This window comes from Oncorhynchus tshawytscha, linkage group LG05 (assembly GCF_018296145.1).
Source record: "Oncorhynchus tshawytscha isolate Ot180627B linkage group LG05, Otsh_v2.0, whole genome shotgun sequence".
In the NCBI taxonomy this organism is placed as follows: Eukaryota; Metazoa; Chordata; class Actinopteri; order Salmoniformes; family Salmonidae; genus Oncorhynchus; species Oncorhynchus tshawytscha.
The window spans coordinates 12,552,056-12,666,905 of record NC_056433.1 but is presented as its reverse complement, the minus strand read 5'-3'; the positions used below and the strand labels follow the sequence as shown (position 1 = coordinate 12,666,905).

Below are 114,850 nucleotides of genomic sequence, written 5' to 3'. Positions count from 1 at the left end.
GCAGATGACACGAGGACAGAACACAAAGGCACTATTGTAATATGGGGGACTGGGCGAAAAGGTAGACTGGGAGACTGCTTTCCATCACAACCCAACCACACACAATTGACTGGAAGCACTGGTAGGCCTGCTAAATGTGACGGTGGTCAGCTTAGTGGTTTAGGACAATAATGACACACAATTCTGTCCCCTTCTATTCTCTGACTCCATTATTGGTTTAAACCAGGGAGATAAGATAGCAAGTGTGTGTTTCTAAAATTGATAATTTTGCGATGTTTCTATCAAGAGAACTGTCAGGATATTACGCTGTCATTTTTAAGCTACTTTGTCTAAAAACCAGTGCAGTGGAGTAGGGATGGGGAAAAAAATGACGCATGAAAAACATGAGGGGGACTTTTGTAGCACACTTCTTAGATGCCCAGCCAGGTTAGAGGAAGGTGAAAGGAATTAAATTTAAAGCAACAAAAATTAGTTGCACAGTGAATGTTTGAGAAGGCGCTCAGTTAATTAACAAGATATCTTGATAATTAAATTTAAAGCAACAAAAATTAGTTGCACAGTGAATGTTTGAGAAGGCGCTCAGTTAATTAACAAGATATCTTGAAAGGAATTCAATTTAAAGCAACAAAAATTAGTTGCACAGTGAATGTTTGAGAAGGCGCTCAGTTAATTAACAAGATATCTTGATATGTCTTTGTCAGTGTCTCAACAAACCCGGTGTTTTATTGATGTTTTTGGTGCTCTACCTTTACAGTACCATGTTAAAATAGCCTTTTGAATCAACACACAGGTGATGGGTGGGACCTATTTTCAGCTGTTTAATTCTCAGTAATCTAGTTTTTGAGAACTATAAGAAATTTTGATTCACATCTTTAAAAAGTACAAATATCCACGTGTATAATGTGTGAAATGATACTTGGGGGCCAACTAGTCATATGTCCACAGAAAACATTGTTATTACAATTTAGTAACCACGTACAGTACCAGTCAACAGTTTGGACACACATACTCATTCAAGGGTTTTTCTTTATTTTTACTATTATCTACATTGTAGAATAAAACAGAAGACATCAAAACTATGAAATGACACATGCAATCATGTCGTAACCAAAAAAGTGTTAAACAAATCTAAATATATCTTATATTTGAGATTCTTCAAAGTAGCCACTCTTTGCCTTGAAGACAGCTTTGCACACTCTTGGCATTCTCTCAACCAGATTCATGAGGTAGTCACCTGGAATGCATTTCAATTAACAGGTGTGCCTTGTTAAAAGTTCATTTGTGGAATTTCTTTCCTTAATGCGTTTAAGCCAATCAGTTGTGTTGTGACAAGGTAGGGGTGATATATAGAAGATATCCCTATTTGTGATCTCTGCAAGTGTGGTTCCCACCGTGAAGCATGGAGGAGGAGGTGTGATGGTGTGGGGGTGCTTTGCTGGTGACACTGTCACTGATTTATTTAGATTTCAAGGCACACTTAACCAGCATGGCTACCACAATATTCTGCAGCGATACACCATCCCATCTGGTTTGCGCTTAGTGGGACTGTCATTTGTTTTTCAACAGGACAATGACCCAAAACACCTCCAGGTTATGTAAGGGCTATTTGACCAAGAAGGAGAGTTATGGAGTGTTGCATCAGTTGACCTGGCCTCCACGATCACCCGACCTCAACCCAATTGAGATGGTTTGGGATGAGTTGGTCCGCAGTGCTCAGCATATGTTGGTAACTCCTTCAAGACTGTTGGAAAAGCATTCCAGGTGAAGCTGGTTGAGAGAATTCCAAGAGTGTGCAAAGCTGTCATCAACGCAAAGGGTTGCTACTTTGAAGAATCTAAAATATATTTAGATTTGTTAAAACGGTTGGTTACTACATTATTCCATACAGTATGTGTTATTTCATTGTTTTGATGTCTTCACTATTCTACAATGTAGAACATAGTACAAATAAAGAAAAACCCTTGAATGAGTAGGTGTGTCCAAAATGTTGACTGGTACTGTATATCCAAGTAGTATTTAATTTTTATAGGAGACACACACTGGCCAATAAAACTTAAATGATGCTGTGTTCAGATGGCTGTGACATTACTGTGCTTTATGTGGTGGGAGCCTGGGAGGGTCTCCACAGATGACAGCATTGGAACATCCATTGGAGACAGACAATTTTCTTTCTTTCCTTTCCCCCTGACCCCCTCCAAGGACAGCTGGGCTCTTTTGTGTACCATAACGATCTTGTTGGGGGGGGGGGGTTCTCAAAGGGTTGCTTTTTTTCATTTGCAATTACTTAGAAGTTACATTCTTTACTATAGAGTTCTGTTGCTGGACCCTTTGTTTACGTTCAGGAAAGGACACAATGTACCCACTGGATCTCTTTCATATAAACATTTCTTCCTTTCTCCTTTTTCCATATATAATCATGTATGATTTAATTCTTCCTGAAGGATAGGCAGAAAACATGGTTTTCATGGTTAAAACAAGTTTAAAGAAAGCTATTGGGTCTGGTTCCAAATTGAGGAAGTCTGCCTTCGGATACTACGATCTTAAATGTTCCAATAATGGGGGTTTTCCCCATGTAACAGGCAAAGTAGAGGACACTTTTTTGGTAGAAACTGTCCAATTTTTTTTCTTATCTCAGTCCTAGATAAATTCATCAACAAAAGTAAATTGGTAGGAAACAAACTAAAGTATGTAACATTACGCTGCATAATCTCTGCAATAATACATAGATTAGTGCATCTGTGCATTTCCAGGTTGATTTAAACCAAAACCTCAACTCAGCAAAAAAATAAACGTCCCCTTTTCAGGACCCTGTCTTTCAAAGATAATTCGTAAAAATCCAAATAAATAAACAGATCTTCATTGTAAAGAGTTTCAACACTGTTTCCCATGCTTGTTCAATGAACCATAGACTATTCATGAACATGCACCTGTGGAACGGTCGTTAAGACACAAACCGCTTACAGACGGTAGGCAATTAAGGTCACAGTTATGAAAAATTAGGACACTAAAGAGGTCTTTCTACTGACTGAAAAACACCAAAAGAAAGATGCCCAGGGTCCCTACTCACCTGCGTGAGCATAAGGCAAGGAGGCATGAGAACTGCAGATGTGGCCAGGGCAACAAATTGCAATGTTTGTACTGTGAGACGCCTAAGACAGTGCTACAGGGAGACAGGAGAGACAGCTGATTGTCCTCGCAGTGGCAGACCACGTGTAACAACACCTGCACAGGATCGGTACATCCGAACATCACACCTGCAGGACAGGTACAGGATGGCAACAACAACTGCCCGAGTTACACCAGGAACGCACAATCCCTCCATCAGTGCTCAGACTGTCTGCAATAGGCTGAGAGAGTCTGGACTGAGGGCTTGTAGGCCTGTTGTGAGGCAGGTCCTCACCAGACATCACCATCAACAACGTCGTCTATGGGCACAAACCCACCGTCGCTGGACCAGACAGGATTGGCAAAAAGTGCTCTTCTCTGACGAGTCGCGGTTTTGTCTCACCAGGGGTGATGGTCGGATTCATGTTTATCATCGAAGGAATGAGCGTTACACCGAGGCCTGTACTCTGGAGCGGGATCGATTTGGAGGTGGAGGATCCGTCATGGTCTGGGGCAGTGTGTTACAGCATCATCGGACTGATTCTTGTTGTCATTTGTCATTGCAGGCAATCTCAACGCTGTGCGTTACAGGGAAGACATCCTCCTCCCTCATGTGGTACCCTTCCTGCAGGCTCATCCTGACATGACCCTCCAGCATGACAATGCCACCAGCCATACAGCTCGTTCTGTGCGTGATTTCCTGCAAGACAGGAATGTCAGTGTTCTGCCATGGCCAGCGAAGAGCCCGGATCTCAATTCCATTGAGCACGTCTGGGACCTGTTGGATCGGAGGGTGAGGGCTAGGGCCATTCCCCCAGAAATGTCCGGGAACTTGCAGGTGCCTTGGTGGAAGAGTGGAGTAACATCTCACAGCAAGAACTGGCAAATCTGGTGCAGTCCATGAGGAGGAGATGCACTGCAGTACTTAATGCAGCTGGTGGCCACCAGATACTGACTGTTACTATTGATTTTGACCCCCTCCCCCCCCTTTGTTCAGGGACACATTATTCAATTTATGTTAGTCACATGTCTGTGGAACTTGTTCAGTTTATGTTTCCGTTGTTGAATCTTATGTTCATACAAGTATTTACACATGTTAAGTTTGCTGAAAATAAATGCAGTTGACACTGAGAGGACATTTCTTTTTTTGCTGAGTTTAGTAACTAAACTCCACTTTGTATCTCGGAATAGTACCTAAAATGAAATGAATGGAAAGTTTTAATTGGAAAAGCAATAGAGAAATCAAGGGAACAATTGCCAGCAGCAGGACCATCAATATCTAATCAATGGATCTCCATCCCCCTATGTGCCAACGGGTTTCCCATTTAAATGACAAAGAGTAACATCAGACTGTTCTTGTTCACAGGGAAGTTGGGATATTAATATCAGTCGTCTTTATGGCTACTACGTATAACAGAGAATTGATAATTATAAACAAAGACCTCTAATGACCTCATAGTCCCTCAATTGAAAGCCTAACATTGAGCTAGCTAGGCCTACACCACAGCACAGCAACTCTCCACTATTTTCATCTCCAACTACATAAAGGACACTACACTTGATACTCTGTTTAAACGCTCCAGTGAAAATGTTTAAAATTACAAATGCTTTTAAATCCAGCCCCATAAAATAGTGTGTGTACCAGGAACAGCAGTTCATGACCTTGCATGCAAGAATTGAACCCATATATCAATTACACAGATAATATTCTACACAACTACACCGATGGATCACAGTGTGTTTCATGCTCAAAGTTGGTTGTCGTAATACATTTTACATTGACATTTTAGTCATTTAGCAGACACTCTTATCCAGAGCAACTTACAGGAGCAATTAGACTTAAGTTCCCTGCTAAAGGGCACATCGACAGATTTATCACCTAGTCGGCTAGGGGATTCAAAACAGCGACCTTTCGATTAATGGCCCAATGCTCTTAACCGCGAGGCAACCTGCCTCCCATTATAATAGTGACGGATGCTGATATAGTTTTAGAAGTTCCATTAGGAGGGAGTTGAGGATTTTACCCACTGGCTTTACAGCACTGGGTATGCCAGTATCATAACCAAGGACTGTGGAAATTACAGTAAAACTTCTCTCCAGAGACACGCTAGCAATGACGTCATTTTTGTCTGCCATAGTTTATATTTAGACCATAGGATTTCATTCAACTTAAGGGTCGGCATGTTTGTTGAAGAAAGTTACATCAGAATGTATATGATGGAATTCCATAAGATTATAAGGTTATAAATGATCTTATGGATACAAATCTGATGATGCAGTGAAATATCTTAATATTGTTCAGTGAAGTACTGTGAAGGACAGTACATTTTGATAGTTAAGAGAGTGTGTTGTACAAGTTTTTATAAATTACTTATTTTTCTTGCTTTTGAACAAGTTTGTGTCAGGCTGTATAATCCCTCATATTAACAAATAATTCAGTTTCTTTCTCATATTTAGTGTATGACTCCTAGGCCATTGGACTCAATTGGTTTTTGGCTGCAACAGCATCTCCTTCAGGGCTACTGAAATATTGCACTGTGTAAAAGTAAAACATTTGAGTAAAATACACTGCTCAAAAAAATAAAGGGAACACTAAAATAACACATCCTAGATCTGAATGAATGAAATATTCTTATTAAATACTTTTTTCTTTACATAGTTGAATGTGCTGACAACAAAATCACACAAAAATGTTCAATGGAAATCAAATTTATCAACCCATGGAGGTCTGGATTTGGAGTCACACTCAAAATTAAAGTGGAAAACCACACTACAGGCTGATCCAACTTTGATGTAATGTCCTTAAAACAAGTCAAAATGAGGCTCAGTAGTGTGTGTGGCCTCCACATGCCTGTATGACCTCCCTACAATGCCTGGGCATGCTCCTGATGAGGTAGCGGATGGTCTCCTGAGGGATCTCCTCCCAGACTAAAGCATCCGCCAACTCCTGGACAGTCTGTGGTGCAACGTGGCGTTGGTGGATGGAGCGAGACATGATGTCCCAGATGTGCTCAATTGGATTCAGGTCTGGGGAACGGGCGGGCCCGTCCATAGCATCAATGCCTTCCTCTTGCAGGAACTGCTGACACACTCCAGCCACATGAGGTCTAGCATATTCTTGCATTAGGAGGAACCCAGGGCCAACCGCACCAGCATATGGTCTCACAAGGGGTCTGAGGATCTCATCTCGGTACCTAATGGCAGTCAGGCTACCTCTGGCGAGCACATGGAGGGCTGTGCGGCCCCCTCAAAGAAATGCCACCCCACACTATGACCCACCGCCAAACCGGTCATGCCGGAGGATGTTGCAGGCAGCAGAACGTTCTCCACGGCGTCTCCAGACTCTTGTCACGTCTGTCACATGTGCTCAGTGTGAACCTGCTTTCATCTGTGAAGAGCACAGGGCGCCAATGGCGAATTTGCCAATCTTGGTGTTCTCTGGCAAATGCCAAACGTCCTGCACGGTGTTGGGCTGTAAGCACAACCCCCACCTGTGGATGTCGGGCCCTCATACCACCCTCATGGAGTCTGTTTCTGACCATTTGAGCAGACACATGCACATTTGTGGCTTGCTGGAGGTCATTTTGCAGGGCTCTGGCAGTGCTCCTCCCGCTCCTCCTTGCACAAAGGCGGAGGTAGCGGTCCTGCTGCTGGGTTGTTGCCCTCCAACGGCCTCCTCCATGTCTCCTGATGTACTGGCCTGTCTCCTGGTAGTGCCTCCATGCTCTGGACACTACGCTGACAGACACAGCAAACCTTCTTGCCACAGCTCGCATTGATGTTCCATCCTGGATGAGCTGCACTACCTGAGCCACTTGTGGGGGTTGTAGACTCCGTCTCATGCTACCACTAGAGTGAAAGCACCGCCAGCATTCAAAAGTGACCAAAACATCAGCCAGGAAGCATAGGAACTGAGAAGTGGTCTGGTCACCACCTGCAGATCCACTCCTTTATTGGGGGTGTCTTGCTAAATGCCTATAATTTCCACCTGTTGTCTGTTCCATTTGCACAACAGCATGTGAAATTTATTGTCAATCAGTGTTGCTTCTTAAGTGGACAGTTTGATTTCACAGAAGTGTGATTGACTTGGAGTTACATTGTGTTGTTTAAGTGTTCCCTTTATTTTTTTGAGCAGTGTATATAGTTGTTGTATTGTAGCTAATTATGTTTATAAATAGATCAAGTACATTAAATACATAACAGTGTATTATAGTGTATTATCATAGTACATTTTATTTAATTAAAAAGCTGTTTCATAAGGTATTTGACCAAAATCAGAGAGACCCACCAAGAACCCAAGACAACATAGGCTTGATCTGTTAATGTTATTGATCGTGGCCGAGCAAGATAGATGTAAGGTTATGAATGGGTGGGGAGTGATATAGAAAAAATGTATCTCGTCATTTGCATCAAATGGTCTTTATTCATGTTTTTCTTTCAAGTTTTTAAAAAGAACAAGACACATAGGGAGCAAAATTAAACCAGTCAAGTTGGCTGTCTTAACTTGTGAATAATAAACTAAATTAGTAACTTACAAAAAATAAATGGAAATGCATTATAATATGAATAGGCTACATGAGAATAACAGTTATGTTTGCAAGTTGAAAGCCAATGAATTGGGCATATATGTTTTACATGTTAAGCTGAGCAATGAATGGAATAGGAATTTCAATGTCCATCTGTTTGTCACTCACTGTCACAAAAGACTCAGCATTTCTGGTAATGTCCTGAAGGAACTCGGTGACCTTGGTGTGGATGGCATTAATACTCTGAATCACGGAGTCAATCCAAGACTGGATGTCAGCATTGAGCTGCTCAATGGACATTTCAGCAAAGAGGTCGCGATATTCTCGGATAATTCTCTTGGCTTCCTCGATCTGCTGTGCAATATCAGACATGGCAAGGGAGTCGATGGCTTCGCTGAAGACGTCACTCATCCACACTGTGAGTTTCTCCATATCCTGAGATTTCAGGGAGACAATGAGCTCTTCGGTTTTCTGCACGGTTAAGCGCAGGAATGCAGACAGCCTGCTCACAATATCCTCCAGAGGGACATCTCCGACTCTCTTCACAATGATGATCACCTGCTTCTGAATCTTCTCAATGGCAGCCATCAGGTCATCCAGGATTTCTCTCCCGCTGACCAGGTTGCTGGAGCCAGAAAGTGTGAATTTGATGTTTCTGATCTGTTCAAGGAGAGCTGCACCATGGGAGGCAAAGAATTCTGGAACCTTCTTGATAGCTTCCTCAACCAATCCAGCAAATAATCTACTCAGTTTCTGGTAGACCTCAAGACCGGACATCTTTCCCTCAAGTCCAGGCACCTGGAACTGGGTCTCTCTCAGGAACTTGATGGCAGCATCGAGCAAAACCTGAACATTCTTCTGGTACTGCCTTAGGACGAACATGACACTGTTGGAGAGCTTGTCTGTGATGGCTGTAAGATCCATAGCTGCAATGTTTTCTGCAGCCCTCTTGTAGATGACCTTGGCCTGATCCGTCATCTGTTCCATACTACCCTCAAGTCTGTCAGCTATCTTCTGGGGAGCAGACAGGATATCCTCCATGCAAACTGCTGACATGATCTCAGGCACCTTCGCCCTCACTACCAGGAGGATCTCAGTGGGAACCTCCATATTCCAGGTGGTCTGAATGTTCAGCTTCTCAGAGTTGATCACAGACATTTTCAGGGCCATGATCTCCACATCAGTGGTGGGTTCAGACTGCATGAGAGAATGAAAACAGAAACAGAAATAAGTGAGTGAAACAGCATTGTAACATGCTCTACATGGCTGTCATGAACACATTGCAAACAGTACTTATCAAGTCATTGAAATGTACACGAGTCTTACCGGGTATCTGCCGTAGAGTCTTCCTTTCACTTGGGGTGGTTTCTTGGCCTGCAGCTGGAGTCCTAGGAGTCCGGCATTTGGAGAAGACACAGAGATGATGAGGCCTTCCTGGGCATTTCCAAAGACCTCCTGGTTGACTTCCAGAGTCCAGAGGGTAGCTGTATTTGTGATGGAGGCATCCATACCATCGCTATTGAGGCTGATGGTGCTGTTATGGCTGCCCTCAACATACATCGCTTCCAAATTCAGGATAGAGGCCAGTTTCAATCCATTGTTCCTGTTCAAGGTGGCGCTACCATCAATCTTGGCCTTCAGAGCATCAAACTCAGAGGTGGAGGAAGCGTCAAATCGGACAATGATGTCATCCTGATTGAGGACAGCAGCATTTGCCTTCACTGTCAGCACAGCTGTCTTCATGGAGAACTCGTAGGTCAGGTCACCGAAGATAGGGATCATGATGTTGCTCTGCATTTTGGGCAGAGTGATTTTTGGCAGGGTCAGCTTGCTAAGAGCAGATGGAACATGCATAGTAGGCATTGTGATGAGACTGAAGTCAGGCACAGGAATGGTGAAACCAGACACTTCAATATTCAGCACTGGAACTATGTGTGCCGGAACAGTGAGAGTTTTGGGTAGCTCAATGTTGTATTTCTCGTACTCTGCCTTTGCCTGGTCAAATGAGGTAGAGAGAATGGCAACAGTCTTGTCCCTTCCAATGATCATGTTCTTGTTCAGACTCCTGGTGTGCTTGTTGATGGCATTGAAGATTGGCTCCATGTCAATGCCAATGGTGATCATCTCAGGGTTCTTCTTGTATGTGAGCTTGGTGTCCATGTCAAAGGTCTGCTGAGGTGTGGTCAAAAGCACACTCAGACCGGTGTCCTCCCACAGAGAGAACTCAGTCCTACCTATGAATTCTACAGCTCTCTTGGGAATGGAGATGGGCTCCTTCAACGCATCAAGGTTCACTTCTCCATTGATCTGGGCGAAGACGTGGATTTCCTGCTCACCGTTGTCCATTGTGAAGTAGTGTGAGTATTTGTACTGGTTGAATCGTGCCAGTCCAGTCCAGCTAGCCTGCTGCACTCCAGAGTTGAGGGTAAAGGCAAAGTCATTCTGAAGATCAATCTTTCCAGTCAACTTGAAGGGAAGCGCAATCTTGGTGTTTTCCTTGTTCTTGGTGTCAAACACAAACTCATAGGGTGTAGCGATGAAGTTGATTGAGTTGGAAATAATTCCCTCAACTTTGCCTACCAGCTCTGTGTTGCAGTAGGCAGTTACCTCAATTTTCAGATCCTGCACCTTAGCCTCTGCTTTCAGCTCAGCAACACTGCTTTTGATGAAGGGAGTTTCGGTCTCAGTGTTGGCTTCAATGATGATGTGACTGAAAATGCTGGCTTCCGCATTCACATTCTGCTTCATTTTCAGGTTGTTGGTGTCGGTTACCCCAGTGAAGATCAGTTTGACAGTGTTGAGGTTCATTACAATCTGCATGTCATACTTGTGGGTTCCTTCATCGGAGTAATCCTGGATGGCAGATTTACCATTACCCTCATTGGTAAGAGTCAGAGTGACAATGCCACCTTCCAGGAGAGCAACTGCCTTCTGGGTTATGGCAGCCTTGCTGAAGATGTTGAGAAATGGGAGGTTCACATTGTGGTTGTAGGTAGTCTCCAGTGTGGTAGAGACTCCATTCTCCATGTCGAAGAAGGCATTGCTAACCAGCTCGGCGGTGTAGGGCTCAGTTGTGGCCTTGGCATTGGTCTTGGAGGAAGCCTGGACTGATGTGCTGTAGAAGGCAACTGTTCCTTGGTGGTCCACGGAGAAGTCCGTGTGCACGATCTTGATGTTCTCAGAAACAGACAGGTGGCTCATCTTGGGCACAGCAATGTCAACTTTGGCATCCAGGGTGTAGGCGAACAGATCAAAGGTAGAAGTGGCCTGAGATTTGAGGATAGCGTAGAACTCTGGTGTCACTTCGGTAGTTGTGGCATTCCGGAACTCAGCATTGGTGCTCATAATGTAGTCAGGTGAGATGACACTGAACTCTCCGTTGAGTTTTCCGAAACAGGGGACCCTGCTCAGTTCGATGACTTTCTGTTTCAGCTCCTCGGCGAATGTGTTATAATCAAAAGACCTGATCTTCTCTGTCAGTCTATCGAAATAGACACTGATGTTGTCTACCATTTGCTTGAAGTCAAAGGCATTCAGTTCATTTACAAACTCATTCACATGTGCCATGATTTTGTTCAGCATGGCTTGGATATCAATAGACTTAAGAGCATTGCTTGCTGACTGAATGTGTTCTCTGAGCTGGTAGGACTTCATGATTTCCACAACCTCATCCATGATGTTCTCAACCATCTTTTCAACCTCGTAATTGGACAGGATCTCTTCAATTTTGGTGTAAACAGCATTTATCTTGCCAGTGATGTCATTTTTCTTGATCCACCTCATAATAGTGTCCCTGATTGACTTCAGGACATTCATGATTTCTTCAGTGGGAATCTTGGCTATCAGTGTAGGAATGTGGCTTTCAATGGAATTGATGAAGTTCTTCAGGTCCTGAATGAACAGGTTGATGTCGAAGCTCTCAACAACTTGTTTCAGTTCACCCACTTTCCCCTGGATCTTTGCTCTAATTTCGTATTTGGTGTCAATATCTAGCAGCAGGCCTTTGCTGTTTTCCATCGTCATCATAGTGGCAATTTTGACTTGTTCAATGACTGCAGGGAGATGCTCAACAAATGGCAGCAGAATTAAATGGCTGTCAACATTCTTCTCGTACTTCAGGGAACCAGAGATGGCATATTCCTCGTTTTCACCGGCCTTGTTCAAGATGGTGGTGAAGACAGCTCCTGTCATCTCCATTCCCATCGTTTCAGCATTGTTCAAGGCGCTAAGCTCTTGGTTGAATTCATGGTTATTCAGTTTGGATGTCATCTTCATTGAGGCATACTGTTCCTGAGGAGTTAGACGACTGGTGATCTTGTTGTCCAGGTTGGTCTTGACAGAGTCTCCATTTTCTAGCTGGAGGCTGGTGGAGGCCTTGCATTCGTGGGAGTGGGAGAAAGCCAGGGGCTCTGCCTTCAACAGGAACTGGTTGAACAGCTCAATGTTCTGAATTCCAAACATATTCGGAGTTCCGTTGGAGTTGAATAGAGCAGAAATGTCAACCATGAATGGCTCAGCAACAACGTTGACAGTGCTGTCCAAGTTCAGTGCTTCAGAGTTGATGCTAGCCACGCTGTTGAACTTGGTGGACAGACCAGCAATCTCGAAGTCAGCGGTGTGTGTCATCTGAGAGAGTGCATATTTTCCATTGGTGTTGCACTTAGCAGTGGTGGTCATGTCAGCAAAACTGATCTCATAAGTGTGCTTGAAATTGGCCTCTTCGGAAGAGACTCCCTTCAGGCTGCCGGTCAGTTCCATCTTGTAATCCTCTACCTTGAACATAGCCTCGTTGACAAAGTTAATCTCTGTGATCTTGAGGTCGTTTTTCACATTCACAGCAACACCCAAGCGCTGAATGTCGACAGAGATGTCGTGCTTGTAGGTGTTCTCCTTGTTGAAGAAGTTCTCGGTCTTGGAGTGGAGGGCCAGAGATTTAAGAGTGAGAGTCAGGCTGTGTGTGTTCTCAGTCTCCATCTGAAACAGTTCAGCGACCAGCTTGTTGGTGAGGGCCAGGCCGTCTTCATTCACCTTCAGGTTCACTCTGTTCATGGTGTTGGCATCGAAGAGATTGCCCTTGAAAATGCTGTTTAGGAAGACCTCAGAGCTTGCCACTTTCCCCTCCAAGTTGAGGTTGGCGGTGGTCTCCCCAAAGGCCCCCTTGGTGTTGATGGACACATGGGCCCCGGTGGTATCGACTCCACCATTAAAGACATTCTCAAAGGTTATGGGGCTGCTTTGGGCGGTGGTGGTGGCACTTGTTGCTAGACCTTCCTTGTTCAGCGTCAGAGCAGCCTTGTGGAAGGCGCGGCTGCCGAGGACGTTGACGGAAGCGTCTGCATTGATCTCTAGGCTGGCGGGGTTCAGGGCTCCGGAGAGCAGGGAGTAGGCACGATTCTCAGTATCATCAGCCTGGTTTTCTACCCTGATGATGGCTTCAGCCCTGGAGGCGGTGAAGTCCACTTTGCTGCGGATCATTTTCTCTTCAGCCTTGGTCACAGAGTCGGACTGGATCGTCAGCTGGGCCTCTTTGTAGCTGATGCTGAACTTGGTGGTGTGCTTAATGGGGTCGTTGTTCAGGTTGGTATTGGACTCAATCAGAAGCTGCTCATTAGCATAGCCGGCCTTGAGCTTGTTGACAATCTCCAGGATTGGGGAGTTCACCCTCAGTGTGGACTCGGCTCTGGCTTCTTTCTTCATGTGTTCGAAAGAGAAAGACTGGGAATAGGTGGTGCTGGCGGTCACGGATCCAAGGGTTACACTACCATCCATGTTAGCATCTCCAATGAGCATGTCAGAGGCCAAGGAGGCCTGCGAAGTGATGTCCAAGGATGTCTGCAGACCCAGAGGGCTGAAGACCTGAATCTTGTGGTTGCCTGTGGCTCTCACTTTGTCTGACACACTGACGGTTTCCATTACCTCAAAGCTGGTGTCAATGAGCTTGTGGCTCAGGGAACCATTCAAAATCACATTCAGAGAGTCTTCTGGCACGTCAGTGATGAGGGCAGTTCCTGTAATGAGACAAAACAAGGGACATGAAGTCACTATAGTACACACAAGGTAAATCAGTCAAACTGACTCAAGGTAGGTTATATTGTATAATCTAATTTGAAGTTATTATGTAACATGTTTCTTCCTTTCCAAACATGATAATATGGCAATCTGTAAAACTACTAAACATTTCTGATTTGGAAGTTCAATGAACTTGTTAAGGTTATAAAAATCAAAAAGGTTAAAAAAAAGTTAAGAGAAAAGGTTTACCTTCAGATGTGAAAGTGAGGAGTTCAATGGGACTGTCAGCCACCACCTTAAACTTGGCAATGTAGCTGGGGCCCTCCACAGAGTTGTTGCCACCGGCGACCATTCCCTCCCAGTTATAGTAGTTGCTGTTCACCTTAGCAGACACTTCAACCATTCCGAAGAGTGGCACAGTGAGCTTGTAGTCATTGGGGATGGAGAAGGTGGGGACCTGGACCTTCTTGGAGGCAAGCTCCAAACCGACCTGGGGCACGGACAGATGTGGGGTGGTCAGCATGGCAGGGATCCTCAGCTCCTCAGATGACTTTCCTCCGAATGGCATGGGGATGGTGATGGTAACACGGTTCTTGTTGAACTGGTATTTGAATGTGCTCTCACTGTTGAAGGAATGAAATAATGCAAATAGTTTGTTACTATCAGACTATGATACTGGACACTGACATCACATAGAAAATTACTAGGCTCTATAAAAAATAGACCCCAAAAATAGAATACTGCTTTCAGATGTACTTACGATTTCAGGAACAGTCTTTCGGGCATTGTGGGCATCGCCAGCTCTGGCATGTTGTCCTTCAGTGTCTCAACCATGGGAACATCAAAGGTGATCTTGTCCATCCAAATGTTGATGGCCTGTTAAAAAACTATTTTGTTATGCGTTGATCTGCCACCATTGGTTTGACTTCTATGGAAGAATAAAACATGAAAAGAATTGAGGAGACTGTACGAAAAGGATTTGGGTGTTGTCTTACCTCAAGAGATTTGGTGAAGATTTGACGCAGTTTCATGTCGGTCTTGACCACCTGCTGGTCCAGGATGTCCTCAGAGAGCTGCTTCAGCCATGCCTGGAGGGCTTCGGTATGAGGGATGACCTTTTGGATCTCAGAGCCCATGTCGGACACGAGCTGAACCTCAACCTTGTTCTCATCTAAAAGGAAAACATGTTGTATTATTAGTACATTCAACTTTGAACCTTATGTCTATTGCATACTAGTCAAATAAACATACCACATAAAGATAGACCTCCTCCCTACACAATGGTGTATTATGAATTTGTAGAATCAGCGTACCATATTTGAAGATGACTCCCTGAATGGAGGTGGTCTCGGGGAGCTTGATGTCACTCCTGAGCTCCAGGGTGAGTTCCTCTGCACTCTTCATAGTGGCAGTGATAACTGCGTCAGTCTTGAGGGCAGGGACAACCAGCTGGACCTGCAGCATACTGTCGCTCATGGCCTCAAGCCTGGAGGAAAGAAAACCATCAGAATCTCTTAGTGATTCAATTCATTTCCAACATGTGCTGATCTATGAAGACATGCACCAATGAATGTGGCTAAAGGGGAGGGCTTTTGCGTTTACTTACTTGGCGCGGCCAATTAGAGACAGCTGAGGGATGTTCTTGTTGGTGATGTCGATGGTGATGGACTTTCCATTGGCTCTGCTGTCGGTGAGACCAATCCTGATTCCAGCCTCCACATCATAGTCGGGGATCTGGACGTTGGTGGTCAGAATGTTTCTGTTCCTGTTGTACTTCATGGTGGCGGTGGCCTCAGTGGGTTTAGCACCTAGGGAAACAAGGAGGAAGAGAGTGAGTTGATTTTAACCACTGACTCACACCAAACAGTATGAACCATGGGAAATGTAGTGCTTGGACAGATGTTCCTACCCTCCGCTCTAAGTGTCATCCTCACTGTGTCAACCTTCTGGCGTCCCTCCTTTCCCTCGCTAAGGAGGTCATAGGCGAAGGTGGCGGTGTACTCAGAGACCTCGTCAGTAGGCTCAATATCAAGAGCAAACCTAGAACAGAGAGACTGTTGTTCAGTATGATGCTAGTTTGATCTTCATACATGGTGCATTAGCAATATCCTTCCATAAACACATCCAGACTCCCTCAAATGTTGTCCTTACTTAGTCTCTCCATTGAGAGGGAAATAAGGAGCAGCAGCGTTGTCACCAGCTAAGTTGTAACGGACGGTGGTGCAGTACTTCACTCCAGAGAAGAGAGGGTTGCAGTTCACGACGTTGGTCCTGCCCTCATCCATGGGGGGGATCAGAGTAGCCTGACCAGAGGTAACTGTCAGCATTCTGTTGCTGTTGTTGAAGAAAAGCAAAAGAACAAAAATAAATAACAAATTATGTGACTTTTGATACATTTACTCAATTGAAAATTTGAATTAGTTTTGGTTGTTTTTTATGTACCTGACTCTGAAGAGCTGGGTGGAGCCCTGAGGAGCAGGGATACCCAGCTTGATCTGGTTCTGCTCCATGGTGATCTTGGCGTTGACGGCGCTTTCGTGGTACATGTTGGTGTGCATCTCCACAACGGAGCTGGTAAACTCAGGGATGTGTACTCCCATCTGGGTCACAAACTCCACTCCCACAGAGGGCATGAAGGACACTTCCTGCTGTTAAAAGATAGCAGTGAGAGGCCCATTAGAAAACTCTTATGTATAAATGCCTTCATTATTATAAATGTTTCATATATTATTATTACAAATGTTTATTACAAATACTTGAGAATTTTTATAAATGTCTACAAACAATTCGATACAAATGTATTAATAGTATGAAAACTAATGTTACTGAAAACTCAACAAAAAAATGGAATTAGAATCTTGTGAAAGAATGTTGATTGAGTGCAGGATTATAGCAGAGAACAGTGAGTGAGATATTTACCATGTTGCGGTGAAAGCGCAGGCCACCCTTAGCTCCAGGAGCAAAGGTACCGGACAGAGAGAACTTCAGAGGGAAGCCAGATGCAGTTGACAGGGAAAACTTGTTGTCCATGAAGATGTAATGGGCAAACACTTCATTGTCAGTGCCTGCCACCATCTTCTGCATGAACTAAACCCAGGAAGAAATGTAATCAATGACAATAACAATAACAATAAATACATATAAAATATACCATTCAGCAGATGCTGTTATCCAAAGCGACTTAAAAGTCATACATTCTTGAACATTTTTATAAACATTAAATTGTTCTTAGCTGGAAATTAAACAAGAGGGTTCTTCACACTTGGAGGTACACATATATGTAAACATGTGAATTACCTTTGTGGGCATGACCTTGAGGAGGATCTCAGCGTACATGGCTGCGTATTGGGCAATGCCCTTCAGCTCGCTGCCCTTGATGTATCCAAGCTCAGTTCCCATGATCCTTAGATAGGCCATGGCTTCAGGGGACTCCTGAGCCTGCAGATCCTTCGCCAGCTTGTTGAAGTTGCGGATAATCTCCCTCATGATGTTCTCTGGGACCTGAAGAAAAGATTTGAGAAGAGTTAACAATGACAATCGTAACACAAACTGAATGCAGTGGAGTAATATATATTTTTTTACAAGATGTGTGGTAATCACCTTTGTTTTCTCATTCTTCAATGGGGCAGCGAAGTTCTTCAGAACCTCGTTCACCTGGTCTGGCATCTTGTCTCCAGCCCAGTACATAGCCTTGGATACGGTGTCAGGGAAGAACCCGCTCTTTCCGAACAGAGCCTCAATGGTTGGCTCAAAGTCTTTTCCCTCCATGCCAATCTATAGACAAAAAAAAACAGTCAATGCAATGTAGAGTGGATATAACAAAAATCACACTACAAACCTGTTATTATGAGTTACTAGACATAAAAACATCTTTCTGTTATTACATACCTCCCACATGTCCATGTTATAGCCGAAAGCCTTTAGGGTAGTCTCAAGCATGATCTCCTTGGGCAGTTGGCTGGTGGGATCAAAGATCATGTTTCCTTGCATGCTGGTCTTCATGTTGTTCATGACAGCATCCATCTTGTAGTTGCGAGACATAGTAGTGTAGTCACCATGAGTGGTTGCAATGGTAGGGTCAGCGAGGACATCAAGGATCTTTTCGCCCAGCCTGGGGATTAGAATCACAGAATATTAAAGATCAGTACTAACACTAGATACTTAACTTTTTTTGTATAATATTATGACAAAGTCTGTTTCAGATGAAATTTATACATACTTTATGGTCTCGGGGTCATTGGAGTGGATGATGTTGTAGATGTGAGAGGTCACGAAGGCCTTGACCTGCGCATTCTGCTCCTGGACGTCTGGTTTCTGCTCCTGCATCGACGCCTTCAGTATTTTCTTCACCAGCTCCAGGTCACTTTCCTCAGGTGTCCTCATCAGAATCAGGTAGGCTGCCAGTCTCTTCTGCACGGCACCCTTAGCGTATGAGCTCACCCTCTGGAGGTTAGAGCGCACCTGGAAAGGAAAAACAAAATGGCAGCTAATTAGTCAATGTATTTTTGAAAGGAGAATGTGTGCCACAGTATAGCAGTGCATGGCCCTCATTCACATGTCCCAGAGTAGGAGTGCTGATATAGGATCAGCTTGTCTATTTATTTAGATCATAATGAAAAACATATGGGGACCTGATCCTAGATCAGCACTCCTACACTCCTTTTTAGTCCTTAAAGTTCATTTTGGAGTTTGAATATAGTTTACCTCATCGGTCACAGACATGCGCCTGAAGGCCTGGATGGCAGCGAGCTGGACCTGCAGGGTTGTGGTGGGCTGTCTCATGCACTTCAGCAGGGTGGTCTTCACGGTAGCGTCGGCGGCCTCCATGGCTTCTCCTATGTTGCCAATAATCTGGAGTCCATTACAAATAAAGAGAGAGAGAGTCAGATAAGAAGTCAAGCTTTCCATGTCATGTGATTAGGTGGGAAGAAGAATCTAATTAGTTGAGCAACAGGTGACAACATACCCTCAGGGTCAGGAAGGTCAGCTCCTTTTCTCCAGCACAATCAGCACCCAAAAGGGAGACAAGGAACTCAGACACAGCAGCAATCTCGGGGGTGACTTTGCCCTCAGCCTGGTAGAGCCTAGTAACACAAAACAAGAGGGTGGCAATGAACATTTGAACCATAATGTTTATTAAACTAAATTGAAACCGTCAGTCATTGTCTATCAGTAAATAACCAAGTAGAGTATACATTTTGGACTTACTTTCTGACGACATTGCCTAAAGCAAACATGATGGGCTTGCTCTGTTTGTACTGAGCCATGCTGAGCATGTCTTTGACAAGGAGGCGGGAGGGGTTGGGCAGGAGTCCCAGGGCATAGACGGCGGCGTCGACTTCCATAGCTTCAGGCTCGAAGGTCCTGAGGTGCTGGAGCATGGCGCTGCTACACTCAGGAGTACCGCACTGGGCCAGGGCCTGCCAGGTCAGGGCGTCCGATACGAACACCATCTCAGGGACGGCAGGGCTCATAGCCTCACCCTTCAGTCCCCGGAGCTCAGACACGAGTCTCTGGAAGGTGCTGGCGCGCTGGTGGCCCTGGTTGGTCTCGGACAGGGTGCTCAGTTCCCTCAGGGTGGCAAGAGCAGCATCTGCTGTCTGGACGGCAGCTTTGTCCTCAGCAGCCTCCATGGGTAAACCCTTGAGGTTGGCCTCATCTTTAGAGAGTAAGATAGAAGACATTTAGTTTTAAATGTCATTCTGTAAAGGCTGCCTGGTACAGTACACATTCTGTTTATCATTTGAGTAAAAGACGAATTTTGACCAGTGTCAATTCTTACTGTGGTTGAAAACTCTTTCGTTGATCTTGCTAGTCTCCAGGAGAGTCAAAGTCTGTTTTACCAGTGTTGACACTCCATACTCAGTCCTGCATTCAGGAAGAGGATTGAAGAACATGTGACGAATTCTAAACTGGCCTGGGTAAAATCTGGGCTAACATCATTGCAGACTCAGTATTCTATTCATAGGATTAAACAGATTTGAAGTTGCCTGGATTTACTGGTGGGAGAAAGGGAGGAAGATGTGCTTCTCCATGCAGGATCCAGCAGTCATGTGCTTCTTCTGGTTGTCAAACTTGTAGTTGCAAGTCTGGGTGCTGCTGATCAGCTTGGACAGTGGGTATTGCTGTTGACAGGGAAGCACAATTAAACACTTTGTCAGGAACAATAATCATGATGGGTTTATGGTGTAAATCAAGGTTCCCCAACTGACGTGATTTTATTTGTCCCCCCAAGTAAAAAAAAAAAAGTAAAAAAAGTGAGTTATATATTTTTTAATTGTTGGCCATAAAAGACTAAAAATACCAGCAAATCAGCTCCAAGTGATTTTAATTTGGGAAATCTGCTCCAAAGTATTTCCAACAATAATAGAGAGATATGTGAATGTGTACAAATGTAAGCAATGATGATGTTTTAGTCTAATATTTTAATCTGTTTGGGCATCTTGCGGTAAATTTGCAGTCTACAAATTATTTGCAATTATGTTCGGGCCCCGTGACCATCCGCTCAAGAAGAAAATTGGCCCGTGGCTGAATTTATGATATGATATTCTATTAAAATGTAATGCTTAATCGAAGAATGACCAAATGTTTTTTTGTAAATGTTTTTTGCACGTTTCCCCTCCCTCTAACCATGCCAGAGATGATAGCCAGGGGGCTGGTGTGGTCCCTCTGGGCAATGAAGCTGTCGCATTTGGACAGGTCCCTGGTGATGGTCACGTCAGTGGCGATGTCTTCTTTGGAATTGACAGCGAAGTTGGTGCCACAGACTCCATGAAGGGTGGCCTGAACGTTGAGAGAGTTTTTGTTAAAGTAAATGACGAACATACATCCATTTCGATTATTAGGTTAACACAATATACTTCGGTTTCTGTGATTCCTTGTCACATGACTGGTACCAAGAAGGATATTTACAGATTATAGATCTAGAATGGTCAACTCAATAAGATGGACACACAAAGTTTTGACATGAAGCTATGAAAGACTTTGACCTGCAGCTTTATCTATGGTGCAGTCATTCTAGGTAGTCATTGTAACAACTTGTTGTTTGGTATTTATCACCCTAGATTGCGGCATCTTATCTGTTTATTATGTCATTTGTATCTTGATACATCACAAACAAAATCAAATTGCCTTGATGACCCAGACCTATATGGACCTGATGACTGTTATGTCACGTCACTGACTAATTGGCTGTGAGCTGGCAGGTGAGGAAATTGCCTTGGTCAGCTCTTACCATGTCCTTGTTCTTCTCTTCCTCCAAGGCAGGCACGATAAGGGCTGAGACAATTCCCCTCTTGATGTTTAAGATGGTGGTGGTCTCATCCTCCTCAGGGAAGAGTTTCACACCTGTCTGTCCCTCAACCATGACCTTCAGGGGGTTCCTGGACAATAAAGGAGTGATCATCTTATTTCGTATACTCTTATTCTGAAATGAAAAGGATTCTCCGCACATTCAGGATCAATGCACAATTTTCTATTTATTTACGTTGATCTTTCGGTAGTCAAATTTCATCAGAGCCACTAAGTATACTCTTATTCTATCATCAAGCGTTATCAAGCAAAAGAAAAGGTCTGTAAATCGCTGTGGGATAAGAGTGTCGTGATAGTGTACTTCGCCATGGCAGCCTGGAAAGCCTCAGCACCAGCAGCGGGTGCGAACACAGCGGAACCCTCTGTGTCGACGTGGACGACCTCGCTCAGGGAGCACTCTGGGGTGCGCAGGATGAAACTGCATGTTTGGGGCACATCAATTTCGACCTGTGAGAAGGAGAAAAGGAACGGTCAGAGGACTGTCCCTTTAATGTCCCCTTCTGTAAGGGAGGAATGGAAGTTGAGTGAGAGCCCGGAAGAGTTGCTGGAGGGCTCTGGGCTCAGCTGTCTGTCATGTACCTTGCAGGTTACTTTAGGGCCATTCTTGAGGTTGGTAGCTCCATTTACGCCATTAAGTGTCTCGGCTTCATACTGGTACAGAAATCTTCTGAAGTTCTTGAACCTCTTTGCCACTAAAAATAAGGGGGCATAAATTACTAACGTTGCAATTACAGTTATGAGAAAAAGGGAGCAATACGTAGGGACATGTTATGAAAGACATCTAATCTCTAGTGAGATAAGGAGTTCTGGACTCTACCTTTCGTATGATAAAATTGATAGTGTTGACATTTGGCAAGTCAACATGACACTGATCAATGATCTCATCATTGAGTTCAAAGTCACACATTTCAACTGAGACCAGTGCAAATTGAGTAGACCTAGGTGAAGTAACGTTCCCTAGAACCGTTGTGAGTACTAGACTACAAGGAGTTGAAACAAAGATTTGCCTATTCCTCTATGGTTTTAACAAGCCGTGATAACTTCTCACAAAATCACTCTCCTTTTTTGTTTGATATCCTGTTTTGGGTTCTGATGACGTCAGAATTAGTGTACGAAAATTATCAGAATTTTACCAGAGAAAAAGCTAAGCATAAGTTTTGTCCCATCCAGTTCATTCACTCTTTTTAAATGTTTGCAAATTAAGTATAGTCTATAGGCGAATTCACAAAAATTCCATATCAGAGTTGTATTGACAACTTGCTTAGTATCTTAGTCTGGAACACCATGTAGCTATTTTAATTTTAATCCTGGGGTGAAACTAAATAGCTACAGACAGTAGCTAGCTAGCAAAGTCAACCTGATAGTGAATGGCGATATCATCAAAAGTGTCCAAAGTCACACATTTCAGCTGACCAGTGCGAGTTCAGTAGGCCTAGGTGAATTTTAGCAATGATCCCTAGAGTTGTTGTGATTAGGCTACAAGGAGTAAACGTTATAATAAAGATGTGCTTATTCCACTATGGTTTTTAGTGGAGTCTGGAAGAAAACTTATTTTTATTGTAATCCTGAGGTAAAACGAAATCCCCTGAAGCTTGATTCCTAGCTAGCAAGCAATATGGTTGTTTCTCCTCTCTTCTCGGTGACATTTTGCAACTTGTTGAAAGTTGAAAACCCATTTTCCCCTAGAGACCATTGTCTACTGGAAGATTACCTTCATCTAACATTTAAATAAATAAAAATAAAAACTTACAGAGACAAGTTGGAGATTGTCCCTCAGAATTCCCAATATCTTGTTCTGTGAATAATGAAAATAAAAAAGGATTAGGAAAAAAGTTGAAATACCAGTGCACAGAACATCATCCATTGCAGCAATTGTCTGTCTGTAAAATGTATTCAGCGTATCTGCATATTTTCATTATATATATATATATATATAGGCTTATATGTCAATGACAATTTAAAAAAGTGTATGTAAGCTACCCAGAATTAGTTATATCGTCTCTTGTTAAATGTAGACCTATTTCAACACAACTGGATGCTTGTAGCACAAAACTACCAAAAAGTTGTGTAGAGAATGAAAAGCATGTATTAAAAATGGACCTCAAAAACAATGTGTAAATTGCGCTGTACTTACGGGCCAAGGCATAGGTGCCTAGCAGCAGCAGAAGGCAGAGCTTAGTATCCCCCATGATGGGTTGGAAGAAGCTCTGTAAGCCTTCGGGAGAGAAGAAGAGGTCTCTTCACTCTTTCAGTAGACTGATTCCTCTGCTTTGGCTCTCTGCTTTTATAGTTCTCACAACCCTCTTTCAGAGATCCAGAACTGCCAGAGTGCCGCCCTGGTTCCAGAGTTCAGGCAGTCCTTGTGGCAGGGCAAAGGTAGGCCTAACTCATTTCACAAACACTCCCAAGACTTGTCAGTCAGCACTGGACTTGATTGGACTCTCTGATTGTATTAGATTAGCTTTTTATTATTATCATTTTTATTTTATTTAAGGTTTTTCATGCTTTAGAAACAAGTGATTGAAGTAAGGGGTTGTAAAATAAACTTGTGTATTTAAAAAAAAAACATTGTCACTGGTGCTCAAGCACTGTAGCAAATTATTTAGCATTGTTACATGGGATTTACTGTACACCTGTTCTGATATTTGTGTTGTATAGATTAATGTGGTCAGATGAGATTGGTGGCCTGCAAGTCACTCAGAACCTGCCTACTAACATGAATGATCTACTCTACCAACCCAAATAGGTTAGTTGAATGGATAAATGTGTATTTTAGTCATTTGTTTTCTGTATGCTTAATTATACTTCCCTGAAATTCTATCTACAAGACCCTGAATGCTATTTTTCCAACTGAATATCATATGTACACGTTTATAATGGACAGAAGTGTAAACGGAGGCCTTGTAATATGTACATTAAGATAAGGCAACAGTAACACAACCACATTTCAGTTGATTAATATAGCGCCCCCCTTGGGCTTATCAAATGTATTTTGTAAATGCCAGATCTCTATGGCAAGATGCATCATTTACCCAAGTTTAGTTCAAATCAGGCCAGTGTTGTCTGACATATCGTGTGTGACTAAAGTATGAATGGACAGAGACAGATGCATAGTTCCCCCTTTCACCTCCATAAAAAAATCTATGAACCTCTTTGATCAGGATTCCCACAGAAGTGCACTCAGTCAGTGTGATGATATTGGCTAGAGTGAGAAGATAACATAATCAGGCAGACGAACATAATGTGAAGTTGCATAAGTCCTTAAAAGAGTAACCTCAGGACTGCAGAACACTATTATGTACAGAAAATGTTTTGAGTAAACATTTAAGGCTTCATAGATAGTAGTCATAATTCTAAAAAGCAGGATAAGAGAAAAAGTAGTCATAGAAAACTTTGACTCTCATAGTGGTTTAGTGTGCACACTTATATACACTTCAATGACTAAATCAACTGGGATAGAAATCATTTATATTACACCTGAAAATTTAAAGAAATACACATTAAGTCAATGTTTATTAGCTTACTTCACAGTTGGTTTTATGGCAAATTGAAAACTAGAGGCGATGAAGTTTGTGCTGATACAAAGCCTTTTTATTTACTGGTACTCCTTTAGGCATGAACAATGACTACATGAGTGTTTAGGCAACATTAACAATAGGTTTATGCCTCCATTAAGCGTTTAAAATAGACCAAGGAGCTCAGAAAGGGGGACACAGAAGGGACATACTGTTGGTCCCATACAGACTAGGGTTGAACATGGGTTGTAGGCCTCATTTTGAATTAAAATGTCTTATGCCGTTCATTTGTGTTGGCATGAACACTTTGCACAACTGCTGTTGTGGCAACACTTTAAAAATGTTCCTCCCCCCTCCTAGCACCCCTCCTCCCAAAAAACCCCCACCAACAACAAATAAACAAACAAACAAAACAACATCAGAACAAACACACAACAACACAACTACCAACACAGTGGTGTAAAGTACTTAAGTAAAAATACTTTAAAGTATTACTTAAGTCGTTTTTTGGGGTGTTTGTACTTTACTATTTATATTTTTGACAACTTTTACTTCACTACAATTATTTTCTTTAGCAATGTCCTTTTTTCTTCATACATTTTCCCTGACACCCAAAAGTAATCGTTACATTTTGAAAGCATTGCAAGACTGGAAAATGGTCCATTCACACAATTATCAAGAGAACATCCCTGGACATCCCTACTGCCTCTGATCTGATGGACTCACTAAACATACATGTTTCGTTTGTAAATTATGAGTGTTGGAGTGTGCCCCTGGCTATACATACATTTAAAAAACAAGAAAATATTGCTGTCCAGTTTGCTTAATATAAGGACTTGGAAATATTTTATATTTTTACTTTTGATACTTAAGTATATTTAAAAACAAATACTTTTAGACATTTACCCAAGTAGTATTTTTCTGGGTGACTTTACTTTTACTCAAGTATGACTTTTGGGTACTTTTTTTCACACTGTACCTACATGCATTTTTACAAGGAAGTAGCATTGGGCTCAATCACTTTCTTCAAACATCAAACTCTGATGACCTCTGGTGGCATTTTCTAAATGACCCATAATATTGTATGCTGCCTGTTATATCTAGCTTAGCTGTAGAAGAACGCACATCTGAACGGTTTCACATTATACAGTGGCTTGCGAAAGTATTCACCCCCTTGGCATTTTTCCTATTTTGTTGCCTTACAACCTGGAATTAAAATGTATTTTGGGGGGGTTTGTGTCATTTGATTTACACAACATGCCTACCACTTTGAAGATGCACATTTTTTAAAATTGTGAAACAAACAAGAAATATGACAAAAAAACAGAAAACTTGATCGTGCATAACTTTTCACCCACCCAATGTCAATACTTTGTAGTCAATACCTTTTGCAGCAATTACAGCTACAAGTCTCTTGGGGTATGTCTCTATAAGCTTGGCACATCTAGCCCCTGGGATTTTTGCCCATTCTTCAAGGTAAAACTGCTCCAGCTGCTTCAAGTTGGATGGGTTCCGCTGGTGTACAGCAATCTTTAAGTCATACCACAGATTCTCAATTGGATTGAGGTCTGGGCTTTGACTAGGCCATTCCAAGACATTTAAATGTTTCCCCTTAAACCACTTGAGTGTTGCTTTAGTAGTATGCTTATGGTCATTGTCCTGCTGTAAGGTGAACCTCCGTCCCAGTCTCAAATATCTGGAAGACTTAAACCGGTTTCCCTCAAGAATTTCCCTGTATTTAGCACTATCCATCATTCCTTCAATTCTGTCCAGTTTCCCAGTCCCTGCCGATGAAAAACATCCCACAGCATTATGCTGCCACCACCATGCTTCACTGTGGAAGCTGTTGATGGTGTTCTCGGGGTGATGAGAGGTGTTGGGTATGTGCCAGACATATTGTTTTCCTTGATGGCCAAAAAGCTCAATTTTAGTCTCATCTGACCAAAGTACCTACTTCCATTTGTTTGCGGAGTCTCCCACATGCCTTTTGGTGAACACCAAACGTGTTTGCTTATTTTTTTCTTTAAGCAATGGCTTTTTTCTGGCATCCGTAGAAGCCCAGCTCTGTGAAGTGTACGGCTTAAAGTGGTTCTATGGACAGATGCTCCAATCTCTGCTGCGGAGCTTTGCAGCTCCTTCAGGGTTATCTTTGGTCTCTTTGTTGCCTCTTGATTAATACCCTCCTTGCCTGGTCCGTGAGTTTTGGTGGGCGGCCCTCTCTTGGCAGGTTTGTGGTGGTGCCCTATTCTTTCCATGTTTTAATAATGGATTTAAATTGTGCTCCGTGGGATGTTTAAAGTTTGGGGAAATGTTTTATAACCCAACCCTGATCTGTCCTTCTCCACAACTTTGTCCCTGACCTGTTTGGAGAGCTCCTTGATCTTCATGGTGCCGCTTGCTTGGTGGTGCTCCTTGCTTAATAGTGTTGCAGACTCTGGGGCCTTTCAGAACAGGTGTATATACACTGAGATCATGGGACAGATCATGTGACACTTAGAATGCACACAGGTGGACTTTATATAACTAATTATGTGACTTCTGAAGGTAATTGGATGCACCAGATCTTATTTAGGGGCTTCATAGCAAAGGGGGTGTATGTACGCACCACTTTTCGTTTTTTTTAATAAACAAGTTATATTTTTCATTTCACCAATTTGGACTATTTTGTGTATGTCCATTACATGAAATCCAAATAAAAATCCATTTAAATTACAGGTTGTAATACAACAAAATAGGAAAACACCAAGGGGGATGAATACTTTTGTAAGGCACTGTATATCACTCTCGTTTAATGACACGTGCCACTCATTCTCACAACCCATTCATCCATAAAGCAGCACACTGTTGTAAACCATAACGTACAGCACGTCATACCATACATAACATTTCCCCTCCTTTCCAAAACCAGGGACTGGTACCATATATAAAAATGTCCATAGGGCAAGAACCTAGAGTGATACCTGAAAGAAAAATTAACCCTTTAATAGAAGAGGTAAACAATGACTCTCCAAACTAGCCAGTTCAGTCCATTAACCTGGAGGTTGACTAAGACACATACTCCAATCTCCGCTGCGTGTGTATCTGAACACGCCAGCATGTGTGACAAAGGCCGTGAGGTCTCTGCTGGCTGGGTGGAAAGGCACCTGAAGGAGGTCGAGCTTCGTGAAGACCCTGGAGCCATGAAATTGTGCGGTCAGTTGGGCAATTCTGTTGCCATGTGCAGGTAACTTGGTGGATAGCCGACCCACTGTCATCTCTCAGTGTGAACCCCAAGCCCGTGAAGAGGTCGAGGCCCAGGAGGTTGACACCCCACTTCGAAACGTGAATGATGGTAGATGCTTGGCGCCGTAGTGCACTGGGACCTGAAGGGTGCCTGTGTAACAGTATAGACTTTACATCCGTCCCCTCGCCCCGACCTGGGCGCGAACCAGGGACGCTCTGCACACGTCAACAGTCATCCTCGAAGCATCGTTACCCATCGCTCCACAAAAGCCACGGCCCTTGCAGAGCAAGGAGAACCACTACTTCAAGGTCTCAGAGCAAGTGACGCCAAAAGCGCGCACCACCGCTAACTAGCTAGCAATTTCACATCGGCTACACCTGCAATGTCTATCTTGGATCTACCATACCCACACAGGGCAGTGGAGTGCTGTTGGAGTGGTAGGTGACGGAAAAACTTGTAGTAAGTGGCAAGGTTGAGCAACGACACCGCAGTGCTAGTATCCAGTAGCAAAGGCAAACCCACCTCGCTGAGCTGCACAGTACATGTCTTGAATGTCACATGGTTGGTGGAGACGGTTCGGATTTCAGTGTGTTCATGTTGAGAGTGAGATGAAAATAAGTGCCTGTTCTGAGTGTGGCTAAAAGCTGGAGCAGAATGACATTTTGCAAAGTGATTGTATTTTGAACAGTTCTTGCATGTTTTCCCATGGGCTGGGCAGTTTGAAGCCCTTGAATTGTGAGAGTCTGTCTGTTTGTCTGTGTGTCTGCTGTATGGGCATGCTGGCCAGTGTGCCAACAAATTTTCAGGGTAAGTTGCTAGAGGCAGGTTGATTTGTTGCTAAAAGTTGCTAAATGACGTTGTAATGTCATTGCGTGATAGCGTAAAACTGCATCATTACGTAGAACACACAACAACGTTACTCAAATTGACTGGCCATCTCAGCGAAAAATATGATTTGACATGTTCAGGTACAGACTCCCACTCTTTTCTGTTCTTCTGGCTGTACAATTGTTATTGAGACATGTTGATTGATGTTGTAAGTTCTGTTCAAAAAACGTTTTTGTGTCATTTAGAGGGAAAATGTGTGCATTTTAGCCACTTTTCAAAAGTTGCTAAAAGTTCAAAATACATTTTTAAAAGTAGCAAAATTTGTAAATTGGCATCACTGATGCTGGTGTCTGTGTCCATGCAGCTATCTATGTAGGAGGGCGTGCACAGCGCGTGATCGTTGTAGTGCGCATGCTCGGTCTGAAGCTGCTGTGTGAATGGCTGGGGGCCGAGTGTATACTGCAGAGCTGTCTGTCAGCATTGTTGAGCATTCCAACGCTTCAACCTGGAGTGCTGTTTGAATAGCTCCATCGACTTGTAAATTATTTGATTCCAAAAGCTGCTTCTCCCGCCTTGTCTTTTCACATAACGTCACCTCTATCAGCTGATCTCGTCCTGAAGTGTCCCATATATACCCACAGAATAGCCACGTAGCTTTGAATGGACTCACCCGGCCATTGATTTATTTTCTATAGCCGGTAGCGTCGGAGGAGCACTCGCTTTTTCCCGGCAAAGTGGTTCAGTGGGAGGCTGACTGCAGCAGAATGTTGGAGCCGATCCAAGCGCTCTGAAAATCCTCTGTCCCTCTGTACGGAGTCAGTGATGGAACAGTCCATAGCTTCGAGATAATAGTTAAAACTTATCAAGCCAATTATTTCAAGGCGAGGAATGGTGCTGGCGTCGTTGCCAATATTATATCTAGTTTAGCTGTAGAAGAACGCACATCTGCACGGTTTCACATTGTACATCACTCTCTCTCTTAATGACATATGCCACTCATTCTCATAACCCATTCATCCGTAAAGCAGCACACTGTCGTAGACCCCAATGTACAGCACGCTGTACCATACATAACACTACCCTCATAAAGTGCATTTCGGATTTCAAAACTATAACTCCTACAAACACATGCATAGTACTTTCAGAAAGGTAAGAACTATGGGATTCTGATATAGGTGTCAGAAACAATGTGACTACTGCCATATGTCCACCAGATGCACATGCGTTTTGCCATGTGTTGTTTTTGCCCCTCATTTTCTGTACTTGATGCACATGTGCTTCACAAGGCTGCAGAACGGGTTGCATCACGGATAAGATCATTTTCGCCCTGTTTAACCAAACCTAATAATTAGAACAAATGGAAGTTATTCTCCTGTTGACCTAATGGTTTCATAAACTGCCAGAGCTACCAACAGACTAACGTGCACATTGCAACAATAGTTTGTTTCTATTCATCTGTCACTATCAACATCAATAAATTGAACGGGTTGTCCCCATATAGAGTACTGATTTTAAATCACTAGCTTGCACTGCATGATGGCATCCTTCTAGCTTCGCCAGCGAGTTGTACTCCCCACAAATGAGAGGCTTTTAATACTCAAGACTGAGTGTTAGGGCCTGAGGAAAGTATGGCATTCATTCAGATTAAATATGGAAACTTGAAATGTGTCCTCCCCATTTTCAATTATATTTTCGGTTTTATTCCCCAAATTAAAACTATACTAAATATGTTCACGTCACCAAATAATTGATAAAAACACACTGTTTTGCAACAAAGGTCTACAGTAGCTTCAACAGTACTCTGTTGGGTAGCACCATGGTGTGGGTGGAGGACAGCTACTTTCCGTCATCCTCTGGGTACATTGACTCATGGTTCTCACCCCCTTCCATTGATTTACCCAGTAGTTATGACAACTTCTGGAAGACATCCTCCAACCTATCAGAGGTCTTGTAGCATGAACTGACATGTCCATTTACATTTGACATTTTAATAATTTAGCAGATGCTTTTATCCAGACCGACTTACAGTGAGTGCATACATTTTCATACTTTTTGTTAATTCTTTGTTCCAATCAAATGATCAGAGAATGAATCTAGCACTGAAAGCATAAACTACAGCTAGCTAGCACTGCAGTGCATAAAATGTGGTGAGTATTTGACTCAAAGAGAGAGAAAGACAATAGTTGAACAGTTTTTAACAAATGTATTTATTTAAAAAGGAGAAGCAAGGTTAAAAGAGAGAGAGACATAGCTATGTTTATTTGTATTTTTTTCACTTTGCTAGCGAATGGAACTAGCTAGCTTAGCGTGCTCAAACAGAGAGGGATGCTATTGTAACAGTATAACTTTAGACCGTCCCCTCGCCCATACCCGGGCGCGAACCAGGGACCGTCTGCACACATAAACAACTGACACCCACAAAGCGTCGTCACCCATCGCACTACAAATGCAGCGGCCCTTGCAGAGCAAGGGAAAAAACTACTTCAAGGTCTCAGAACAAGTGACGTCACCGATTGAAACGCTATTTAGCGCGAACACCGCTAACTAGCTATCTATTTCACATCCGTTACACTATGTTAGCTAGCTGGTGTAACGTCTGCTTCCAACTCACACTCTCATACACTTAGAGCCCCTGAATGCAGCTCACTCTCCAGATCCCAATCACCCGAATTCTGATGACCTGTTCACACACCTTTAATGTCATTATCACACACTATTTAGTTCAGTTCTTTGCACCCCTTCTTTGTGGGGTATTGTTTGTTTTTGACACACTTCTCTTTGGAGCTCTGTTTTTCCCGTAATTTACTCCTCCTGTGTATGATAGTTTTTGCCTGCCTCACTAACAACCCCTTTAGCCTATTCCATTCATGTACCTTAGCCTATCGGATTTCCTGTTATTTACCTATTGCCTGATCTCACGGACGACGTTACTAGCCTTTTCCCTGCCTGTACTGTTGCCTTTTGGACCCCCTGTGTATGATCTGCTGCCTGCCCCTGGACCCAGCTACCTGCCTCCTCCTGTGGTCCTTTACATTAAACACCTGCTGCGCCCTGCGCTTGAAACCAGCTCTCTGTCTCCCTCGTGTTCATTACAGCTGGCTATGGCTCTCCAACAATAGCTATGTTGACTTGGGCGGTTGGTTTTACAGTTCATTAAATGTTTGTTTTGATACTTAGTGTTGGAGGTTGTGACAACCTGTCTAAACTGTTTCCGTGCACTGTTCATGCAGTGGTTGCACTGGTTGTATTTATAAGTGCCCTTGTGTGTTTTTTTTGTCTGCATCCACATTTTGTTACATTACAGCCTTATTCTAAAATGGATTAAATAAAAACAAATCCTCATCAATCTACACACAATACCCCATAATGACAAAGTGAAAAAAAGTTTTTGCCATTTTGCAAATGTATTAAAAAAATGTAAAACTTATTTACATAAGTATTCAGACCCTTTGCTATGAGACTCGAAGTTGAGCTCAGGTGTATCCTGTTTCTGTTGATCATCCTTGAGATGTTTTTACAAATGGATTGGTGTCCACCTGTGGTAAATTCAATTGATTGGACATGGTTTGGAAAGGCAACACATCTGTCTACATAGGGTCTCACAGTTGACATTGCATATCAGAGCAAAAACCAAGCTATGAGGTCAAAGAAATTGTCCGTAGAGCTCCGAGATAGGATTCGTTCGAGGCACAGATCTGGGGAAGGGTACCAACATATTTCTGCCTCATTGAAGGTCCCCAAGAACACAGTGGCCTCCATCATTCTTAAGTTGAAGAAGTTTGGAACCACCAAGACTCTTCCTAGAGCTAGCCGCCCATTCCAAACTCAGCAGTCAGGGGAAGAGCGCATAAGTCAGGGAGGTGACCAAGAACCTGATGGTCACTCTGACAGAGCTCAAGAGTTCCTCTGTGGAGATGGGAGAACCTTCCAGAAGTAAAACCATCTCTGCAACACTCCACCAATCAGGCCTTTATGGTAGAGTGGCCAGACGGAAGCCACTCCTCAGTAAAAGGCACATGACAGCCCGCTTGGAGTTTGCCAAAAGGCAATGAGACAATGAGAAACAAGATTATCTGGTCTAATGAAACCAAGAATAAACTCTTTGGCCTGAATGCCAAGCATCACATCTGGAAGAAACCTGGCACCATCCCTACGGTGAATTATGGTGGTGGCAGATTCATGCTGTGGGGATGTTTTTCATCGGCAGGAACTGGGAGACTAGTCAGGATTAAGGGAAAGATAAACTGAGCAAAGTACAGAGACATCCTTGATGAAAACCTGCTCCAGAGCACTCAGGACCTCAGACTGCTGCGAAGGTTCACCTTCCAACAGGACAAGGACCATCTGTACACAGCCAAGACAACTCAGGAGTGGCTTCAAATCAAATCACATTTTATTGGTCACATCCACATGGTTAGCAGATGTTAATGCAAGTGTAGCGAAATGCTTGTGCTTCTAGTTCTGACTGTGCAGTAATATCTAACAAGTAATCTAACAATTTCACAACAGCTACCTTATACACACAAGTGTAAAGGAATGAATAAGAATATGTACATACAAATATATGGATGAGCGATGGCCGAACGGCATAGGCAAGATGCAGTAGATGTTATAGAGTACGGTATATACATATGAGATGAGTAATGTAGGGTATGTAAACCCTATATAAAGTGACTAGTGATACATTCATTACATCCATTTTTTTATTATTAAAGTGGCTAGAGATTTGAGTCAGTATGTTGGCAGCAGCCGCTCAATGTTAGTGATGGCTGTTTAACAGTCTGATGGCCTTGAGATAGAGGCTGTTTAACAGTCTGATGGCCTTGAGACAGAAGTTGTTTTTCAGTCTCTCTGTCCCAGCTTTGATACACCTGTACTGACCTCGCCTTCTGGATGATAGCGGGGTGAACAGGCAGTGGCTCGGGTGGTTGTTATCCACTATGATCTTTTTGGCCTTTCTGTGACATCGGGTGGTGTAGGTGTCCTGGAGGGCAGGTAGTTTGCCCCCGGTGATGCGTTGTGCAGACCTCACTACCCTCTGGAGAGCCTTACGGTTGTGGGCAGAGCAGTTGCCGTACCACGCTCCCCATCCAACCTGACAGAGCTTGAGAGGATCTGCAGAGAAGAATTGGGGAAACTCCCCAAATACAGGTGTGCCAAGCTTGTAGAGTCATACCCAAGAAGATTCGAGGCTGTAATTACTGCCAAAGGTGCTTCAAGAAAGTACTGAGTAAAGGGTCTGAAAACTAACACCTAACACCACTCTGCCCCGGGGACGACTGTACTCGTTGTCAGGACACCTATATTGGGGCCTCCCTAGCTGCAGGATTTATACGTCCTTCGTCCTCTCCCGCCGGTGCAGGGTTCTTCTTTGCTAAGAAGAAGGACAAGACTCTGCGCCCGTGCATCGACTACCGGGGACTTAATGACGTAATGGAGAAGAATTGCTACCCGCTGTCATTCATCTCCTCGGCCTTCGAGCCAATCCAGAGGGCCACCGTGTTTTCCAAGCTGGATCTACAGACTACAGAACGCCTACTACCTGGTGCGGATACCGGGGGGGGGTGGGGGGTGAATGGAAGACTGCCTTCAACATGTCCAGTGGCCACTACGAGTATTTGGTCATGCCATTTGACCTCACCAATGCCCCTGCTGTGTTCCAGGCCCTGGTAAGTGATGTTCTCCGTGACATGTTGAACCGGTTCGTCTTCATCTACATTGATGACATCCTCGTTGTCTCCCGCTCCCCCCAAGATCATGTGCTCCACATCCGACAGGTTCTTCAATGTCTCCTGGAGAACCAGCTGTTTGTTAAGGCAGGGAAGTGCGAGTTCCATCGTTCCACCATCCCCTTTCTGGGGTACTTCCTCCCCGCTGGGAGTGTCCAGATGGATCCCGGGAAGGTGAGCGGTGGTGGATTGTCCCCAATCTTCGTCCAGGGTGCAGCTGCAACATTACCTGGAGTTCACCAACTTCTATTGCCGCTTTATCCGGGGTTACACCACCCTGGCTTCCCCCCTGTCAGCACTTACTTCTCCCAAGGTTCCGTTCTTGTGGTCCCCTGCTGCTGACCGGGCGTTCTGGGACCTCAAACACAGCTTCACTGCTCCCATCCTGGTTCATCCATATGATGAAAATTATGAAAGACAAGCATTGTAATTTTGATTTCCGAAAAGTGAGTGTGGAAGAGGTGAAAAACTGATTGTTGTCTATTCAGTGCCCCACTTGTTTAGCTTTGCCTGTTTTGCATGTTATATTGGCATTAATGTGTGTCAAATATCAGTTTGCAAGCAATGTAAAAAAATATATAAATCATTGAGTTAATAAAGCTGCATACAAACATGGTCTCTTTTTTTCTTTATTGAGTAAGGCAGCTCCAAAATGTGTGTGTTTCAGCTTAGCTCAGTGCTTTCTGTGGTGGTGGGGGAGCCAGCGGAAAATACTAAGCGTAGGGGTTGGTAATGTTCTCTAGCTGCGCCGTGATTGGCTCAGTATTCTGTCACTCATGGGGACACTACATCAATGCAAAATCTACATGGAGAGCTAGAAAATTCAAGCCCCTTGGGTGCTGCCATAGATTTGCATTAGAAGTGCCCATCCAAGAAGGCTCAAGGTCATTGGCCACAGATAAATTGATGTCAAATCACATTATATCTACAGTAGCTGTGATTGGACTGATCATGTCAACATAATACTTTCATAATCTTAGCTAGCAAGCTAGCAGTCATCATGATGAATCAAGTTGACAATCTACTGGCAAATCCTTTTCCATCCTTGTCATATGAAGAGAAATTATGAGGAGAGATTTTAGATAAAATGTATCGCTGCTCATTGGCCATTGGAAATAAACATTACAAAAGAAGTTGGATATCACAAATTCAACAACAAGTTGTTTGGAAGGAATCAGTGTCGAACCGCAAGCATAGCAAAGCAATCACTAGCCTGCTATTCAGTGGAGTGGATGTGTGGTCCAAGTCTGAATTTAAGGGTCTCTTTTTCAAGCTTATAATTAGTTTTGAAAACTACTTGAAACTCAGAACTGGGAAATCCCAGATTTCAGTGAATTCAAGACAACTGGGAACCCGTGGAAAAAAACTAGCTCCGACTGGGAAAATAGGTTGGAATTCCTCTTTCTCGACTTGGAATTCCTCTTTCTAGTGCTCCGACCTGAAGATCACTAATGTCCTGATTCGACCTTGTTTTTTTCAGAGTTCCCAGTTGTCTTGAAAGCACCATAAATCCAGATAATGCCAGACTTTGATGCCCACGAAGGACCTCCATGCCACCTTCCTGTTCAAGTGAGCAAAGCACAACAAGGTGAGTCCAAAAATGTATTGTATGCTGCTGCATAATATTATATTTGATTTAACTAGGCAAGTAAGTTAAGAACAAATTCTTATTTTCAATGATGGCCTAGGAACATCAGGTTAACTGCCTTGTTCAGGGGCAGAACGACAGAATCTTTTTACCTTGTCAGCTCGGGGATTCGATCTTGCAACCTTTCGGTTACCAGTCCAAAGCGCTAACCAGCATACTGTAGCCAAGAAAGGAATACTAAGTGTATGTTGTGTAGTAAGCTGTTAGTAGCTCATGTGCCTCACCCTAATAATTTGGTCCCTTTTCCCATCATAATTTAGACTACTTTTCTGACTTGGTGGTGCACATGTAGCCTATAGCCTGTTTTAGATAAATGTCATCATCAAATATTGTAAGAGCTTTCATTTCATCTGCTTATATGGGCCATTTATTTATCCGGCGGCTCTGACTTGGTGTACAGAGAGAATACTGTAAGAACGGCCCATGTTCTGAATTCTGTCGCTGTACATTTCAAAAGCTCTGAACAAATAGTTACATTGACCATGTCCGTCCTAGCTTGCTCATTAATGTCTTAATCGAAATTATGGATTGCCTTATATCTGCTCGTTGTCCCCTTATGCCATAGTTTGTACATCTCAATTGTCAGTAGAAACCACATTTGTTAAAGCATGTCAGCCATATCAGCAATGTTTTTTATATGAGGCTGCGTATTCCTCCAAAGCTCAGTTGTCCTGAGTCTGCACAACTCTGCCAGGACCTAGGATCAAGAGAGACACTCAAGTGTTTTAGTACTTGTTGGGAAAATTATGATTAAATGACTGAACAAATCATTTTAAATGGAACTGTAACTAAGTAAAACTTATACTCTGTTTTATTATATCTGATTAACAATATGAGTTCATACGATGTGATTGTGTGACACAGACAAGGAGTAATTAAAGTTAATGAACACCATTCCAACTAGGAAGAAAGAAGTGGACTGTGTAAACAGATAAGGTCGTTAACCTATGGTTGAACCGACGAAACTTAGCTCTGGGGTGTTTAAGATAAGACAGTGAGTGCATTCCTAGGTTTTCTGTTAATTAGAACTGTCAGCTAAGTGGTGATTGATAATGTTGAGGGGTCAAAAGTTATCTGGGAGTGTGTTAGTGAACTTTTCACCTCACTTTGTCCCTGTCGAGAGGAGGGGTTTCTGTTAAGCAATGAAATGACATCATGTTTTGTATATAAACTGTTGCTCGTGGTAACGTGGCAGCGCGCTCCGAGAAAAAATTCTGTTACCTATTATTGAAAAGACTAGTCTCCATCTATTTTATGCAAACAAGAATCTTACAAATTCTCATAAAATAGATTAAGGGTTTTCAATTAATGAAAATACATTGGCATCATTAAATTACAGTAACAGTACTATATCTCTTGACACAGTGATGAAAATAATCATGGCCTCTAAACCTTCAAGCTGCATACTGGACCCTATTCCAACTAAACTACTGAAAGAGCTGCTTCCTGTGCTTGGCCCTTCTATGTTGAACATAATAAATGTCTCTCTATCCATCGGATGTGTACCAAATTCACTAAAAGTGGCAGTAATAAAGCCTCTCTTGAAAAAGCCAAACCGTGACCCAGAAAATATAAAAAAACTATCGGCCTATATCAAGTTTTCCATTCCTCTCTAAAACTTTAGAAAAAGCTGTTGCACAGCAACTCACTGCCTTCCTGAAGACAAACAATGTATACGAAATGCTTCAGTCTGGTTTTAGACCCCATCATAGCACTGAGACTGCACTTGTGAAGGTGGTTAATGACCTTTTAATGGCATCAGACCGAGGCGCTGCATCTGTCCTCATGCTCCTAGGCCTTAGTGTTGCTTTTGATACCGTCGATCACCACATTCTTTTGGAGAGATTGGAAACCCAAATTGGTCTACACGGACAAGTTCTGGCCTGGTTTAGATATTATCTGTCGGAAAGATATCAGTTTGTCTCTGTGAATGGTTTGTCCTCTGACAAATCAACTGTAAATTTCGGTGTTCCTCAAGGTTCCGTTTTAGGACCACTATTGTTTTCACTATATATTTTACCTCTTGGGGATGTCAATCGAAACATCATGTTAATTTTCATTGCTATGCGGATGACACACAGCTGTACATTTCAATGAACCATGGTGAAGCCCTAAAATTGCCCTCGCTAGATGCCTGTGTTTCAGACATAAGGAAGTGGATGGCTGCAAACTTTCTACTTTTAAACTCGGACAAAACAGAGATGCTTGTTCTAGGTCCCAAGAAACAAAGAGATCTTCTGTTGAATCTGACAATTAATCTTGATGGTTGAACAGTCGTCTCAAATAAAACTGTGAAGGACCTCAGCGTTACTCTGGACCCTGATCTCTCTTTTGACGAACACATGAAGACTGTTTCAAGGACAGCTTTTTTCCATCTACGTAACATTGCAAAAATCAGAAACTTTCCGTCCAAAAATGATGCAGAAAAATTAATCCATGCTTTTGTTACTTCTAGGTTAGATTACTGCAATGCTCTACGTTCCAGCTACCCGGATAAAGCACTAAATAAACTTCAGTTAGTGCTAAATACGGCTGATAGAATCCTGACTAGAACCAAATATTTGATCATATTACTCCAGTGCTAGCCTCCTTACACTGGCTTCCTGTTAAGGCAAGGGCTGATTTCAAGGTTTTACTGCTAACCTACAAAGCATTACATGGGTTTGCTCCTACCTATCTTTCCGATTTGGTCCTGCCGTACATACCTACCCGTATGCTACGGTCACAAGACGCAGGCCTCCTAATTGTCTCTAGAATTTCTAAGCAAACAGCTGGAGGCAGGGCTTTCTCCTATAGAGCTCCATTTTTATGGAATGGTCTGACTACCCATGTGAGAGATGCAGACTCGGTCTCAACCTTTAAGTCTTTACTGAAGACTCATCTCTTCAGTAGGTCATTTGATTGAGTGTAGTCTGGCCCAGAAGTGTGAAGGTGAATGGAAAGGCTGTGGAGCAACGAACCGCCCTTGCTATGCTATCTCTGCCTGGCCGGTTCCCCTCTCTCCACTGGGATTCTCTGCCTCTAACCCTATTACAGGGGCTGAGTCACTGGCTTACTGGTGCTCTTCCATGCCGTCCCTTGGAGGGGTGCGTTACTTGAGTGTGTTGAGTCACTGACGTGATCTTCCTGTCTGGGTTGGCGCCGCCCCTTGGGTTGTGCCGTGGCGGAGATCTTTGTAGGCTATACTCGACCTTGTCTCAGAATGGTGAGTTGCTGGTTGAAGATATCCCTCTAGTGGTGTGGGGGCTATGCTTTGGCAAAGTGGGTGGGGTTATATCCTGCCTGTTTGGCCCTCCTCCCTGTCCAGGGGGTATCATTGTATCACAACAGTGGTAGGCTTGATTACCAACAACGACGAGACGGCCTACAGGGAGGAGGTGAGGGCCCTCGGAGTGTGGTGTCAGGAAAATAACCTCACACTCAACGTCAACAAAACTAAGGAGATGATTGTGGACTTCAGGAAACAGCAGAGGGAACACCCCCCCATCCACATCGATGGAACAGTAGTGGAGAGGGTAGCAAGTTTTAAGTTCCTCGGCATACACATCACAGACAAACTGAATTGGTCCACTCACACAGACAGCATCGTGAGGAAGTCGCAGCAGCGCCTCTTCAACCTCAGGAGGCTGAAGAAATTCGGCTTGTCACCAAAAGCACTCACAAACTTCTACAGATGCACAATCGAGGCATCCTGGCGGGCTGTATCACCGCCTGGTATGGCAACTGCACCGCCCTCAACCGTAAGGCTCTCCAGAGGGTAGTGAGGTCTGCACAACGCATCACCGGGGGCAAACTACCTGCCCTCCAGGACACCTACACCACCCGATGCTACTGGAAGGCCATAAAGATCATCAAGGACATCAACCACCCGAGCCACTGCCTGTTCACCCCGCTGTCATCCAGAAGGCGAGGTCAGTACAGGTGCATCAAAGCTGGGACCGAGAGACTGAAAAACAGCTTCTATCTCAAGGCCATCAGACTGTTAAACAGCCACCACTAACATTGAGTGGCTACTGCCAACACACTGTCAATGACACTGACTCTACTCCAGCCACTTTAATAATGGGAATTGATGGGAAATGATGTAAATATATCACTAGCCACTTTAAACAATGCTACCTTATATAATGTTACTTACCCTACATTATTCATCTCATATGCATACGTAGATACTGTACTCTATATCATCGACTGCATCCTTATGTAATACATGTATCACTAGCCACTTTAACTATGCCACTTGGTTTACATACTCATCTCATATGTATATACGATATCATCTACTGTATCTTGCCTATGCTGCTCTCTACCATCACTCATTCATATATCCTTATGTACATATTCTTTATCCCCTTACACTGTGTATAAGACAGTAGTTTTTTGGAATTGTTAGTTAGATTACTTGTTCGTTATTACTGCATTGTCGGAACTAGAAGCACAAGCATTTCGCTACACTCGCATTAACATCTGCTAACCATGTGTATGTGACAAATAAAATTTGATTTGATTTGATTTGATTTTGATTTGACAGTGTCTCCTGACCCCTCCTGTCTCAGCCTCCAGTATTTATGCTGCAGTTGTTTATGTGTCGGGGGGGCTAGGGTCAGTCTGTTATATCTGGAGTACTTCTCCTGTCTGTGCCAGTGTCCTGTGTGAATTTAAGTATGCTCTCTCTAATTCTTTCTTTCTTTCTTTCTTTCTTTCTTTCTTTCTTTCTTTCTTTCTTTCTTTCTTTCTTTCTTTCTTTCTTTCTCTCTCTCTCTCTCAGAGGACCTGAGTCCTAGGCCCATGCCTCAGGACTACCTGGCTGATGACCCCTTGCTGTCCCCAGTCCACCTTGTCGTGCTACTGCTCCAGTTTCAACTGTTCTGCCTGCGGCTTTGGAACCCTGACCTGTTCACCGGACGTGCTACCTGTCCCAGACCTGCTTATTGCAACTCTCTAGAGACAGCAGGAGCGGTAGAGATAGTCTTAATGATCGGCTATGAAAAGCCAACTGACATTTACTCCTGAGGTGCTGACTTGTTGCACCCTCGACAACTACTGTGATTACTATTATTTGACCATGCTGGTAATTTATGAACATTTGAACACCTTGGCCATGTTCTGTTATAATCTCCACCCGGCACATCCAGAAGAGGACTGGCCACCCCTCATAGCCTGGTTCCTCTAGGTTTCTTCCTAGGTTTTGGTCTTTCTAGGGAGTTTTTCCTAGCCACCGTGCTTCTACACCTGCATTGCTTGCTGCTTGGGGTTTTAGGCTGAGTTTCTGTGCAGCACTTTGAGATATCAGCTGATGTAAGAAGGGCTATATAAATACATTTGATTTGATTTTAATGACCTGTTTCACTGCCATACAAGGCTCCACTGATAGCCAGGTGTAGCAGTGGTAAGGTGTTGGGACAGCTTTATGTAGGCCCTAACAGTTTGTGGGCACCGTTTTTCACCGTTATAGTCCAGTTAATGTATATCCCCCCATTATTTGAGTTTGCCTCACCAAGATAATCATGCTAAAATCGCCACTGATTGTCTATCAACAATGACAAGCCACCTGGGTCTGACAACATAGATGGAAAATTACTGAGGATAATAGCGAATAGGAGTGGCAATATTGTCCGCTATTATCCTCAGTAATTTTCCATCCAAGTTGTCAGACCTTGGTGGCTTGTCATTGTTTGTCTTCAATCTAAGCCAAAAAAGTGTGTGCCCTCAGTCCTGCAGGGAAGCAAAAGTAATTTAGCTACTCACTACCTGTCACACCCTGACCATAGTTTGCTTTGTATGTTTCTATGTGTTGGTTGGTCAGGGTGTGATCTGAGTGGGCATTCTATGTTGGATGTCTTGTTTGTCTATTTCTATGTCTGGCCTGATATGGTTCTCAATCAGAGGCAGGTGTTAGTCATTGTCTCTGATTGGGAACCATATTTAGGTAGCCTGGGTTTCACTGTGTGTTTGTTCCTGTCTCTGTGTTTTGCACCAGACAGGGCTGTTTTTGGTTTTCCACGTTTATTGTTTTGTAGTGTTCGTGTTTATTAAACATGAATCAATATAATCACGCTGCGTTTTGGTCCGCCTCTACTTCACCTAAAGAAAACCGTTACACTTCCCCAAGAATAGTACAGCCCCCTTTACTGGCTCAAATAGCCTACCAATCAGGCTGTAACCAACACTTAGTAAACTTTTGGAAAAAATGTTTTTTGACCAGATAATTTTTTTTACAGTAAACAAATTGACAACAGACTTTCAGCACGCTGATAAGGAAGCTCATTCAACATGCATGGCACTTACACAAATTACTGATGATCAGATGAGAGAAATTGACCATAAAAAGATTGTAGGAGCTGTTTTGTTAGAATTCAGCACGGTTTTTGACATTATCGAGCATAGTCTGCTGCTGGAAAAACATGTGTTTTATGGCTTTACACCCCCTGCTATATTGTGGATAAAGAGTTACCTGTCCAACAGAATAAAGAGGGTGTTCTTTAATGGAAGTCTCTCAAGCATAATTCAGGGCAGCTGTCTAGGCCCCTTACTTTTTTCAGTCTTTACTATTGACATGTCTCTGGCCGGTGTGTATGTATGCGGATGACTCAAGACTTTACACGTCAGCTACAACAGCGAATTAAATTACTGCAACACTTAAAGAACTGCAGTCATTTTCAAAATGGTTATCAAGTAATACAGTAAGTAAGTCCTAAATATTTCTAAAACTAAAAGCATTGTATTTAGGACAAGTCATTCACTAATCCCTAAACCTCAAGTAAATATTGTAATGAATAATGTGGAAATTGAGCAAGTTGAGGTGACTAAACTGCTTTGAGTAACCCTGGATTGTAAACTGTCATGGTCAAAACATGTTGATGCAACAGTAGCTAAGATGGAGAGAAGTCTGTCCATAATAAAGCGCTGCTCTGACTTAACACAGGCCCTAGTTTTGTGTGGTCAGGTGCCACAAAGAGAGATTTAGGAAAATTACAATTGGCTTAGAACAGGGCAGCACAGCTGGTCCTTACATGTAAACGGAGAGCTAACAATAATATGCATGTCAGTCTCTCATGGCTCAAAGTAGAGGAGAGATTGACTTCATCACTACTTTTTTTTGTAAGAAGTATTGACATGCTGGTCTTATGGCTTGGGGGTAGAAGCTGTTAAGGAGCCTTTTGGACCTAGACTTGGCTCTCCGGTACCACTTGCAGTGTGGTAGCAGAGAGAACAGTCAATGACTTTGGTGACTGGAGTCTTTTACCATTTTCTGGGCCTTCCTCTGACACCGTCTAGTATATAGGTCCTGGATGGCAGGAAGCTTGGCCTAAGTGATGTACTGGCCATACGCACTACCCTCTGTCGGATGCTGAGCAGTTGCCAGAGCAGGCGGTGATGTAACCGGTCAGGATGCTCTCGATGGTGCAACTGTATAACTTTCTGAGGATCTAGGGACCCATACCAAATCTTTTCAGTCTCCTGTACTGTACATTTTCTGCATTTTCACGACTATTCTGCGTATTCTGCTGTTCAATCACGCGTATTCTGCGTATTCTGCTGTTCAATCACGCGCATTCTGGGTATTCTGTTGTTCCACTGATTAAGGATTCCAGCTTTAAAGGTAGACTCAGTGATTTAAATGTAAACAGGATAGTGGGTTAATTTCCACAACAACTAAGAGCGTTGAAGCGTGAGGCTCAACTTCTCTGCTGTTTCGGGTGTCGTGGATACCAATCTGTGAACAGCATGAAGCGAACCCGTGCCCATGCGCAGATACTGTGTGTGACTGTGTGAGAGTGAAGTCTTGCATCTCGCTCATCTCAATATCTGCGGTGCTGCTCATGGCAAACTCATTTTGCTGAGTCTACCTTTTAATATTCATATGGATTTCATTTCTATCTGGAAATTATATTGCCTTTGATAATTGTCCACCGATGACCATAATATGTTGTGAGTAGCCACTCCCTCACCAGTCATGGTTGAAATACTGTTTGTTCTGTAGTTTGTTCCCATGACAAGCCATGTTGTTTTTTCAATCATTGCATTACTCCTGGATGAAAAATAGACATGCTGAAAAGTTGTAAATATTTTTTTCCATTGCTCCTTGCTTTTTGACGACCACACTAAATAAAGAGTTTCTTATGAACGGAAAAGTTACACAAACTTATGAAAAATAAAGTTGCACACTATACATAGTCACATACTTATGTCCCAATTATTTCATTAGTGTAGAACAGCCCATATCCTCCAAATCGTTCACACTTAAACTAGCTACCTACTGACGTGATGTTACCCTTTGCTGCTCTGAAGCCTGAAAACCCCAAGGGTGTTGTAGAAAATGTGAAATGTATTCCTCCCCGAGGGGTTCCCTAGTGACTAGTCAACCAGAGTACATTTATCTCAATGTCGTTCTACACAGGAGAGAATTTGTTCTTAACAAGGCAAGACATCACAGCCACTAAAACGTGCCGTGTTAAGGTGTACAGCAGCATACATCAGCCCTTCATTTGAGTAGTGCTCTATGTTACAGTAATATGTACTTTGCATCCCTTGGAGATCCATAAACAGGTTAGGATTACAGTCAGATCAGAAATGAAAAATAATATTTTAAATAGGAGGGTAGTTTTGATAGCATTGCATGTACAAGTATTTGATAATGCTCAATGATGTGTTTCAGCCAGAGTTTGTGTCCTGTGATTTCATAATATCGGTTGGTTTTAAAGTTCAGCAAGGGATCTTATATTATTCATATAGACTTTCCACTTTGCTAATTTTGGAAGTTATATTTGGGCTATGTCTAAAGATCTCTCAACACTGAAAGAAAGTCAGTCTTATCAATATTAATAATGTCTATGGTTCGCATCACTCATTTGCATCACTAATGGAATGCTTGTTGTTAAAATACTGAGGATCTCAAAACATACACATAGCAGGTGGAAAAATATAAATCAAACATATATATATATGTATAAATGTTATTTATTTTGTACTCTCATATTGCATCTTGTATGGTACAGACAGATAGGGAAATAGGACTCAACAGTATTTCATTTTTATGTTGGTAAGTGTACCAATTGTCATTTACACAAAAATTATCAAATAATAGCTGCATGTTTACCTAAAGGCTTTAAAGACGTGCTGAAATACTTGTTTGAGGTACGTTCCCAGCCCTGTACCTCAGAATAGCATAATGTTAAACACATTGTAGTGTTAGACTCAGGGTTCAGTCTGTGAGGTTATCTCACTGGTGGAAGGGAAAGGGAAGCTCGATCTCAAGCCTTCCACCGCTAACTTTGATGAAAGCCTGGGCTTCCTCAGAAGCCTGCTGCAGAAGACCAGTCATGGTGAGGTTTTGCTGGTTAACCACAGACAGAACCATGTCAGCGATGTGTTCCATTGCTAAGTTCACCTGCTCCATGTTCAACACAGTATTGACTTGGTCCAGGACGGTCTTGATCACGCCGACAAGGTTATTGTACAGAGCATTGATGTAGATAGCGACGGCATCCAGGTAGTCAGACTTCAGAGTGTCGACAAACTCCTGGGCCTTCTCAACAATGACCTTCAGGGTCTCGCCAAGCTTCTCCAGGACCATGTCAAGGCTCTCCAGATGCTTCACCAGACCCACAAGCTGGGCAAGAGCATGCTTCATGTTATCTATAATCTGGGCTCCAGTTATCACATCACCAATTGGCATAGTGACCTGGATGTCACTGATCATATCGACCAGAGCATTGAAGGAGGCCTCTGCGCTGTCTATGAGCATCTGGATGGCCTGCTCAACCATAGTGGCAATGCCGGTGGTCAGCTGCTTGAGGACCTCAGGCAGGGTGGTAATTTCCTCAGAGCCAGGGAGCTTGAACTCTGTCTCCCTAAGGAACTTAATGGCAGCATCCAGGAACACCTGGATGGTTTTCTGGAACTGGAAAACAGTGTTCCTGAAGAGGATTGACAGCTGGCTCAGCTCAGCTGTGTGGCTGTTGGCAGCAGTGTAGGCTTCCTCAATGAGGTTGATGATGGAGCTTTTCAGCCCCTCCACGTGCCCGAAGATCTCATACTTGTTAGAGAAGCTGTTCAGGGTAGATGTGATGGCAGGGAGTCTCTCCTTCAGACCCAGGAGCATGTCGTGGGGAGCTTTCATGTTGTAGGCAACCTGTAGTTTTATCTTATCGGCATCCTTAGCAGTAGCTCTGATGACCAAGATGTCAACATCATCCTCAGGGGCAGACTGTTAGATATAGGAGAAACACAACCCATTTCAATTGACCTGTACAATAGGGTGACATTTATTTGACTTGTGTATAGGGACACAAGTATTGAGTATTTTAAGATGAATGAAATGAAAAGAAACTCACAGCATAACGGCTGTAGAGTCTAGCGCTCAGCTGAGATGGGATCCTGCCCTGGAGCTGAAGACCCAAGAACCCAGTGGATGGAGTAGAGATGGAAGCACTGACTCCATCTCTGCGGGCAGCATAACGGAAGTTCACATCAGTGAAGGTTGGGCTGGTGATGTCCACATTCAGGGTGTGACGGGAGACACTAAGAAGTGGATGAAAAACAGTGTGATCAGTTACTGTCTATTCATTCATAGTTTAATTAAGCAATAAGGCCCGAGGCGGGTGTGGTATATGGTCAATATATCACAAACCCCCAAGGTGCCTTATTGCTATAATAAACTGGTTACCAACGCAATTAGAGTAGTAAAAATAAATGTTTTGTCATACCATGGTATATGGTCTGATATACCACAACTTTCAGCCAATCAGCATTCCGGGCTCGAACCATCCAGTTTATAACTTCATGTAATACATGTGTGTAGTAGAAGGTCAAAAGTAGACTTTATTTGCTCATGCAATAGTTCTAGATTGATGTGAATTGAAGGTACATTGAGTATTTACCTTCCCTCCTCTTGACGCTTCTTCCTGAAATGCACAAATGACAAATCAAACCATACTAATACATATTCAGGTATCTTCAAATTGCTAAAGGTTTGTAATGGTTTGATTAACATTGTGCTAACAAGCCTAAATAATTTGTTTCAATATGTATTATGTATTGAAATCAGCCTGTTTAAAAGTATTACTTTACCTCATAGCCTGGGTAATCACATTCTGAATGTCCATGGTCAGATCTGCATGGTTAAGGACAGCCTTGCCATTCACGCTCAGGGCTTCGTTCTCAAAGCTTGCAGTGAAGGAAGCTGTTGAGGCAGTTTCAATTTCCTCAAATACAATTATTTTGCATCAAATAATGACATTAGAGGACATTTTTATAATTTTACCATCCACGTCGTAATCCAGGAAGTTGATGACAGAGGTAGCAGATGACTTCAGTTCAGCCTTGAAGACAGGGGCATCACCCTTCAACTCAGCTGCCAGATTTGTTGTATACACAGGGGTGGCTATCTTGGCGGTGGTAGAGATCTTCTGCTTGGTACATGTCAGCTCGACAGCAGTCTTCTCAAAGAGGGAAATGTCACCCATGTTGCTTGGCTGAGACATGTCAATCTCAACATCAGCAGTCAGTGATGTCAATGGTGCAAAATCAATGGTAGCCTGGGCTACATGCTTTCCCTTGGTGTTGAAGGTAATCACATTGGCTTCGTTGTTGCTGGCGAATTTCAGCACTGCATACACACGGCTCACGGATGCCTCAACAGCCAGATTCTCATCCACATCCATTTCCAGGATAGTTGTCTCACCGTTGCTGAGTTTGGCATTGGCAATGATCTTTGAGGTGGAGCGTAGGCCATCAGCATTCAGGTAGATGTTAGCTTCATTGTGCAGAGCTCCCAAAACAGCATTGTATTCCAGGATTGTGCCATCAATGTTGCCCTTGATGGATGACTCCACAGATATGTACTCAAGGGTTCCCTCTAGCTTCAGGCTGTGGTCAGCCTCTGCCTTGCCAATTGCTTTGATAAGGGGCAGGTTGAAATCACCTTTCAGCTTCAATGTAGAGGCAGCATTTGGCTTGGTCTTGGTGTCTGCAACAAGTTTCTGATTGGCTTCTAGGTTGAAGATGGGCAGGGCAATCTTTGCAATGGTAGCCACAGACACCGCAGCTTCCAGGTTGTCGGTGCTTAGGCTGAAAGTGCTGTCATGGTTTCCCTCAATGTGGGCATTCTCCAAGGACAGGGCAGTGGCCAGCTTAAGTCCTCTTTTGGTGGTCAAACTGGTGGTGCCATCAAGCTTGGTCTTAAGAGCCTCAAAAACGGAGGCTGTGGTAGCTCTGAGACGGAACACAAGGTCGTCTTCAGTGTAAAGTCCAGCATTGGCATTCAGATTGAAGATGGGTGACTTCAGGGAGAGTTCGGTGATCAGGTTGCCCAAAGAGTGAAAATGACTCTTCTGGTACAGGATCTTGGAATCAACATCAAGAGACTGCTCAGTGGTGGTCAAGATGTTCTTCAAGCCAGTATGCTCATACAGGTTCAGATCGCTGATGGCTGGAATGTGCAAGTTAATGAAGGGCAGATCAATCTCAGGGATGCTGATGGGGTTTGTCAGGAATTCAAGATTAGCCTCACCATTCATGGTAGCAAAGATACCAGCCTCCTTTTTGTTGTTGTCAATAGTGAAGTTGTAGGAGGATTTGTACTGGTTGAAACGGGCAAGAGCCACAGTGTTGATCTGTTGAGCTTCAGGCTTGATTGTGGCAGAGTAGTCATTCTGGAGATCAATCTTGGCCATCAGTGCCTCGTTGATGCTGAGCTTGGTGTTTCCCTTGTTTTGGAAGTCAAAGACAACTTCAATAGGATGAATCTTAACAGTGAGTGAGTTTGACAGGATTCCACTGAGATCTCCAACAAGCTCTGTGTCATGGTTTGCCTTCAGTTCAACCTTCATATCTCCCAAATTGGCATTTCCAGATGCCACCAGAAGGCTGTTCTTGATGGCTGGGCCTTCTGCCTCAGAGCGGGCCTCAAATGTGATGTGACTGAGAATGACTGCATCAGCGTTCATGGTCTGCTTCATCTTCAGAAGGGCAGTGTCGGTGTCAGCGGAGATTGTCAGCTTAGTAGTGCTGGGACTGATGGCGAAGTGAAGGTCACACTTGTGTGTGCCCTTGTGAGAGTTGGACTTGATAGCACCATCATTTCCAATGGTCAGAGTGATTGTTGTGTCCTCCAGGCGGGCAACAGCCTTTTGGGTCACAGAGGCTCCATTGGTGAAGCCAAGGATTGGGATATTGATCTGGTGGTTGTAGGTAGTGTCCACAGATGCAGACATACCACCCAATGTGGCAAAGAAGGCATTATTGACCATGTCAGCCATGTAGTGTGCAGTGGTTGCCTTGACTGTGGTCTTAGCTGAGGCCTGGGCTGCAAGGCGGTAGAGGGTCACTGATGCCTGGTGTTCGACTGCAAGTGCAGTGTGGGTAAACTTAAGGGTCTCTGCAACTATTACACGGTTAAACTTGGGGATGGCAACGCGAGCAGTGGAGTCCAGGTTGTAGCTGAATATCTCAAAAATGGGAGATATGGCCTGGGAGGTTAGGAAAGCAGTGAGCTGAGGAGTCTCCTCACTGTCAGTAGAGTTCTGGAGCTCAGCAGAGGTCCTAATGCTGTAGATGGGGGTGCTGACTTTGATCTCACCATAGAGCTTGCCAAAGCAAGGGACACTGATCTCACTGGGAATGGCAGGGAGCTTGATCTTAGGGATCTGGAGAGTTGGAATCTCTAGGAGCTTCTCTGCGGCCACCTTAGGTAGGACAGGGAAGGAGAACTCTGGGAATGTAATCTCTGGGAGGGTAATGTCAGGTAGGGTTGGCAGGTAGCTCATGGTCAGGTCTCCGAAGAAAACATCCAAATTAAGATTCTGGATCTCAAAGTTGACAATAAAATCTATGAGCTCTGTGACCTTTTCCTTGATATCGTCAAAGGAAACGGTGGTGGCTGGCACTGTGTGGAAACCCAGGATAGTGAACTCAGGGATATCCAGCTGTGTTGGAATTTCAATCTCCTGAAGCTTCTCCAGGTTGACCTTCATGGAGGGTATGACCAGATCAGTGAGAGGGATGGTGAATGAAGGGAAGTCCAGCTCAGCTGTCTTCAGTCCAGTAACAACTCCCTCAATTATCTGCTTGACCTCGCTGACAATTTGTTGTTCACCAGCAAACTTCTGGATCACCTCAATCACATTGCCGTACACCTCATTTATGACAGTGATGACCTTGGTGTAGTGTTCGCTCACCTGCTGCAGGTATGAGATGATATCATTTCTAAGGTCCATATCGGTGATTCTCTGCTTTAGCCTCTCAGAAATTGCCTTAAGGTCATTAAGGATGGCATGGTCGACCATGTCCTTCACTGTTTTGATCATGTCTGCAACCTTGATTTTCCTCAGATGTTCAATGTAGTTAAGTGCAGATGACACAACAAAGTTGACAAACTCTCTTGAAACCTGAAGTTTCTGTGGGATCTCAAGTGCCCTGATTAGCTCGTTTACATGAGCAGTGTATTCAGCAATCATCTGGTTGGTTTCATCCACATAGGCATTGTAATCAAATGACCTCAGCTGCTGGACAACAGAGTCAAGATATTCATTCAGCTGTTCAATCACTTGTTTGATCTCAGTAGCTTTCAAGTAGTTGATGGTTTCTTCCAGCATCTGCATTACCTTCCCTGGGATATCGATGGCCTTCAGGTTGTTAGCAAGGACCTGAATTGTTTCAACAATTTTGAACTGCTTAATTAGACCCGCAACCTTCTCCAGGACTGCTTCAACCTTCTTGTCAACCTCATACTTGACAATCAGACCTCTCAGCTTGGCGTGGAAAACATTCAATTTGCCAATGATGTCCAATTCCTGGATCACTGCCTTGACAGACTCAATTATCTTGCTGATCACTTCAGTGGGAAGGTGTTCCATCAGCTGCTCAACATGAGCTTCCAAGTTGATGGAGGAAATGTAGTTTCTCAGATCCTCAACAGTTTTGGTTCTGTCAAAGGTCTCAATGAACTGCTTTAATTCACTCACTGTGTTTTCAATTTTAGCCTTGATTTCAAACTGGGCATCAATGTCGTAAAGGAGTGAAATGCTGCTGTCCTTCAGTTTCTGCATGTCAATCTGCTTGATCAGCTCTTCGATAGCATCAATGACAGCTACGATCATAGTAGTGATTTTATACTCCTCATTGATGGCATTCAGCTCCTGGCTGAGCCTCTCAATTACAGTTTCAGACAGGGTGCCACTCGCAATCATCTCCTTGGTGGCAGCAACAATGCCCTGGATACTGGATGCCAGGCCCATCAGCAGTTTTTCAACTGCAGTCTTGAGGTTCAGAAGGAAGACCTCTAGGTATTCCAGAGTGATGGGGTACCCCTCGGTGAGGGCAATCAGGTTCTGTTTGAGCTGGACAGCCTTGCCTTCCAGATTCAGTTTGGCAACAAAGTCACTGACATGATGGGGCAGAGCCTCAAGCTTAGCCTTGACCTCATCACTATTGATGTAATTCTGAATAGCCTCTGCCATGTTAACAATAGTGATCTTGATGTTTTCCAGGATTGCAGGCAAACTTTTAAGGAAGGGCAGGTTAATCAAGTGACTGTCAGTGTTCTTATCATACTTCAGGAACCCAGAGATTGTGAATTCCTGGTCTTCACTGGCAGCTGTGTTCAGGAGGCCGGTGAGGAGGGTTGCAGACAGCTCCAGTCCAAGCCTTTCAGCATTGTTGTAGGCACTCACTTCCTGATTGAGGGCATGGCTGTTCAACTTCGACTTCATCCTAAGTATGGCCCTTTGCTCCTGGGGAGTCAGAAGTGTGTCTATCTTGTTGTCAATTGTGGTTTCCAGGGGGAAGCCATTGTCCAGCTGATGGGTGACAGAAGCTCTGCATTCATGAGAGCTGGCAAAAGCCAGGGGCTGTGCTTTAAGAAGGAATTTTCCATAGAGCTGAGCGCTCTGCTTGCCATACAGGGTCAGGTCACCATCAGCATTAAAGATGGCGTCAAGATTGAAGTCGAAGGGAATAATACTGGCACGGATGGTGTTGTCGAAGCGGAAAGGCTGGGAGTTGAAGCGGGCATCATTTTGGATCCTTGCAGCAAGGCCAACAATTTCAAGCTCAGTGTTGTGGCTCATGTGAGCACCGAGGAGCTTTCCAGTAGTGCTGCACTTAGCATTAGCTGTCAAGTCTGCATAGTTGATCTCATAGGTGTGTTTGAGCTCTTCCTCACCATAGGCCCCCTTCAGGCTTCCAGTAAAGTCAATTTTGTAGACCACTGCCTTTAGCTGAGCCTCGTTGACTAGGTTGGCTCCCAGCAGTTTCAGGTCATTGTTCACATTTACAGAGGCAGTGTAGTCCTGCAGGTCAATGGTGATGTCATGTGCATAGGAAGTGCTCTCGCTGACGATGGCCTCAGCCTTTGAGGTGAAGGCAAGGGTGGAGAGAGTGATGGTCAATGAGTTGGCATTCTCAACCTTCATGTCATTCAATGCACTCTTGGTCTCAATGGACAGAGTAGCCTTGGAGGCATCAATTCCACCATTGAAGGTGTTCTCCATGGCGAATGGGCCCTGCAGGGTGGTTGTTCCGCTTGTGGCCAGGCCATCCTTGTTCATTGTCAGGGTAGCTTTGTGTGCAGCTTTGTTCTCAAGCAGCTTTACAGTGGCATCACTGTTCACAGCCAGGCCATTGACATCCAGGGAGGCAGTGACAAGAGAGTATATGCGATTCTCAGAGTGGTCAGCGTTGGTCTCCATCTTGATTGTGACTGCTCCAGAGCCAACAGAACCCTCAGCCTGGTTGTGGATCTTCATGCCAAGGGCAAGGGCATTGGTGTCACATTTCAGGGACAGCTGGTTATCCTTGAAGGCAAGTTCAGCAGCATGGGTCAGGATGTCTTCAAATGCATTCATGTTAGACACAACAGACAGCTCACCATTGGCAAACGATGCAGCAATGGTGTTCTGGGCCATAAGAATGGTTGAATCAATTTTCAGGGAAGAATCAATCTTTGCCTCTGGTCTGAATGGGAAGATGGTAAAAGACTGGGTGGTGATTGTGGTGCCATAGACAGGTCCTGCTTTGACTGTTCCCTCCAAGTTGCTATCACCAGAGATCTTCAGTGTTGGAGCCAGTATTGGCGCTTCAGTATTGAAGCCAACTTGGCCGGTGTGCTCTAGGTTTACACTCAGACCCATGGGGCTTGTTGCTTCGATTTTGCTGCTGGATTTCACATTGATCTTGTTGTCTGTAACAGTGCCAACTTCCCTTATGCTAATGCTGGCATCAATGAGCTTGTGGCTCACGGAGGTCTTCACATGGGCCTTGATGGAATCAGCAGGAGTGGTGGCAAGCAATCCAGATCCTATTTACAACACAGAAGGAACAATGATTGATTATTGCACAACTAAACATGTTCCAGATGGTGTAATTCTCTATTATTTACAAAGGCATTAGAACATTTCTGGAGGTGGAGCATTACCTTCAATCTTGATGCATAGGAGTTCCATTGAGCAGCTGCCTGTCACATCAAACTTGGCAGAATAGCTTGGTGTCTCAGCGGCATCTTTGCCAGCAGACACTGAGCCCTCCAAGTTGTAGAAGTTGCTCTTCACTTTTGTGGACAGCTGAGCTTTTCCAAAGAGGGGCACAAACACATCAAGGGTCTCCGGGATGAAAAGCTCAGGGATCGGGATCTCCATGGATGCAATGTCCAGGCCAAGCAGGGGCAGAGCCAGGTGTGGTGTGGTCAGTGCAGCTGGGAAGTTCAGCTCCTCAGATGATTTTCCACCAAGAGGCAGGGGAATTGTGATGAAGATACGCTCATTGTTGAAATGGTAAGCAGCTGTGGCCTCACTGTTTAAGAAAATTATATTTAATCATGAATTAATCATGGAACCCCCCCCTCAAAAAATCAGTTAATGTATTGACTGAAATTATTTTCATGCTAGTTGATTGATGTAACTTACGCATTCAGGAAAAGTTTCTCAGGCAGAGTAATCTCTGGCATCCCAGGGACTCTCAGGTTCTGCATGTATGGAATATCAGCAGCATATTTCTCCAGGTAGTTGTTGGTTGCCTGTAATAGAATACAGTACCAGTCAAAGGTTTGGACACACCTACTCATTCCAGGGTTTTTCTTTATCTTTACTATTTTCTACATTGCAGAATAGAGGTGAAGACATCAACACTATGAAATAACACATATGGAATCATGTAGGTACTAAAAAAGTGTTAAACAAATCACAATTTATTTTACATTTGAGATTATTCAAAGTAGCAACCCTTTGCCTTGACAGCTTGGCATTCTCTCAAGCAGCTTCATGAGGTTGTCACCTGGAATGCATTTCAATTGACATGTGTGCCTTAAAAGTTAATTTGTGGAATTTTGTTCCTTAATGAGTTTAAGCCAATCAGTTGTGTTGTGACAAGGTAGGGGTGGTATACAGAAGATAGCCATATTTGGTAAAAGACCATGTCCATATTGTGGCAAGAACAGCTCAAATAAGCAAAGAGAAACAGTCCATCATTACTTTAGGACATGAAGGTCAGTCAATCCGGAACATTTCAAGAACTTTTTAAATTTCTTCAAGAGCAGTCGCAAAAACCATCAAGTACTATGAGGAAACTGGGCCTCATGAGGACCACCACAGGAAAGGAAGACCCAGAGTTACCTCTGCTGCAGAGGAGAAGTTCATTAGAGTTACCAGCCTCAGAAATTGCAACCCAAATAAATGCTTCACAGAGTTCAAGTAACAGACACATCTCAACATCAACTGTTCAGAGGCAACTAAGTGAATCAGGCCTTCATGGTCAAATTGCTGCAAAGAAACAACTACTAAAGGACACCAATAAGAAGAGACTTGTTTGGGCCAAGAAACATGAGAAATGGATTTTAGACCGGTGGAAATCTGTCATTTGGTCTGATGAGTCGCAGAGCATGTGTGGTTCCCACCGTGAAGCATGGAGGAGGAGGTGTGGGGGTGCTTTACTGGTGACACTGTCAGTGATTTATTTACAATTCAAGGCACACAACCAACATGGCTACCACAGCATTCTGCAGCTATTTGACAAAGAAGGAGAGTAATGGAGTGCTGCATCAGATGACCTGGCCTCCACAATCACAGGGCTTAAACCCAATTGAGATGGTTTGGGATGAGTTGGACCGCAGAGTGAAGGAAAAGCAGCCAACAAGTGCTCAGCATTTGTGGGAACTGCTGGTTGAGAAAATGCCATGAGTGTGCAAAGCTGTCATCAAGGCTAAGGGTGGCTACTTTGAAGAATCTGAAATGTAAAATAGATGTTGATTTGTTTAACACTTTTTCTGTGTTAAACAAACTATTTCATAGTTTTGATGTCTTCATTATTATTCTACAATGTAGAAAATTTTAAAAAAATATAGAAAAACCCTTAACTGAGTAGGTGTGTCAACTTTTGACTGGTACTGTACATATTGTAATATATTAAGTTCAGAGAGGACATAATAGTGATCATAAGATTAAAGTGTTTTTTTGTTGTTTTACCTCTACAGACTTGGTGAGGATGTGACGGACCTTCATGTCAGTCTGGCCCACCTGCTGATCAAGAACATCACTGACCATCTTCTGGAATGCCTCAGCATGAGGGAGGATGTTCTGGATCTCAGAGTTCATGTCAGACTTGACCTCAGCCACAATCTTCTTATCATCTACAAAGTAAGATAAATTTATTGTAAATTAAATTGAATGTTAATGACTTTCCAATGGATATTTGACATTTAAAGCCTGGCAAAGCTCTCAGGAACATACAGTTAAAGTTGATCATGAAGCAAAACAATTTATCATTGTACAAATGCTGGGCGATATTGAATGCCTGCATACCATATTTTAGGGTGATCTTTTGCACTGAGGTGGTCTCTGGGAGCTTGATGTCACACTCAAGCTCAAGTTCCAGTTCCTCACCACGCTTCACGTTGGCTGTAACTGTGGCGTCAGCCTTGATTGAAGGGACAAGCAGCTGCACCTGCAGCATAGCATCCTTCATGGCCTCAATTCTGCAAAGAAAACCATTAGTCAGTTGGAATTTGGAAGAAAGGAAAAACAGAAGAAACCAAAACAGGGAAGTACTTTGTGGGGTAGCATTGTCAGCTTACTTAGTGCGCCCAACCAGCGACAGCTGAGGGATGTTCTTGTTGATGAGGTCAATGGAGATGGAGTGTATTCCTTTGCCCTTGGTGTTGCCATCAACAACGCCCAGTCTGATTCCGGCCTCCAAGTCAAAGTCAGGGATCTGGATGTCGGTGGTGAGGACATTCTTCCTCCTGTTGTACTTCACAGTGGCTGTGGCCTCAGTGGGGTCAGCACCTGTGTCCAGGATAAACTGAATAAGTTAGTCACCAAGGAAAAGGTTGTACGTTAGAAATGGAAGGACTGTTTTACTCTAAAAGAGGGATTTTGTAACTTAGCTATACCTTCTGCCTTCAGGACCACCTTTACAGTGTCAACTTTCTGACGACCTTCTTCTCCCTCCCTGAGGAGTTCGTAGCCGATGGTGGCCGTGTATTCAGTGACATCCCCAGTGGGGTGGAGCTCCACAGCAAGCCTAAATAATTTTTTCATTTCCAAAAGTTATGGCTAAGATCAATTTCTACCTGAAAATAGGAAAACATAAATGGAGCATGTTAAAATGTATTTGCATAGAACTAGTACTTACTTGCTATCTCCGGTAAAGGGGAAGTAGGGTGCAGTGTCATGGGAGCTAGCATCAGAGTACTGAAGGGTGGTGCAGTACTTCATACCAGCTAAGAATGGAGTGCACTCAGACACATCAATTCTGTCCTCTACCAGAGACGGGATGGGTTTCACTCCAGCAGAGGTCACTTCGAACAGCTTGTTGCTATAATAGGGGTCGTGGAAAGGAAATGTTTAGGCTCTGATAGATATTGGTCATCAGGTATTATCTGAATGATACTCTGACACTTACGTGATGCTGATGAGCTTGGCAGGACCCTGAGGAGCAGGGATGGTCAGCTTGACCTGTTTGTCAGCCATGACGAGCTTAGCGCTGAGCCCACTCTTGTGGTATAGGCTGGTGTGCATCTCCAGGCCAGAGAGAAGGTACTCAGGAATGTGGGAACCAACCCGGGCCACAAACTCAATTCCAGCGGAGGGCATGAATGAGACCTCGCTCTGTGGGAAAGGAATCAGTCCAAGTATATTGTATAGATATGAAAAAAGACTGACCGACGTCACATGTATTAGGGTTACTACAAATAGAAAACAGATCAGTGAAAATAAATATAAAAGTTTACCATGTCAGGTGTAATGTGCAGTCCTCCCTTGATGCCAGGGGTGAAGGTACCAGACAGGGCAATCTTCAGTGGCACACCAGTGGCAGTTGGCAGGAAGAATTCGTTATCCATGAAGATGTAATGGGCGAAGACTTCATTGTCAGCGTTGGTCATCAGTCCCTTCATCAGCTGTGGAACATGTAGATTTCAGATTTTGGATAGTAAATTGAGTTGACATTTTTTATCATTGATATGTCATTCTTGCCAGATGAGTTAACATGAATGTATATCTGATGTGATAGTGTTGCTTTTTTCCATATTTTTTCCATACATCAGTGGGGAACATTTTGAGTACGTTGTCAATCATCAGACCAGCAGAGTAGACCATCTTCTCTAGCTCATTGGTCTTCAGGTATCCAAGTTCATTTCCCAGCAGTCTCAGGTAAATCATAGCCTCAGGGGACTCCTGAGCCTTCAGATCCCTGACCAGTCTGTTGAGGTTGCGGCCGATTTCTCTCACGATGTTCTGGGAAGCCTACAGAATATTTTTTTCAAGGAAAGAGACAGTTAGCTCATGCTACAATTAAATAACTAGGATTAAAATCACACTAATTAAAACGTTTTGTAAGGAAAGAGGAAGAACATAGTATGGTTTTAAATACCTGTCTCTTCATTCTGTCTTTCTTCAGAGTGGGCATCATCCTCTTCATGACCTCATTGACCTGCAGGGGCATCTTGTCAGAAACGAAGTAGACGATCTTTAGAACCGTGTCAGGGAAGAATCCGTTCTCTCCGAACAAAGCCTCAACAGTTGGCTCAAGTCCTTTGCCTTCCATGCCAACCTTACAAGTGAAGACAATGTTCACCATGAGACCGATAGAAAAATAATTGTATATTCTGCAAAAAAACATAATCTCTATAAAAGGCTTAGGGAAACAAATTAAATAGTATTTTTTACCTCCATCATGTCCACATTGTAGCCGAAGGCCTTCAGGGTCATCTCCAGCATGACTTCCTTGGGCAGATAGCTGGTGCCCTCAAAGAGCATATTTCCTTGCACAGATCCAATCATGTAGTTGCGGGAGAACTTGGTGGGATCCATGACAGTTCCAACCTCATTGCCCTGCAGGGCATCAAGAATTTTCTGTCTCAGCCTGTAATGGATGGAATAATTTATTACATGGTCAGACCTATGATGAGGAGGGAACAACCGAACAGAATATTTCGGTTAGCTGAGGCAGTAAATACTGCAGATGATATCTCTCTTACTCCTGTGTCTCGGCTGCAGTGGATTCCAGTATGTTAGTCAGGTGGGAGATGACAAAGCTCTTGGCCTGCTGGTCTTCGTCGATGGGCAGAGCGGCGGCCAGCTGAGCTAGTTCAGCAGGCTGGGGGTCCTTCATCAGCACCAGGTAGGCAGCAACGCGCTTCTGCAGGGGGCTAGCACCACTCAAAAGAACCTGCATGAGCACCTCTCTGCCCTGTAAACAGGATAATGTGTATAACAGTACTGCAGTGAACGAAGAGTTGATGGTTTCCATATATATATTTTTAAAGCTAATAGGAAAATAGTCAGTTACCTCCTCAGGGACAGGGGTCTGTCTGAATGCCTGAATGGCAGCCTGTTGGACTTCCAGGGAAGTGGCGGGCTCGTTTACACACCGGATCACAGCAGACTTCAGGGCAGGACTGGCGGCTCCCATGGCTGCAGCCATGTTACCAATAACCTGGGGAGCAGAAAGAAGGAAACATGAATTATTCTGATTCAAATTGTTGATTGAGTAAATCTGAAAAAGCTAAGAGGAGCGATGGAACATTCACCCTCAGGACCAGGAAGTTCTGCTCCTTGTCACCGGTGCAGCCACCCAGCTGGGCAACAGCAAACTCAGCAACAGCCCCGATCTCAGGGGTCACTTTGCCCTCGGCCTTGTAGAACCTGATGAGGAACACATTGTCAGAATTTCATTGTCTGCATCTGCTCAGTTCCATTTAGAAAATATGTTGCTTTAAAATGTCTGTTTACCTCTTGACAACATTGCTCAGGGCATACAGGATAGGCTTGCTCTGCTTGTACCGTGCCATAGCCAGCATGTCATTGACCAGGAGGGCAGAGGGGTTGGGGACCAGTCCCATAGCGAACACGATGGCATCAACCTCAAAGGCAGAGTTGTCAAAGGTCCTGAGGATCTGCATGATGGCACTGCTGCACTCTGGGGTACCGCACTGGGCCAGAACCTGGTAGGTCAGGGGTCTGGATACCTTCAGTGCCTCGGGGATAGCAGGGCTCAGGGTCTCAGCCTTCATTCCACGGACCATGCTCACAAGCTGCTGGAAGAGGTGGGCTCTCTTCTCACCGTTGGACAGAGTGGCCAGTTCCCTCAGGACAGCCAGAGGAGCATCCTTGTCCTGAACAACGCTCTTGTCCTCAGCAGCCTCCATTGGCAGACCCTTAAGGTTGGCCACATCTGCAGGAAGATAAAGTCAGTTTTGACACTGAGCGGGTGAAATCCTTTTTCAATCATCTTCATAATTAGAATGCAATGTAAGGGATACTTACTGTGGTCAAAAACTCTCTCATTGTATGTGGAAACCTCCAGCAGAGTCAGGAACTGCTTGCCAACGTTGGTAACTCCATACTCTCCCCTGTGGAAAGCCAAAGAGATGATAAAGACTTATGCAACATCTCTTAACATCGCAGGTGCGTATTTCATAAAACATTATAGGCATAATGTTTTACACACTTGTGAGAGAAAGGCACCAGGATGTGGTTCTCAGTGCAGGCACCAGAGATCATGTGCTTCTTGTCATTGTCAAACTTGTAGTTGCAGGTCTGGGAGCTTCTGATCAGCTGAGCAAGAGGATAGTGCTGTAGGAGGAGACATTATTATTGTTTAGGTTTTCTTGGATTGGAGTTAAAAAGTGAATTAGGAGTAATATTAGTTGTCATTTCAGCTACTGGAGCAGAGAAAGATAAGTACTTTGAAGGGTTTTTGGAAAGGAGTTAAAAAGTGAATTAGGAGTAATAAATGATTTAAGGTGTATTTCAGAATCTAACCAGCATCTTTTACTGTCTTGCAGTCTTACCATGCCAGAGATGAGGGCCAGGGGGCTGGTGTGGTCCCTCTGGGGGATGAAGTGGTCGCATTTGGACAAGTCCCTGTTGAGAGTGATGTCAGTAGCGATGTCCTCCATGGCATTGACTATGTAGTTGGTCTTGCACATGCCGTGGATGGTGGGCTGAGGGGAAATTCAATGATCCTTGACTGTTACGTTTGAATAAATATAAATACTGATTTATGTTTTCCGAAAAACTGAATGTGAGAAATTGCTCTCTGCAGAGCCATGAATATAATTTTCTTTGCTAGTCTTACACCTTGTAGTGCATCACGTCGGCGTGCCAACAGTACTGCATACTCTTTCATTTATTATTGCTTTATTACACAATAATTACATTTTTCTTTCTTGGATTCACTAAAACAAGCACCAATATGTACCATTGTTTACCAGGTAGTTTCTGTTTATTTTTCCTTTATTTAACTAGGCAAGTCAGTTAAGAACAAATTCTTATTTTCAATGATGTCCTAGGAACAGTGAGTTAACTGCCTTGTTCAGGGGCAGAATGGTAGATTTTTACCTTGTCAGCTCGGGGATTTGATCTTGCAACCTTTTGGTTACTAGTCCAATGCTCTAACGACTAGGCTACTCTAAAGTACCCATTAGAGTAATAAAGTACTCAATATGAAATTACTTGCTCATATCACTGAAACTACACTGTAGGACAACGTGTATAGTTATGATTAGGGTGTTTTCTGACACAATCAACATACCATTTTCTTGTTGTTCTCCTCTTCCAGCAGGGGCACGGCAAGAGCAGAGACGATACCTCTCTTAATGTTCAAGATGGTCATGGACTCATCCTCCTCAGGGTACAGTTTCACATCATACACTCCCTCAACCACAACCTTCAGAGGATGTCTGAGCAGGGAGAGAGAAGTGAAAGGTTGGTTACCAGTTGTTAACGCCAAATTACAATGTGCTTAATAGAAGAGAGGACAAGGAATTTTTAACATATATTGGGGACAAGGGTTGGGTTAGGGCATTTGTGACAGCCTTGGGGTCTTACTTCTCCATGGAAGCAGTAAAGGCATCAGATCCGGGGGCAGGTCCGAACACAGGGTTGCCCTCTGCGTCCATATCAACAACCTCACTCAAGCTACAGCCTGTGGTGCGCAGGATGTAGCTGCAAGACTGAGGAACTTCAATCTCGACCTGTAGGGGGAGACAAAGAGGTTAGACGGCTTGCTTGCTGGGATGTTGCGTGAGGACAATATTAATGGACTGAAGTGAAGGCTTAATGCTCTGAGGTATGATGTCTACCTTGCAAGAGCACTTGGGTCCATTCATGAGATTGGAAGCTCCTTTAATTGCATTCAGGGACTCTGCTTCGTACTGGTATTCATATTTGTGAAGGCTCTTGTACCTTCTTGCCACTAGGGAGAGATTAGAAATTGTACTTTTAATTTGTTTGAGTAAAGACCCGTCATGTTGCCATAACAGTGAGCAAACTGCAGCACATTGGTAGGATAAGCAATGATTTGTTGGTACGTACGCAAGCATGTTGGATGTTCTTCGGCACCATCGTCTTGGGAGTCTGTGAGTGGGTAACGCAATTTTGGTCAAAGCAGGATTATACAGAAGTTTTATAATTAATTACAACATGACTGAAATCGTTTAAGTATGTAAAAAGCAGCTTTAATTTCTTTGAATGGTGTGGGCGCAGTTATGTATCTGTTCAACTGCCTGTCCCCTCTTCTCACTGTACTATCAAATCATGTGGGTGTGAGGGGGAACTGCCCCCACTCGTATAAAAACGTATATTGTTCACATCCCAGAAAGTGATATCAGAATCAGAATTAAGATATGTAAAATTGCTTGCACAGTATCACTTATTAAATCATACATTTTGTTAGAAAACACTGTTTTACCAGACTACAAATAGAGGACAAAAAGCTCAAAGACAGATCTCGATTTACATCTACCAGCTTAACAGGACTTTCATCATTTACATTTTATTTTGATGGTTCAGGTTCACCATCATAAATAGTTGTGCTGATATACAGTCAATGTATTTGGTGGTTTTGAAGAAAGTTAACTTGTAATTTCGCAAAACAGGGACAGTGCTTATTTTACGAGATAAACTGTGCAGTGTCGAGAGGAGATGCTTCAGTTCACTCTGTAATGTTCCAAGTGTTATTTTACAACAACAAAAAACTATTTTGCAACTAAATGATATAATAGATATTGCACGTGCAAAGCAAAATGCACATAGATAAAAACACCCACTTTTATAAACAAATTCTAGTTGTTCAAGTCAACAGCTACCGATAATTTGGTTTAGCATTAGAATATTTAAAATGGAACATTTCCGAATGGAACACTTCTAAAGAATATACATCAAATCTGAAAATTACAAACATGAAAACTTAACAAACTACTGTTACGCTCGTCGTTAAATGAAGATCAAGGTGCAGTGTGGTAGGCGTACATTTTCTTTCATTTTAAATGTTCCACCAAAAACAATAAACAACTCAACGAACGTAAAGCTAGTAGTGCAACACACAAAGACAAGATCCCACAACAGAAAGTGGGGAAAAAGGGCTGCCTAAGTATGATCCCCAATCAGAGACAATGAATGACAGCTGCCTCTGATTGGTAACCACACATGGCAAATAAATAAATAAATAGAAAACATAGAAACAGAAAACCTAGAATGCCCACCCTAATCACACCCTGAACTAACCAAAAACAGAGAAATAAAAGGCTCTCTAAGGTCAGAGCGTGACAACTACTGCTGGGTAAAAGTTCATTTTAAATCTTTTAAAAAGTTAACAGCTACATACATGTCTCTTTGGTATTTTAATATGTAAAACTAAAAATGTCCCAAATGAAAACTTTTAAAGCATATACTTCAAATCTGAAAATAACAAACATGTAAACTCAAGAAACAAACTACTACCTGGTAAAAAAATATATATTTTTATTCACAGCAGGGACCAGTCAGAGAGGTACTTACGGGCTAAGGCAAGGGTGCTCAGAAGAAGCAAAAGAGAGAGCTTTGTGTCCCCCATGATGGGTTCGTTGAAGCTCTTTCCTTTGCGTTGGCGAGTCCTCGTCGAGACTGATTTCTCCACTCCAGCACTAGTTTTTTATACCCTAGGGATTCTATAGGAAGGTGAAGTGGGAGCTACAGACAGTGCTGCCCCTACTTCAAAGTCCATCCCATACGTATGTGTGGAGGGACAAAGGCAACTAGTTTCATAAAACTGTCCATGGATATGATAACAAACTTGCAGAATCAGTCATTTTTGTGCAGTAGTAACACGTATTTTCCAAGATTAGGAAGACCACTGAAGAAAACAGCAAAAACTAGTGATTTCTCTCAATGTAAATGAATTGCGAAGGTTTCATCTTATTTCACACATTTTATAGATATTTTTTCCTGCTAAAACTCCAATTCACTTGTTAGAAGGGGATTGAGACAAAAATTAGGCAATACATAATCCCAATTTTGATATAGTATAATTTTAACTCAATGTCATAAAAACATGCATTCAAACAACATAGCATTGACATAATATATAAAAGCAATACATGATCTATTACTAATTGTTTTGTTGATACACATTTACTTCTCTCCTTTTAGTTCAGATATTGCATTTTAGAACATATGTATGTGCATAAGAAGAGTAAATACTTCCACTTGTTTGGTTTGAATGAGTTAATTAAGCAGATCATGTTATGACTATCAATTACTCCCATTTTAGGATATTCAGAGGGATATCACATTCACAAGAAACAAATAGGTCACCACTGTGTATGTATCTATGAACTTATGACTTATTGCATGGACATAATATACTTAATGCATTAGGCAAGTGTAGCAAGGCCTGGCCCCTGCCACTGACTGGAGCGAGGTGGGTTTGGGTACAGAGCTACAGGCAAGGGTGAAGTCCAAAAACAGGCTTTATTGCATCATTTTCTTGTCTAACAAAAAGCTGACTTGCATATAAATTCAAACTGAGAATTCAAACATCAGCTTATAGGTCTACATTATCTATAATCAGCCTCTCTTCATTCAATATGGAGATGAGAGTTCAGAGACAAAAAGGTAATAATTTCTTTGCAGGGTATTATACTGATATTTCCTGTGTATTGATAACAAGTGATGTAATTGGGCATGTGTGTATCGTTATCAACAAACTCTTCAAAGGAGCACTGATTTATCTCTGTTTTTGTCTTGAGCACACGTGTGATGTGATATCTGCTTAGCACACGTGTGATGTGATATCTGTTTAGCACAGGGAACATATTCTCACATCTACAAATCTCAATGTCTGCATTGGATTAAGATAGGCTGTACCTATTGAAAATCATTTTTATTTTTCCTTTGTTTAACTAGAAAAAAAAGAACAAATTCTTATTTTCAATGACGGCCTAGAAACAGTGGGTTAATTAGAAGGGGATTGAGCCAAAAATTAGGCAATACATAATCCCAACTTTGATATATTATAATTTTAACTCAATGTCATAAAAGCATAATTGCCCTGTTCAGGGGCAGAGCGACAGATCTTTACCTTGTCAGCTCAGGGATTTGATCTTGCAACCTTTCAGTTACTAGTCCAACTCTCTAACCACTAGGCTACCTGCATCTCCAATGTTCTAAATTAACATAGCCAATGCCATTCCTCACATATTGCATTTGAGCTGTTTAAGTATAAAATATTTCAGACGAGTCGTGATACTTTATTCATTCCGTACATGGAGGAGTTTAACTTCCCTGAGACACTCAGCAGCACATCACAACCCTCTTCTTCATAAATGGTCCTATACAGTATGCCTAGGCCACACATGACCGTGCATCAATGGCAGTGTTAAAATCTACTCACTGAGCACACACTGGTTGAATCAACGTCGTTTCCACGCCATTTCAATGAAATGACATTGAACAAATGTGGAATAGACGTTGAATTGACGTCTGTGCCCAGTGGGTAGTGTCCCCATTATCATTACTTACTGGGTGGAGATCGGCGGAGCCACTGTTACACTGACACATTTTTCAAGTCTATAACAACTGTGCACGCACAGTCTCCATTCATTCTCAGTCGTTATATCTCTGATTTAGGCTACTGCACACCAAATAAGAAAACATTAACTTACAATTTTTGAAATGTTTAAATGTGTGCTAATTTGTACAGAATGTAACTAACGTATCACTGATGTGGAAACAACAAATGGAAACAATTTTCTGATAACATGATGCCAACATTTTCACGTCACAAAGAGTGGTACGTTTATTGTCTCTTGAAATGAGGAAAGCAGTTGTGCTTTGAGAGGCACCTTTAATTCCTCTCCATATTTTATTTCTCAAAAGAGCATCATTTAAATTTAAACCACTAGATGGCAACAAGTCCACATCACAGATATGCACCTGAGCATTTTACAGTACTTTTTTGTCAACCATGTCCATTATTAACCTGGTTGCTAATAAGATAAGATAAACGTTATTGTCCCTGAGAAAGCTTTTGTCTCAGACATACAGTGTTGCTGTGTAACATTACAGCAATTAATAAGTTATGGCATACAGAACCAGTCAAAAGTCTGGACACACCTACTCATTCCAGGGTTTTTCTTTCTTTTTACTATTTTCTACATCGCAGAATATAGAATACATTTCAATTAACATATGTGCCTTGTTAAAAGTTAATTTGTAGGATTTCTTTCTTTCTTAATGCGTTTGAGTCGATCAGTTGTGTTGTGACAAGTTAGGGGTGGTATTCAGAAGATATCCCTATTTGGTAACAGACTGAGTCCATATTATGGCAAGAACAGCTCAAATAAGCAAAGATAACCGACAGTCCATCATTACTCTAAGACATGAAGGTCAGTCAATCCAGAAAATTTCAAGAACTTTCTTGAAGTAATGTCACAAAAACCATGAAGCGCTATGATGAAACTGGCTCTCATGAGGACCACCACAGGAAAGGAAGACCTAGAGTTACCTCTGCTGCAGAGGATACATTCATTAGTGATAACTGCACCTCAGATTGCACCCCAAATAACTGCTTCACAGAGTTTAAGAAACAGACACATCTCAACATCAACTGTTCAGAGGAGACTGCGTGAATAAGGCCTCTGTGGTCGAATTGCTGCAAAGAAACCACCACTAAAGGACACCAATAATAAGAAGAGACTTGCTTGGGTCAAGAAACGCAAGCAATGGACACGAGACCGGTTGTTATCTGTCCGTTGGTCTGATGAGTCCAAATGTGAGATTTTTGGTTCCAACCGCTGTGTCTTTGTAAGACGCAGAGTAGATGAACGGATGATCTCTGAATGTGTGGTTCCTACCATGAAGCATGGAGGAGGAGGTGTGATGATGTGGGTGTGCTTTGCTGGAGACACTGTCGGTGATTTATTTAGAATTCAAGGCACACTTAACCAGCATGGCTACCACAACATTCTGCAGCGATACGCCATCCCATCTGGTTTGCGCTTAGTGGGACTATCATTTGTTTTTCATCAGGACAATTACCCAGCACACCTCCAGGGTGTGTACAGTGGCTTGCAAAAGTATTCACCCCCCTTGGCATTTTGCCTTACAACCTGGAATTAAAATAGATTTTTGGGGGGTTTGTATCCTTTGATTTACACCACATGCCTACCACTTTGAAGATGCAACATATTTGTCTTGTGAAACAAACAAGAAATAAGACAAAAAAAACAGAAAACTTGATCGTGCATAACTCTTCACCCCCCCCAAAGTCAATACTTTGTAGTCAATACCTTTTGCAGCAATTATAGCTGCAAGTCTCTTGGGGTATGTCTCTATAAGCTTGGCACATCTAGTCCCTGGGATTTTTGCCCATTCTTCAAGGTAAAACTGCTCCAGCTGCTTCAAGTTGGATGGGTTCCGCTGGTGTACAGCAATCTTTAAGTCATACCACAGATTCTCAATTGGATTGAGGTCTGGGCTTTGACTAGGCCATTCCAAGACATTTAAATGTTTCCCCTTAAACCACTCAAGTGTTGCTTTAGCAGTATGCTTAGGGTCATTGTCCTGTTGGAAGGTGAACCTCTGTCGAAATCTCAAATACCTGGAAGACTGAAACGGTTTTCCCTCAAGAATTTCCCTGTATTTAGCGCAATCCGTCATTCCCTCCTTTCTGCCCAGTTTCCCAGTCCCTGCCAATGAAAACATCCCCACAGCATGATACTGCCACCACTATGCTTCACTGTGGGGATAGTGTTCTCGGGGTGATGAGAGGTGTTGGGTTTGCACCAGACATAGCGTTTTGGCCAAAAAGAGCAGTTTTAGTCTCATCTGACCAGAGTACCTTCTTCCATATATTTGGAGAGTCTCCCACATGCCTTTTGGTGAACACCAAACGTGTTTGCTTATTTTTTCCATTAAGCAATTACTTTTTTCCGGCCACTCTTCCATAAAGCCCAGCTCTGTGGAGTGTATGGCTTAAAGTGGACCTATGGACAGATACTCCCATCTCCGCTGTGGAGCTTTGCAGCTCCTTCAGGGTTATCTTTGTTCTCTTTGTTGCCTCTCTGATTAATGCCCTCCTTGCCTGGTCCGTGAGTTTTGGTGGGTGGCCCTCTCTTGGCAGGTTTGTTGTGGTGCCATATTCTTTCCATGTTTTAATAATGGTTTTAATGCTGCTCCGTGGGATGTTCAAAGTTTGGGATATTTTTTTATAACCCAACCCTGATCTGTACTTCTCCACAACTTTGTCCCTCATCTGTTTGGAGAGCTCCTTGGTCTTCATATTTCCACTTGCTTGGTGGTGCCCCTTGCTTTGTGGTGTTGCAGACTCTGGGGCCTTTCAGAACAGGTGTATATATACTGAGATCATGTGACACACAGGTGGCCAACTGAAGGTAATTGGTTGCACCAGATCTTTTTTAGGGGCTTCATAGCAAAGTGAATACATATGTACGCACCACTTTTCTGTTTTTTTATTTTTTTTAAATAATTTTTTGAATAAAGTAATTTTTTCATTTCACTTCACCAATTTGGACTATTTTGTGTATGTCCATTACATGAAATCCAAATTAAAAATCCATTTAAATTACAGGTTGTAATGCAACAAAATAGGAAAAACTTCAAGGGGGATGAATACTTTTGCAAGGCACTGTAAGTGCTATTTATCCAAGAAGGAGAGTGATGGAGTACTGTATCAGATGATCTGACCTCCACAATTCCCCGACCTCAACCCAATTGAGATGGTTTGGGATGAGTTGGACCGCAGAGGGAAGGAAAAGCAGCCAACAAGTGCTCAGCATATGTGGGAACTCCTTCAAGACTTTTGGAAAAGCATTCCAGATTAAGTTGATTGAGAGATTGCCAAGAGTGTGCAGAGCTGTCATCAAGGCAGAGGGTGGCTACTTTGAAGAATCTCAAATATAAATTGTTTTTTTATTTGTTTAACACTTTTTTGGTTACTGCACGATTCCATATGTGTTATTTCATAATTTTGATATCCCAAATGGCGCAGCGGTCTAAGGCACTGCATCTCAGTGCTAGAGGTGTCACTACAGATCCTGGTTCGATTCCAGGCTGTATCACAACCAGCCGTGATTGGGAGTCCCATAGGGCGGTGCACAATTGGCCCAGCGGCGTTAGGGTTTGGCCAGTGTAGGCCGTCATTGTAAATAAGAATTTGTTCTTAACTGAATTGCATAGTTAAATAAAGGTTAAAGTACAAATAAAGAAAAAACATTGAATGAGTAGGTGTGTCCTAACTTTTGACTGGTACTGTACAGTACATTGCATGACATAAAAGATGACACACGTCATGCAATGTACTGAATGGTTTATGTTTATTTTTCTTCAAAATTAATAATTATACTACTTTATTTACTTCATGACATTATTTACCCCAAAACATTATTATATACACTATACAGAGAGGTATAATATTATTGTTTTGTTTATGTTCCTATGTGTTTGTTCACACATAATGCAGCACATTGCACGTGAGATACAACACAAACACATTAAGCTACAGTCTGGCATTTGAAAAACAACAAAATAGCCGCCCTACCACTTGTTTTGATAAACAATTCAGGAATGAGACTGGCAAAATTGAACTACTGTCAAATTCATAGATGGAGCTATGAATGCAAGGACTGACAGTTCATACGATTAAAATGATCATTTTAACCATGTTTTGAAGCTATACAATGTTGAAGCAGTAATGGAATGGGTGGTTGGTACTTGAAATGATGATGCAGATTTTGTACTGAATAATATTATTTGTGTGTGTGAGAATAGGTTTCTGCTATAGGACTTGTTATGGTTTGGAATATTACTTCTCAGACAGAAAAAGGGCTCAGACATCTGATGACTGATTCCATGGCTATTTCCTTGGGGAGTAATCAAATACAACTTTTATTAATCCAACTGTTTCATCGAAATGTAGTCTTCTGCTCTGAACACATTTGAGAGGTGCACAGGGTCAGCCACTGTCAAGTAGGAACAACAGTAGGAAATATAACTTGGGATCTGTAATTTGGGATCTGTAACCAGTTAGCAATCCAGATTCCAGACCCCACTTTTTAGTGCCTGGCTAGAGATTATAACAGACGACCCTCCGGTTACAGGTCCTCCTCTCTAATCTGTCGGCCAGGGGTTTTCAGCGACCTTTGCACAGGCAGACTGATGACCTACCCACCTCCTATCATATGTTAGCAAAAAATAAATATTTAAAAAAATAATGGCAAGTAAAATTGATCAACAATGAATATATTTCATTATTTTGACATCCCCACAGAGGAAGTGTAAACTCTGAAATAATATATTACTTAAAAAGGTATCTTGGTAGTGTAGAGAAAATGTTGCAGTTGTAAAGCAATTTTTTAGCAATTCTACTCATTTTTCGAGCTGGGAGAAAATAATAGAAATAAATGTACATAGTCACCAGTATGTACTTTCCTAAATTTTCCAAACATTTATACTTTTTATTTTCCATAAAATGTCCTTAGCTAAAAATACCAATAGAGTATGTACACTCTAACTACAGCTATAGCGAAGAGACTTGCCTACAGAACCCTCAAATCTGAGATAAAGCCATTCCAGAAAACCAGAAGCCAGTCAAAACCAAAACCATCACATTCCTTGCTATGACCTCAGGTCATATGCTCCTGCTCAAGTCTCTGAAGAGGTCAAACTCCAAGACAACCTGTGACCCCTCTAGTTCTAAACTGGGAGACACACTCCATTGTGATAGAAAATTACATACTTACCTGATTTGTTTGATGTTAATAGTAAACGATTATTTACTTAACAAACAGTAAGATATTTCTGTCCTGTTAATGCTGTGTTTTATGGTCTCCACTCTAGTTCCCTACAGCTAATCTGGGCGTATGTTCCCTAGATATGGCTTGAGCTGACAAATGAGTTAAAGACTGCATTACATAGACAAGATGTGGTGGGTGTAAACCGAGATAGAGATAGCCAGGAGGAGTTTAGAAAAATTCCTCATTGTCTCTAAATCATCCTTGCATCTGGGAAACTAAGCCAGGGTGAGGTTAAGACAACAACCCACATGCAGATAACGACAGGATGAACCCAGAGTGACTTATGATGCTCCTTGGTCTGCATTCGTTCAGGCTATTTTGTTTGGATTTCAGAGCAGCTGTTTGAATGTACCAGAGCCCAGAATGACTGATGAATTTACCAATGCTCAACGCCGGTTGAATATGGCCGGTGTCAGTAGACTTTAGGGAAATAATGTAATTTGAATTATTGCCAGCAGCACAGTTAGTCACCAATGTTTTGAATAAACATGTAAAAGCCTAACCAGCTCTGCTAGGTGAGTAGAATGGAGAGTGAAGATGTATTCTCTTGTTTGTGTCTGGAAGTAGCGTTAGCTAGCAAGCTAGCCAACTCTAGCCAGTTAGCTTAGGTGTGAGGCAAGAAAATTATTATATTTTGTGAGGTCAGAGAGCTTGGATCAATCCTGCTCCTTAGTAGATTTTGGGGTTGAATAATCCTTTTGAGAATTAAGGACAGTGGATATTACGTACCATATTAAAATTGGCAGTATATCTGGGCAATAGCACGAATTATGTTTACAAATAGTCAAGCTTGGTTTCATGCCGGTGAGCGTGTAGATTTGGGGCTTCTGTGTTAATACAATATGTAGTGAATTTGTTATTGGCGTGAAAAGATGAAGAAACTCATACCAAACATCACCACATTAGTAAACTATGTGGTAGAGCAGGGTCACAAGGTATTATATGGTAAAGTACAACCTGCGAAACAAGAGATAACATATTTGGGAGTTTTGAGAACAATGCGACTCAGGGAAACCCTAACCCAGCTTTTCATTTTTGATTAATTAGTAAAAAAATTGGATAACATAGTTTCACTTAGACATTATGAGGTATTGTGTATGTATAGTATTGTATTATTTGTATTTGTATTTACTAAGGATCCCCATTAACTGCTTCCAAGGCAGCAGCTACTCTTCCTGCAGTCCAGCAACATTAAGGCAGTTATATGCAATTTAAAATATTACATATACACTTCACAAAACTTTTCACAACACATTAAGTGTGTGTGTATGTGTTACTCCTCACAGTCCCTGCTGTTCCATAAGGTCTATTCCTATCTGTTTTTTAAAATCTGATTCTCCTGCTTGCATCAGTTACCTGAAAAGAGTTCCATGTGGCCATGGCTCTATGTAGTACTGTGAACCTCCCATAGTCTGTTCTGGACTAGTGTTGTTAAAAAGGCCTAGCAGCGCTTTATTATGGACAGACTTCTCTCCATCTTAGCTACTGTTGCATCTACATGTTGTGACCATGACAGTTTAAAATCTAGGGTTACTCCAAGCAGTTTAGTCTCCTCAACTTGCTCAAAGCAATGCTTTGAGTTTCATAACTATTTAGGACTAACTTATTTCTTGCCACCCATTCTGAAACTGCCTGCAGCTCTTTGTTGAGTGTTGCAGTGATTTCACTCACTGTAGTAGCTGACGTGTATAGTGTTGAGTCATCCACATACATAGACATACAGGCTTTACTCAGAGCTAGTGGCAGGTCATAAGTAAATATTTTTTTTAATTCAGGGAAGACCCCCATGAAATGGACAAAAATGAATGGCTACTTCATTGGGCGAACCATATACACAATCACAAATACCACTCAAATGGACATCAAAAATATGTCGCTCGTTGGTGTTGATTTCAGCCTGTCCATTTGGTGATGGCAAATCCCTCATTAAATACATTGGAAATGTACAACTGTACACTGTTCATTTGCAACGTATTACAATGGGTATTTACCATCACGTCATTGAAGAAAGTTTGATATGACAATCATAACTCCACATAGGCAGCAGGTTGAAGTTAGGGGAGCAGGCAATGTATTCCTATGGGGAGAGATGTCAATGTAAACGTTTAGAAGAAAACACCATGTTTTCACTGTTAAGGGTTCATTCCCACAGCCAAGGTTAGGCTTGCACAGATCGGGAGGACCCTTGGAACGTTCTTGTGGTTGAATTGTGTTTCTAGCTTCAACGGTTCTGCCGCTGTCACCCAAAAGCCCATAAAATGTAGGTCAGGCTTCTTTTTGCACGGTCGCTGCGGTCAGACCAAACGAGCTACGGTTAAGTGGGACGTCTTGTTTCACTCGGCACGGCCTAGAGACTATGGTGATGCTATCTTTTTCCCTTTCTGTGGTGATTTCAGCCTACCCATTTGTAGATTTCAGCCCTATTTGATAGTAAAGTTCATACTTCCCCTTTAGGATATGAAGGAGACCATTCAATCTTTTCATGTTGATATCTGTAGAGGTACAGGTGACCCTGAACACATGTCAAAAATAATTTTGAAAATTGCCTGCACAGAAGCAGAGTTAGAGCATAACCTATAAACCCATGTTATCCTTAGGGAGAAACTCGGATGTGTCAAACTACATGAACCTGCGAGCGTAACTAGAATAACTGCGGCTTATCCACCCCAACCTCCCCCGATGAGCCCATTGAAAACGGAGTGTCTCTGTGTGACCCAAGGGCGGCAATATGTCAAATGGACGTGGCTGTTTCTGGGCCTGAGAACCTTCTAGAGCTACATAACTCACGGTGCACTACCGACTTAAGCTCTAGAACCGGTTCATAAAGTTTCAGAGCTCTAGGTCTAACTGTTCTTTGATGGTTCGAACGCCGGAAACTATTGCAGGCTCTGTGTGTCTGTAAGCCCCACACACTGTCACTCAATGTTGGCTGTGTGTGTGATGGAGTACTATTCTTGGGTAGTGCAATGACTTTTGCTTCCCTCCAGGTCTGAGGGCACACACTTTCTTGTAGGCTTGAAGATATGGCAAATAGGAGTGGCAATATCGTCCGCTATTATCCTCAGTATTTTTATTTTTAATAAATACTTATTTTCCACCATCATTTGCAAATAAATTAATTAAAAATCCTACAATGTGATTTTCTGGATTTCTTTTCTCATTTTGTCTGTCATAGTTGAAGTGTACCTATGAAGAAAATTACAGGCCTCTCGTCTTTTTAAGTGGGAGAACTTGCACAATTGGTGGCTGACTAAATACTTTTTTTGCCCCACCGTACATGTAATAGTGCCAGACATGCACACAAACATATACAGTTGGCATTGCTGTTATGATTTCAGTTTGTCCTTGATGTCCTTTATTTTTTAATTATTATATATTTTTTTGCATTGTTGTTTGCTGTTTTCTTCTGTCTTTTCCTTTTTTCTCTTTAGTTCATTATCTTGGTTGTTGGTGCATTGGGGGGTTCTTGGGGGTGGGGAATGGAATGAATTGTATTTTTTTTCCCCCGGTGGGGGACTGTGGGAGGGGTATCGAATGGTTGAGGGACAGCTATTGGGGAACTGTGGGGGGGATCTTGGAGGGTTCAGGTTTCATAAGATTGTGATCATGAAAAAGGAAACTATGACATATTTTATATCACTATCATGCACACGCACCCTCACACATAAGGATGGCTCTGTTGCGGAGACTGATACATGTTTGATAGTGGTAGTAGACACCCTCACACATAAGGATGGCTCTGTTGTGGAGACTGATACATGTTTGATAGTGGTAGTAGACACCCTCACACATAAGGATGGCTCTGTTGTGGAGACTGATACATGTTTGATAGTGGTAGTAGACACCCTCACACATAAGGATGGCTCTGTTGCGGAGACTGATACATGTTTGATAGTGGTAGTAGACACCCTCACACATAAGGATGGCTCTGTTGCGGAGACTGATACATGTTTGATAGTGGTAGTAGACACCCTCACACATAAGGATGGCTCTGTTGCGGAGACTGATACATGTTTGATAGTGGTAGTAGACACCCTCACACATAAGGATGGCTCTGTTGCGGAGACTGATACATGTTTGATAGTGGTAGTAGACACCCTCACACATAAGGATGGCTCTGTTGCGGAGACTGATACATGTTTGATAGTAGTAGTAGACACCCTCACACATAAGGATGGCTCTGTTGCAGAAAGACTGATACATGTTTGATAGTGGTAGTAGACACCCTCACACATAAGGATGGCTCTGTTGCGGAGATTGATACATGTTTGATAGTAGTAGTAGACACACTCACACATAAGGATGGCTCTGTTGCAGAAAGACTGATACATGTTTGATAGTAGTAGTAGACACACTCACACATAAGGATGGCTCTGTTGCGGAGACTGATACATGTTTGATAGTAGTAGTAGACACCCTCACACATAAGGATGGCTCTGTTGCGGAGACTGATACATGTTTGATAGTAGTAGTAGACACCCTCACACATAAGGATGGCTCTGTTGCGGAAAGACTGATACATGTTTGATAGTGGTAAGGATGGCTCTGTGCGGAGAGACACACCCTCACACATAAGGATGGCTCTGGTAGTAGACACCCTCACACATAAGGATGGCTCTGGAGACTGATACATGTTTGATAGTGGTAGTAGACACCCTCACATAAGGATGGCTCTGTTGCAGAAAGACTGATAATGTTTGATAGATAGGCTCTGTTGCGGAGACTGATACATGTTTGATAGTGGTAGTAGACACCCTCACACATAAGGATGGCTCTGTTGCGGAGACTGATACATGTTTGATAGTGGTAGTAGACACCCTCACACATAAGGATGGCTCTGTTGCGGAGACTGATACATGTTTGATAGTGGTAGTAGACACCCTCACACATAAGGACGGAGACTGATACATGTTTGATAGTGGTAGTAGACACCCTCACACATAAGGATGGCTCTGTTGCGGAGACTGATACATGTTTGATAGTGGTAGTAGACACCCTCACACATAAGGATGGCTCTGTTGCGGAGACTGATACATGTTTGATAGTGGTAGTAGACATAAGGATGGCTCCCTACATGTTTGATAGTGGTAGTAGATACCCTCACATAAGGATGGCTCTGTTGCGGAGACTGATACATGTTTGATAGTGGTAGTAGACACCCTCACACATAAGGATGGCTCTGTTGCGGAGACTGATACATGTTTGATAGTGGTAGTAGACACCCTCACACATAAGGATGGCTCTGTTGCGGAGACTGATACATGTTTGATAGTGGTAGTAGACACCCTCACACATAAGGATGGCTCTGTTGCGGAGACTGATACATGTTTGATAGTGGTAGTAGACACCCTCACACATAAGGATGGCTCTGTTGCGGAGACTGATACATGTTTGATAGTGGTAGTAGACACCCTCACACATAAGGATGGCTCTGTTGCAGAAAGACTGATACATGTTTGATAGTGTCTTGATGCTGTATTGTTTGTCCTTCGTGTTCTAATACTTTTATGTTACCCCTTCCTTGTGTTTTTTTGTAATAAATAATTATTTTAAAAAATAATGTAAAAAACATGAATCTGTGTTTCAGCCCACCAGCACCCTCCACTTTGTTTAGTATAAAGCTGAGAGATGGGTCTGGCGAAATGTGACCACTCTCAAATGTATAGACGGAGCTTTCGATGGAAGAACTGATAGTCCAAGAGATTGTAAACATTTTATTTTCAAGTTATGTTCAAAACAAAGACTCACCTTACAAAAACACTGAACAATGGAGTTTTACAAACTTGGTATGGCTCAGTTGGTAGAGCATGGCACCTGCAACACCAGCATTGTGGGTTCGCAATTCCATGGGGGGACTAGTAAGGAAATGTTTGGACTCACTACTGTTAAGTTGTTCTGGATAAGAGTGTCTGCTAAATGACTAAAATGTAACTTATTTTGGGATTATGATAGGTTAAGACTGGTGTAGTAAGCTAATAAGGCTTTATTTTTTAGCAAGGTCAATAGGTATAATACTGTATATTTATTTGAAATTACCATTGTGTAAGGAGAGACGCTGGGAGACGAGAAGCAAGTACAGGGAGTGAAGTTTAATAAAAAACAGACATTAAACAGAACACGGTCAGTGTCTGGGCAGGGGAAAAATAATGACATCAATGCTGACATGGGGAACAAACTGAGGAGCAGACAGATATATAGGGTCAAAAAAGTAACGGAGTCCAGATGAGTCCAATATTGTGCAGATGCACGTAATGATGGTGACTGGTGTGCGTAATGATGGGCCGCCTGGCACACTCGACCACCAGAGAGGGGGAGCAAGCGCTACACATTGAACAGATTGTGCTTGAAATGTAGTTACTGCAACAACACATATTGGAAGGAGGGGTTGATATCTGCTGCTATGGAGTTGGTAGTCAAAAATATATTACATACAGCTTTGCGTTAAAGGGATACAACACCTCAATATCTACTTTGTCAGACAATTTTATACCTTGGACGTGTCCTTAAGTCCATGATTGTCATTCCATGTTTTCGTAAAGAGCTCTGCTGTAGTGATTCCCAGAAGGAATGGACATTTTTTTATCTGGGATTTGTACCTCCATTTTGGGACTTTTAAAATAATTGATTATCTCCTCTATTTAAACCCTTCTAGGGTATTGGTATTTTATGTATAAATGACAGTGACAGTGTTGTTTAACACAGTAAACTCAATTTCTACGTTTCTTGATCCAACAAACACGTTTTTGCAACGTACTGTACTTTTAAGTACCTTTAAGGTGTGTTTCAAAAGTTATTCATGTAATGTAATGTGCTGGACAATGTCATGATTTTCTACTATTATATAATTATATGAGCAGTGCAGTTATGTTGGCTTTCACATTGCCAAGCTCTATGCAGAAATACATCTCTTATAAAATGTACAGTTGAAGTCGGAAGTTTACAAATACATTTAAACTCAGTGTTTCACAATTCCTGACATTTAATCCAAGTAAAGAATCCCTGTCATCGGTCAGTTAGGATCACCAGTTTATTTTACAAATGTGAAATGTCAGAATGAAAGTAGAGAGAATGATTTATTTCAGCTTTTATTTTTTTCATCACATTCCGAGTGGGTCAGAAGTTTACATACACTCAATTAGTATTTGGTAGCAGTGCCTTTAAATTGTTTAACTTGGGTCAAATGTTTCGAGTAGCCTTCCACAAGCTTCCCACAATACGTTGGGTGAAATTTGGCCCACTCCTCCGACAGAGCTGGTGTAACTGAGTCAGGTTTGTAGGCCTCCTTGCTCTCACACGCTTTTTCAGTTCTGCCCACAAATGTTCTATAGGGTTGAGGTCAGGGCTTTGTGATGGCCACTCCAATACCTTAACTTTGTTAAGCCATTTTGCCACAACTTTGGAAGTATGCTTTAAGTCATTGTCCATTTGGAAGACCCATTTGCGACCAAGCTTTAACTTCCTGACTGATGTCTTGAGATGTTGCTTCAATATATACACATAATTTCCTACCTCATGATCCCATCTATTTTGTGAAGTGCACCAGTCCCTCCTGCAGCAAAGCACCCCCACAACATGATGCTGCCACCCCCGTGCTTCACGGTTGGGATGGTGTTCTTTGGCTTGCAAGCCTCACCCTTTTTCCTCCAAACATAACGATGGTCATTATGGCCAAACAGTTCTATTTTTGTTTCATCAGACCAGAGGACATTTCTCCAAAAAGTACGATCTTTGTCCCCATGTGCAGTTGCAAACTGTAGTCTGGCTTTTTTTATGGCGGTTTTGGAGCAGTGGCTTCTTCCTTGCTGAGCGGCCTTTCAGGTTATGTCGATATAGGACTCGTTTTACTGTGGATATAGATACGTTTGTATTTGTTTCCTCCAGCATCTTCACAAAATCCTTTGCTGTTGTTCTGGGATTGATTTGGACTTTTGGCACCAAAGTACCTTCATCTCTAGGAGACAGAACACATCTTTCCTGAGCGGAATGACAGCTGCGTGGTCCCATGGTGTTTACACTTTCGTACTATTGTTTGTACAGATGAACGTGGTACCTTCAGGCGTTTGGAAATTGCTCCCAAGGATGAACCAGACTTGTGGAGGTCTACACATTTTTTTTCTGAGGTGTTGGCTGATTTCTTTTGATTTTCCCATGATGTCAGGGAAAGTGGCACTGAGTTTGAAGGTGGGCCTTGAAATAGATTCACAGGTACACCTCCAATTGACTCAAATGATGTCAATTAGCCTCAGAAGCTTCTAAAGCCATGACATAATTTTCGGGAATTTTCCAAGCTGTTTAAAGGCACAGTCAACTTAGTGTATGTACACTTCTGACCAACTGGAATTGTGATACAGTGAATTATAAGTGAAATAATCTGTCTGTAAACCGATTGTTGGAAAAATGACTTGTCATGCACAAAGTGCAAACCGACTTACCAAAACTTTAACAAGAAATTTGTGGAGTTGTTGAAAACCTAAGTGTATGTACACTTCTGACTTCAACTGTAGATATTCCATAAAAAATCTGCCGTTTCCAGCTACAATAGTCATTTACAACATTAACAATGTTTAAACTGTATTTCTGATCAATTTGATGTTATATTAATGGAGAAAAAAGTTCATTTTCTTTCATAAACAAGGACATTTCTAAGTGACCCCAAACTTTTGAACTGTAGTGTACAGAAGCTTAACTTTGATTTGAATATTTCTTAAACTAGACCATTAACAAATTGTTTGTTTTAAAGCAATGTTTCTCTGTTGAAAGTTTGAGACTTTATCAAATCAAATCAAATCAAATTTGTCACATACGCATGGTTAGCAGATGTTAGTGCGAGTGTAGCGAAATGCTTGTGCTTCTAGTTCCGACAATGCAGTAATAACCAACAAGTAATCTAGCTAACAATTCCAAAACTACTACCTTATAGACACAAGTGTAAGGGGATAAAGAATATGTACATAAAGATATATGAATGAGTGATGGTACAGAGCGGCATAGGCAAGATACAGTAGAGTCTCCTGACCCCTCCTGTCTCAGTACTTCTCCTGTCCTATTCGGTGTCCTGTGTGAATCTAAGTGTGCGTTCTCTAATTCTCTCCTTCTCTCTTTCTTTCTCTCTCTCGGAGGACCTGAGCCCTAGGCCCATGCCCCAGGACTACCTGACACGATGACTCCTTGCTGTCCCCAGTCCACCTGGCCGTGCTGCTGCTCCAGTTTCAACTGTTCTGCCTTCTTATTATTCGAACATGCTGGTCATTTATGAACATTTGAACATCTTGGCCATGTTCTGTTAAAATCTCCACCCGGCACAGCCAGAAGAGGACTGGCCACCCCACATAGCCTGGTTCCTCTCTAGGTTTCTTCCTAGGTTTTGGCCTTTCTAGGGAGTTTTTCCTAGCCACCGTGATTCTACACCTGCATTGCTTGCTGTTTGGGGTTTTAGGCTGGGTTTCTGTACAGCACTTTGAGATATCAGCTGATGTACGAAGGGCTAAATAAATAAATTTGATTTTATTTGATTTGATGGTATTGAGTGCAGTATATACATATGAGATGAGTATGTAAACAAAGTGGCATAGTTAAAGTGGCTAGTGATACATGTATTACATAAGGATGCAGTAGATGATATAGAGTACAGTATAAACGTATACATATGAGATGAATGATGTAGGGTATGTAAACATTATATTAGGTAGCATGGTTTAAAGTGGCTAGTGATATATTTTACATCATTTCCCATCAATTCCCATTATTAAAGTGGCTGGAGTTGAGTCAGTGTGTTGGCAGCAGCCACTCAATTTTAGTGGTGGCTGTTTAACAGTCTGATGGCCTTGAGATAGAAGCTGTTTTTCAGTCTCTCGGTCCCAGCTTTGATGCACCTGTACTGACCTCGCCTTCTGGATGATAGCAGGGTGAACAGGCAGTGGCTCGGGTGGTTGTTGTCCTTGATGATCTTTATGGCCTTCCTGTGACATCGGGTGGTGTAGGTGTCCTGGAGGGCAGGTAGTTTGCCCCCGGTGATGCGTTGTGCAGACCTCACTACCCTCTGGAGAGCCTTACGGTTGTGGGCGGAGCAGTTGCCGTACCAGGCGGTGATACAGCCCGACTGGATGCTCTCGATTGTGCATCTGTAGAAGTTTGTGAGTGCTTTTGGTGACAAGCCGAATTTCTTCAGCCTCCTGAGGTTGATGTGCTGTCTGTGTGTGTGGACCAATTCAGTTTGTCTGTGATGTGTACGCCGAGGAACTTAAAACTTACTACCCTCTCCACTACTGTTCCATCGATGTGGATAGGGGGGTGTTCCCTCTGCTGTTTCCTGAAGTCCACAATCATCTCCTTAGTTTTGTTGACGTTGAGTGTGAGGTTATTTTCCTGACACCACACTCCGAGGGCCCTCACCTCCTCCCTGTAGGCCGTCTCGTCGTTGTTGGTAATCAAGCCTACCACTGTTGTGTCGTCCGCAAACTTGATGATTGAGTTGGAGGCGTGCGTGGCCACTCAGTCATGGGTGACCAGGGAGTACAGGAGAGGGCTCAGAACGCACCCTTGTGGGGCCCCAGTGTTGAGGATCAGCGGGGTGGAGATGTTGTTGCCTACCCTCACCACCTGGGGGCGGCCCGTCAGGAAGTCCAGTACCCTTTTGCACAGGGCGGGGTTGAGACCCAGGGTCTCGAGCTTGATGACGAGCTTGGAGGGTACTATGGTGTTGAATGCCGAGCTGTAGTCGATGAACCGCATTCTCACTTTAATGGTATAGAACGTGTTATTGTTTTGACAGTTGAGATGTTCAGTGAATGAATTTGCAACAAAGTTGCATCTCACTTAAGTCCCATGCTCATAGAATGGCACCCTCTAAGTTTCAGAAAAGATTGCCTATTTTTTGCTATTGAAGTAACTTAGGAGGATCTGTCACACACCCGACTGTACTTAAGGTGCAGGAGATGAAGAGCAATACCGAAATGGAATAAAGTCTCCGCACACTCAGAATCAATGCACAAATGTTATTTAATTAGCTTTCGGTCTCACGAGCTTCAACAGAGCATACACAAACACACAGTGACCACAAATAGCTAATGTGTGTCAATGCAATCAAACATGAGCAACATCTGCGTTTAAACACATACTTGAAAGCCTAAAATATACAAAATACCACAAAGTGAGGTTTATAATGTTTTGACCATACTTAAAAATAATTAATGCTGTATGGTATAATTAAGCAATAAGGCCAGAGGGCCAATATACCACGGCTAAGGGCTCTTCTTAAACACAAAGCAACGCAGAGTGCCTGGATATATTGGCCATATATCACAAACCCTAGAGGTGCCCTATTGCTATTATAAACAGGTTACTAACATATTTAGAGCAGTTCAAATAAATGCTTTGTCATACTCGTCAGCCAATCAGCATTCGGGGCTCGAACCACCCAGTTTATAATAGACTTTATTGATACACTTCACTCTTAACATCTTGAATAGGAAAGACAAGGGAAGTGGAACACAACAAAGCATTGCATTTCCATGTTGGAACATCAGGTGTCATTTTCACAAAATAATAATAGAACATATTTTTATCAAGTTGTACATGTTAACTTGACTGCTATAAATACATGCTGAAACACTTATTGGGCTAAGTGTCAATTTTTTCCCTCCCAAGCGAGCATATGTGTTTAACAGATGGCAGTGTTTAATATACTCAGGGTTCAGTCTGTGTGTATCTCTCTGGTGGAAGGGAAAGGTCGTTCTCAAGCCTTTCACTAACTTTCACGAAAGCCTCATCAGAAGCCTGCTGCAGAAGACCAGTGATGGGGAGATTGAGCTGGTTCACCACAGACATGCTCATCTCCATGACTCCACATTTTCAATGATCATCTGGATGGCCTGCTCAAGAATGGAGGCAATGGCGCTGGTTAGCTGTTTGAGGAGCAGCAAAGGCAGGGTGGTTATCGCCTCATAGCCAGGCAGCTTCAACTGGGTCTCCTTCAGGAACTCAATGGCAGCATCCAGGAAGACCTGGACGGTTTTCTTGCACTGGGCAACAGTGTCCCTGAAGAAGAATGTCAGCTGGAGAACATGGTGGCAGACAGCATTGAAGGCTTCCTCAATGCGTTCGCCTGAAGTGAGGATGGGCGTGATGATCTCGAACCGGTCTGCGAAGCTCTCCAGGGTGAATGTGATGGCAGGGAGTCTCTCCTTCAGGCCCAGGAGCATGTCGTGGAGGGCCTCCTTGTTGTTGGCAACCTGTAGTTTTAGATTATCGGCGTCATTGGAAGTAACTCTGATGACCAAGATGTCAACATCAACCTCTGGGGCAGACTGTTGGATATAGGAAAAACACAAGAGTAAATAACAATTTCTAAATACTTGAACAATAGGGTGACATGTATCTGACGTGTAAATAGGCGCACAATAAATATTTTAAAATATGAAAAAACTCACAGCATAACGGCTGTAGAGTCTAGCGCTCAGCTCAGATGGTTTCCTGCCCTGGAGTTCAAGACCCAATAACCCAGTGGATGGAGTAGAGATGGAAGCACTGACTCCATCTCTGCGGGCAGCATAGCGGAAGTTCACATCAGTGAAGGTTGGGCTCGTGATGTCCACATTCAGGGTGTGGCGGGAGACACTAAGAAGTTGAGGAAAAACATGACAAGCATATTCATATTCCATCTTAATTTATACTTGTGTGGTTAAGGTAGTTCTAAAAGTAAAGCTCAGCCTTTGTTTCATCTCAGACAGAGGAAGGAAGGAAGTTAAGATAAATATTATAAAAAGTATCTTCCCTCATCTTGGCGTTTCTTCCGGGTATTCACAAATCAAACAAAGCCAACTGTGTTAACTGATATTGAAATATCTTCAAATCTACATAATGTCTGTTATTTTGATTAACATTGTGAGACTAAATAATCTTCCAATGGGTATTATACATTGAGAAGGGGTCTGTTAAAAAGAAAGTATTACCTCATAGCCTGGGTAATCACATTCTGAATGTCCATGGTCAGGTCAGCATGGGTCAGGGTAATCTTGCCAGTCAAGCCCAGGGCTTCATTCTCAACATTTGCTTTGATGGAAGCTGTTGAAAGTAGTTAGAGTTACAAATAATTTGAATAACAATTTACAGTAAAAGATCGGTGACTATATGATTAGTTTTTCAGATATTACTTAAAAATAATGCCAACTTCTAAGAAATTTACCATCCATGTCATAGTCCAGGAGAACAATGGCAGAGGTAGCAGATGACTTGAGTGTGGCTTTGAAGACAGGGGAATCACCCTCCAACTCAGCTGACATATCTGTGGTGTACACAGGAGTAGCAATCTTGGCGGTGGTAGAGATCTTCTGCTTGGTACATGTCAGCTCGACAGCAGTCTTCTCAAAGAGGGAAATGTCACCCATGTTGCTTGGTTGAAACATGTCAATCTCAACATCAGCAGTCAGTGATGTCAATGGTGCAAAGTCAATGGTAGCATGGGCTACATGCTTTCCATTGGTGTTGAAAGTAATCACATTGGCCTTATTGGTGCTCATAAATTTCAGCACTGCATACACACGGCTCACGGATGCCTCAACAGACAGGCTCTCGTCCACATCCATCTCCAGGACAATTGTCTCACCGTTGCTGAGTTTAGCCTTGGCAATGATCTTTGAGGTGGAACGTAGGCCATCAGCATTCAGGTAGATGTTAGCTTCATTGTCCAGAGCTTCCAAAACAGCATTGTATTCCAGGATTGTGCCATCAATGTTGCCCTTGATGGATGACTCCACAGATATGTACTCAAGGGTTCCCTCTAGCTTCAGGCTGTGGTCAGCCTCTGCCTTGCCAATTGTTTTGATAAGGGGAAGGTTGAAATCACCTTTCAGCTTCAATGTAGAGGCAGCATTTGGCTTGGTCTTGGTGTCTGCAACAAGTTGCTGGCTAGCTTCCAGATTCAAGATGGGCAGAGCAATCTTTGCACCGGTAGCCACAGACACCGCAGCTTCCAGGTTGTCAGTGTTCAGGCTGATTGTGCTGTCATGGTTTCCCTCAATGTGGGGATTCTCCAGAGACAGGGATGTGGCCAGCTTAAGTCCTCTTTTGGTGGTCAGGCTGCTGGTGCCATCAAGCTTGACCTTAAGAGCTTCAAATACGGAGGCTGTGGTAGCTCCGAGACGGAACACAACGTCGTCCTCAGTGTAAAGTCCAGCATTGGCATTCAGATTGAAGATGGGTGACTTCAGGGAGAGTTCGGTTATCAGGTTGCCCAGAGAGTAAAACTGACCCTTCTGGTACAGGATCTTGGAATCAACATCAAGAGACTGCTCAGTGGTGGTCAAGATGTTCTTCAAGCCAGTATGCTCATACAGGTTCAGATCATTGATGGCTGGGATGCGCATGTTAAGGAAGGATAGCTCAATCTCAGGGATGCTGATAGGGGTTGTCAAGAATTCAAGATTAGCCTCACTGTTGACAGTAGCAAATATACCAGCCTCCTTTTTGTTGTTGTCAATAGTGAAGTTGTAGGAGGATTTGTACTGGTTGAAACGGGCAAGAGCCACAGTGTTGATCTGTTGAGCTTCAGGCTTGATGATGGCAGAGTAGTCATTCTGGAGATCAATCTTGGCCACCAGTGCCTCGTTGAAGCGTAGCTTTGTGTTTCCCTTGTTCCGGAAGTCAAAGACAACCTCACTTGGATTAATCACAATGTTGAGTGAGTTGGACAGGATTCCACTGAGATCTCCAACAAGCTCTGTGTCATGGTTTACCTTCAGTTCAATTTTCAAATATCCATAGTCAGCATTTCCAGATGCCACCAGAAGGCTATTCTTGACCTCTGGGCCTTCTGCTTCAAACCGGGCATCAAATGTGATGTGACGGTACATGACTGCATCAGCGTTCAAGGTCTGCTTCATCTTCAGAAGGACAGTGTCGGTGTCAGCAGAGATTTTCAGCTTAGCAGTGCTGGGACTGATGGCGAAGTGAAGGTCACACTTGTGTGTGCCCTCGTGAAAGTTGAACTTCATAGCACCATAATTTCCAACGGTCAGAGTGATTGTTGTGTCCTCCAGGCGGGCAACAACCTTTTGGGTCACAGAGGCTCCATTGGTGAAGCCAACGATTGGGATATTGATCTGGTGGTTGTAGGTGGTGTCCATAGAGGCAGATATTCCACCCTCCATAGCAAAGAATGCATTATTGACAATGTCAGCCGTGTAGTGTGCAGTGGTTGCCTTGACTGTGGTCTTAGCTGAGGCCTGGGATGAGAATCCATAGATTATCACTGATGCCTGATGTTCAACTGCAAGTGAATTGTGAATGAACTTAAGGGTCTCTGCAACAATCATGCGTCTCATTTTGGGGATGGCAACACGAACACTGGAGTTCAGGTTGAAATTGAGGATCTCAATACTGGGTGATGTGGCCTGGGTGGCCAGGAGAGCAGTGAACTGAGGAGTCATCTCATTTTCAGTGTTGTTCCAGAGCTCAGCAGAGCTCCTGATGCTGTAGACTGGGGTGATGACACTGATCTCGCCATAGAGCTTGCCAAAGCAAGGGACACTGATCTCACTGGGGATGGCAGGGAGCTTGATCTCAGGGATCTGGAGAGTTGGAATCTCTAGGAGCTTCTCTGCGGCCACCTTAGGGAGGGCAGGGAAGGAGAACTCGGGGAATGTGATCTCTGGGAGAGTAATGTCAGGTAGGGTTGGCAGGTAGCTCATGGTCAGGTCTCCAAAGAAAGCATCCAAATCAAGCATCTGGATCTCAAAGTTGACAATGAAGTCGATGAGCTCTATGACCTTCTGCTTGATATCGTCAAAGGAAACAGTGGTGGCTGGCACTGTGTGGAAACCCAGGATAGTGAACTCCGGGATATCCAGCTGTGTTGGAATTTCAATCTCCTGAAGCTTCTCCAGGCTGATCTTCATGGAGGGTATGACCAGGTCAGTGAGAGGGATGGTGAATGAAGGGAAGTCCAGCTCAGCTGTCTTCAGTCCAGTAACAACTCCCTCAATTATCTGCTTGACCTCGCTGACAATTTGTTGTTCACCAGCAAACTTCTGGATCACCTCAATCACATTGCCGAACACCTCATTGATGACGGTGGTAACCATGGTGTACTGTTCGCTTAGCTGATGCAGGAATGAGATTATATAATTTCTGAGGTCCATATCAGTGATTCTCTGCCTCAGGCTGTCTGAAATTGCCTTAAGGTCATTAAGGATGGCAAGGTCAGCTATGTCCTTCACTGTTTTGATCATGTCTGCAACCTTGATTTTCCTCAGATGTTCAATGAAGTTAAGTGCAGATGACACAACAAAGTTGACAAACTCTCTTGAAGCCTGAAGTTTCTGTGGGATCTCAAGTGCCCTGATTAGCTCGTTTACATGAGCAGTGTATTCAGCAATTATCTGGTTGACTTCATCCACATAGGCATTGTAATCAAATGACTTCAGCTTCTGGATAACACAGTCGAGATACTCGTTCAGCTGGTCAATCACCTGTTTGATCTCAGTAGCTTTCAAGTAGTTGATTGTTTCCTCCAGCATCTGCATTACCTTCCCTGGGATATCGATGGCCTTCAGATTGTTAACAAGGACCTGAATTGTTTCACCAATTTTGAATTGCTTAATGAGGTCCACAACCTTCTCCAGGACTGCTTCAACCTTCTTGTTAACATCATATTTGACAATCAGTTCTGTCAACTTGGCATGGAAAGCATTCAACTTACCAAAGATGTCAAAATCCTGAATCGCTGCCTTGACAGGCTCAATAGCCTTGCTGAATCTTTGCCAATCTTGCTGAAACTGATCTATCATCTGCTCAACATAAGCTTCCAAGTTGAGCGAGGTAATGTAGTTCCTCAGATCCTCAACAAATTGGGTTCTGTCAAAGTTCTCAATGAACTGCTTCAATTCACTCACTGCATTTTCAAGCTTAGCTTTGATTTCAAACTGGGCATCAATGTCGTGCAGGAGTGCAATGCTGCTGTCCTTCAGTTTCTGCATGTCAATCTGCTTGATCAGCTCTTCAATGGCATCAATGACAGCTATGATAATTGTAGTTAATTCATACTCCTTGTTGATGGCATTCAGCTCCTGGTTGAGCCTATGGATGACAGTTTCAGACAGGATGCCACTCGCAATCATATCCTTGGTAACATCAACAATTCCCTGAATGCGGGATGACAGATCAATAAGCAGTTTTTCAAAAGCTGTCTTGAGGTTCACCAGAAAGGCCTCTAGGTCTTCCAGAGAGATGGCATACACCTGGGTGAGGGTAATCAGGTCCTGTTTGAGCTGGACAGCCTTGCCTTCAAGATTCAGTTTGGTAACAAAGTCACTCACATGCTGTGGCAGAGCCTCAAGCTTAGCCTTGATCTCTTCACTGTTAATGTAATTCTGCAGTTTCTCTGCCATGCTCACAATAGTGATCTTGATGTTTTCCAGGATGGCAGGCAAACTTTCAAGGAAGGGCAGGTTAATCAAGTGACTGTCAGTGTTCTTATCATACTTCAGGAAACCAGAAATGGTGAATTCCTGCTCTTCACTGGCAGCTATGTTCAGGAGGCCGGTGAGGAGGGTTGCAGACAGCTCCAGTCCAAGCCTTTCATCATTGTTGTAGGCACTCACTTCCTGATTGAGGGCATGGTTGTTCACCTTGGACTTCACCCTGAGTGTGGCTTTCTGCTCCTGGGGAGTCAAAAGTGTGTCTATCTTGTTGTCCAGTGTGGTCTCCAGGGAGAAGCCATTGTCCAGCTTCTGAGTGATGGAGGCTCTGCATTCATGAGAGCTGGCAAAAGCCAGGGGCTGTGCTTTAAGGAGGAACTTTCCATAGAGCTGAGCGCTCTGCTTGCCATACAAGATCAGGTCACCATCAGCATTGAAGATGGCGTCAAGATTGAAGTCGAAGGGAATAATGCTGGCACGGATGGTGTTGTCGAAGCGGAAAGGCTGGGAGTTGAAGCGGGCATCATTTTGGAACCTTGCAGCAAGGCCAACAATTTCAAGCTCAGTGTTGTGGCTCATGTGAGCACCGAGGAATTTTCCAGTAGTGCTGCACTTAGCATTAGCTGTCAAGTCTGCATAGTTGATCTCATAGGTGTGTTTGAGCTCTTCCTCACCATAGGCCCCCTTCAGGCTTCCAGTAAAGTCAATTTTGTAGACCACTGCCTTTAGCTGAGCCTCGTTGACTAGGTTGGCTCCCAGCAGTTTCAGGTCATTGTTCACATTTACAGAGGCAGTGTAGTCCTGCAGGTCAATGGTGATGTCATGTGCATAGGAAGTGCTCTCGCTGACGATGGCCTCAGCCTTTGAGGTGAAGGCAAGGGTGGAGAGAGTGATGGTGAGTGAGTTGGCATTCTCAACCTTCATGTAATTCAATGCACTCTTGGTCTCAATGGACAGAGTTGCCTTGGAGGCATCAATTCCACCATTGAAGGTGTTCTCCATGGCGAACGGGCCCTGCAGGGTGGTTGTTCCGCTTGTGGCCAGGCCATCCTTGTTCATTGTCAGGGTAGCTTTGTGCGCAGCTTTGTTCTCAAGCAGCTTTACAGTGGCATCACTGTTCACAGCCAGGCCATTGACATCCAGGGAGCCAGTGAGAAGAGAGTATATGCGATTCGTTGAGTATTCAGTGTTGGTCTCCATCTTGATTGTGACTGCTCCAGAGCCAACAGAACCCTCAACCTGGTTGTGGATATTCATGCCAAGGGCAAGGGCATTGGTGTCACATTTCAGAGACAGCTGGTTATCCTTGAAGGCAAGTTCAGCAGCATGGGTCAGGATGTCTTCAAATGCATTCGTGTTAGACACAACAGACAGCTCACCATTGGCAAACGATGCAGCAATGGTGTTCTGGGCCATAAGAATGGTTGAATCAATTTTCAGGGAAGAATCAATCTTTGCCTCTGGTCTGAATGGGAAGATGGTAAAAGACTGGGTGGTGATTGTGGTGCCATAGACAGGTCCTGCTTTGACTGTTCCCTCCAAGTTGCTATCACCAGAGATCTTCAGTGTTGGAGCCAGTATTGGCGCTTCAGTATTGAAGCCAACTTGGCCGGTGTGCTCTAGGTTTACACTCAGACCCATGGGGCTTGTTGCTTCGATTTTGCTGCTGGATTTCACATTGATCTTGTTGTCTGTAACAGTGCCAACTTCCCTTATGCTAATGCTGGCATCAATGAGCTTGTGGCTCACGGAGGTCTTCACATGGGCCTTGATGGAATCAGCAGGAGTGGTGGCAAGCAATCCAGATCCTATTTACAACACAGAAGGAACAATGATTGATTATTGCACAACTAAACATGTTCCAGATGGTGTAATTCTCTATTATTTACAAAGGCATTAGAAAATGTCTGGAGGTGGAGCATTACCTTCAATCTTGATGCATAGGAGTTCTATTGGGCAGCTGCCTGTCACATCAAACTTGGCAGAATAGCTTGGTGTCTCAGCGGCATCTTTGCCAGCAGACACTGAGCCCTCCAAGTTGTAGAAGTTGCTCTTCACTTTTGTGGACAGCTGAGCTTTTCCAAAGAGGGGCACAAACACATCAAGGGTCTCCGGGATGAAAAGCTCAGGGATCGGGATCTCCATGGATGGAATGTCCAGGCCAAGCAGGGGCAGAGCCAGGTGTGGTGTGGTCAGTGCAGCTGGGAAGTTCAGCTCCTCAGATGATTTTCCACCAAGAGGCAGGGGAATTGTGATGAAGATACGCTCATTGTTGAAGTGGTAAGCAGCTGTGGCCTCACTGTTTAAGAAAATTATATTTAATCATTAATTAATCATGGAATCAAAAAAAAGTTGATAGTAGTTAGTTGATTGATGTAACTTACGCATTCAGGAACAGTTTCTCAGGCAGAGTAATCTCCGGCATCTCAGGGACTCTCAGGTTCTGCATGTATGGGATATCAGCAGCATATTTCTCCAGGTAGTTGTTGGTTGCCTGTAATATAAATATATAGTCATATATTAAGTTCAGAGTGGACAAAATAGTGATCAGATGATAAGTATTTTTTTTTAAGTATTACCTCCACAGACTTGGTGAGGATGTGACGGACCTTCATGTCAGTCTGGCCCACCTGCTGATCAAGAACATCACTGACCATCTTCTGGAATGCCTCAGCATGAGGGAGGATGTTCTGGATCTCAGAGTTCATGTCAGACTTGACCTCAGCCACAATCTTCTCGTCATCTACAAAGTAGGAGAAATTCATTGTAAATTAAATGACATTTGAATGACTTTCCCATGGATACTTGACATTTAAAGCCTGGCAAAGCTCTCAGAAACGTACAGTTAAAGTTGATCAAGAAGCTAAACAATTTATCGTACAAAGGTTGGTCGATATTGAAAGCCTGCATACCATATTTTAGGGTGATCTTTTGCACTGAGGTGGTCTCTGGGAACTTGATGTCACACTCAAGCTCAAGTTCCAGTTCCTCACCACGCTTCACGTTGGCTGTAACTGTGGCGTCAGCCTTGATTGAAGGGACAAGCAGCTGCACCTGCAGCATAGCATCCTTCATGGCCTCAATTCTGCAAAGAAAACCATTAGTCAGTTGGAATTTGGAAGAAAGGAAAAACAGAAGAAACCAAAACAGGGAAGTACTTTGTGGGGTAGCATTGTCAGCTTACTTAGCGCGCCCAACCAGCGACAGCTGAGGGATGTTCTTGTTGATGAGGTCAATGGAGATGGAGTGTATTCCTTTGCCCTTGGTTTTGCCATCAACAACGCCCAGTCTGATTCCGGCCTCCAAGTCAAAGTCAGGGATCTGGATGTCGGTGGTGAGGACATTCTTCCTCCTGTTGTACTTCACAGTGGCTGTGGCTGTGGGGTCAGCACCTGTGTCCAGGATAAACTGAATAAGTTAGTCACCAAGGAAAAGGTTGTACGTTAGAAATGGAAGGACTGTTTTACTCTAAAAGAGGGATTTTGTAACTTAGCTATACCTTCTGCCTTCAGGACCACCTTTACAGTGTCAACTTTCTGACCACCCTCTTCTCCCTCCCTGAGAAGTTCGTAGCCGATGGTGGCCGTGTATTCAGTGACATCCCCAGTGGGGTGGAGCTCCACAGCAAGCCTAAATAATTGTTTCATTTCCAAAAGTTATGGCTAAGATCAATTTCTACCTGAAAATAGGAAAACATAAATGGAGCATGTTAAAATGTATTTGCATAGAACTAGTACTTACTTGCTATCTCCGGTAAAGGGGAAGTAGGGTGCAGTGTCATGGGAGCTAGCATCAGAGTACTGAAGGGTGGTGCAGTACTTCATACCAGCTAAGAATGGAGTGCACTCAGACACATCAATTCTGTCCTCTACCAGAGACGGGATGGGTTTCACTCCAGCAGAGGTCACTTCGAACAGCTTGTTGCTATAATAGGGGTCGTGGAAAGGAAATGTTTAGGCTCTGATAGATATTGGTCATCAGGTATTATCTGAATGATACTCTGACACTTACGTGATGCTGATGAGCTTGGCAGGACCCAGAGGAGCAGGGATGGTCAGCTTGACCTGTTTGTCAGCCATGACGAGCTTAGCGCTGAGCCCACTCTCGTGGTATAGGCTGGTGTGCATCTCCAGGCCAGAGAGAAGGTACTCAGGAATGTGGGAACCAACCCGGGCCACAAACTCAATTCCAGCGGAGGGCATGAATGAGACCTCGCTCTGTGGGAAAGGGATCAGTCCAAGTATATTATATAGATATGCAAAAAGACTGACCGACGTCACATGTATTAGGGTTACTACAAATAGAAAACAGATCAGTGAAAATAAATATAAAAGTTTACCATGTCGGGTGTAATGTGCAGTCCTCCCTTGATGCCAGGGGTGAAGGTACCAGACAGGGCAATCTTCAGTGGCACACCAGTGGCAGTTGGCAGGAAGAATTCGTTATCCATGAAGATGTAATGGGCGAAGACTTCATTGTCAGCGTTGGTCATCAGTCCCTTCATCAGCTGTGGAACATGTACAGTTGAAGTTGGAAGTTGATTCACCTTAGCCAAATACTTTTAAACTAAATTTTTCATAATTCCTGACAAATTCCCTGTTTTAGGTCAGTTAGGAACACCACTTAATTTTAAGAATGTGAAATGTCAGAATAATAGTAGAGAGAATTATTTATTATTTATTCCCTGTGGGTCAGAAGTTCACATACACTCAATTAGTATTTGGTAGCATTTCCTTTAAATTGATCAACTTGGGTCAAAAGTTTTGGGTATCCTTCCACAAGCTTCCCACAATAAGTTTGGTGAACTTTGTCCCATTCCTCCTGACAGAGCTGGTGTAACTGAGTCAGGTTTGTAGGCCTCCTTGCTCGCACATGCTTTTTCAGTTCTGCCCACAAATGTTCTATAGGATTGAGGTCAGGGCTTTGGGATGGCCACTCCAATACCTTGACTTTGTTGTCCTTAAGCTATTTTGCCACAACTTTAGAAGTATGCTTGGGGTCATTATCCATTTGGAAGACCCATTTGCGACCAAGCTTTAACTTCCTGACTGATGTCTTGAGATGTTGCCACATTTGTCCCCATGTGCAGTTGCAAACTGTAGTCTGGCTTTTTTATGGCGGTTTTGGAGCAGTGGCTTCTTCCTTGCTGAGTGGCCTTTCAGGTTATGTCGATATAGGACTCGTTTTACTGTGGATATAGATACGTTTGTACCTGTTCCCTCCAGCATCTTCACAAGGTCCTTTGCTGTTGTTCTGGGATTGATTTGCACTTTTCGCACCAAAGTACCTTCATCTCTAGGAGACAAAACACATCTTTCTTGTGCAGAATGACGGCTGATTGGTCGCATGGTGTTTATACTTGCATACTATTGTTTGTTACTATTGTTTGTACAGATTAACGTGGTACCTTCAGGCGTTTGTAAATTGCTCCCAAGGATGAACCAGACTTGTGGAGGTCTACAATTTTTTTCTGAGGTGTTGGCTGATTTCTTTTGATTTTCCCATGATGTCAGGCAAAGAGGCACTGAGTTTGAAGGTAGGCCTTGAAATAGATACACAGGTACACCTCCAATTGACTCAAATTATGTAAATTAGCCTATCAGAAGCTTCTAAAGCCATGACATCATTTTCAGAAATTTTCCAAGCTGTTCAAAGGCACAGCCAACTTAGTGTATGCAACCTTCTGACCCACTGGAATTGTGATACAGTGAATTATAAGTTAAATAATCTGTCTGTAAACAATTGTTGGAAAAATGTCCTCACCGACTTGCCAAACTATAGTTTGTTAATTAACAAGAAATGTGTGGAGTGGTTTAAAAAACTTCCGACTTCAACTGTAGATTTCAGAGTTAGTGTAATTTACATTTTTGATCATTAAATGTCATTCTTGTCAGATTAATTCTCAACCCTCCTCACATTTTCATCCATCCATATGACCAGCACCGTTCTATTCTGACTGCACTAGACTCCAGACTTAAAGTAGAGACAGTCCCTCCCTGGTTGAGAGTCAAACTTGATGAAGCTGGTCTTCTCTTACCTTGTGTTGTTATTGATAACATCACTGGTTAGTCTGACAGATTGGTCAATTATTAAACACTCTTGGCATGAAAGCAAGAAATTTTTCTAGTTTTCAACACCCACAGTGTTTGAGGACTGTACACAATGTTGAAGACTTGTTTGTTGTGCTACTTTGACTCCATTATGTGACCGCTATGCTCCCCTTATATACGGTGAGTTCCAGAAGTATTGGGACAGTGATATTTGCATCTGCATTGCTTGCTGTTTAGGGTTTTAGGCTGGGTTTCTGAACAGCACTTTGTGACATCGGCTGATGTAAAAAGGGCTTTATAAATACATTTGATTGATTGATTGATTGATTAACGTATAGACTCAAAAACTATCTTTAATGTCTATGTGAATTGATAGTGTTGCACTTTAATGTATCTTGTACATACATCTGTGGGGAACATCTTGAGTACGTTGTCAATCATCAGACCAGCAGAGTAGGCCATCTTCTCTATCTCATTGGTCTTCAGGTATCCAAGTTCATTTCCCAGCAGTCTCAGGTAAATCATAGCCTCAGGGGACTCCTGAGCCTTCAGATCCCTGACCAGTCTGTTGAGGTTGCGGCCGATTTCTCTCACGATGTTCTGGGAAGCCTGCAGAATATTTTTTTCAAGGAAAGAGACAGCTCATGTTAGCTCATGCTACAATTAAATAACTAGGATTAAAATCACACTAATTAAAATGTTTTGTAAGGAAAGAGGAAGAAGTAGTATGGTTTTGAATACCTGTCTCTTCATTCTGTCTTTCTTCAGAGCGGGCATCATCCTCTTCATGACCTCATTGACCTGCAGGGGCATCTTGCCAGAAACGAAGTAGACGGCCTTTAGAACCGTGTCAGGGAAGAATCCGTTCTCTCCGAACAAAGCCTCAACAGTTGGCTCAAGTCCTTTGCCTTCCATGCCAACCTTACAAGTGAAGACAATGTTCACCATGAGACCGATAGAAAAATAAGTGTATATTCTGCAAAAAAACATAATCTCTATAAAAGGCTTAGGGAAACAACTTAAATATTATTTTTTACCTCCACCATGTCCACATTGTAGCCAAAGGCCTTCAGAGTCATCTCCAGCATGACTTCCTTGGGCAGATAGCTGGTGCCCTCAAAGAGCATATTTCCTTGCACAGATCCAATCATGTAGTTGCGGGAGAACTTGGTGGGATCCAAGACAATTCCAACCTCATTGCCCTGCAGGGCATCAAGAATCTTCTGTCTCAGCCTGTAATGGATGGAATAATTTATTACATGGTCAGACCTATGATGAGGAGGGAACAACCGAACAGAATATTTCTGTTAGCTGAGGCAGTAAATACTGCAGATGATATCTCTCACGTACTCCTGGGTCTCCGCTGCTGTGGATGCCAGTATGTTAGTCAGGTGGGAGATGACAAAGCTCTTGGCCTGCTGGTCTTCTTCGATGGGCAGAGCGGCGGCCAGCTGAGCTAGTTCAGCCGGCTGGGGGTCCTTCATCAGCACCAGGTAGGCAGCAACGCGCTTCTGCAGGGGGCTAGCCCCACTCAAAAGAACCTGCATGAGCACCTCTCTGCCCTGTAAACAGGAGAATGTGTATAACAGTACTGCAGTGAACGAAGAGTTGATGGTTTCCATATATATATTTTTAAAGCTAATAGGAAAATAGTCAGTTACCTCCTCAGGGACAGGGGTCTGTCTGAATGCCTGAATGGCAGCCTGTTGGACTTCCAGGGAAGTGGCGGGCTCGTTTACACACCGGATCACAGCAGACTTCAGGGCAGGACTGGCGGCTCCCATGGCTGCAGCCATGTTACCAATAACCTGGGGAGCAGAAAGAAGGAAACATTAATTATTCTGATTCAAATTGTTGATTGAGTAAATCTGAAAAAGCTAAGAGGAGCGATGGAACATTCACCCTCAGGACCAGGAAGTTCTGCTCCTTGTCACCGGTGCAGTCACCCAGCTGGGCAACAGCAAACTCAGCAACAGCCTCGATCTCAGGGGTCACTTTGCCCTCGGCCTTGTAGAACCTGATGAGGAACACATTGTCAGAATTTCATTGTCTGCATCTGCTTAGTTCCATTTAGAAAATATGTTGCTTTAAAATGTCTGTTTACCTCTTGACAACATTGCTCAGGGCATACAGGATGGGCTTGCTCTGCTTGTACCGTGCCATAGCCAGCATGTCGTTGACCAGGAGGGCAGAGGGGTTGGGGACCAGTCCCATAGCGAACACTATGGCATCAACCTCAAAGGCAGAGTTGTCAAAGGTCCTGAGGATCTGCATGATGGCACTGCTGCACTCTGGGGTACCGCACTGGGCCAGAACCTGGTAGGTCAGGGGTCCGGATAACTTCAGTGCCTCGGGGATAGCAGGGCTCAGGGTCTCAGCCTTCATTCCACGGAACATGCTCACAAGCTGCTGGAAGAGGTGGGCTCTCTTCTCACCGTTGGACAGAGTGGCCAGTTCCCTCAGGACAGCCAGAGGAGCATCCTTGTCCTGAACAACGCTCTTGTCCTCAGCAGCCTCCATTGGCAGACCCTTAAGGTTGGCCACATCTGCAGGAAGATAAAGTCAGTTTTGACACTGAAATCCTTTTAATTAGAATGCAATGTAAGGGATACTTACTGTGGTCAAAAACTCTCTCATTGTATGTGGAAACCTCCAGCAGAGTCAGGAACTGCTTGCCAACGTTGGTAACTCCATACTCTCCCCTGTGGAAAGCCAAAGAGATGATAAAGACTTATGTAACATCTCTTAACATCGCAGGTGCGTATTTCATAAAACATTATAGGCATAATGTTTTACACACTTGTGAGAGAAAGGCACCAGGATGTGGTTCTCAGTGCAGGCACCAGAGATCATGTGCTTCTTGTCATTGTCAAACTTGTAGTTGCAGGTCTGGGAGCTTCTGATCAGCTGAGCAAGAGGATAGTGCTGTAGGAGGAGACATTATTATTGTTTAGGTTTTCTTGGATTGGAGTTAAAAAGTGAATTAGGAGTAATATTAGTTGTCATTTCAGCTACTGGAGCAGAGAAAGATAAGTACTTTGAAGGGTTTTTGGAAAGGAGTTAAAAAGTGAATTAGGAGTAATAAATGATTTAAGGTGTATTTCAGAATCTAACCAGCATCTTTTACTGTCTTGCAGTCTTACCATGCCAGAGATGAGGGCCAGGGGGCTGGTGTGGTCCCTCTGGGGGATGAAGTGGTCGCATTTGGACAAGTCCCTGTTGAGAGTGATGTCAGTAGCGATGTCCTCCATAGTGTTGACTTTGTAGTTGGTCTTGCACATGCCGTGGATGGTGGGCTGAGGGGAAAGTCAATGATCCTTGACATATTTGAATAACTATAAATACTGATTTATGTTTTCCGAAAAACTGAATATGAGAAATTGCTCTCTGCAGAGCCATGAATATAATTTTCTTTGCTTGTCTTGTACCTTGTAGTGCATCACGTCGGCGTGCCAACAGTACTGCATACTCTTTCATTTATTATTGCTTTATTACACAATAATTACATTTTTCTTTCTTGGATTCACTAAAACAAGCACCAATATGTACCTTTGTTTACCAGGTAGTTTCCAATTGTATTGAATAATATGGAGTAATAAGGTACACACTGTTAGTAATAACGTACTCATTAGAGTAATAAAGTACCCATTAGAGTAATAAAGTATCCATTAGAGTAATAAAGTACCCATTAGAGTAATAAAGTACCCATTAGAGTAATAACGTACCCATTAGAGTAATAAAGTACCCATTAGAGTAATAAAGTAACCATTAGAGTAATAAAGTAACCATTAGAGTAATAAAGTACTCAATACGAAATTACTTGCTCATATCACTGAAACTACACTGTAATACAAAGTGTGTAGTTATGATTAGGGTGTTTTCTGAGAAGATCAACATACCATTTTCTTGTTGTTCTCCTCTTCCAGCAGGGGCACGGCAAGAGCAGAGACGATACCTCTCTTAATGTTCAGGATGGTCACGGACTCATCCTCCTCAGGGTACAGTTTCACATCATACACTCCCTCAACCACAACCTTCAGAGGATGTCTGAGCAGGGAGAGAGAAGTTGGTTGGTTACCAGTTGTTAACTCCAAATTACAATGTGCTTAATAGAAGAGAAGAGAGAAGAGAAGAGAGGACAAGGAATTTTCAAGGGTTGGGTTAGGGCATTTGTGACAGCCTTGGGGTCTTACTTCTCCATGGCAGCAGTGAAGGCATCAGATCCGGGGGCAGGTCCGAACACAGGTTTGCCCTCTGCGTCCATATCAACAACCTCACTCAAGCTACAGCCTGTGGTGCGCAGGATGTAGCTGCAAGACTGAGGAACTTCAATCTCGACCTGTAGGGGGAGACAAAGAGGTCACAATGTTACTAATTACTGTTACTAATTCTGCAAACATAGGAGACAGGACAGCATGACAGCATGAGAACCTGTGGGATACCCTATGTGATTAGAACATGCTAGCTTGCGTTCAAATTTGCTAGAAATTGCTGTCGTTGTCTCATTGCAAACAATGACATTCAGTTTTTTCACGAGTCACCAGTATGTACACAGCATAACTTTTATGTTAATGTAATATTGATGGGCTTACCTTGCAAGAGGCCTTTGGTCCGTTCCTGAGGTTGGAAGCTCCATTCACGGCATTCAGGGACTCTGCTTCATATTGGTATTCATATTTGTGAAGGCTCTTATACCTTTTTGCCACTAGGGTGGAGGACAGAAATATATTGCGAAGTTAACACAGATAGTTAATTATATTTCAAACAAGCTCATCTACTACTGCTTAACACATAGAATTGGACTCTTTATTGATCTTGGTAGTAATCGTGGGTGTGCGTCCGAGGGCAATAAATAGCCTGCTTTCTGTCAGAGCTAAAACAAAGCCTTTGTGATTCTTCACTTACGTAAGCATGTGGGATTTTCTTCTTCAGCATTGTCTTGGGCATCTGCAAGGGAAAGATGCATAAGTACGTGTCTTTTGAAATACAATGAATTTGAAAATGTGACTAGCGACTGTCTTGCTTATTAGTCTATGAAAAATGTTAAAGGAGATATTGGCCTGATCATGTTAAAAGCAGACAATTCCAATGTGCTACCACCCCTTTCATCTTTAAAATGTACAATACTTGATGCACATTTCTGTAAAAGAATGTAATACATCTTTCTTAAATGTGTGGTGTAAAATGTTGGGATTGGGAAGAGGGGCAGAAGATGAGGAAAGTTGGAAAGGGTTATATAGGGCAGGGGGGCGGCAACAGTGAGGGATTACTTTTGGCCCCCCAATTTTTTTTGTTAAATTGTTGTTGTTTTGTTTTGTCATAAAAGCCTGTAAAATCAAGAGGAATTCAGAGAAAAATGTGTTAAATTTAGGAAATCTGTTCCCAAGTATTCCCACAAATGTTTAAAAAAAAGAGAGGTATGTGATCGTGACTCAATGTAATCAAGATATAAAATGTATTCTTATTTTGCAAATACAATATCTTTTTGGCCTTAGTTGTGGTCAATTTGCAGTGTACAAATTATTATAAATGTGTTCCTGACCATCCGCTCTGGCAAAAATCGTCCTGTGGCTGAATATAGGTGCTGAATGTAAGATGCTTCTACTTTGTGATGTGATATATTAACATTATACAACATTTCATACAAAATATGTTTATTTGACATCAATTTGGCATCTGTTGAAAACTATAAACCTCTCCAAATTAAAACATATGATAAGTGTTACAAAACCCTTTTCTATAGACAGTTAAACAACCACGTTTTCCAGAAGCAGGGAAAGGTCAGAAAGATACTTACAGGCCAAGGCAAGGGTGCTCAGAAGTAGCAAAAGGCAGAGCTTTGCGTCCCCCATGATGGGTTCGTTGAAGCTCTTTCCTTAAGGTTTGAGAGTACTCAGTCGAGACTGATTCCTTAACCCCAGCACAATGTTTTTATACCCCGAGAGACGGGAGGGGTTGGTGGGAGTCACAGACAGTACTGATGGCCCTGCTCCAAAGTCCATCCCACCCATCCCTTTGGAGGGACACAGGCGAGTGGCTGTTCATGGATTCCAAGCATCTGTAAACGTTATCCATTAGTCATATATATATAATTTGTTAATCACATAGATTTAAGCAGATATAATGATACAGTGACAAGACATTTATTTTTTGACAAGACATTTATTTATTTCCCCCAACAATCACACACAACTTCTTTCCACAACATAATGCCTATGTTTTTAAGTACATACTGGTATATAGCTACATTGAACTTGAATCTCTTTGTATTCTGTGCTTTTTTTATATACACCACTGTTCAAAAGTTTGGGGTCACTTAGAAATGTCCTTGTTTTTGAAAGAAAAGCAAATTTTTTGTCCATTAAAATAACATCAAATTGATCAGAAATACAGTGTAGACATTGTTAATGTTGTAAATGACTATCGTAGCTGGAAACAGCTGATTTTTAATGGAATATCTATATAGGCGTACAGAGGCCCATTGTCAGCAACCATCACTCCTGTGTTCCAATGGCACGTTGTGTTAGCTAATCCAAGTTTATCATTTAAAAGGCTAATTGATCATTAGAAAACCCTTTTGCAATTATGTTAGCACAGCTGAAAACTGTTGTCACACCCTGATCTGTTTCACCTGTCCTTGTGATTGTCTCCACCCCCTCCAGGTGTTGCTTATTTCCCTGGTGTATATATCCCTATGTTTCCTGTCTGTCTGTGCCAGTTCGTTGTGTATGCCTTTCAAGTCAACCAGTGGTTTTCCTGTACTCCTGCTTCTATTCGCTTTTGCTAGTCCTCACGGTTTTTGACCCTTGCCTGTTTTCTGGACTCTGTACCCGCCTGCTTGACCATTCTGCCTGCCCTGACCTCGAGCCTGCCTGCAGCTCTGTACCTCCTAGACTCTGAACTGGTTTTGACCTTTTGCCTGTCCACGACCATTCTCTTGCCTACCCCTTTTGGATTGTTTAATAAATATCAAGACTCAACCCATCTGCCTCCCTTGTCTGCATCTGGGTCTCGCCTTGTGCCCTTATAGTTGTACTGATTAAAGAAGCAATAAAACTGGCCTTCTATAGACTATTTGAATATCTGGAGCATCGCATTTGTGGGTTTGATTACAGGCTTAAAATGGCTTTCTTCAAAAGTACTTTCTTGTGAAACACGTCTGTCTATTCTTGTTCTGAGAAATGAAGGCTATTCTATGCGAGAAATTGCCAAGAAACTGAAGATCTTGTACAACGCTGTGTACTACTCCCGTCACAGAACAGCGCAAACGGGCTCTAACCAGAATAGAAAGAGGAGTGGGAGGTCCTGGTGCACAACTGAGCAAGAGGACAAGTACATTAGAATGTCTAGTTTGAGAAACAGATGCCTCACAAGTCCTCAAATGGCAGCTTCATGAAATAGTACCTGCAAAACACCAGTCTCAACGTTAACCTCACTAGGGTAGGGGGCACTATTTTCACCTCCGGATGAAAAGCGTGCCCAAAGTAAACTGCCTGTTACTCAGGCCCAGAAGCTAGGATATGCATATAGTTGGTAGGTTTGGATCGACAACACTCTAACGTTTCCAAAACTGTTAAAATATTGTCTGTGAGTATAACAGAACTTATATGGCAGGCGAAAACCTGAGAAAAATCTATCCAGGAAGTGGGATTTTTTTATGTTTGTAGTTTTCCATTGACTGCCTATACAGATTGCATTGACTTAGGACTGAAATTGCACTTCCTATGGCTTCCACTAGATGTCAACAGTCTTTAGAAATTGTTTCAGGCTTGTATTCTGAAAAATGAGGGAGTAAGACCACTCTGAATGAGTGGACACTGCAGTGTCCCAGAGGTTTTTCATGCGCACGACCGAGAGCGCGCCTTTCTTGTTTTCCTTTTATATTGACAAAGCTTTTGTCCGGTTGAAATATTATTGATTATTATGACTAAAAACAACCTGAGGATTGATCATAAACATCGTTTGACATGTTTCTACGAACTTTACTGATACTTTTCGGATTTTTCGTCTGCCTGTTGTGACTGCCTTTGAGCCTGTGGTTTACTGAACAAAACGCGTGAACAAAACAGAGGTTTTTGGATATAAAGAGGGACAAACATTTACTGAGGAAATGGGAGTCTTGTGAGTGCAACCACATGAAGATCATCAAAGGTAAGTGATTAATTTTATTGCTATTTCTGACTTGTGTAACTCCTCTACTTGGCTGGTAACTGTTTGTAATGAGTTGTCTGCTGGCCGCTGTTCTCAGATGATCGCATGGTATGCTTTCGCCGTAAAGCCTTTTTGAAATCTGAGAGGTTAACAGTGAAGAGGCGACTCCGGGATGCTGACCTTATAGGCAGAGTTCCTCTGTCCAGTGTCTGTGTTCTTTTGCCCATCTTAATCTTTTCTTTTTATTGGCCAGTCTGCGATATGGCTTTTTCTTTGCAACTCTGCCTAGAAGGCCAGTAGAGGTAACTCTGGATCTTCCTTTCCTGTGGTGGTCGTTTTTGCGACTGTACTTGAAGAAACGTTCAAAGTTTTCCGAATATACTGACCTTAATTTCTTAAAACAATGATGGACTGTTGTTTCTCTTTGCTTATTTGAGCTTTTTGCCATAACATGGACTTGCTCTTTTACCAAATAGGGCTATCTTCAAATGTTATTGGTCACACACAGTACACATTGTAGCAGGCTCATGGGTGTGGGGATTCCACGTCACCAAGTTCAATAACCAGAATGCAAATGGGGAATTTATTAGGAATATTTGCACACGGTGGGAAAGGGGGGTCCAGCAACCAGTTCACAACGGGTAATGGTACAAATAATTCTCCCGCTTCTCACACTCTCCATAACACGCATTTCCCTCTCGGTCCTCTCCCTCTCAAGCACTCAATGGCTTAATGATCCACCAGCTTGCCTCATTGGGGCAGGAAGTCCATATAACAGCCCGTCCGGGGTGGCGAAAGCAGGTTTCTCCCTAGCCTCGGTAGCTAAAGGCACCTGCCACTAACCATTCGTCAGGTTGAGTGTGCTGATAAATCGGGCGGTCCCTAGCCATTCTATTAGTTCATCAATTCATGGCATGGGGTAGGCATTGAACTTTGATATTCATTTAACTTTCTAAAGTCATTACAGAAGTGAATGGTGCCATCTGGTTTCGGCATCAACACTATGGAGCTAAACCACTCACTATTAGAATCTTCGATGATTCCAGCATTCCATCATAGCTTTTTTTCCATCATAGCTTTTACCTCGGTCCTAACGGCCTTTCTCCTTGCTTCTGGTATGCAGTAGGGTTTCAACTTCACCCTTTTCCCGGGTTCGGTGAGGAAGCTGTGCTGTACCAGATCAGTGTGTACCGGTTCACTGGAGAACACATCCTGGTTTCGGCCAACCAACTCCGTCAGCTCCTGCTTCTGTGCTTGGCTCAGCTGCTCCTCCAGTGGCACCTCCGCTGGCTTGGTCTCTGTGGTAGCCTTCTTTGGGGGAATAGAGGAGAGTACATCACGTGCATTACATTTCTATAACACATTCACATGGTAAATCTGGGTCAGATCCCTACGTACTGGCTGTCTGACCCAATAATTAACTTCACCCACTTTCTCAAGAACTTCATATGGCCCGTTCCATCGGGCCAAAAACATACATTCTGAGGTGGGGACCAAAACCAGCACTTTGTCTCCTGGCTGGAAGTCTCTTCGTTGTGTCCCTCTGTTGTACACCCGGGCTTGGGCATCCTGGGGCTCCAGCATGCATTCCCGTACCAGGGGCCACAGGGTTGCCATCCGGTCTCATGTCTTCCACGTGTTCCACCATGGTTTGATGGGGCGACGGCTGCTGTTCCCAGGTTTCTTTAACCACAACCAGCAGTCCTCGGGATTGTCTCCCGTACAGGAGTTCAAAGGGAGAGAACCCTGTTGAAGCTTGGGGCACTTCTCGGATCGAGAACATCAGGTAGGGTACTAGCTGATCCCAATTCCTTCCGTCCGCCTCCATTACCTTCTTTAGCATCTGCTTTAGGGTTCTATTGAATCTTTCCACCAATACACTGGGTTATATTTATTAGTTTGCAGAGCTCCTTCATGATTCGGGACATGAACTGGGTTCCCCGGTCGGTTAATATCTCGTCGGGGATGCCGACTCGGGAGAATAACTCACATGCGATTCCCTTGGTAGCCATGGTGCGCAGGGGAATGGCTTCTGGGTACCTGGTGGAATAAACCAGCATCACTAGGATGTATTGGTGCCCTCGGTTGCTCTTGGGTAGAGGTCCCACTAGGTCCATTGCGATCCTGCTGAAAGGATGGGTAGGGGTATTAAGGGCCTGCGAAAGTGCGGTTTTGGCGCCACCTGCTGGCACTCCAGGCAACTGCGGCAGTTTCCCCCACTGCAAGATATCTTCCTTCAATCACCACTCCCCTCAACTCTCCCTGCCATCTGCCACAACATATTTAGCAGATGTTATTGAGGGTGTAGCTAAATACTTGTGTTCCTAGCCAACAGTGCAGTAGTATCGAACAATTCACAACAATACACACAAATCTAAAAGTAAAAGAATGGAAATAAGAAATATATAAATATTAGATTGAGCAATGTCGGTTGGCATTAACTGCAATACATTAGAATAGAATAGAATAGTATATACATATGAGATGAGTAACACCGTATGTAAACATTATTAAAGTGACTAGTTTTCCATTATTAAAGTGGCCAGTGATTCCAAGTCTATGTATACAGGGCAGCAGCCTCTAAGGTGCAGCGTTACATAACCGGGTGAAAGCCAGCTAGTGATGGCTATTTAATGGTCTGATGGCCTTGAGATAGAAGCTGTTTATCAGTCTCTCGGTCCCAGTCTCTCGGTCCCAGCGTTGATGTACCTGAACTGACCTCGCCTTCTTGACGATAGCGGGGCGAACAGGCCGTGGCCAGGGTGGTTGATGTCCTTAATGATCTTTTTGGCCTTCCTGTGACACCGGGTGCTGTAAGTGTCCTGGAGGGCAGGTAGTTTAACTCCGGTGATGCGTTGGGCAGACCGCACCACCCTCTGGAGGGCACTGCGGTTGCGGAGGGTGCAGTTGACGTACCAGGCGGTGATAGAGCCCGACAGGATGCTCTCAATTCTGCATCTGTAAAAATTTTGTGAGGGTTTTAGGGGCCAAGCCAAACTTCTTCAGCCTCCTGAGGTTGAAGAGGCGCTGTTGCGCTGTTGCGCCTTCTTCACCAGGCTGTCTGTATGGGAGGACAGATCGTCAGTGATGTGTACACCGAGGAACTTGAAGCTTTACACCTTCTCCATTGTGGTCCCGTCGATGTGGATAGGTGGCGGGGTCCCTTTACTGTTTCCTGAAGTCCACGATCAGCTCCTTTGTTTTGTTTACATTGAGTGAGAGTTTATTTTCCTGGCACCATTCTCCCAGGGCCCTCACCTCCTCCCTGTAGACTGTCTCGTCATTGTTGGTAATCATGCCTACTACTGTTGTGTCGTATGCAAACTTGATGATTGAGTTGGAGGCATGCATGGCCACGCAGTCATGGGTGAACAGGGAGTACAGGAGGGGGCTGAGCATACACCCTTGTGGGGCCCCTGTGTTGAGGGGGGGGGGGTTCAGACCCAGGGCCCCGAGCTTAATGATGAGCTTGGAGGATACTATGGTGTTGTTCATTGACTATAGCTCAGCATTCATCATTTTTACATAGGTATTCCTCTTGTCCAGATGGGATAGGGCAGTGTGATTGCATCGTCTGTGGATCTATTCTGGCGGTAAAGCAAATTGAATGGGTCTAGGGTGACAGGTAAGGTAGAGGTGATATGATCCTTAACTAGACTCTCAAAGCACATCATGATGACAGAAGTGAGTGCTACGGGGCAATAGTCATTTAGTTAACTTTGCTTTCTTGGGTACAGGAACAATGGAGGACATCTTGAAGCAAGTGGGGACAGCAGACTGGGATAGGGAGAGATTGAATGTGTCCGTAAACATTCCAGCCTGCTGGTTTGCACATGCTCTGAGGACACGGCTAGGGATGCCATCTGGGCCGGCAGCCTCCCGAGGATTTTACACGCTTAAATGTCTTACTCATGTCGGCCACAGAGAAGAGCCCATTGTCCTTGGTAGTTGGCCGCGCCGGTGGCACTGTATTATCCTCAAAGTGGGCGAAAAAGGTGTTTAGCTTGTCAGGAAGCAAGACGTCGGTATCCGCGACGTGGCTGGTTTTCCCTTTGTAGTCCGTGATTGTCTGTAGACCCTGTCACATGCATTTCGTGTCTGAGCTGTTGAATTGCGACTCCACTTTGTCTCTGTACTGACATTTTGCCTGTTTGATTGCCTTACGGAGGGAATAACCACACTGTTTGTATTCGGCCATATTCCCAGTCACCTTGCCATGGTTAAATGCAACGGTTTGCGCTTTCAGTTTTGTGCGAATGCTGCCATCTATCCACAGTTTCTGGTTTGGGTAGGTTTTAATAGTCACAATGGGTACAAATTCTCCTATACACTTTCTGATGAACTCAGTCACCATATCCGTGTATTCATCAATGTTATTCTCAGAAACATATCCCAGTTCACGTGATCAAAACAATCTTGAAGCATTGTTTCCGATTGGTCAGACCAGCGTTGAATGGACCTTAGCACGGGTACTTCCTGTTTGAGTTTCTGTCTATAGGAAGGGAGGAGCAAAATGGAGTCGTGATCAGATTTGCCGAAGGGAGGGCGGGGGAGGGCCTTGTAGGCATTTTGAAAAGTTGAGTAGCAGTGGTCCAATGTTTTTCCAGATTGAGTACTACAGTCAATGTGTTTGTAGAACTTCTGTAGGGTTTCCTCAAATTTGCTTTGTTAAAATCCCCAGCTACAATAAATGCGGCCTCAGGATATGTGGTTTCCAGTTTGCATTATTTGAGGGCCGTCGTGGTATCGGCTTGAGGGGGAATATACACAGCTGTGACTATAACCAAAGATAATTATCTTGGGAGGTAATACGTTCTGCATTTGATCGTGAGGTATTCTTGGTCAGGTTAACAAATGAGTAGTTAATCATGAATCATACACCCCCACCTTTCTTCCTCCCTGAGAGTTCTTTATTCCTGTCTGCACAAAGAACCCAGCTCGTTGTATGGACGGGGACAGTATATCCAGAGAGAGGCATGTTTCCGTGAAACAGAGTATGTTATGATCCCTGATGTCCCTCTAGAAAGAGATCCTCGCCCTGAGCTCGTCTACTTCATTATCCAGAGACTGAACATTAGTGAGTAATATATTTGGAAGCGGTGGTTGGTGTGCATGCCTCCTGAGTCGGACTAGATAGTCGACTCCGAATACCTCTTTTCTGCCGGTGGTGTTATGGAGCAGCCTCTGGAATAAATTCAATTGCCCCGGGGGTTATGAACAAAGGATCCAATTCGGGTAAGTCATATTCCTGGTCATGATGCTTGTGAGTTACCGCCGCTCTAATATCCAAAAGTTATTTCCTGCTGTATGTAATAAAACCCCAAAATTCGGGCTAATAATATAAGAAATAACACGCACAAAATAAATATTGCAAAGCTGCTTAGGAGCTAGAAGCAGAGCTGCCATATATGTTGGTGCCATCTGTCCAGAGTCCAGGTTGAATCTTCTGTAAACACCCATACCTTGTCACAACACAACTGATTGGCTCAAACGCATTAAGAAGGAAAGAAATTCCACAAATGAACTTTTATCAAGGCACACCTGTTAATTGAAATGCACTCCAGGTGACTACCTCATGAATCTGGTTAAGAGAATGCCAAGAGTGTGCAAAGCTGTCATCAAGGCAAAGGGTGGCTATTTGAAGAATCTCAAATATAAAATCTATTTCGATTTGCTTAACACTTTTTTGGTTACAACATGATTCCATATGTGTTATTTCATAGTTTTGAAGTCTTCAATATTATTCTACAATGTAGAAAATACTAAACAATAAAGAAAAACCCTGGCATGAGTAGGTGTGTCCTAACTTTTGACTGGTACTGTATATATATATAAAAAATACATATTTATATTTAATAGAAATAAGATGTGCAATCATAATTCTTTCTAAATATACATTATTTATGAATATTTATGCATTATATATTCTTAATTTGATTCATGCAATAAATCTGTACACATTTCTAACACAAAATGTAAAAAAGTAGGAGCAGATAATTTTGTTGCCTTGGTTACACAGCTATCAATGCATTTTACTTACATACAGTGGGGCAAAAAAGTATTTAGTCAGCCACCAATTGTGCAAGTTCTCCTAATTAAAAAGATGAGAGAGACCTGTAATTTTCGTCATAGGTACACTTCAACTATGACAGACAAAATGAGAAAAAAATCCAGAAAATCACAATGTAGGATTTTTAATGAGTTTATTTGCCAATTATGGTGGAAAATAAGTATTTGGTCAATAACAAAAGTTTATCTCAATACTTTGTCATTGCCAACAAAGGGTATATAACAGAGGTCAAACATTTTCTGTAAGTCTTCACAAGGTTTTCACACACTGTTGCTGGTATTTTGGGCCATTCCTCCATGCAGATCTCCTCTAGAGCAGTGATGTTTTGGGGCTGTTGCTGGGCAACACGGACTTTCAACTCCCTCCAAAGAATGGGGTTGAGATCTGGAGACTTAGGCCACTCCAGGACCTTGAAATGCTTCTTACGAAGCCATTCCTTCGTTGCCCGGGCGGTGTGTTTGGGATCATTGTCATTCTGAAAGACCCAGCCACATTTCATCTTCAATGCCCTTGCTGATGGAAGGAGGTTTTCACTCAAAATCTCACGATACATGGCCCCATTCATTCTTTCCTTTACACGGATCAGTCGTCCTGGTCCCTTTGCAGAAAAACAGCCCCAAAGCATGATGTTTCCACCCCCATGCTTCACAGTAGGTATGGTGTTCTTTGGATACAACTCAGCATTCTTTGTCCTCCAAACACGACGAGTTGAGTTTTTACCAAAAAGTTATATTTTGGTTTCATCTGACCATATGACATTCTCCCAATCTTCTTATGGATCATCCAAATGCTCTCTAGCAAACTTCAGACGGGCCTGGACATGTACTGGCTTAAGCAGGGGGACACATCTGGCACTGCAGGATTTGAGTCCCTGGCGGCGTAGTGTGTTACTGATGGTAGGCTTTGTTACTTTGGTCCCAGCTCTCTGCAGGTCATTCACTAGGTCCCCCCGTGTGGTTCTGGGATTTTTGCTCACCGTTCTTGTGATCATTTTGACCCCACGGGGTGAGATCTTGCGTGGAGCCCCAGATCGAGGGAGATTATCAGTGGTCTTGTAAGTCTTCCATTTCCTAATAATTGCTCCCACAGTTGATTTCTTCAAACCAAGCTGCTTACCTATTGCAGATTCAGTCTTCCCAGCCTGGTGCAGGTCTACAATTTTGTTTCTGGTGTCCTTTGACAGCTCTTTGGTCTTGGCCATAGTGGAGTTTGGAGTGTGACTGTTTGAGGTTGTGGACAGGTGTCTTTTATACTGATAACAAGTTCAAACAGGTGCCATTAATACAGGTAACAAGTGGAGGGCAGAGGAGCCTCTTAAAGAAGAAGTTACAGGTCTGTGAGAGCCAGAAATCTTGCTTGTTTGTAGGTGACCAAATACTAATTTTCCACCATAATTTGCAAATAAATTCATTAAAAATCCTACAATGTGATTTTCTGGATTTTTTTTCTCATTTTGTCTGTTATAGTTGAAGTGTACCTATGATGAAAATTACAGACGTCTCATCTTTTTAAGTGGGAGAACTTGCAAAATTGGTGGCTGACTAAATACTTTTTTGCCCCACTGTATATACTGTACAATGGTAGTAAAGATTCCTTGCTGCAACAAAGTTATTGTATCCCGTATAAAGACAGGCTGACATCTCCTGTATGCTCCCATTGTCACACCCTGACCATAGCTTGCTTTGTATGTTTCTATGTTTTGTTTGGTCAGGGTGTGATCTGAGTGGGCATTCTATGTTACATGTCTAGTTTGTCGATTTCTATGTTTGGCCTGATGGTTCTCAATCAGAGGCAGGTGTTAGTCATTGTCTCTGATTGGGAACCATATTTAGGTAGCCTGTTTGGTGTTGGGTTTGTGGGTGATTGTTCCTGTCTCTGTGTTTGCACCAGATAGGGCTGTTTTGGTTTTTCACATTTATTGTTTTGTTAGTCTATTCATGTATAGTTTCTTTATTAAAGAACCATGAATAATAACCACGCTGCGTTTTGGTCCGCCTCTCGCCTTCAACTCAAGAAAACCGTTACACCCATTCTTTAATGAACAACAGTTATCAACAACGAGCCATGTGTATCATTATGAAGTTCATGTGAAGTTGTAAATCATCCAAATGAATTGATGTCTTTGATTGGCTTCAGTGCCAGGACACTTGCCAATATTTTGTATATTTGCCAAACTATGAACTAGGTGAGACAATGAACCCCAGGCGATACAGTTCATGCAACATTTGATTCCCCTGTGGGTGTACAGGACTGGCTGGAGAGACAACACATACAGTAGCAGAAAAAAATAAATCTGCTTTTATTTTCTCCTGTTTGGTATGTTTGTAATTTATATTTTGATAAAATGAATAACTCTACATTTCATCAATTAAAATTGATTAAAGGACATGGTTTGATAAAGACCTAATGGAAAGTTTACCAGTCCATATAAACATACTTCACATGGTTTGATAAAGACCTAATGGAAAGTTTACCAGTCCATATAAACATACTTCACATGGATGTTGAGAATGGGTGAAGGTGTATAACTAATTGACTTAAGGAGAGGACCAAAAGATGGAACATATTAGGACAATATCTCAGAGGTTGTTGTTTCAGAGGTTTTTGTACCTCTCTGATTCAGAGGGGTTGGAGTTAAATGCAGGAGACACATTTTGGTTGAATGCATTCAGTTGTACAACTGACTAGGTATCCTCCTTTCCCTATCAAATTCAGCCCTTCAAACACTAGAATATCTTATGAGGCATGTTTTTTAAAATCTAATTTCTGTACGTTACAAGTCCAGATGGGATCAATATTCTAATTGAACATGTATACCCAACCAATATCTGCATCATGCTTTAAACATACAAAAATATAGAAATGACCTGCTGTGCTACGCTAGCCCTGCATAGAAAAATAATGTCACAACGTTCTTGAAAAGTAAAATTACCATCAATTATATTGCTAAATTACTGCATCAGCAAATCTCAGAAACCTGTCTGCCAGGTAGAAAAGTCTCCTCACAGTTTATATTTGTGCTGAGGATTGCCTCCCCAGCACATTGTTACCACAGGAGGTTGGTGGCACCTTAATTGGGGAGAACGGGCTCCTGGTAATGGCTTGAGCGGAATTAGTGGAATGGTATTAGATACATCAAACACATGGTTTCCATGGTTTCCATGTGTCTGATGCCATTCCATAGACTCCATTCCAGCCATTATTATGAGCCGTCCTCCCCTAAGCAGGGGAGGACGGCTCATAATAACTGATAACCTAAACTGATTGCTACATTGCTGACTGAGTCAACCTCCGACTCATTTAACTAGAGCCCAGTTGTTCTCGACCAAGGTACAGGAAGGGATCAGTGCATGCTCACTGAGTACGGTCATTGATCTTTGAGTGCCTGATGGAGAGATGGAGAGAGAACTTTATAAGCAAGGGTCAAAAGTGGAGATCGTTATGCTGATGCATGTATTTGCAAAGAGTCTCCAAATGGATCCTTGACTACAAAGGGTCAACAGAACACCAGTGTGATGACATTAAATACCTTTTGTACGTACTTTGAATCATCAAATGGAAGGAGAGGATTGATAACACACAACATACACCCATCCAATCATGCCATAGAGTTTCTATTTGTTAATGAATTGCAACATGTGTCCAGTCTCTGCCAATGGGTTTATTTGCAGGTTATATTTAGATGGAGGGATGAACAAACTCAATATCAGATCACTATCTTTTCAACTCTATCGTGCATACTGTCAGTTTCCCAACACATGCCAAGAGGGAACACATACACTGGACAAAAATATAAACGCAACATGCAACCATTTCTAAGATTTTATAGTTCATATAAGGAAATCAGTCAATTGAAATGAATTCATTAGGCCCTAATCTATGGATGTTACATGACTGGGAATAAAGATATGCATCTGTTGGTCACACATACCTTTTTAAAAAAAGGTAGGAGCATGAATCAGAAAATCAGTCAGTATCTGGTGTGACAACCATTTGCCACATGCAGCGCGACACACCTCCTTCGCATAGAGTTCATCAGGCTGTTGATTGTGGATTGTGAAATGTTTTTCCACTACTTTCAATGGCTGTGCAAAGTTGATGGATATTGGCGAGCACTGGAACAAACTGCCATACACATCGATCCAGAGCATCCCAAGCAAGTTCAATGGGTGACATGTCTGGTGAGTATGCAGGCCATGGACAAACTGGGATATTTTCAGCTTCCGGGAATTGTGTGCAGATCCTTGCGATGCATTATCATGCTGAAACATGAAGTGATGAAGGCGGATCAATGGCACGACAATGGGCCTCAGGATCTTATCATGGTATCTCTGTGCATTCAAATTGCCATTGATCAAATGTAATTGTGTTCATTGTCCGTAGCTTATGCCTGCCCATAACATAACCCCACCACCACCATGGGGCACTCTGTTCACAACGTTGACTTCAGCAAATCGCTCGCCAACACGACACCACACCCGCTGTCTGCCATCTGCCTGGTACAGTGGAAAACGGGATTCATCCATGAAGAACACACTTCTCCAACGTGCCAGTCGCCATCATAGGTGAGCATTTCCCCACTGAAGTCAGTTATGACACCGAACTGCAGTCAGGTCAAGACCCTGGTGAGGACGACGAGAACGCAGAAGAGCTTTCCTGAGACTGCCTCTGACAGTTTGTGCAGACATTCTTCGGTTGTGCAAACTCACAGTTTCATCGGTTGTCCGGGTGGCTGTTCTCAGACAATCCCGCAGGTGAAAAGACGGATGTGTGGGTCCTGGGCCTGCGTGGTTACACATAGTCTGCGGTTGTGAGGCCGGTTCGACGTACTGCCCAAAAAAATGTTTCAACTATGTTGGAGACGGCTTATGGTAGAGAAATAAACATTAAATTCTCTGGCAATAGCTCTGGTGGACATTCCTGCAGTCAGCATATCAATTGCACGTGCCCTCAAAACTTTAGACATCTGTGGCATTGTGCTGTGTTACAAAATTGCACATTTTAGAGTGGCCTTTTATGTTCCTCAGCACAAGACGCACCTGTGTAATGATCATGCGGTTTAATCAGCTTCTTGATATGCCACACCTGTCAGGTGGATGGATTATCTTGGCAAATAATAAATGCTCACTAACAGAGATGTAAACAAATGTGCCCAAAATTTGAGAGAAATAAGCTTTTAGTGCGAATGGAACATTTCTGGGATCTTTTATTCCAGCTCATGAAACATGGGAACACTTAACATGTTTTGTTGATATTTTTGTTCAGTATATATAGGATTCAAGGCATTACTGCAAAATGAGCAAAGTAGAAGCAGCAGCCCAATGTTTCATGTCCACGTGCATTGCTTGATTGTTGCTTATTGTGATACAGGCATGTCATTTATTCACTAGTTGCTCAATTCCTCATTACATTTATCTTGAGAGCTTTGGTGAACTGCCAGCTCAGGAAGACTCTTACCAGTACTGAAGAAAATTACTGAACGTCGCTTGAGAGACAGCTACCACTCAACTGATGCAACCCACCGATACCACTGAACTGATACAAACCACTGATATCACTGAGCTCATACCCACCGATACCAACGTTGATTCAACCAGTTTTTGCCCAGTCAGATTATTCATATTAGGGATATCAATGGTTAACTGGTTGGCTGGTTAGCTGGTTAGCCAACCATAAACATTTGCCAGTTAAGATGATAGATTTAATGGTTATCATTTTTATATACGCTTGCTACCATCATTTCATCAGAAAACAAAGAAAATTAGGTTTAGTTGTAAACTATACGAAAATGTGTTCAAATGCAGGGAAGCACAAGCAACCACTTTAAAACAAGCATGTCATCATCACAGATCATAAAACAAACAACACTCACATCCATGCCATTAGTTTGAGGGTTAATATTAAATACAAATTAAAATAATAAGTCATGTAGATTTTGTTTCCCCTATATACAGTACATCTGTACGTCAGCAGTAGTTTTACTTCCTTATTCTGGTGAAAATATGTGTGAGATGCAAACGTAGGATTTAGTTCCAGTCGGAGAAACCTAGAGTACGTAGAGACATTAGAAAAAACAACATCACGACGCATTGCTTTTTGCATTTGGGGGGACAATCTGACATATTTGACTTGAAGCCAAAAGAAAACATATTTCTAATTAAAAAGATGATTTCTAATTAAAAAGATGATTTTGCAGGACTAAGATCACTGTAAAACATAAGGGGTGACCTCAGGGTATTGTTTTACAGCTTGGCAAGTTGACAGATAAAGTTTTACTCTGTCTTCAACAAAAGACAACGAAAAACCTCAGATTTTGCATGTGTATTTAGACAGGATGTCTGCAGATGCTACAAAGGGATTTTACAGTAGACTGGTGCATTAAAACTCTATGACATTAGTCTCCCTAGGCAGACCTGTTGCCTTCCACATGAACAATGTTCTGACATACACATCTGCACAGACACGAACATCCGATTGATATAGTCGAAAATGGATGCGCAGTAAATCCGTCCAGAGCCTTGTGCCCTGGTGTAAACATCTTCACCGGAAACAAAAATGGGAGCTAACTATAAGGAGATCGTGGAGGATATTTTTAATTAATGTACAGTGCAATCTGAAAGTAAAATTGATTAAAACATTTTTTTTCTTCTCGTCAATCTACACACAATACCGCATATTGATAAAGTGAAAACAGGTTTTTA

The 114,850-nt window shown here is 43.0% G+C and overlaps 3 protein-coding genes across 3 annotated transcripts; all 3 read right to left on the bottom strand.

The window, feature by feature from the left end:
* Window positions 1-7,508: 7,508 nt before the first annotated feature.
* Window positions 7,509-23,195, bottom strand: LOC112249931 (apolipoprotein B-100). Its single transcript, XM_024419671.2, has 26 exons — window positions 23,086-23,195; window positions 22,702-22,746; window positions 21,531-21,643; window positions 21,253-21,398; window positions 20,875-21,022; window positions 20,271-20,423; window positions 19,641-19,765; window positions 19,423-19,508; window positions 18,849-19,299; window positions 18,607-18,724; window positions 18,345-18,491; window positions 17,860-18,101; window positions 17,529-17,751; window positions 17,241-17,414; window positions 16,938-17,141; window positions 16,560-16,727; window positions 16,083-16,288; window positions 15,792-15,974; window positions 15,550-15,680; window positions 15,247-15,448; window positions 14,954-15,126; window positions 14,636-14,811; window positions 14,401-14,516; window positions 13,890-14,263; window positions 8,958-13,639; window positions 7,509-8,828 (listed from the first exon to the last, which is right to left on the bottom strand). The coding sequence occupies exons 1-26, from the start codon at window positions 23,138-23,140 to the stop codon at window positions 7,737-7,739; spliced, it is 9,933 nt and encodes a 3,310-aa protein (XP_024275439.1). The 5' UTR covers window positions 23,141-23,195; the 3' UTR covers window positions 7,509-7,736.
* A 21,693-nt stretch (window positions 23,196-44,888) lies between these two features.
* LOC112249832 (apolipoprotein B-100-like) lies at window positions 44,889-61,735 on the bottom strand. Its single transcript, XM_024419555.2, has 27 exons — window positions 61,706-61,735; window positions 61,220-61,365; window positions 60,924-61,071; window positions 60,181-60,333; window positions 59,838-59,962; window positions 59,654-59,739; window positions 59,120-59,561; window positions 58,918-59,032; window positions 58,677-58,823; window positions 58,366-58,577; window positions 58,055-58,250; window positions 57,759-57,938; window positions 57,428-57,631; window positions 57,118-57,285; window positions 56,790-56,995; window positions 56,520-56,702; window positions 56,278-56,408; window positions 55,960-56,170; window positions 55,688-55,860; window positions 55,352-55,515; window positions 53,798-53,907; window positions 53,311-53,684; window positions 47,161-53,193; window positions 46,968-47,079; window positions 46,778-46,801; window positions 46,232-46,418; window positions 44,889-46,104 (listed from the first exon to the last, which is right to left on the bottom strand). The coding sequence occupies exons 1-27, from the start codon at window positions 61,733-61,735 to the stop codon at window positions 45,118-45,120; spliced, it is 11,247 nt and encodes a 3,748-aa protein (XP_024275323.2). The 3' UTR covers window positions 44,889-45,117.
* Window positions 61,736-81,444: 19,709 nt separating this feature from the next.
* Window positions 81,445-99,795, bottom strand: LOC112249930 (apolipoprotein B-100). The gene is made up of 28 exons (XM_024419670.2): window positions 99,726-99,795; window positions 98,834-98,875; window positions 98,521-98,633; window positions 98,122-98,267; window positions 97,828-97,975; window positions 97,072-97,224; window positions 96,729-96,853; window positions 96,545-96,630; window positions 96,033-96,474; window positions 95,831-95,945; window positions 95,590-95,736; window positions 95,279-95,490; window positions 94,966-95,161; window positions 94,670-94,849; window positions 94,334-94,537; window positions 92,218-92,385; window positions 91,890-92,095; window positions 91,620-91,802; window positions 91,378-91,508; window positions 91,063-91,270; window positions 90,791-90,963; window positions 90,458-90,621; window positions 90,263-90,372; window positions 89,804-90,177; window positions 83,648-89,686; window positions 83,415-83,526; window positions 82,893-83,079; window positions 81,445-82,769 (listed from the first exon to the last, which is right to left on the bottom strand). Exons 1-28 carry the CDS (start codon window positions 99,778-99,780, stop codon window positions 82,293-82,295), a joined length of 10,896 nt encoding a protein of 3,631 aa, XP_024275438.2. The 5' UTR covers window positions 99,781-99,795; the 3' UTR covers window positions 81,445-82,292.
* Between the last annotated feature and the right edge of the window lie 15,055 nt (window positions 99,796-114,850).

What these genes read in the sequence shown, in the direction of transcription:
- LOC112249832 (XM_024419555.2), bottom strand. Translation starts at nt 61,735, where the DNA reads ATGGTGCCGAAGAACATCCAACATGCTTGC. An exon ending in TGCACATTACACCTGACATG is followed by an intron (nt 56,996 to 57,117) that starts GTAAACTTTTAT and finishes CCTTTCCCACAG; the next exon opens with AGCGAGGTCTCATTCATGCC. An exon ending in CCTGGATTACGACGTGGATG is followed by an intron (nt 47,080 to 47,160) that starts GTAAAATTATAA and finishes CTGCCTCAACAG; the next exon opens with CTTCCTTCACTGCAAGCTTT.
- LOC112249930 (XM_024419670.2), bottom strand. Translation starts at nt 99,780, where the DNA reads ATGGGGGACGCAAAGCTCTGCCTTTTGCTACTTCTGAGCACCCTTGCC. An exon ending in CCTGGACTATGACATGGATG is followed by an intron (nt 83,527 to 83,647) that starts GTAAATTTCTTA and finishes TACTTTCAACAG; the next exon opens with CTTCCATCAAAGCAAATGTT. An exon ending in GACTCTACAGCCGTTATGCT is followed by an intron (nt 82,770 to 82,892) that starts GTGAGTTTTTTC and finishes TATATCCAACAG; the next exon opens with TCTGCCCCAGAGGTTGATGT.
- LOC112249931 (XM_024419671.2), bottom strand. Translation starts at nt 23,140, where the DNA reads ATGGGGGATACTAAGCTCTGCCTTCTGCTGCTGCTAGGCACCTATGCC. An exon ending in AGGCACCTATGCCTTGGCCC is followed by an intron (nt 22,747 to 23,085) that starts GTAAGTACAGCG and finishes CATTATTCACAG; the next exon opens with AACAAGATATTGGGAATTCT. An exon ending in AATGACCCCGAGACCATAAA is followed by an intron (nt 17,752 to 17,859) that starts GTATGTATAAAT and finishes TCTAATCCCCAG; the next exon opens with GCTGGGCGAAAAGATCCTTG.